The 120,668-nt window shown below is 40.7% G+C and overlaps 5 protein-coding genes across 17 annotated transcripts; 1 reads left to right on the plus strand and 4 right to left on the minus strand.

Moving 5' to 3' along the window:
- Positions 1 to 2,611: 2,611 nt before the first annotated feature.
- ntaq1 (N-terminal glutamine amidase 1) lies at positions 2,612 to 6,785 on the minus strand. The gene is made up of 6 exons (XM_061741730.1): positions 6,704 to 6,785; positions 5,815 to 5,914; positions 5,539 to 5,589; positions 5,303 to 5,451; positions 5,106 to 5,230; positions 2,612 to 4,266 (listed from the first exon to the last, which is right to left on the minus strand). The coding sequence occupies exons 1-6, from the start codon at positions 6,763 to 6,765 to the stop codon at positions 4,085 to 4,087; spliced, it is 669 nt and encodes a 222-aa protein (XP_061597714.1). The 5' UTR covers positions 6,766 to 6,785; the 3' UTR covers positions 2,612 to 4,084.
- Positions 6,786 to 7,776: 991 nt separating this feature from the next.
- Positions 7,777 to 18,132, minus strand: bop1 (BOP1 ribosomal biogenesis factor). The gene is made up of 16 exons (XM_061741731.1): positions 17,994 to 18,132; positions 17,226 to 17,405; positions 17,005 to 17,112; positions 15,597 to 15,751; positions 15,398 to 15,515; positions 14,620 to 14,721; positions 14,320 to 14,529; positions 13,414 to 13,575; positions 13,249 to 13,329; positions 12,074 to 12,143; positions 11,227 to 11,359; positions 10,006 to 10,189; positions 9,630 to 9,921; positions 9,424 to 9,508; positions 8,195 to 8,302; positions 7,777 to 8,105 (listed from the first exon to the last, which is right to left on the minus strand). The coding sequence occupies exons 1-16, from the start codon at positions 18,102 to 18,104 to the stop codon at positions 7,952 to 7,954; spliced, it is 2,253 nt and encodes a 750-aa protein (XP_061597715.1). The 5' UTR covers positions 18,105 to 18,132; the 3' UTR covers positions 7,777 to 7,951.
- Positions 18,133 to 20,398: 2,266 nt separating this feature from the next.
- On the plus strand, positions 20,399 to 35,326 carry hsf1 (heat shock transcription factor 1). Of its 4 annotated transcripts, XM_061742079.1 has the most exons (16): positions 20,399 to 20,797; positions 23,345 to 23,453; positions 23,652 to 23,788; positions 24,033 to 24,157; positions 25,163 to 25,238; positions 25,579 to 25,640; positions 25,909 to 25,987; positions 26,750 to 26,868; positions 26,941 to 27,119; positions 27,220 to 27,367; positions 28,526 to 28,597; positions 29,977 to 30,081; positions 30,854 to 30,959; positions 31,053 to 31,106; positions 32,972 to 33,014; positions 33,097 to 35,326. In XM_061742079.1, the coding sequence occupies exons 1-16, from the start codon at positions 20,669 to 20,671 to the stop codon at positions 33,282 to 33,284; spliced, it is 1,731 nt and encodes a 576-aa protein (XP_061598063.1). In that variant the 5' UTR covers positions 20,399 to 20,668; the 3' UTR covers positions 33,285 to 35,326. The 4 variants fall into 4 exon arrangements, with proteins under 4 accessions (XP_061598063.1, XP_061598065.1, XP_061598064.1 ...); XM_061742081.1 differs by lacking the exon at positions 29,977 to 30,081; XM_061742080.1 differs by lacking the exon at positions 28,526 to 28,597.
- A 141-nt stretch (positions 35,327 to 35,467) lies between these two features.
- si:ch211-80h18.1 (uncharacterized protein LOC555593 homolog) lies at positions 35,468 to 63,303 on the minus strand. 2 transcript variants are annotated; one of them, XM_061741746.1, is made up of 28 exons: positions 63,252 to 63,303; positions 62,403 to 62,464; positions 62,248 to 62,316; positions 59,295 to 59,330; positions 58,341 to 58,394; positions 56,760 to 56,819; positions 56,348 to 56,371; positions 56,062 to 56,130; positions 55,890 to 55,931; positions 55,310 to 55,339; positions 51,805 to 51,852; positions 49,659 to 49,703; positions 49,339 to 49,389; positions 49,165 to 49,200; positions 48,949 to 49,011; positions 48,698 to 48,814; positions 48,552 to 48,596; positions 47,887 to 47,913; positions 47,766 to 47,804; positions 46,362 to 46,421; positions 45,422 to 45,463; positions 44,924 to 44,956; positions 44,768 to 44,830; positions 43,908 to 43,973; positions 43,776 to 43,811; positions 43,614 to 43,649; positions 40,703 to 40,753; positions 35,468 to 35,766 (listed from the first exon to the last, which is right to left on the minus strand). In XM_061741746.1, the coding sequence occupies exons 1-28, from the start codon at positions 63,260 to 63,262 to the stop codon at positions 35,732 to 35,734; spliced, it is 1,350 nt and encodes a 449-aa protein (XP_061597730.1). In that variant the 5' UTR covers positions 63,263 to 63,303; the 3' UTR covers positions 35,468 to 35,731. The 2 variants fall into 2 exon arrangements, with proteins under 2 accessions (XP_061597730.1, XP_061597731.1); XM_061741747.1 differs by lacking the exon at positions 59,295 to 59,330 and having other exon boundaries at positions 63,252 to 63,295.
- Positions 63,304 to 85,682: 22,379 nt separating this feature from the next.
- stm (starmaker) lies at positions 85,683 to 106,038 on the minus strand. Of its 9 annotated transcripts, none has more exons than XM_061742088.1 (31): positions 105,966 to 106,038; positions 104,564 to 104,622; positions 104,028 to 104,045; positions 102,679 to 102,711; positions 102,563 to 102,601; positions 102,365 to 102,406; positions 101,875 to 101,916; positions 101,762 to 101,797; positions 101,579 to 101,635; positions 100,108 to 100,158; positions 99,344 to 99,394; positions 98,946 to 98,981; positions 98,825 to 98,854; positions 98,677 to 98,718; positions 98,278 to 98,337; positions 97,637 to 97,681; positions 96,972 to 97,016; positions 96,728 to 96,757; positions 96,540 to 96,584; positions 94,046 to 94,078; positions 93,918 to 93,965; positions 93,306 to 93,338; positions 92,378 to 92,410; positions 92,142 to 92,186; positions 91,737 to 91,763; positions 91,486 to 91,527; positions 91,366 to 91,398; positions 88,258 to 88,677; positions 87,510 to 87,566; positions 87,250 to 87,299; positions 85,683 to 86,595 (listed from the first exon to the last, which is right to left on the minus strand). In XM_061742088.1, the coding sequence occupies exons 1-30, from the start codon at positions 105,986 to 105,988 to the stop codon at positions 87,289 to 87,291; spliced, it is 1,566 nt and encodes a 521-aa protein (XP_061598072.1). In that variant the 5' UTR covers positions 105,989 to 106,038; the 3' UTR covers positions 85,683 to 86,595; positions 87,250 to 87,288. The 9 variants fall into 9 exon arrangements, with proteins under 9 accessions (XP_061598072.1, XP_061598073.1, XP_061598074.1 ...); XM_061742089.1 differs by having other exon boundaries at positions 99,344 to 99,391; positions 105,966 to 106,026; XM_061742090.1 differs by having other exon boundaries at positions 93,918 to 93,959; positions 105,966 to 106,026.
- Positions 106,039 to 120,668: the final 14,630 nt, after the last annotated feature.

The raw sequence follows: 120,668 nt of genomic DNA on the forward strand, positions 1-120,668 counted from the left end.
GTCGATGCTATTTACCTTACTGTTTTTGTTATTATTTTATTTATGTTCACCTTATTGTTGTGTATGTCTCTTGTTATACCTCCCAAAATATGTTTTTATTCTCTTATATTGTATTGTATTTGCTCCACAAGCAGTTTGTATAAATGTGTTTTTTTGTTTATAAATTGTGTTTAATTAAAAAAAAAAAAGTCAGTTCATGTTAATGTTCTAATATATATGTTTTACCTTTGTACAATATCTTATTACAATATATATTTCATGTTTGAATAATATATAATTACTTTATTACTATATATATATATATATATATATATATATATATATATATATATATATATATATATATATTACGTTATGAAAAAAATTATGTTTACAATATATTTATATTGTAATAAAGTTATCAAGTATTGTACAAATATAGTTGTTCGTTATGAATTGATTAATAGGTATTGTAATAACCTCATAAACATGAAAAACAATATTGTAATTACGTAATAACATATTGTACAGAGTTGAAAAAGATGTTGTTTTACAATACATTTTCATGTTATAGCTGATAACAACTGTATTTTTCAGATCTACGCTTCCGTACATTTGTAATAGTAGCAGTCACACAACAAATCTCCTTTTCACTTATTTTTTCCTCATGTGTAATTTTTCCTTATTGGCTTGTTTCATTCAGAGCTGTGAACCAAAACAGGGAAACAAAATAAAAAAACAGAGTAGTGTTTACAAGTTAGCTTTGTCTCACATTCTTACGAAATGTACGCTCAAAAAACGTATGTACTTCTGTGAACGAAATATTTAAACATGTACAAGCTTGTCTCTGCCCACGCCACAGGCTCTGTTTTCATAACGGCACATATGGCGTCTGCTAATGCAGCGTTTTACTCTCTGGACAGCAGCTGGAGTTTCTCTCAGCTGTTCTATTGTTCCTTAGATTTAAGGCCCAACACCCAGTAAAAACCCCCTTTAAGTGTCCTCCATCTGCTGTCCTCCGTCCCCACCCACACACCACCCCTCCATCCTCTCATCCAGTCATCTATGCAGCAAAGAGAAGCTGGAGTCACACCAGTTACATCTTTAAAGTTTAAACCTGCTTGCTCAGTGATTGGACTCCAGCACTCACATTTACATTTATTTTCAGTTTTGGAGCAGTTGTTCTAAAACAAAGAAAACAATACTCTAGATCAGGGGTCGGCAACCCAAAATGTTGAAAGAGCCATATTGGACCAAAAACACAAAAAACAAATATGTCTGGAGCGGCAAAAAATTAAAAAAGTCTTGTATAAGTCTTTTATAGAATGAAGGCAAAACATGCTGCATGTATCTATGTTAGTTATAACTGGGGGAAGATTTTTTTTTTCCATTATGCATTATGCACATTTCAACAAAAGTCAAAATGTTGAGAAAAAAGTCAAATTGTCGAGAAAAAAGTCGAAATGTTGAGAAAAAAGTCGAAATGTTGAGAAAAAAGTTGAATTGTCGAGAAAAAAGTCAAAATTTCGAGAAAAAAGTCAAAATGTCAAAATTTCGAGAAAAAAGTCAAATTGTCGAGCAAAAAGTCGAAATGTTGAGAAAAAAGTCGAAATGTTGAGAAAAAAGTCAAAATTTCGAGAAAAAAGTCGAAATGTTGAGAAAAAAGTAGAAATGTCGAGAAAAAAGTCAAAATATTGAGAAAAAAGTTGAAATCTCGAGATTAAAAAGGAAAGGAAAAAGGAAGAAAAAAGAAAAAAGGAAAAAAAAGAGAAAAAAAGGAAAAAAGAAAAAAAGATGTAAAAAAAAGAAAAAGAAAAAAAGGAAAAAAAGAAAAAGAAGAAAAAAAGGTCAAACATTTTTGAAAAAGCTCCAGGAGCCACTAGGGCGGCGCTAAAGAGCCGTGGGTTGCCGACCCCTGCTCTAGATTGAACAAAATAACATGAACACTACAATTATAAACCCATAATGGATGGATTGTTAAATAAAGCAGATTCAATGAAACAGACTTATCATTTAAGTGGTAACATTTTCATCATCTTTGCCTAGGATGCTTTTCTTTTTTGCCCTTTAGCAGTTCTCCACATGATCCCACATAATTCATTCTTCCACACTTTTCCACCTTTATTTTTTCTCAATCGGTGTGAAAGACAGCACAGCAACTCAATGAAAATATTCAATACACAAATTGAGACTCATTAACAGGAAAGTAGAGGTTTTCTTCCTGACGTCATTCTACAGCTGCAGAAGAGTCCCATCCCACCCCCACATACACATCACATTTGTGTTAAATACTCTTGAGGTTTCTCATGGTCTTCAGCTCCATCTGTTTCCATTTCTTCTTGATCTAATTCATGTACAGGACTGTCCCAGACAATTAGAATATTGTGATAAAGTTCTTTATTTCCTGTAATGCAATTAAAAAAACAAAAATGTCATACATTCTGGATTCATTACAAATCAACTGAAATATTGCAAGTCTTTTATTTTTTTTAATATTGCTGATTATGGCTTACAGTTTAAGATTAAGATTCCCAGAATATTCTAATTTTTTTAGATAGGATATTTGAGTTTCTTAAGCTGTAATCCATGATCAGCAATATTAAAATAATAAAAGGCTTGCAATATTTCAGTTGATTTGTAATGAATCCAAAATGTATGACATTTTTGTTTTTGTAATTGCATGACAGAAAATCTAAATATTCTAATTTTCTGAGACAGTCCTGTACAATCATTACCAACAGGAGACACAACAAAACAAAGATGAAGCGTGAAGACCAGCTGAAAGTCAGAGCTCAGGAGCGGACTGGTCTACGGCCGTCAGCCCTGTGCAATAACCAAAACCCCCTCAATAACCAAATTAGTTTCATGAAGAGTTTTAATATCCAATTGTCCACAACTATTTCCATTTGCATACACATATATTTAGATTACTTACATGGCTGAATGAGACCTTTAGTGAAACCACTAGCTCTCTCTCTGACCCTTAGACTCCTCTAACACATGTTCTAAAAAGCTGCACATTTGGCATTCAATCTTTTTTTCAATCACGGACAATTTGTACCTCAACACATTGTGAGAATTTGAAAGGGACTTATGACTTTTAACTTCAATAGTGCATAATGTTGAAAAAACAAATAAATAAGATCAAGGACTCTGGAAATCTCAATACATAAAAATTCACATGACCTTTGAAGCCTCGGGCGACAACGAGTGAGATATCTTCATGCCCCCATGATCAGCTTCAGGTAGACCTGAGAAAACCAGTTACTCACCAGAATCCACTGCTGCAACCACACCAATTATGTGGCACATGTAATAACTGACCATATTAGCCTTTACATGAAAATAAGTATTTTTCACATAAAGAGAGGCAGAAGCAGGCTAATGGGTTCACGCTGCAGATGGAGACAGACCAAAAGAAATAACATAAAATGTTCAAGCGACATCTATACCTGCTTCAATCTTATTCAGGGTCCCAGGGGACCAGCAAGACCGTGTAGACCACTATGTAGGTCACACAGAGACAATGTTACATGTTCATGTTTGTGGTTGACTTGAAATATGCTCAAAATTCTATGGAAGGAAAAAATAAAAAGAGTACCTAGGAGAAAAATCCAAAACGTGTTAAAAAAGGGAAAACATGCAAACTCCTTACAGAATGACCTCAGCTTGGACTTGAAACAAGACCTTCTACCTGAGGCAACAGTGCTGGTAACTCAGTTCAGCTTTCAACTGAAGTGCCTCACATACAGCACAGTGAACAGTGACAAATTACTGCAAAAAGTAAATTAAATTGTCAAACAGCTGACCGACTGCTCTTCAAGCTGACTTTGGCTTTGCCAATCTGTCATCGTCAGATTGTTAATGCAGAGGCTCAGCAAGTAAAACACCCATCATCCTCATGTTTCTTCTTTTTTTTTTAGCTTCAGAAACTAAGAAAAAGCAACATCAGCCTTTTGTACCCACTAGACTCCATTAACAACATCTAACAGTCAAACCAAATCAAACCAGCACATTCCCATTGAGCAGCAGGAGGAGCCAGCAGATCTGCTCCAAACATCTGACACGTCTGTCCAGCCAGAGCCACAAAGCCCCAGAGCAGCAGCTACCGAGACTCTGCTGCTGCTGCCTCCGATGAAGATGAAGCTGGAGATGATGGAGGCAATGATGGAGATAATGTTGAGGGATTTCTGATGTATCTGTGCAGAAACGGATCCAGACTGAAGACCGTCCCCCATCCAACAGCAGGGTTCATACTGATGAAGTCGTCCAGGTTCATGTGACTCTCTGAGGATTAAACACATCACAGCACGGTGGGATCTTCCTCTGTTCATATGGGATGAGTGATCACACAGGAATATGACAGACAGGGGTACGGGAGCAGAGGTGTCAAGTAACAAAGTACAAATACTTCGGTACCTTACTTAAGTAGAAATTTTGGTTATCTATACTTCACTGGAGTAATTATTTTTCAGACGAATTTTTACTTTTACTCCTTACATTTTCACACAATTATCTGTACTTTTTACTCCTTACATTATAAAAACAGCCTCGTTACTCTATTTCATTTGGGCCTTTAATAAAAACTATCCAGTTAAATTGCTCCATCCGGATAGAGTGAATTTGGTTGTGGTTGTTTCAGATGTTCTTGTCCAGTTTTGTTCTTACATCCGTTCCCTCAGATTCCTGCAACTAAACTTGGATGTACATTCCAATAAAGGTTAGGATAAATGATAACATGCCTCTGAAGTTTGACTTTTGCACCATTACAATACTTATAGGCAACTAGTCATCATATCTGCTGCTCTCTGAAACACATGTTAATGCTCAATAGTACACATATATGCTTCTTTAATATATTTACATTATACTAAGATACATTCATTTTCAATGGCTTTTGTCCTTAATGTCTTTTTTCCCCCTTACATTACTTTTACTTTTATACTTTAAGTAGTTTTGAAACCAGTACTTTTATACAGTACTTTTATACTTTTACTTGAATGAAAAACTTGAGTTGATACTTCAACTTGTACAGGAGTATTTTTAAACTCTAGTATCTATACTTCTACTTGAGTAATGAATGTGAATACTGAAGACACCTCTGTCCGGGAGTGTGTGTTTGGTACCTGCAGTGTGCATGGCGGGGTACGGGGGAGGGGGCATCTTCCAGGTTCCATCAGAGTTCTTCATGTGAGATCGATCGGATGCAAAATTCAACAGGAAGCTGTCGGCGGGAACCACTCGCAACTTCCTGTTACAAGCACGGAAAAGGTTTTACTCTGATGTCAGTCGTATCTGTTACCTTTACATTTAAGAACGTTACCTGTGATATTCAGGTCTTATGTTGCGGTCTGATCTGAAGGCCTGGGCAGCGTAGAGTTTCAGGCTGCATGGAAATGATAGGACAGTGTCCAGATCATAAATGGAAGACTCTGACTGGAGATCAACGTGGAGCAGAATCACATGGTAGTCCTGAAACACATAATAACATCATCAATGGTGCGATGATCAGGACTGTTGTGATGTCACAGTTAACAAACAGGCCGAGCAGTCACAAACCCAGATCACCGGCTGGTCTCCACGTCCAGACTTTTGTTTCCACAGAGGAACCTGAAAGAGAACAAAAGACAGCACTGAGAGTAATGCAGAGATACAGACTGTTAGGGATATGCTGATGTTTTTAAAAGCCCATATAGCCTTGCAGTTCTTTCGTAGAATGAACAAATGTTTGATGGGTTTAAGATGTTTTCAGTAAACTGTAGATAATGCAGAGCATGTAGCAGGTTTTTCAAACATGATGCTGCAGCAGCTTGGCTTTCTCCTGCATGTCCTCACCATTCTTTTGTCATTAGAGATGAAAAGCACATACAGCTGTTCCAGTGGAGCAGTTCTTTCTTTTCTGATAAACTCACACAACTTCCAAACATTTTCTTCACTGCAAATTAAGAAAAGAGAAAAATGCAGTCAATAGAGACGGTGTTACAACCACACGAAACATGCAAAGAGGTAAATTTATTCAACAACTGAATTTGTCCGCAGGGTTTTATTTTTTAAATAAATCGGAGATGCCAAAATATACAGGACTGTCTCAGAAAATTAGAATATTGTGATTTTCTGTAACGCAATTACAAAAACAAAAATGTCATACATTCTGGATTCATTACAAATCAACTGAAATATTGCAAGCCTTTTATTATTTTTATATTTCTGATTATGGCTTACAGTTTAAGATTAAGATTCCCAGAATATTCAAATTTTTTGAGATAAAATATTTGAGTTTTCTTAAGCTGTAAACCATGATCAGAAATATTAAAATAATAAAAGGCTTGCAATATTTCTGTTGATTTGTAATGAATCCAGAATGTATGACATTTTTGTTTTCGTAATTGCATTACAGAAAATCACAATATTCTAATTTTCTGAGACAGTCCTGTACTTGTATGCAATTTATAAATACGTTCAACTTAATCGTGCTGTCTGGTCTTATAAATAAAGGCAACTACGAGAGGAATACAGCTGCAGGTTTGTTTAAAGTGTTGGAAGACCTGAGAGTTGGTTGTTTTGGACTTATCTGTCCGAAAACTTGAAAATGATGAAACGTTAGACTAAACTCAATCAGAGTGAAATCCGATTACCTGAATTAAAGCAAACACTTAAAATACGTATTCTTATTCCACTGATTTATAACACTGCTTTCCCTGTCAGAGTATGTATCAGTATTTACCAGTAGCAGCTGGTATAAACGCAGTTTGCGCGGCTCGGTGTGAGTTTCTGATGCTCATTCATGACCAGGATACTCCGCCGGAACTACCGTGACGTCACGTCCGCCCTTTCAAACTTAAAGCCCGTTCTCGATTACGATTTAAAATAATTTTTTTCCCCAATATGATTAATCTTATCATAATCAGTACTAGAGTTGAGGGGGGATGAGGGGGATGGCATCCCACCTGAACATAAAAACGGTCCAAATCATCCCCCCTGTAAAACTGCCATCCCTCCTTTCCATCCCTTATGTCATTTCATCAATGAATGTGGTTTTACTGCTATTTCAACATTTAGAGTCATCACCAGAAAAATAACTTATTTGACCATTTTTACCTGTTTCAAGTAAATTTTCACTTGAAATAAGTAGAAAAATCTGTCAGTGGGACAAGATTTATCTTCTTATTACAAGCAAAAAAAATCTTGTTCCACTGGCAGATTTTTCTACTTATTTGTGTGAAAATCTACTTGAAACAGGTGAAAATGTTTTTTTTCCAGTGACGAGTCTTGTTTTAAGTGTAATGAGATTTTTTTACTAAAATGAGACATTTTAACTAGAAATAAGACAAATATTCTTGTTAAGATTTAGAGTTTTTGCAGTGATCCATTTTACTTATCCTGTGAAGGACAGAGTCATATTGATAAGTTCAGAAAAGTGTTTTTTATTGTTGTTTTGATGTATTTGATGTAAGCCCAGTGGATATTTAAAGCTTACAGAAGGCTGCATTTAACTGCTGCTATGTCATTCCTGCAGTATTTCTGCAGGTGTTTTGGTCAGTGCTATTATTTGTAATATATTATATTATTTGTAATCAGCACAAATTATCTGTCTCCATATGATAAAATCCACCGATTTTTTTTTTTACAACTCAAGTACTGATCATAATGGACATTTTCCATATCAATGAGGCTCAATTACAGTCATTACTTGCCATTTAGTAAGGACTTAATCACTATTTTTTTGTCTTTTCTTGCAGCTGTAAACACAACACGACAGACACAAATATAAGAACTTTAAAATTGTTCATTTATTAAAAAAAAAAAAAAAGATATAGGAAATGACATTATCATTTCAGTGGAGCTCTTGACAGGTTTGTGGGAGCACACTGGCCGGCTGACACAGCTCCCTCCACGTACATACAGATGGGTTTAGCTGTTGTACCGGTAGACAACAATAGTAACAACCAATTGATGGATGTCCAGTTGCTTCCTATGTGAATAGTCGGATGGTGGCGTCGGCTCCCGAGGAGAAGATCCAAGGCTGTGTAGGGTGAAAGGTCACGTCCAGAACGCCAAGGTCGTGAGTGATGGCATGACCTCTGAGGACTTTCACTGGAACAATAAGTGGATTCTGAAGCAGGTCACTGCAGGAAAGAAGGGCAGCGTTAGTATTTTAACCTGTAAGTACCTGCATATCAATAGGTGTTAATGTGGGCATTAGTGCATGTTTTACTTATAAACAGTCCCGTGACAGACGATCACTGATCCATCATCAGAAGCTGAGGCAAACAGCGGATAGGTCCTGTGATAGGCCACACTTCTCACCGCCTTCTTATGGTGTCTAAAGTGAGAAGGAGACAGATGCCATTAATATGATCAATACATTAACACCAAAAGAAGAAATCTTTGAACCCTTGCATGAACGACAGATACCAGGGGTGTAACAATACACTAATCTCACAATACGGTACGATACACGATATTGAGGTCATGATAACGATACAATACGATATTATAGCAGTATTTTTTTAACAACTTTGCATGATGAACATATGACTGGAAAAAATGATCTTTTATTTGAAGACACAAAATACAAAACAATACTGTGCGTTTGCCCTATTGTTACAGTTTGTAATGCTTTATAACTGTTTAAGTTTTAAAGAGAAAGCCAGGCCAACCATTTTCCACAAACTGAACTAAAAGTTAATGTCAGGTTTGCATTATGATCTTCAGTTTTATACAAGTAAACATATTTAGCCACAAACTGAATAGTTTCTCTCATGTATGATTTGACTTTTTTCTTCTCCAGAAATTTAACTAAAATTAAATAAATAAATAAAAGTAAATAAATACATACAATTTTACATCATAAAAAAGATTGATTCATGCTCACCTTATAAGTGTAAGAGGAGATTTATTTTTGTTAAGGTTATTTTGGTAATTCAGGGTTCATTATTTTATAAATATATTCTTTATATTGTGATGTAAATCAGGGACTATAATGACACTAGACAGTTTATCTGTAGTGATTAGTCTGTTTTAGATTGGGCGGAGTGATACGCCACAGTACGGCACTAGGTGCTGTGTTGATGTTCTAAAATCCTACACTGTTGAGGGACATTAAAGTACACTGGAACTCAGCAGAAGTTGTCCCCGTGTTTATCCTACTCACCACCCCAAAAAGGTTTCATTTAATAAGGTAAGGCTTAACTCTACACCAGCCTTACATCAGTAAAAGTTCAGAGCTCCAAACCCCCAAGAGACCCGTGATCAGGACCAAAACGGGACTAGTTTCTTCTGAGCGGAGGAAGATTTTGGTCCGCGGGTCGAGGCGCAATAGATTAATATTAATAATCCAATATCGCGATACAGTTTGTCACCTCCACGACACGTATCGTGACCTTTTTTGTATCGCGAAATTTCGTAGCACGATATATTGTTACACCCCTAACAGATACGTACCGCAGCACTTTGTATGGTTTTGTAGAGAGGTCGAGGTCAAACCAGCTCAGTCTGCAGTCATAACTCCCAGAGATCACATGATCACCTGCACACACACGCAGACACACAGGTAATAAACAGGCTGTTTCTCAGCAGTGACTATTTTAAAAGTGTAAACTGTATGGGAGCTGTTGCTGGTTAATCCCATGTTTCTCTGAATGTCAAACCTCCAGGGTGGACAGCGATGCTGGAGATCCACTTAGAGTTGGCCTGGAGTTTCTTGGTCATTTCCTGTTTGACGAGGTTGTAGACTCTGACGGAGCGCTGCGTCGCCACGAAGAAGTAGGGCCTCACGGGGTGGAAGGACACGCACTGGACAAGACCTTTGTTTTTCCTGAACGGGTTCTGGCTCCGCCTTCGGCTCATCTGGTGGATGAACACCTGTAGATGGCTGGAGTGGTCGGACATCACCGACGCCAGGTAGTCGCCCTTAGCGTGCCACGTCACCTGGTTAACAGCCTGGGCAGGTGAACAGAGACCAGTTAGTTCACTCCAGAAACACACCACAATCCTGGAAACATCCAACAAGGAGGATTATCTCACTTTAGGATGTTGTATTTTGAGACGAATCCCTTGATTAAGCTGCTCCCCCTCAGTGTCAGACCAGACGACGGGGCGCGGCCCGTCTGACAGAGCCTCCTCCTGTGGAGTAGCAAGTAGCCGGTCTGTTGCAGACATGACCTGTTTGTCTGCCAGACACGGAGACAGGACCAAGACCACAGACTCCCTGGAAACCAGACAGAGAGAGGATGTCAGAAAATTACCTTTATAACATGCTTCTAGGGCTGAAACGATTCCTCGAATAATTAGAGTAATTCGATTACAAAAAATTATGGAGGAATTTTCTCTGCCTCAAGGAATCGTTTAATTTTGCAGCTCAAAAAAGGTATTTCGCCCAGACTACATTTAATGCGGCACAGCGACTGACGCCACGCATGTAAAGGAAGAAGAAAGAGGAGGATATGTTTGGTTTTTGTAACATGCCATGCTCAGGCATAGATATATATATTATATCTCTATGTGCTCAGGCAGTCTGCAATGGCCCAGATGGGAGACACATGTAGCTCAGTGCTTAACTTTTATTTTCAATCCACTCTATATTCTTCTGGTCCGTTCTCCTATATGTCCCCCCTCTAACCCGGTACATACATAGGTTCCTCTAAACATCTGTTCCCGCTACAGTTTTAACTAAAAGAAAAGGCAGAAAATGTCAGAAAAATAAAAACGTAATAAAGCTAACTGTGTAGTTTTCAATTTTATCTCTGTAGTCATTGATGGATAAAACAAGCAGCACTGGTGTCTAATGTGCTCCAATACAGCAGGAATCAGAAGTTTATTTTGAACACTGCCAACACTCTAAATCTTATACTTTAACTTAAAACTTAACTAGAATAAAAATGTGCTTGACACAAATGAAAGTTCAATTGAAACACGTGGGAAAAACAGCTAACCTTTTAAGTGATGTGTGTTATCAGGTGTAATGGCATTTTTAGGCTAGAAATGAGAACATTTCTTGGTAAGATCCTTAGTTTTTTGAGTGAAGGCAGTGAATTTTGTCGACTGGTGAAAGTTCAGGGTTTTTAAATGCACAGCCATGAACCTACTGGATTATATACTTAGTAATATCAATTAACATCTAACATCTTATGTATATCTATTATTGCTCTTTAACTTTTTATCCGATTAATCGATGGAATTTTCAGTAGAATACTCGATTACTAAAATATTCGATAGCTGCAGCCCATAATAAAATGAGACTCTTACAGAGCAACAGCCAGTAGACACACAGACGGGTTTGGGTTCCACGCGACGCTCTTCACCGCTCCGCCCACCTGTATCGTCTTCATACAGCGAGACGAACTCACCTCCCAGACTCTGACAGAGCCGTCATCACTACCTGCAAACACACACATTACACACAGCCTACAGTTTACAACAGTTTACTACATTTTTGCAGAAGCAGCGGCCAGTAATTGTACATCCAAAAGTGAAGTACAAGTGAAATGAGAACATCTTGACTGAAACTCCTCCTTGCAACTCCCACCTGCTGAATCATTTACAGGGCTAATATTAGAGTTTTCAAGATGTGTACATCTCCTCTGCCAGACCCTGCTGTTTGACGAGGATGAGCAGAAATAGATTCTTGATACCAGGATCTTGATTTGAGCTGATTTCGGCCACCAAACCTAATGGGCTGCTTGTGAGAACAGAAAATATTTATGGAGGCCACATGCTTAGTTTTGCTTGTACGGCTGTTGTAGTCGACAATTTCAGGCAATTATTGTTATTATACAAAAAAAAAAAAAAGAGTCTGTCTTTCTCCTCATTTGGCCTATTTTCGTGAGTTGAGTTTAGTAATGAGCGGCTATTTTGATCAGGTAATCATTTCTCATTATCTTGCCTCATGCCCACCCTGCAGAGAATCCATCTAGTTTTTGTGAACTATTTTAACAGTATTTACTTCATGAAGAGCATTTGTCTGTATGAGGTTGATGCTTGCCAGTGATTTAATTTAAAGGCTCAGGATTTCACCCGCTGCCACCACAACTTGACCAAAGAAACAGAAAAACACCGCCTGACAGCTGCATGGATGGATGAACAAAGTGATTACCTGAAGCGAGCCACTGTCCTGACGGAGACACGCTGATGGAACGAACCAGGCCAGTGTGACCTCGATACACCTGGACACACAGATAATAGATAGAAGAACAGTTAGATCATCTTGATAAATAGTCAGCACGTGTATACCTTGTTTTGGTACGACTGTAGTGGCACTCTTGGCCCTTTTGCACTAGTCTCACTTCACCTCGGTTCTACCCGTTTTGCCCTTTTGCATTAGGGCTGAGACGGGTAGAGCCGCTCCAAGCCGATACATTTTTCTGTAACCATTCTAGCGAGGTTCTATCAGGGCTGAGCCGGGACTATTTCTGACGTCACCACCCTCCTCGCCACCGATTGGTCGGGGGGCGGGGCCGTCAGACGTTTGAATCAGGAAGCGGGAGTCAGCGCGAGGCGACTCGCGGCTCGCGGTGCTTTTATTATACAGCACAAACGTCTGTTTGGTGATCCAACTCTGAAGTGCAGATGTTCATAAACCTGGTGGCTGAGGAGAGAATTAAAAAAGGGATGTAGACGGGCTGTTTTTTTCTCAGCCGCTCGCGGCTCCAGATGATTTCTGATCAGCGCCGACATGAACAAAGGTGTTGCGCAATCGAGTACGTCACAGCAGATTCACCCCACCCACCCCACTTTTCACCTGGCTGTGGAAAAACACACGGGTGGAGCCGCGCCGAGCCGGGCTGAGGCGAGACTAGTGGAAAAGTGCCATCTGTTCACTCCTATTTGTACCACCTTTTGAGTCAGTCCAAAAAACACTATTTTGGACGCGAGCGATGAGACATGAGAACTTTCCTTGGCTTTTAAAGGTTTACTTGAAAAGATTAAAGTAAATTACAAGTCCAACGCACGGTCAAAAGACTGTGTTGCTTCCAGCATTTTCTGACTCAAACTGAAAGTAAAACTTAAATTCTCCTTACATCAAATCACAGTCACATCACAACCTAAAATACAAAATATAGAAAACTATCATGTACACATTGCTAAATTATGAATTTTAGACCAATGTAAACCTCATGAATTATAACGAAATTATAATTACCCATTTTTAACGAAATTATTAATCATTACTTAATCAGGCCCTTACTGGCCGTTACAACGACAAAGAGCTTTATTCCTCCCTAACCACAGACTGATGTGTTTATGTGCAGCATGAGTGTGTGTTTTTACCAGAGACTGTGTTGTTGGAAACGGCTGCAAGTCCTTTGGTTTGGGAAGTTTGGGAATCAGATCCTCTGGATTCACATTCACCTGCGAGGCAGACAAACAGCGATCACACGTACTCTTCACGTACATCTCCACCGATTAGATGGATAGCTAACTATTGGAAATTACCCTCATCTTCCTCTGCCTGGGACACAGGTACAGGTCGAGGCAGCGCTCAAACCTCTCGTGAATGAAGCGTGAAAAGGCCGGGACTTGGCGGAGGCTGGAGAACTTCTGGGGAATAAACGGCATCTTTCTGTCTGACGGATCCTGCTGCTCCCACAGAGCTCGCTGCGGAGATACGGACAGAAGGCCGGACGGGAAGACAGAGGGGACACTTTATTCATCAAGTTTCAGATTTCTATCTAGACTGAAACAAGCAAGTCATCTATTCGACAGTAGGGCTGAAACGATTCCTCGAATTATTTGAGTAATTCGATTACAAAAAATGGTCGAGGAATTTTCTCTGCCTCGAGGAATCGTTTAGGCAGAAAAATAAAAACTTAATAAAGCTAACTGGGTAGTTTTCAATTTTAGCTCTGGAGTCATTGATGGATAAAACATCAAGCAGCGCCAATACAGCAGGAATCAGAAGTTTATTTTGAACACTGCCAAAACTCAAAATCTTATACTTTAACTTAAAACTTAACTAGAACTTAAAATGTGCTTGACACAAATGAAAGTACAATTGAAACACGTGTGAAAAACACCTAACCTTTTAAGTGATGTGTGTTATCAGGTGTAATGGCATTTTTAGGTTAGAAATAAGAACATTTCTTGGTAAGATGCTTAGTTTTTTGAGTGAATCAGTGAATTTGGTCGACTGGTGTAAGTTCAGGGTTTTTAAATGCACATGAACCTACTGTATTATATAATTTAGTCTTAGTAATGTCAATTAACATCTTATGTATATTTATAATTGCTCTTTAACCAAACAAAAATATGTTTTATCCGATTACTCGATTAATCGATGGAATTTTCAGTTGAATACTGGATTACTAAAATATTGGATAGCTGCAGCCCTAGTGGACAGACCTCCTCTTCTGTGAACAGGTACTCGGGCGGGGGGTTGTAGGACTCTTCATGGCCGGGGAGACGGATCTTGGGGGCCGGCAGATGCATCCGGTGTCTGGCCAGGATAGAAGAGTCCTCGCTGGCCCAGAGGTCGTAGTAGCGGTCTTTGTCACTTTCCACCCTCTTGGGTTTTATCCATCCCATCTTAATAGCATGTACCAGTTTGGAGACCTAGAACCCGGCGGTGCAGAGAGGTGGAGTTAGGCAGGTACAGACGGGGGCAGAAATGAAGAAAGAACCTCCAGCATGTCTGTTTTTTACCTTTTCCTTCTCAATCAACGATGGGATGAAGCTCCGTTTGTCTGCGGGTCTATTAGTGACTGGATGAAGCATAACGTCTTTACTGAAGAACTCCACTGCTGGCTGATGAAGAGGGAGAGCACAAGTCAGTAACAGGAAAACGGGGTCATATTTACAAAAGCTGCTAATTTAGAGGGAAGATGCCATTTAAAAAAAAACAACCCCCTTTCCCCTTGAGAGCATTTGTTTGGGTTTCTACAGGACTGTCTCAGAAAATTAGAATATGGTGATAAAGTCCTATATTTTCTGTAATGCAAAAATGTCAGACATTCTGGATTCATTAAAAATCAACTGAAATATTGCAAGCCTTTTATTATTTTAATATTGCTGATCATGGATTACAGCTTAAGTAAACTCAAATATCCTATCTCAAAAAATTAGAATATTTTGGGAATCTTAATCTTAAACTGTAAACCATAATCAGCAATATTAAAATAATAAAAGGCTTGCAATATTTCAGTTGATTTGTAATGAATCCAGAATGTATGACATTTTAATTTTTTAATTGCATTACAGAAAATAAAAGAACTTTATCACAATATTCTAATTTTCTGAGACAGTCCTGTAAAGTGACTTGCAACCTTAAAACTCCACCATAACACTGTCATGTTTTGTCACACAGAAACTTAGAAGCACATCAATGTTTGTAAAGCTGGTGAAATACATTTGTCCAGTGCGAGGGTCGACTTCAAAACACCAACAACCTGAGACTAACAGACTCGGTGGCTCCTGAACTTACCTGATACTCGTTGAAGTTGACGTCTCCAAACTGGCCTTTCTGCAGACGATTTACCAGCTGCACCTGCTCATCTGACAACACGATGTCTCTTCCCGTCTGCTTGTCATGGACCGTTTTCCTGCAGATGCAACAACGTTAGTACCGTCTGCATTCCCTGTTTGAAACTATGAAAGGGATCGCATGATCATAGCCCACTCACCAGTACTCAGGGTTTTCCATTTTGTCCAAGAATTCATCCAGCTCATCCTTGCTCCTGATTGGCTTATAGATCTTTTTCCCTTCCAGGTCATAGCCAATATGTGGGAAGTCTTTGTACCACTCCATTGGAATGTTGCCCACTGTGTTCCTAACGTCCTGCAGAGCAAACGGAACCAATATGTTGGAGGTTAGATAATATGTCAAAAGAGCAGACCGCTTCATTTAAAGGATATTATGAAAACCAGGTTTTTTCTTGCTTTAACATATATAAAGTGGTCTCCCCTCAGCCTGACAACTCAGAGAAGGAGGAAAGCAACCAAATTCTGCAGTGTCTGTACAGCCGCCCGGATGAGCCGTCATGTGTGATGTGGATCTACGAGCCAATAAGATTCTGCTCCCCAAAGTTACGTAACGACAGGAGCGATGCGTGAAACCACGACCACAACTAACTCTGGCCGGAACAACAACAACAACAACAACAACAACAACTCTGCCGGCCGGAGCTTCCGCCATTTTTCCGTAGCGGTGTATCACGTCATTCAGGCAGCCAATCAGCACAGAGCCTTATTATCATAGCCCCGCCCGCTCAGAATCCTGCATAGATAATGAGGTTAGAGAATGGGAAGATAAAGACATGGCTCAGAGGCTGAATTTCTAATTTATTTAGAAAAAACAATCAAAAGCTTGTTTTTAAGACATTCAAGGCCTGTTTAAAGTAGGTATTAGATGCCAAAATAGGTCCCCTTAAGATGTGCTTTAATACAATATTCATTTGAATACCATTTTGATTCAAACGGCAGAATTTACCAAAAGCAGTTTCTAGTTTCTAGTTTCTTCTGAGCGGAGGAAGATTTTGGTCCGTGGGTCGAGGCGCGGTAAATCTTGTAAATCTGGCTATCCCGGTACTTTCTACCGTCTACAGATGCAGAAATGTTCATATCCTTCATTACATTTATGAAGTGATTAGTCTCTTCCTGGTCTTGTGTTTCTCCGTGTTTAGAAGAACTTCCTGGACTCAAAAGACCAGGATTCCTTGTGAACAGAGCATGAGCAGAAAACAGATTCCTGTTCCGTTTGATGGGGATATTCTGTTTGGCGTTTACATGACCCAATATTCAGGTTTTAAAAGGAGTAACCCAGGGCTCATATTGGGGTTTTTAAAAACCAGAATATGAGCAAATTCGGGTTATTCAAAGGGGTTATTGGTGTTTACATGGCCGTGCAAATTCGGGTTATTGCTAATATTCGGGTTTTAAAAGGGTTATTGATGCATGGAAACACAGTCACAGATGGAAGGGGTAGTGGTGGAGCATGGAGAGAGCAGGAGATGACTGAGGAATACATGGAGCCAAGAGGAATTGGAGGTAACACAGAAAAGACTTGAGGCACCAATGATAAACTCATCCCACCTCTTCATCTGAGCTGTCATGTTGGTACTCATCTTCTTTTTTCTCTTCTCTTTTTTCTTCTTTTTCTTCACTCACTCGTCCTTTCTTCTTGTCCTTCTTTACAGATGTCTAAAAGGTAGAACAATGCATATGAGGACATGACAAGAACGCCATTAACAATGGGTTCAACAGGTGAGTCATAAGTAACCGAGAGGCAGACGGAGACACATGTTGAGTTCTACCTGTTGACTAGGAGTCTCATCCTCATTAACATCATCACCGTCGTCTGAGGATCCTTCCTCCTCTTCCTCCTCAGAGTCACTACCAGAGTCCTCTAGCCCGGAGAACACACTCTCCTCGCTGTCGGATAGATCATCGTCGTCCTCATCTTTCTCAGCAGGTTTGCTGTTAAAGTTGAAGAGCTGAGGAAAAGACAGACGGGTCCCATCACATGTAGACTTTATTCAATGAATAAGAGTACATTAGAGAATAAGCCGACGACATGCCACATGGATGGTGGCTGTGCTAAACTCATTATACAGCTGTACTGAAAGTCAATTTGAAGAAAAACTTAAGATCATCAGTTTCTGAGCACTTCTACATTCTACTGAAACAAATGCTGCTAAAAATGTGATAATAACCTCCCTTCATTGCTTTTGACAACCTGTTGGGTTGGCTGGTGATAGTTACAAAGTAATGGGGTCTGTACCTGCAAACTGGGTCTGATTAACACAGAGCTGTTTGGTTATTGAACTGTTGGTGACAGGATTACAATGATCAGCTTAAACTAGCATCTTTATTTGAGGGTGATTTTTTTTCCTTTGGTAGTCTGTCTGTTCATCCTGCTCTTTTTCTTTTAAATAATCTTTTTATTGGCATTTTTTGGGCAGTAACAGAATGCTAAAAAAACAGACATGTTTTTGCCTTTCCTTGGGTAGCATTCTAGCAGCTAACCGCTATCTTTATATCAATTCCTCCTCTTTTTCCTTGGCTGTCAGTGTGTCCCTCACCTCATCCTGCTCCTCTTCCTCTTCATCTTTAGTCCTCTTCTTCTTTGTTTTGTCTTTTACTTTCTTTGGTGTCTTTTCAGTCCCCTGCACGTTTTCTGTGTGTCCCTCCATACTCGCTCCGCGTGGTAGAGCTGCGGGGTCAAGGGTTACGTGACGTCACAGACCCAGGCCAAGAGACGAGTCCGCAGCCATCGCCCCCTGCTGGACAAATACACGCACTGCCTGGAAAACCATCCAATGCAGTTCAAAAACACCCGGAAGTTGGCTAGTATGTATATATGTATGTATATATATATATATATATATATATATATATATATATATATATATATATATATATATATATATATATATATATATATATATATATATATTCAGTGGCCCGCTCATATATATATATATATACATATATATATATATATATATATATATATATATATATATATATATATATATATATATATATATATATATATATATATATAAAATCTGAGAAAAAAATTCAGAATTCTGAGTGAATTCTGCAAAAAAAACAAACTACTGAATTCTGACTTTTTTTCCTCAGTGGCCCTAATACTCTTCCGTAACTAATCAATCCCTGAAAGGAATTCATTTTGGGGGAGTTGTTTTTATGATTTAGGTCTCTTCACATATTCACCATAGATGGTTATTGCTGCAGGCAGAAATACTCTCCTGAATCAGTTTGTGTTGCAGTAAAGAGTCTGCTGACTGAAAACAGTGTTGCTGATTCGATTCAATTCAATTCAATTCAATTCAATTTTATTTATATAGCATCTAATACAACAGATGTTGTCTCTAGACGCTTTCCAGAGACCCAGAACATGAACATAAACATAAACATAAACATAAACATAAACATAAACATAAACATAAACATAAACATAAACATAAACATAAACATAAACCCCCGAGCAATTATTACATTAACAATGGCAGGTAAAAACTCCCATAGTGGGAGAAAAGCCTTAAGCGTCGGGGACGTCAGCAGCACACAACAGGCAGGCGGAAGCAGCAACGGGATGACCGGGGGGGGGCGTCAGCAGCACACAGCAGACATCCACATAGGCAGGTGGAAGCAGAAACGGGATGACCGGGGATGGGGGGGGGGGTACCAGGACCGCAGGCCAGAACGCAGCTCCCGAGGCTGCGGCCTGCAAACATGCACAAAAGACAAAAAAGGGGGGCCAGCACAAGAAACTACAGGAACGATGGACAAAAACGATAGTTATGAGATACTTATAATAAATAAAAATGGAAATGGAGAAGAGAGGAAGGGAAAAGGAGAGGAGAAGAAGGGTGAGAGGCACCGCCCAGTGGATCATGTCGGTGCCCCCCTGCAGCATAAGCCTATAGCAGCATATCTACCACCAAGCTATATTTGAGACTAACTATTATAGTTTTGTTCTATAGCTGCAGCTATGACTACTGACTCTAACACACTAGAGTTTACACTACCTAGAGATTTACCAACACCAGCTAGAGGTTTACTAAACACTAACTATAGTCTATAGGCTTTACTAAACAGAAAGGTTTTAAAGGTGGAGGTGGTGTCAGCCTCCTTAACCCAGATTGGAAGTTGGTTCCATAGTGATGGTGCCTGATAGCAGAACGCCCGCCCTCCAAATCTACATTTAGATACTCTAGGAACTACGAGTAAACCTGCACTCCGAGAACGGAGAGCTCTGCCAGGAACATAAGGCACAATCAGTTCTTGTAAATACTGCGGAGCTAAGCCGTTTTGGGCTTTATACGCAAGTAATACAATTTTAAATTGGATTCTGAATTTTACAGGTAGCCAATGGAGCGACGCTAACACTGGAGAGACGTGGTCTCTCCTGCTGATTCCTGTCAGCACTCGTGCTGCAGCATTCTGGATCAGCTGGAGCCTATTCAGCAAATTACTTGGACATCCTGCTAACAACACATTACAGTAATCCAGTCTAGAAGATACAAACGCATGAACTAGTTTTTCTGCATCACTTTGTTGTGAAGAGGATTCTCAGGGTTATTCATGATATTCTTCCTTTTATGAAATGTCTCCTTTTTGCACAATCACTTCAGAGTTTGTTCAATATGTAATTTTGTATAATCTTTTTAATTAATGACAACAACAACAACAACAACAACAACAACAACAACAACAACAACAACAACAACAATAATAATACTTGGCATGCCCATAATTAATAATAATAATAATAATAATAATAATAATAATAATAATAATAATAATAATAATATTTTGTATGTACATATATATGTATATTTATATATATAATAGCTTTATTGTGTATATCTGTTGAAAACATCAACAGAACGACACGGCACGGCACGGCCCAGATGATACGTCACATCATCCAGCTGTGATGTCATCTTCCTGCGACAGTCAAGTAGCTACGCAGTTGCTCGCTTTAGCGGATTTGTTGGAATTTTCCACGACGGAGTTTAAAAAAAAAAGGCTTTTTAAAAGGCTATCTGTTAACCTATAGAGACTAACAGAGCCCACCACTAGAAGCCAGGCTCCAGAGACCCTGCTCCAGCCGCAGCTGGGCTCGGTGTCGCGGTTTATCCGGTGTTAGTGGATTCAGAGGATGGTGTTTACGGGAGCCTGTTAGCACATTAGCTCTGATTAGCTGCAGGTTCACTCTACTGACATGGAGTTCCACGCAGGAGGAGGCGGAGCAGCTATGGTTCTGAGTGGGGGGAACGTCCCGGCCTTCCTGACCAAGCTGTGGACCCTGGTGGAGGATCCGGACACCGACCAGCTCATCTGCTGGAGCCCGGTACTGACCCAGCTAGCCTAGCTTAGCCTAGCTGAGCCTAGCCTAGCTAACCCAGCCCTAACTCGGCCAGCAGGATCTGGATCCTGCCTTAACGTTTATTATAACACCACAGTATTTATTTATTTTTATTTTTTTATTATTATTAGTTTGCACACAAATAAAAGTAACACTTACAATCGAAAATAGTAAAGCAAATGTGACAGGAGAGGTGAAAAAGCCAACAGGCTTCTGCAGCGAAACCTCCCCTCAATTTAGGAAGTAAAACAGTAATTACAAAAAACACAACAAGACGAAAACTATAAACCAAAAACAAAGAAGGTTAGACTACATAATTACAGATAATCAACACACACAAAACAAAAAAAATAAATAAATAAATAAACGACAGCAGAAAAATCAACAAGAAAGCTTGTGACATTTTTTTAAAATGTGAATTAAATTAGATGATACATTTCTTTTAAAAATCTCTCTTTAGAAACAGAGCTTTTAATAATGTGAGATTAGGAGTTCTATATCTGTACACCAACGATATTTGAGGGAAAACTGGCTGTGTTTAGTATTATAAAAAGGAAGATGAAGATGATTGACCTGTCTGGTATTATATGAATGTATTTGAGAATTATATTTAAAAAAAATACTAAACGATAGTGGTAAAGAAAAAGGCAAAAACATATGTTTGTATAAAAACACACATATCTGACGAATATTTATGTCATATACTGTAAGAATTTTGAGTTTTCTGAACAAAGGAGTAGAGGGTTCCGTAGAGTTAGAAAAAATTGCCAGTCTTACAAATCTTTTTTGCATTAAATAAAGTTGATGAAGACTGGAAGGGTATGTATTTGCCCAAACAATATTACCATAAATCAAATAAGGATAAATCATAGAATAATATAGAGTTAATAAGCAAGACATATTAACGAGATTTCGCAGTTTGCTGATGATGCCCAATGACTTCACAGTTTTATTATGAATGATTTATATGTACAGTACAAATATTTCCCCCCTTCAAATAGCAGAGACACCCCGGTATTACAGCTAATCTGGCCCAGAGTTGCAGGAGTATTAAGAGACGGATCAGAAGCTAATTGGTTTTAAGATAATAAGATCTAGCTCCTTATATTCAAACTTCATTAGCCCGAGGAATTATTTGATTGATGTGTTCTTTTTCCAGAACAAAATACAAGAACAAAACTAAAATAAGAAAAAAAACAAAAAATATTTTTTATCTCTGAGTGTACATTAAGTAGTGGTGTTACTTGTTTTATAGCTTGTAATATGCACTACTTGAAAGCTGATAAAAATTGTAATAAAAGAATATTGTGATAAAGTTCTTTATTTTCTGTAATGCAATTTAAAAAAAAAAAAAAAAAAAAAAAAAAAAAAAAAAATGTCATACATTTTGGATTCATTACAAATCAACTGAAATATTGCAAGCCTTTTATTATTTTAATATTGCTGATTATGGCTTACAGTTTAAGATTAAGATTCCCAAAATATTCTAATTTTTTGAGATAGGATATTTGACTTTTCTTAAGCTGTAAGCCATGATCAGCAATATTAAAATAATAAAAGGCTTGCAATATTTCAGTTGATTTGTAATTAATCCAGAATGTATGACATTTTTGCATTACAGAAAATAAAGAACTTTATCACAATATTCTAATTTTCTGAGACAGTCCTGTACATTTTAACATCCTATAATCTTGCTCCACGATGAGGCTTATCAGGTAGTGACTTGATAGGTACATCACATTATTACATGTTTTTTTTTTATTTCACAGTCAGAGATATTAATTCAGTACCATTTTATTTAAATTGATTGAGTTTATAGCAGACTTCTTGTCAGAATACTTACAATCAACATCCTGCAATAAAGCAAAAATCAGTTGGCTCTCAAACACAACTTTGTTTGGGTAAACTGTAGCTCATCAAGACCGTTACAGCTCCCTGGTCTGTGATGGGGTGGGATTCTTACAGTTGAGCCGAATCATATGAAAATATCCGTAACTTACAGATATGGAAGTGACTGACTGCTAAGGCAATTTGACCCACAACCACAACAGTCTAGTTGACTTCAGCCAGTCTGTGTTGCTTGCTACATGCCACATCATCAGTGTGTAAAATGATCTGCTGCATCTGTGACTCCTCTTTCATTCCAGTATAGTCAGCCTGTTAAACTGGGACACACTAATTGTGGTCGCACATGGACGGCAATCACGTTGTCCAAAGAGTGTAGTCTTAAAAGCAAGGCGGTTTAAGATTTGATTGGCTCTGTCATTCATTTTTATTCTCATTACTGGTTTTCTTCTGATAATTTGATACTTTTTATTAACATTTAACAGACCAAAAATAAATGTATAAGTTCACTTCAAAATGCGACAAAAGAGAAACATCTTGTCTTCAAAACACACATTACTGTGTAAAAAACCTGTAAAACTTATTGATGAAATGACAAAATAGTTGGTTATGAATTTATGCTGATTGGTTGTAATCCTAATCCTCTAGTTGTAAATGACACTAATTTGTCTTTGGTCTTTGTGTTAGAGCGGAACCAGCTTCCATGTGTTTGATCAGGGCCGTTTCTCGAAAGAGGTTTTACCAAAATTCTTCAAGCACAACAACATGGCCAGCTTCATCCGACAGCTTAATATGTGTGAGTATCTGCAGTTACTTCTAATTGCAATAGCAATAAATATTCATTGTATTGAGCTGCTCACTAGTAGTAACACTGTAAAAATAAAAAAAACAACAACTCAGAACTACCAATTGAAAATGACTGAATTGAAATTAAACTGAAATGCAGGAGGTTATTGATGGTGATGGATTTTTTTCTTTACATGTTTATACTTAGACGGTTTCCGTAAGGTGGTGCACATTGAACAGGGTGGTTTGTTGAAACCAGAGAAAGATGACACCGAGTTCCAGCACCCATTCTTCATCAGAGGACAAGATCGCCTATTGGAGAACATCAAACGCAAAGTCACCAATGTACGTACTTCTATAGATACCTGAAAACACCAAATTAGAGGTTTGCAATGTATATCAATAAGACTATTTTGTTCTAGAGTTTCATGTTATTTTGGATTTGGGTCTGCAAATACAAAACATGTGCAGAAATATTTTTATAAATACCAGCATGTAGTCCCAAGAGTTTTTGAACCTGGTAACTCTTCCATCCGTCGGTTTGTTTCCGGTGCCTATGGTGACAGTATTTCTAATGTGACTGCGGCAGGTGTCGTCAGTCCGTCAAGAGGAAGGGAAGATGTCTTCAGACGAAGTGAGCAAGATCCTGAACGATGTTCAGCTGATGAAAGGAAAACAGGAAACCATTGACTCCAGGATAATCGCCATGAAACAGTAAGTACCAGAATCAAGCTTCTAGCAGGTTACAATGTACAGTGATGATTAGGAACTGAAAAGTAAGAACCAAGATCATTTCAACTTTAATTGAGCAGCCATTTGAAAAAAATCTTGTTTTTCTTATCATACATTTATTTAAATGACTTGCATGTTCACCTGTAGTATTATACATTTGGCCATTCGTAAACTGCAGTGTTCATTTATGTCGATAGCTGCAGTAGTGCATAAAGAAGGACCACACATACTCAAGGCTCTAAGAAAAGAAAGTATGCTCTTTTGTGCCTATTGTAAATAAAAAGTGATTTGGTCTTGAATATGCAGGTCTTCTCCTCTAATTACTCTTTTCAATTCTCTTGCGTGTGCACTGAAATGTTGTTGAGGGCACAGTGATCAAAAGACCCATCTCAATGTCTATAGTTTTCTGTCAAAGTAAATCACTTAATATTGCCACTCTGGATTTATATAGGTTGTTGTAAATAATACATTGCTTTTGTGATCATCCTTTAGTATGTCAACAATGGTTTCCGAATGTGGACCGGTATTTATGAACTACACTCCAAAAAGGATTTATAACATCTGTGTTTCACAGGATCCATAAACACCAGAGTTTAATTTTGAAACACAACATTTTGTCAGTGAAGTTTCAAACACTGCATTAAAATTCAATCTTAAAAGGTCATTGCAAATAGAATTTATCTATTGCTTTGGACAATGTTCACAAACCCTGAATTCTGTTTTTTAAAACATTTAAAAGTTGTTCTTTCACTGCTGTTTCTAATTGTCTTCCATGGTAAAACAGATTTTTTCTTATTCCTCTTTTGTGAATCAAGGAGTCTGGAAGCCGCAGTGACTTAAGTTTTCTTTTTGCTCCAGTTTTCTTGGCTCCGAACTGTTGCTTTTTGTACTTGTTCTAAGTTTGGCTCCAGTTCTAATGAGGGACCGGAACCAGTTTGATGGAGAGGGTTTATAATTAATCTTGTGTTTCTTGTGTCTGATTTTCAGTGAGAATGAATCTCTGTGGAGGGAAGTAGCCAGTTTGAGACAGAAACATGCTCAACAACAGAAAGTTGTCAACAAGGTAAAAGAAGAAGTCACACTTGGTGAACTGTCTGATGTCCAGATTGAATAAAAATCTGTAACTGTTGTTGCACATTTGGTTTAACATTACATTTGCTTGGCATCTCCTTGAGGTTTGGCTAACAGTCCATACGTGCACATACAGAAATTATTCATACACGGATAAAGAACTGGGATATAAATACATAAATAACGGCACATTGTGTAATGCCTTATTTTAATGGGGAACGTAAGAGACTTTTCGGATACATGTGACTGTTGATGGCTGAACTGTTGTCTATTTAAAATGTCTTCTCATCATGCCCCTCCCTGAACTAATAATTAACGGTCTGTTTTTACAGTTGATCCAATTTTTGGTGTCTCTAATCCAGACCAACAGGATTATGGGAGTCAAGCGGAAGATGCAAGTTTACCACTCACGCAGAAATGAATACACCCTTTAGTGTGAATACTGTGGAGATTTTGTCAGTCATAAAGTGCGGCAAATCTTTAGAATAGGACATTTATTTCACATCATACATATTGCAATTTCTCATTTCTGTGTCCTCTCCTTTCCGCTTATCCAAACTCCAGTTATAAGTTCAGTTAAACATCCCCTAAATGTTGTGAGTGTGGATACTTTGTTTTCTTGTTTCCTTTATTAATGTGATATTTCTCGCCTCTGCTTATAGTCCTCTGATGCTCAATGACTCTAGCTCTACCCATTCTCTGCCTAAATACAGCCGGCCCTTCTCATTGGACCACGTGCAGGTAACCTGCTTCACTTTTCCTACTCAAGATTGACATTTTATTGCAAATTCAAATCAGGTTACCCTCTGTCACCTATTGTTTGCGCCACATGATATGTAACAGAAGGAAACAACAGGACAGGCTGCATTATTTTTCAGTCGGCGTATACAGGAGTGTCTCAGAAAATTAGAATATTGTGATAAAGTTCTTTATTTTCTGTAATGGAATTAAAAAAACAAAAATGTCATACATTCTGGATTCATTACAAAACAACTGAAATATTGCAAGCCTTTTATTATTTTAATATTGCTGATTTATGCTGCCCCCGCGACCCGGGAACGGATAAAGCGAAAGAGGATGAGTGAGTGAGCTGATTATGTCTTACAGCTTAAGATTAAGATTCCCAGAATATTCTATTTTTTTGAGATAGGATATTTGAGTTTTCTTAAACTGTAAGCCATGATCAGCAATATTAAAATAATAAAAGGCTTGCAATATTTCAGTTGATTTGTAATGAATCTAGAATGTATGACATTTCTGTTTTTGTAATTGCATTATAGAAAATCACAATATTCTAATTTTCTGAGACAGTCCTGTAGATTGTCAGCACTAGTACTTTTGAATTTTTTTTTAAATTTCTTTTCTTCTCTGTAAGTGTTTGTCTTAACTCGACCATAAGCAGTTTAAGTCAACATGTCACAATGTGTTTGTCATTGTGGCCAATGACTGGTTCTAAGTGAAACCCTTTAAAGCTCCGTCTTGTGTCTGTGCTCGTCCCTTCAGGCTGCAGCCAGTCCTTTCTCAGCTGAGTCTCTGTTGAATTCTGGGCCAGTCATCTCTGACATCACTGAGTTGGTCACACACACCCCGGAGGAAGTCGTTGGTGATTGCGCTGATCCAAGGTGATTACGAGTGAGATCAATGTCCTTTGTTGATCAGTCATGAGTTTCTAACCCTGTCTGACAAACCTGCAGGCAGATCCAGCTAGCAGATATTAAACAGGAGCCGTCCAGTCCTGAGGTTGAGGAGTGTCCTGTTCTGGAGGAAGAGTCTGCAAGTGTAGAGACGCCACTTTCCCCCACCACCTTCATCAACTCCATCCTCCAGGACGAAACACCACCAACACCAGTCAGCTCCACTATAAGCCCAACAGGTATTCATGATATGGGCTAATAGTTGGATGTTTGTTTAGAGATGATTGCTATTAAAATAATGCTTTCTCCCAGTTTAAACTCAGTCTCTTTCCTCTGTAGCCAGTTCCATTGTTGTGATGAACCCTGCAGCCACCGGGTCCGTTTCAACAGCACCAGCCAACCAGTTACCAGGCCTTGCTGCTACAAACTCTGCAGTTAACCCCACGATGGCTGAGAAGAAATGTCAGACTGTCGCCTGCATTGGCAGGTACGTGTGCAGTCAGGGTGACACCTGGGTTTGATGCTACAGTTAATGCTGGTCCAGCAACTGCCTAACTGAGAACTGTCTAAACAACACCCCAACACCTGTCAACAGTTGTCCAATAGCTGTTCTGTATCTGCTAAAAACAGCCCCAGGAAACAGTCAGCAACTGCTTTGTACTTGTATAGCTGTGAGCAGCTGCCAAAACAGTCCCCTCGTTGCCCTTGTTGCCCTCAGATGTCTCTGTGCCCTCGTTGCCCTTAACCATGTACGGTGTGCACATCTTACACAGTAATGCACTTACTGTATTTTCCGCACTATAAGGCGCACTTAAAATCCTTAATTGTTCTCAAAAATCGGCAGTGCGCCCTATTATCAGGTGCGTCTTATGTATGAATGTTGTTGTGCTTACTGACCTCGAACCAATTCTATGTGGTACACTGCGCTTAAAAACCAGTGGGACTTTGGTAGGAGACGAAGCTGCTCCGCTAGACTGATGGTCGTACAGCCGACTCCTTAAAGTCGGTCCGTGGTTGGATACGGGTCGCAACGTCAGGCACCGTTAGATAACTATGTGGTGCTGGCAAACAACCATAATCCAACATCTAGTCAGCGTTAACTATTATAATAAAGCCAACATTAGGTTTGTAGCATAAACCACATTTTCAAATCTATATCATAATCCATTTATAATCAAATGTTGAAATACAACGTAGTTCCAACCTCATACTAACTTCAGGTTTCTGCTATCGCCGGCAACAGCAATGTATTTGTAGTAATTGTAATGTAATTGATTTGTGGAAGACGGGTGATTTAAAATGTGAGCGTATTTTTCTGTATTAGTTACAACTGAACAATATCCTGAGTTATTGTGAAGGAGTTGAATAAAGTTCAACTTATCTTTTTTGTTTCTCTTTATATATGTTTTATCATGCACCTTATAACCCGGTGCGCCTTATGTATGAAGATAGACCCATTAATTGATATTGCGCCTTACAATGCGGTGCGCCTAATGGTCCGCAAAATACAGTACATATGGCTGCATTTAGGTGTTTTAATTCTGAGTAGTTGCTGTGTAAATTAACATTCCAGGGTTTCACTGTTTGTTACATTAATGATCAGATTGATGGAAGTGTTTCATTAAAACCCTTTTGCTTCCCTCAGATTCCTCCCTCCCCCCTCTGCAGATGGGCTCCCATCTGATGTTTGGCGCATCGTATCAACACAACCTGAGAAGTGAATCTTGTAATAGTTGTCTTAAACTGTATATAAAAGGCAGTGGTGTAAAGTAACGAAGTACAAGTACTTCGTTATTGTACTTAAGTAAGATTTTTGAGAATTTGTACTTTTATTGATACTTTCATTTTTCTGTACTTTTACTTTTACTTCGTTACATTTTCAAGGAAAAAATCGTACTTTTAATCCGCTATATTTAAAATTGGACACGTCGTTACTCGCTACAAATTAAAGAACAGCACAGCGGGGTCTGATTTATGGTTCCGCGTTACACCGACGCAGAGCTACGGCGTAGGGTACGCGGCGACTAACACCCTACGCCGTAGCCTACGGCGTAAAGTGTGCGTCGATTTAACGCGGAACCATAAGGCGGAGGAAGGAGCCGCAGCTCCCGGGAGAGTTGCGCCGCAGAGGCGGGCCGGAAGGTCGGAGGAACCGCCGTCGCGTCGAGTACCGATGAGGACTGAAGCCTGAATTATGGTTCCGCGTTAAATCGACGCAGAGCCTCGCCGTAGGGTACGTTGGTGTAACGCGGAACCATAAATCAGCCTCGAGCGGCAGCCGACGCGTGTCCATGCGCACCATTCTTTGATTCCACCCCTTCTAAGGTGGTTTTGGCATTTAAAAGTTCAAAAGTCTCATCCTTTATCAGCTGGGGTTGCTTAATGTTGTCACTGCATATACAGGCTGGGGGTGAACCTGTCAGCGGGGCCAATGGGGGACAGCAGCAGTGATGAGCAAAGGGAGAAATTAAAATGGGGTAATGGAGACAAACGCTAAAGGGGTCAGAATAATATCACCATAAGCATTTTGTTGTAAGCAAGAATTTGCTTACAACAGAGTTGTAAGCAAATTCTTGGATTCTTCATTTCTTTGAAATCCTTTTGAAAATAATTTTATACTTTGTACTTTGTACTTTTGTACTTAAGTACATTTTACACCATGTACTTTTGGTACTTTATTATATTTAAGTTGAGGTACTTTTATACTTTTACTTAAGTAATGTTCTTAATGGGTACTTTTTACTTTTACTTAAGTAATTTTCAAGCAGAAAATTTGTACTTTTACTTAAGTACAATATTTTTGTACTTTTTCCACCTCTGATAAAAGGTGGATGAAGTTTCTGGATCTGGAATGTGAAACTTATGCATTAAACCTTCATTATATTTAATAACGGCCGGCAATCACGACTACCCTGGTTTAGAGGGGGACATGTATACATACGAGTTGATTTTGTACATCAGTAAATAGATTTCCTATGGGTTTTTGTGACCTCGGTTGATATTACTGTCAGCTTGACAGTAAAGATGCTTCAGCTTGCGGATCACGATCTTATCACTGACAAATTGCTACTTTACTTGCATGCATGGTGTCCACAGATTGTCACTGAGCGCCACCTCTCACTCGTCACAAAACAAAGCGGCGTCTGCCAGAAATACTCAAGTCAGGGGACTGCAACACGATGAGTCAAGAGTCACGGCACGGTAGCTGCATCCCTCTTTTATATACAGTCCAATCCACTATGATTGTAAACATTAAAAATAGGGCTTTATTTCCCACTTCTGGTGGAATTTGTCATTTATTTGTTTTAATCATTAGTCATTGTATGAACATACCAGACCAACATTGTGTATCCAAGTCAGTTACTGCATGTCCATCAGATTTTGGTGTAATCTGCAGCTGAAATTGGCCCCTTATAACTTCAATTGAAAACTTATCGTCTGCAGAAATGTCAGTGGGAGGTGGTTTACAAAGACATCAATGCATTTCGTGGCAATCTCTTGAGATCTCAACCATGAGTCATTTTCTGCAGCACTTGGAACTTTCCAGCAGTTTGGCAACTTGGTTTTTTTTTTTTTTCTTTCATCTACTTGTTTATTTTTCCTTAGTAAACTATACCGATTCAGGATACTGGAATTTTGGGACTCTTAAATTTAATTAAGTAGTTAAAATTAATCAAATTCAAATGAAACATGCCAAATGTGAAATAATAATTACAAAAAAAAACAAAATGTGATCCTCTTAAGCTCAGATCTATTGCCTGCTTGTAAGTCTACTCCTAGTTTGTGGTAATTAAATGAATCCGTTTCAGTTTAATTACCATAAGGTAGACAGGCAGTGAAAGCTCTGAGACAGAAAGGAAGTTGGACAGCAGCGAGACACATTGTTGGTTTGGATCAGCTTTGACAAAACATTTGACTATCACTAAACGGGTGATACCAACTCTCACCTCTCTTTCTCCCTCGTCTTTCTCAGGTGTGAACTCTCTAATCACGTTGACAGCATCGACAACGGTTTGGAAAACCTGCAGAACATTTTAAACTCACAGACCTTCACCTTTGATGCAGCTCCGCTGATGGAGGTCGGTCCACCCGTGTCTCGCATAGCAATATTAGTCTGTCCTCAGTTGCTTGTGTGTGTTTGTTCATATTAGACCCTTTGTGTGTGTTTTTAGTTCTTCGGTTCGTCCAGTGCCGTTGGAGACTTCGACCTTGATAGTTTGGACAATGTGAGTATTGCAGTTACATTACACGGTTGAGGATTACCAGCATCCACGTCATGTTAACTCTTAAAGATTTGAATGAACGAGCCCCAGATAGCTCAGTGGGTTGAGCAGGAGCAGCATATATGGAGTCTATCGCCCTTGTGCAAGGCAGCACAGGTTTGAATCCTGGTCTGTCACTCTTTACTGCGTCTTCTCTCTCTACCCACGTTTTCTGTCCACCCACTTTCAAAATAAAGGCCAAAAATAAAATATTTGAATGAAGGCAACTGGGCTTCCATTTTCCTTGTTCTTGACGATGTTTCAGGTCCACTTGCATCTCAAGGAAAGGGGACACTCTTTTAAGGACAAAAATGTACCGTATTGGCCTGAATATGAAACGGTGTTTTTTGCATTGAAATAAGACTGAAAAAGTGGGGGTCGTCTTACATTCGGGGTTTAGACGTTATACCCATTCACAACGCCAGATATCTTTAAAGCGAATGCTGAACTTAACTCGCCAGGCCAAAGCGAACCCCTGTCACGAAGAAGAAAAATAAAAAATAGTATAAGAAAGAATAGAGAAGAAAATAAGAGCAGAGATAACAGAAAGTGGAGAAACGTAGCGACAATCTGGAGAAAAGTGGGTGGAAGTTCGGCAGGTAAACCGGCAGCTGAGGAGAAGTTATGATGCAAACTAAGGCCCAATCCCAATTCAACTTCACTCGCCCTTCTTTTCTCCACTCGCCCTTCTTTTCTTCCCTAACCCCTAAAAAAGAAGCGGGAGATTTTAGGGCACTTGAGATCTAGGGCACTTGGCCCAGGTGCCTGTCCCATTCTCCTACTCCCCCTCGTTTTCATCCCTACCCTGATCAGGAAGCTGAGAGCCAAAAGCTGTTTTAATTTCAGCTGTAGCGCTGTTAATATGGCACTTTATTAAGTTTTAATATTTTTTCAGGCGTAAAAGTAACCGTTAAGATCCCCAACCTGGGCTCAGTTTATCCAAATAACGCCTGTTAAGAAATTTGACTCGACGTTTTCGGAGAAGGGAAGAGCCGCCGGCTCCGGGGAGCAGCAGCAGCTCACAGCCCGAGAATAGACGTGATCGCCGGGTCAACCCAGCGCCGTCGTCCCGGGAGAGAAACCTGCAGCTCTGTTGAGAATTACGCTGGCTGAAATAAATCATTTAGGAAGATGTTGGTTTAATGGATGAAATCTAACAGTTGTAGCTACGCCTGTTAAGGAATTTGCTCCGAAATTTCGAGATTTCTGTCTGCCGGCTCTGGAGATGATTTATGGGTCCGCGTTAAATCGACGCAGAGCCTACGGCGTAGGGTACGCCGTACGGCGCGCGTCGCCGCGTACATCGACGCGAAGGTTACGTAACCTACGCCGTAGTTGGTGTAACGCGGAACCATAAATCCCTTTTATTCTGGCGTGATCTTCGGCAACTTTATCTGAAAGTGTGTAAATTACCCAGATAACAGCTGGATTACTTGGTGGTTTCTGAAGACTAGCGATCTTTTCCTGAATGGTTTATCTGACTTTTCCGGTCACAGTGAATCAAAGTGATAAGGACAACTATTGTGCAAAAAAACCAAAACAGAATCACACATACACGAAGAAAAGAGCGCTGAAAGTCAGTGACGGCGTCAGTGACGGCGTGTGATCTGCGTCGACGCGTTGCACACGCCGTAGGCACGGCGTCGTTTTGACGCAGAACCATAACTCAGCCTTTACTTTTTATGCATGCTTCATTCATGTAATTATCATAATTATAATGCTAGAAAATAAAACATTTCATTTTGTTTTTAAAACCTCAACTTTTAGAGATGATTAAATGTGTATATCGTGTTGATGACATACATACGACTGTTTTCTTTCTCTGTCAGCTGCTGTCTGACGAACCCCCAAGAGACAGTGACATTAACACAGGTATCTGTCATTCCACTTGATTCCGATGATGTAAGAGCATCTGTTCCTGTCATGCTGACTCCGTGTCCTCTCTCCCCTGCAGGGAAGCAGCTGGTCCAGTACACGGCCTCACCGTTCCAGGTGTCTGAACCAGCCGGTCTGGGGGAGGTCGGGGCCGACCTGCCGTCCCTGCTGGAGCTGGAGACGGAGCCGTTCTTCGGCTCCGACACGCCCACCGACGACCCGGCCGACGCCCTGCTGAGGCACACCCACCTGGACTCTAACCTCTGACCCCGGGAATGTGCTGACTCGTCTGCAACCACGGCAACAGAACACCGAGTACTGACTCAGCAGCAGCAATAGTTGATGACATTAATCGGTTGTAGATCAATCATTAGAAAACAGGTCATGCTTTTATTACACAGATGTTATTGATTGATATTAATCCATTTCTATACTTGTTTTATTTTACTCTTTGTTTTAGATTGTTTTGTTTCCTGCAAATTGAAATCCTTTTGTTTTGTTGCTTGTTGTAAAAGAGAGATGAAAACAAAAAAAAAGAAGAGAAAGGGGTTCTTAGTGACTCTGGGTCATGTGTTCACATGACCCAGAGTCACTCAGTGCTCTGTAGATTCAAGTCAGATTTTATGGTTGTATTAGTTTTGACAATTTAAATATAAAGAAGAGAGTCTGAATATTTTTGGAAGAGTTTATTATATTACAAAGTGTTTTTCCCTTTTTGCATCACCTTTGGTACCATGGAAACGACAGACAGAGACACGAGCTGCATACGACTAACTGGAGTATAAATGTGCTGCATACCGGTCCAGGAGTTACGTCACCAAAACTCCATTATGAAGAAGCTCGTCACAGGGGTCATGTGACTGGCGTCCAGTGTAGTGCTCCGTTGCATTATGGGATACGGTATGCAATATAACCAAGCCAGCTGCACATTGGACATTTTTCCAGAAATTGTTCATTTGGGTATTTCTTGCATACTGCAGATTGGGCAGGTGCACATAACCTGCAATACAGATACTACATTTTTGGTCAAACGTAGGACATGCCAAAAGAGTAGTATGCCAATTTAAGAATGCCAGATGAGCAGGTTTGCTTTGATGATTTTCCTTGGACTTAAGTTAAATCCACTTGCAACAAATGACTTTGGGATGTTTTCACTACTGCTTTCCCGCTGCTTCAGCCGTTCACCTGATGATCTCTGCTCAACCGACACAGTGCTGGAGACCAGAGGGACATGATTTTAAGCGCTGCGGCAGTTCTGAGAGCTTCCAAAGTGCAGATGACCTAACGCTCAGCGCCGCACAGACACATCCCTGTTAAACAGTTGGAACTGCAGCTCTTTAACATGCTTTGTTGAATTTAGACTTGTTACAGTAGAGACAGTCCACTTATGGCTACGGTCAACTGCACTAAGAAAAATCCTGTCGCGTCAGTAGTGGCTCAGATTGTGTGTCAGACAACTGTGACTGTTATTTCAAGTATTATTCCTCAGCATTTCAAATGTTTATTATTCAAATAAACATATCTAAACAGTTTCATACAGTGTGTTCACAATCAGGATCAGCAAGCTGATCTCAAGTCATTTCTACGTACTGGTTCTAGCGTCAGATCAGAGCCGAAGCACACTGGTGGCAGAGATGGTTTTAGGACATCAGTTCTGGGGAATCGGATCGTTCCAGACTGGATCTGTGACTCAAATGAGAAACTTCAGAGAACCCCTACATTTTAGATTTGAGTTCTTCACAAGTGAGGATACATTAATTTGAAATTAAAAGATAAAATGGAAGCTTGACTGCAGTTCCAAAGAAACAAAGTTATACTTTTAAGAATTTTGGTTTTTAAGTTAAAACATTTCAAGATGATTTCAGAAAATCTTTGAAAAAAGCTGTTTAGTAGACAAAATGTTTACATCACTGTAAACCTGTTCTACATCAAAGAATCTGCATTCAGATGAAATCTTTCATTGATATACAATTACGTTTGTATTACAATTTCCTTTAATTATGCTACAGTAAGGTGACTCCTAATGTCTAAAGTTTGGTTTCATTGGTCGGATTATCTGTGAGTTTGTTGGCATCTTTACAGACAGAAAGCCGCCTGCAGTGTAAAAGCCTTTATTATCAATATATCAACGTTTGTTTAATAACTGCTTTCTATTCAGATATAAGCCATCTATTTAATGTAACATCTGACAGCTTTCCTAATGCCAGTTAGAGGGCGATTGTGATTAACAAAGATGGGGTTTAAAGACACAAATATTGTTAAATGTTTTGAATGCAAAACTTTGGTTTAATAAAATGATTTAAATACAGCATTGTTGGAATGATTTTTTTAAATTAATAATGACAGTGATCAGATTGTTGTCAACACGCACAAAACACAAACAGTTTGATGTTCAAAATAAACATATTTATTGTAAGAGTTTCAAACCACATATTACACTGACAGTATATAATATCACATCCTGTAAGTCATCAAGACAGTCACCAGGTTGATATTCAGCCGGAATTTTATTTATTCCCCCCAAGTGATTCTCTAAAACAGGATAAATGTCTTTAAACAACATTTTTAAATATTAAAAAAAAAAAAGCATAAAGGCTTTGCCATTCAGTGGCTCCTTCAACTAGTGGGAGGAATCCAGATTCGTGGGCCATTCTGATTGGTCGGTACACTGCAAGTGGAAACGCAGAAATCGCACCCGTGCCCTGCTGTGGAAATCAGCAGGTATCCTCCAGGTCCACATTTTCTGCACCTGGGACACAAGGCATGGCTTTCACTGATTTCACACACAAAACCCATTTTACTATCACATTAGCAACGCAGCAGGAAGGAGAAAACACAAGCTTTCATTCTGGCCTTCTCATACCTGTCAATTAACAGCAACATTAAGAATCATTTGTATTAAACAGGACATTTAATATCATCTACCATAAGCCGCAGCTGCATACAAGCCGCATCCGCTCTATTTAAAAAAAAAAAAAAAAAGATATGCAAGCCGCAGATATTTATGTTGTTAGATTAGATATTTACTACATGTACAGAACGATTTTGAACTGTAAATGATGTACCTGTTTGTACCTAAATCAGGGGTCGGCAACCCACGGCTCTAGAGCCGCATGCGGCTCTTTAGCGCCGCCCTAGTGGCTCCTGGAGCTTTTTCAAAAATGTTTGACCTTTTTTTTTGTCTTTTTTTCATCTTTTTTAAATTTTTTCTCTTTTTTTCCTTCTTTTTTTCCTTTTTTTTCTCCTTTTTAATCCCGACATTTCGACTTTTTTCTCAACATTTCAACTTTTTTCTCGAGATTGTACTTCAACATTAATCTCGACATTTCGACTTTTTCCTCAGCATTTCAACTTTTTTCTCGAAATTTTGACTTTTTTCTCGTCATTTCACCTTTCCCCATTTGCCTTCATTCCAAGGCTTATACAAGACTTTTGATTTTTTGCGGCTCCAGACATATTTGTTTTTTGTTTTTGGTCCAATATGGCTCTTTCAACATTTTGGGTTGCCGACCCCTGACCTAAATAGATCTTTCCTAACACGGCAGCAACTTTGCTGATTAAAACGGGACAGAACCAAGAGAAAATAACCGGTATTTATTTATCTATTTATCTGTTTGAAATCTGCTTCTACCTACTTCTATCTGCTAAAGAAGTAGTAGCATATTCTTCTTTGCATTTATTTTGTCTTAGATTTGATTCTAATTCCGGTTAGAGCTGCCCGAGCGGTGGAAGAAAAATCCACAGAATAGCTGCACCTTTGTATAAGCCGCATGGTTCAAAACCTATGAAAAAAGTAGTGGCTTATAGTCCAGAAAATACGGTAATCTCGTCTTCATTTTGAAGCTGACTGGCCCCTGTCCTTTAAACCCAACACCATTAACTTTGTGTCTTGTACTGTAATTAGATGGATAGTACAGGCGCCATGCCATATCTGCAAACATACCAATAATCCTAACTAGCCAATGGCATGGTAAAAATTATTACTATAAAGACAGACCATCTAGTCAATACAATGATAACCTTAAGACTGTCAACATCCAGCCAAAGCAGACAATCTCCTCTGACGTGGAAGTACAACAGATAAAATTAGCTCTCCTTAATATCAGATCACTAAATAACAAAACTTTCTTAGTAAATGATCTGATTAAAGAAAATAACTTAGATTGCATCTGTTTAGTTGAAACATGGCTCAATAACGACACAGCTACAGCAATAATGATAGAGACTTGTCCACCAGACTACAGCTTTCACCAACTACCCAGGAAAAACAGAAGAGGAGGAGGGGTTGCAGCTGTTTTCTCCTCAAAACTTATGTTTAGAATCACAGAACTAGGTGATTTCACGTCAATGGAATATCTTGCTATTGAGCTCAAAACTAAATCAACAGTTTTGGTCATAATATATCGCCCACCTAGACACTCACCAATATTTATACAGGAGTTATCTGAGCTGATCTCATTATGTGTTACCACATATGATAAGGTAATCCTAAATGGAGACCTGAACATCCATTTTAACAAGAAAACAGACTCCAAAACTATAGAACTTATGAATCTATTAGATAGCTTTAATCTAACACAACACGTAACAAATCCAACTCACCGGCATGGTAATACATTAGATTTAGTGATAACAACTAGGCTAAACATCAATAATGTCTCAATTACAGAATTGCCTCTCTCTGACCATCACTGTATATTTTTCAACGCGGAGATAACCTCAACTAAAATGAAAAAAGAAGTCATAGTCCACAAGAGGCTTCTAGATGACAAAGCTGAATCAAAGTTCTCTGATCTTATCAGTCTATATGAGCCACACAGTCATGATAGCTCTCTAAATGCAATGGTAGAAAATCTCAATGATGCACTGTCATCTGCATTAAATTCTGTTGCACCGCTAAAAGCCAAAAAGAAGTTGGCGACCAGAACCTCTCCATGGCTGAACTATAATGGTGTCACCATGGAAAAAAGGAAATGTAGGGCAGCTGAGAGGAAATATAGAAAAACAAAAACCACGATCCACTATGATATCTATAAAGATGCTTTAACTACCTACAACAAAACCATCCGCTTAGCAAGGAAGGATTACTTTTCTAAAATTATCACAGAAAATTCTGGAAATTCCAGAGTTCTCTTCTCTACCATCGATCAACTGCTCAACACTGCCCCCACGCCTCCACAGTCTTCAACAATCAAATGTGAAGAACTTGCACAGTTTTTTAACAGCAAAATAACCTCCATCAGATCCAGCATTACTTATGATGGAAATAAAGTTGATTCCGGCAAACCGTGCAATGCAAACATGGGAAGGTTCACATGTATCACATTAGATGAGCTCTGCAAAACTGTCTCTGAATGTAACTCCTCTACCTCAGACATTGATCCTGTTCCTACAGCATTCCTTAAGCGAGTGTTTAATAGTGTTTCAAGCCCTGTTCTAAACATCATAAACACATCCCTTAAGACTGGTATTTTCCCAGATGCCTTTAAAACAGCAGTTGTAAAACCCTTGTTAAAAAAACCTAACTTGGATAGTGAGGTACTGGCAAACTATAGACCGATTTCCAACCTTCCCTTCATTAGTAAGGTACTTGAAAAGATAGTTTTAACTCAAATAAATTCTTTTCTAGAAGAAAACAACATCCTAGAGGAATTTCAATCAGGGTTCAGAAAATATCACAGCACTGAAACCGCTCTCACTAAAATTATCAGCGACCTCAGACTGAACTCTGATGAGAATAAGGTCTCCATCCTTGTCCTGCTAGATCTCAGTGCAGCATTCGATACAATTGATCATGATATTTTAATCAATCGTCTTGAAAAGCTTGTTGGTCTCTCGGACATTGTGCTGAACTGGTTCAAAACGTACATCAGAGGGAGGAAATTCTATGTTAGACTAGGAGATCATATGTCTGAGAAATATGACAACTACTATGGAGTTGCACAAGGAAGTTGCCTAGGTCCATTACTTTTTTCTCTTTACATGTTACCTCTGGGTGATATTATCAGAGAACACAATGTAGGTTTCCATAGTTATGCGGATGATACACAACTGTACATATCCGCAGAACCAAATGATACAGCAGGTACAAACTCCATTACTAACTGCCTATCAGCAATACATAAATGGATGAGTAATAACTTCCTGAAACTAAATGAGAACAAAACTGAAATTCTAATTATCGGCCCCAAAACAAAAAGAGAAACATTAATTAAAAACCTAGGTGGGTTCACTCCTTGGATTAAATCCGAGGTCACAAGTCTTGGTGTTATTATAGACTCAGAATTGAATTTCAACTCCCATATAAACAAGGTGAGCAAAACTTCCTTCTTTCATCTCAGGAACATAGCAAAGGTAAGACCTTTTATAAATCAAAATGATGCTGAGAAGCTAATTCACGCTTTCATATCTAGCCGGTTAGACTACTGTAATGCACTTTTCACAGGTCTCCATAAGAAAACCACAGGGAGACTTCAGCTCATCCAAAACTCTGCAGCTCGACTATTAACAAAAACTAAAAAGAGAGAGCACATTAGTCCCGTCTTGGCTACCCTGCACTGGCTCCCTGTACCATTTAGAATTGACTTTAAGGTCCTGCTCCTTACATACAAAGCCCTAAATGGACAAGGACCAAGCTACATCTCCAACCTTCTAAAAAAGTACGTTCCAAAAAGAACCCTGCGGTCGTCAGCTGCTGGGTTATTAGAAGCTCCCAGAAACAGTCAGAAGCAGATCGGTGATGCAGCGTTTGTCAACTACGCCCCAAAATTATGGAACACACTCCCCAAAAACATCAGGGAAGCCGAGTCGGTAGATATTTTCAAAAGACAACTTAAAACCTATCTCTTTACTCAAGCATTTAAACAGAAGATAACCGCGCCTTAGCTGCCACGTTCCTTTTATCTACCGTATATATCATTGATTTTTACTGTCTGCATTACTTTTATACTTTTAAATGTTTTTATATGATCATTTTTATCTTGTACTCTTATTTGTTGATATTTTTATCTTTTTATTTTCATATGCCTACGACTCATGCAGCATTTTTACCTTTTTATATTCATATATTAAATTTTTATATTCCTTTTTATATTATCCTATCTTAGTAGTTGTTCTGTGGAGGAATTTGGAACTGAATTTTGTGAGGGTTATGTTTCATATCACTGCACTTAAATATTTGTGTTTTTTGTTTTATTTGCTGTTGTTGTTTATTTGTACTGTTACTGTAAAGCACCTTGAGCTGCGACTTTCGTCTGAAAGGTGCTATATAAATAAAGTTTATTATTATTATTATTGTAAAATGGGTCTAGTTCCTTTTTCATTCGCAGCCATTTCCACCGGTACAGAATGCACCGGACCAATCGCAACAGGGCATTGCTTTACATGGGGACTCATGCAAGAGGTCCAAGTAATGTAATGTAATGTAATGTAATGTAATGTAATGTAATGTAATGTAATGCAATTGAAAACAACGAGGATGGCTGCAGGATTGGAACTGTCATCTGGATATTTCAGATAAACAATGACGTTACCAAACATTTCTGGTGAATCTTTTGAAATTAGTCACTGAGAAAAAAATCAGAATGTAAAAAGGATTTGTAATGAAGTTTCAGTGAAGTGTGGGAAGAGATTTAGTTGAATGACACAGCGGGGCTGGTCAAAGATTAGTGTGAGGTGTTACGAACCTTCAGGACCCGGACCAGGCGGGCTGTACCGGTACTGTTCAGTGACTGAACCTGCGGAGGACAAACAGAACCAGGAAGAGAGAAAGAACAAGCCTTCAAGCACCTGATCTCAGAGAACAAACCACAGCAGACCTTCAAGCAGTAACCTTAGGGCCAGTCCCAATCTCCCCCTAGTCCTACTTTTCATCCCTACCCCTAAATCTTGCACGTTCCCGTGAGGGTAGTGGTGTCCCAATTCCTCTTTGCATCTAGGGGGAGTGCTGAAAACGAGGGCTAGTGTGTATGAATCTAGCCCTTCACAGCGAGGGATTTCAGATACTGACTTCGCGACCGAGGGCCTGAGAAAATTTCCCAGAATGCTTTACGTCATCATTTGCGGACTGAATCAAACAAAAAAACATGGCGGACATTTCTAATTTTTAGTGAATAAAATCAATATTTTGAGTTAGTTTCTGCATAAAAATGCATTTTGATTACATTTCTAGCGAGAAATATATATTTTACTTTCATAATATTCACTCAGTGGATGTACATAATCACTCACTTGCCCGTTGTTGTGAAGATCTCGCCAGAATAAAGGCTGATTTATGGTTCCACGTTACACCAACGCAGAGCCTACGGCGTAGGTTATGCGGCAACGCGCGCCGTACGCCGTACCCTACGCCGTACCCTACGCCGTACCCTACGCTCTGCGTCGATTTAACGTGGAACCATAAATCAGCTCCCGACCCGGCGGCTCTTCTCATCCCGAAAACATCGGAGCAAATTTCTTAACAGGCGTTATTTGGATAAACTGAGCCCAGGTTGGGGATCTTAACGGTTACTTTTACGCCTGAAAAAATATTAAAACTTAATAAAGTGGCATATTGCGCTACAGCTGAAATTAAAACAGCTTTTATCTCTGGGCTTCCTGATATGGTGTGACGTATGTGCAAACATAACTACGCAGTCGCTTACGTACCCCAATGTAAACCACGCAGTGACGTAGCAAGTGGTGTCCCAATCCCTAGGGAACATTACAAGGCCCTACTCATTTTTAGGGCTAGTGGTAGAAAGTAGGGGGTGTATTGGGATTGGCCCTTAAGCAAGCTCATCCTTCCTCCGAAGCCCGGGTCCCTAAACAGATACAGCGCCAGGTCCTGAGCCCCAGACTGATTGAACTTTCTTCCCTTTTCTTTACTTTTTTAAAAGCCCTAATTCGAGTGCTGCTTTGTAAAATTTATATAAGACTGCATTTATGCTCGTAAACTGGTTCGGCCCCCAGCTTCAGACTCCACTCAAACTTTTTAGATTGGTTTCCTATTTATTTGAGTGTTTTGCAGATGGTTTTTATTCAAGCTCGTTTAAAAAAGCCTCTTGACATATGATGGGTTTCTGCAAAGGTTAACACTATCCAAGAGAGCTTTTGATTCATCAAACTTTTGAAGAGAATATGTTCATGAAACAAAGCAACTGATTTTGCTAACTTTTTGTAAATTTTTAATCAAAATGTTAAAAAATAATAGTTCATGTGGGCTAAAAATGTTTACATGACTTATGCAGGGAAGGCACAGCTACGTGGCATCAAGCCATCGTGGTTTCAACAGTTTAGTTACTTGTAAACTAATTTTCAGACCAGTTTGAGGTTTGTGTTGCACTGATTCGTGGTCTGGTTAAATACAAGTGATTCTGGCGGCGGTTTTTCTGCATGGAGTTTGCATGTTCTCCCGCGCTTGCGTGGGTTGTTTCTGGGTACCCTGGTTTTCTCCCATGGTTGAAAAACATCTGTGTTTGGTTAACTGGTGACTGTAAATTGCCTGTAGCAGCAAGTTCAAGTGTGTTTTTGGTTGTCTGGCCCCTGCAGGGTGTAACCCTGCCTTTAACCCGACTGACTGACCCGACTGTGACCCCGAGTAGGAGGAAAGAGATAGACATAATGGATGGATGGCTTAGGTACGGAAGTGTATTGCATTCACTTGAGAAAAAAAAAAAAGCTCTGTTTTTTGAATTAACGAGATAACATTTTAATTAAAATAAATCTGCTCTGTTTTTCTGAATTAACCAGATACCTCACAACATGCAAGAAGCTGTCATTCCCTTGAGAGCTGGGTTTCATGGAAGCAAACATGTTACTGTCCAGTTTAATCCAGTTTTATTCTGCTTTTGGTTTGAAACATTGGGAGATACTCTTGTCTTTAAGTTTTATAGATGGTATTGTTATTAGTTTGTGGACTTTGCGCCTCAGGCACCTCAGGACTTTGCGGTTGTTCAGACGAAGATTTATTTTTTCATTGAAACTTTTCTTGGAATTCTGAGATAATTATCTTGTTAATTCAGAAAAACGGAGCAGATTTTTTTTAATTAAAATTTTATCTCGTTAATTCAGAAAAACAGAGCAGATTTTTTTAAATTAAAATTTTATCTCGTTAATTCAGAAAAACAGCGCAGATTTTTTAAAATTAAAATTCTATCTCGTTAATTCAGAAAAACAGAGCAGATTTTTTTTTAATTAAAATTTTATCTCGTTAATTCAGAAAAACAGAGCAGATTTTTTTTCTCAAGTGAATGCAATACGCTTCCGTACTTAGGCTGGTTTTACACTTCTTTATTTAGAAAGCGATTGTTTAGACTAGTTTTACGGCAGTGGCAAAGATGACATAAGACGGCTATTTGTGATCACAGGTTAGACAGCTTTTAAAAGTTGAACAGCAGGTGATTTCTCTTAAGTCATTAGGAAGACTTTTCCAACCCCAACAGTCTCCTCTGGTGGTTAACTGAGCTCTGCTGCCCCTGCGTTCTCTCTGCTTTACAAAGTCACACGTTTTTATTCACCATTGGAACAGGTTCAAAATCAGCGTTGTCTTACTGTGGAGGAGTTTCAGACTAGTTCTAGATGAGCTCTTCTCATTATGTGAACAAATGTAAAACTTACCAGCCGTGTGTGTGTGGTCTGTCCCAGCTGGGTGACCTGCAAACAAACCTGTGTGTTAAAAGAAACACCGCTGGCAGGACAGGACATCATTTGTACCACAGAAGGAGTGACGCCTGCTCACTAAACCAGAATGGTTCCTCTTTGGTAATAAAACAAACTTACTAGAGTCGAATGGAGTTCCTGTTGGATCTGCTGTGACTAAAGAGAAAAAAACAGCGCAGATTGATAGCTGGACATCTAATCTGATCTGGATCTATAGTTATGGTGCAGATGGAGGTTTGAGGTCGACCTCACCTGTCTCCGTCCCTGTGGAGTCTGCTGGTACGGTAACCAGGTCTGTGTGGGAGGAAACATCCGACACTGAAGAAATGAACAAAAACAACACAGTGAGTCACACGGAGACGTCCAGACGCGTGTGTGTCCAACAGGCGTACACAGTACTCCAGTTGTAAAAATAAATCAGGGGGGATGGTGGATTTGATCATATGGGGACAGATAATTTGTGCTGATTACAAATAATATAATATATTACAAATAATAGCAGTGACCAAAACAGCTGCAGAAATACTGCAGGAATGACATAGCAGCAGTTAAATGCAGCCTTCTGTAAGCTTTAAATATCCACTGGGCTTACATCAAATACATCAAAACACAACAATAAAAAACACTTTTCTGAACTTATCAATATGACTCTGTCCTTCACAGGATAAGTAACATGGATCACTGCAAAAACTCACAATCTTAACAAGAATATTTGTCTTATTTCTAGTTAAAATGTCTCATTTTAGTAAAAAAAAATCTCATTAGACTTAAAACAACAACAACTAAAAACAACAACTTTCACCTGTTTCAAGTAGATTTTCACTTGAAATAAGTAGAAAAGATTTTTTGCTTGTAATGAGAAGATAAATCTTGTCCCACTGGCAGATTTTTCTACTTATTTCAAGTGAAAATTTACTTGAAACAGGTGAAAATTGTCAAATAAGTTATTTTTCTGGTGATGACTCTAAATGTTGAAATAGCAGTAAAACCACATTCATTGATGAAATGACATAAGGGATGGAAAGGAGGGATGATTTGGACCGTTTTAATTTCATCTTCCCCCCTCAACTCCAGTACTGGGCGTACAGGCAGAGGGCGTGTGACAGATTCACCTGGGCTCAGCGTGTGGGTGACACCGGCCACAGAGTCCGTGCCAAGAACGATGGGAGACGACTCTATAACGCATCACCATGGGAGAGAATAACAACAAGTCAGCACTAACTGTGTTGTATTTATTAAATACTTATTGTAAAAGCAGCAAGTCCTACCTGTGACATCATGGCCAAGTTGAACGTCCAAAGCTGATTCCAATCAGAGCACAGAGTTAGTTTCATCAGTGGGATGCATTATTTATTAGACCACATTTATACAGGACTGTCTCAGAAAATTAGAATATTGTGATAAAGTTCTTTATTTTCTGTAATGCAATTAAAAAACTAAAATGTCATACATTCTGGATTCATTACAAATCAACTGAAATATTGCAAGCCTTTTATTATTTTAATATTGCTGATTATGGCTTACAGTTTAAGATTAAGATTCCCAGAATATTCAAATTTTTTTAGATAGGATATTTGAGTTTTCTTAAGCTGTAAGCCATGATCAGCAATATTAAAATAATAAAAGGCTTGTAATATTTCAGTTGATTTGTAATGAATCCAGAATGGATGACATTTTTGCATTACAGAAAATAAAGGACTTTATCACAATATTCAAATTTTCGGAGACAGTCCTGTATATTTAAGTAATCTACTGGTCCAGCTCACCTGTGTGGTCAATGTGAAGACTGGTCACTGACTTTGGGCCACCTGGTGACATCATCATCATCATCATCATCATCATCATCATCATCATCATCATCATCATTGTTACATTTCTTTTTACTAAGTTATTTCTACACTAATTTGATATAAGATCCTGAGTTCATGTTGAGTTTGTTTGGATTGCACATTTCATGTACAAGGCAGCTCAAAGTCCTTTTCATAAACAATACAGCAAAATGCAAAGGTACATTTGATATAGAGTTTAAACAAGAAATATGATTAAAAAGTAAAAACTAATAGTCTATAGGATGGATAAATGCACAAAATCAAATTTCCAAAACAGTGTGGGGATGCAGTTGTTTGCTGAGCAGCAGCTGATTGAAAGCAGCGAGGGTTTCAGCAGAGCTGGGGTTTCTGGGAGGTTGTTGCACATGTGAGCAGCTGCGGCTCCATGTTTAGTTCTGACTCTGGGAATTGAAAATAGACCTTACCCTGATGACCTGATGACTCTGGCTGCTCCGCAATCAACCAGAAGGTCCCAAATGTATTTTGGCTCTCAACCATGCAACGCTTCACAAACTAACAGCAGTATTTTGAAATCAGGGACTCGTCGTGGATTATATGAGATGACCCAGGGCTTGAATAAAGTTCTGCAACCTGCGGCCGCTTCACTGTGGTTCTTCTCAAAAATACATCTGCATCTTTTATAATGTGTTGTTGCCGCTTGCAGGCAGTTTCAGAAATACATGCAACAATCTGAGAGTGGACTGAGAGCCAACTCAACTTTCTTTTGTTTAAAGGGCAGAACTTCTATGGAACGACTGTCTGCTCAGGTCATCTGTGTTTCTTCATTCCTTAATGGTTTTGGCACTTGATGCTTCAGTTTGTGTAAAAAACTCCAAATCAAAAGAAAAAAAGCATGGACTCCACTGTTGTAGGCTACCTGTGATTTCAGTCTGCAGGCTCTGCAGATCATGGAAGGAAGCCAGTCTGTCCGTCACGGCTGCAGAAAAGTGTCAAAAACATGTCATTGTGTTGAATCATATCCGGTGGGCAATACAGTGGTAACTGTAATCCAATACACTGAAAATCTGCTGATGATGAGATGATCAGAGCTCAGCAGGTGCCATGTGCCCATCATGCAGATAAAAGGTTCATGGTTTTCCTCTACATGTCAAGAGCCGCTCCCAGGCACTTGTACGACACGATTGTGCTAATGATAGGCTAATGAAACCGTTGCTTGAAATTTCCTTCAACCTATACAGATCTATACAAAATATGTCTACACATTTGAACAAAATTTGGGGAACGCGCATTTGCAGGAGTCGAGTTTTCCAGGACATTTTGGACAGCACATTTCCAACAAAACTACCCCATGTCTCATTCACCTGTATGCGAGGCCGGTTTTAGGGGGGCAGGGGTGAGCTGTGCCCACCCAAACGTGCGTCCTGCCCACCCAATCAAGGTTATGGGGATCCATTTTTTTATCATTTTATTTTTTTATAAATATAAAAAAATATCACAGAATATCTGTACCGTTTCTGATTGGGTGGGCACTGCGCATCATTTTTAGACACAACAATGAACGCATACCGCAAAAGTTGTGTCTCGGCGGAGGGACCCGACGTCCCAGAAAAATGAGCACAACAGAGAAGTTTAGAACAGCAGACAGAGCACACACTGAAGCTGATTTATGGTTCCGCGTTACACCAACGCAGAATGGTGCGCGCCGCCGCGTACCCTACGCCGTACCCTACGGCGTAGCCGTGCCTCCAGAGCCTGCAGGGCACCGCAGCCACCGCCACCCGCACCGGTGCTCCGCACCGGCGCACCGGCGCTCCGCTACTGGGGGTCTGCCACGGACCCCCAGTATGGGGCAGACCCCCAGTAACCTGCGCCGCAGAATCGCACTTTGGCTTTCTTTTTTTATCCTTTTTAGCAGGGCGAGCCGTTACATCCGACGTGACCGCCCGACCGCGAGCCGGCGGTGAAGCCGGGAGCGGCGGGGGTCCTCCGATGTCAGACCGTGGTTGCCAGTCGGTCTGGAGGAGTGGGGGGGGGGGGGGGGGGGGGGGTTACACTGGGACACTCTGAGCCGAGGAGGAGCCATGGGAAGTGGACACGGGGGCTAGAAGCAGAGAGACTGACGAGTGCGCGCCGTTTCTATAATACATCCATGGTGCGCGCATGGGACAGAGGGGGGTCGTGGGCGGGACTTAAAATGAAGGCATCTGATTGGTTCTTTCCCCCCTGCCAATCCTCTGGTCCTCTGACCAATCCGTGCCATTCGGAGCGCAAAAAACAGAGTAAAAATGAACTAAATGTAGAAAAAGAAGTGAGCTTTTACCTCCATTGAAGCCTGTCAGTAGAGTCTGTCGACCATTTCCTGGATAATTCAAATACAAAGTATGATTCCACGAATATTAAAAAAAAACATCAAAGAATAAAAGAGGAACAATTTTTTTTACCATTTGTATCAGGTGAATCTGCACCATCTGTCAGGGAAAATAATGTTAATATAAAACATGATATTTAGCAGAAAACATACAGGACTGTCTCAGAAAATTAGAATATTGTGATAAAGTTCTTTATTTTCTGTAATGCAATTAAAAAAACAAAAATGTCATACATTCTGGATTCATTACAAATCAACTGAAATATTGCAAGCCTTTTATTATTTTAATATTGCTGATCATGGCTTACAGTTTAAGAAAAATTAGTATTAATTATTAATATTATTATATTCTGAGAATCTTAATCTTAAACTGTAAGCCATAATCAGCAATATTAAAATAATAAAAGGCTTGCAATATTTCAGTTGATTTGTAATGAATCCAGAATGTATGACATTTTAGTTTTTTTTAATTGCATTACAGAAAATAAAGAACTTTATCACAATATTCAAATTTTCTGAGACAGTCATGTAGACAGAGTGTGATGTGAAGATTTGGTAACGTGAAGAGTCTCCTGAGCAGATGTATCCCTGGAGCATTTACCTGCAGGTCTGACTGTAAGGCTTATCTTAATATTGTACTAATTGTTTGTTTCCTGTTTTTAATTGCATGTAAAGCACTTTGTGACTTGTTTTTGAAAAGCGCTTTATAAATAAAGGTATTATTAAAGTTGACCATACCTGTCAGCTCTCTGTGAGCGGCCGGGTCAGGTGAGGATGAAGCTGCTGCATTACATAAAGAAAAAACAATATTCTTGCTCATATTTGATAAATAGTTGCAGATAAAAGTCAATAAAGTTCCTGGTGAAACACCGTCCAACACAAACCTGCAGAGTGGGAGGGACCTGAAATAGAGCCGGACGGTGATTGATCGGGTCCCGAACTCAGTGACGCTCTGTCAGGTCCTGACTGATCAATGCTGATGGCAAAGTGATGGACAGAATCTTCCATACCAGAAGACAGGAAACATTCATGGAGGCAAGAGAAGAGGCATTAAGACAACCCACTAAAATTAGTTGTTAATCCACTTTTCAACCTTTTCTTTATTTGAAGTTGATGGAACATTGCGGGTCCATACCTGCAGGCGGGTCCAGAATGTTCTGTACTGCAGACGGAGCTGCTGTCACATCTGAGCTGATGGCTGAAACCAGAACACCAGACCCATCAGTAGTGTCACCACTCTGTAATATAGCTATCAGTCTGGAAAAGGGTTCAGGTGATTCAGATGAAAAACATCCTATTTCTAACTTACTCTAAAAACTGAGTGAAGATGGTGATGTGGGAGAAGTTATACCTGTGGAGTCCAGGTGAGGGGGAGGGGTCTCCTGACCTATCAGGTACAAAAAAAGACAGAGTACTACCTTTAAAAGTTCTTCAAGGATACGAGTCTCTTATGTTTAAGGTTACTGATCACATCTGATTACACCTGCACTCATCAAAGAGCCGTTTTAAACCTCTGAGATCAAACCTGGGATGTTGACATGACTGTCTGCTCCAAAAGGATCAACCAAACCACCGTCTGAAAACACAGCAATAATTAAACAAATATCATCTTCAGTTCTCACCTTTCACCGAGAGATATGAGTTCTCTACGGAGTAAAATAGTCATTTTTCTGTAATGCAGTTACAGTTGCCAGATTTCTTAAAGCCCAACAAATATTGAAGGTGTTACATCAATTTCTTTTTTATGAGTTATTTTGTTTTGAATTTGGTTGAACTCTTTGTATAGAGCACTTGGTTTAATTTGATAAAAAGGAAAGTAAACTAAAACTCATCACAGAAACGTACTTATTAGGCCGAGAAGATAATCGTGACTGGACGGATCGATGATTTCTGAGGAGCAGAAGAAGATATAAAAGTGAACCAACATCAACTGTTCCCTGTGTCAAAAGTACACAGTGTCAAACGAGTAGCCATCTGCCTGACAGCTAAAACTTGGCTAAAATTAGATAATCCAGGAGGAAAATGGTCCAAAATCCTGAAAATCCACAAATAAATGGCTGAAAAAGAAAAGAATCAAGATGCTGGAATGAGCCACTCAAAATCCAGATAGTAATGTGATGGAGATGCTGTGGTTGCTACCGCATCACCAGACACCCGTCTTACACTTAAAGAGATCCTGAACGCTACTGGTGATCCATTTTGTGTTTTAAATAACAAAAGTGTTAAGGTTCAGTGGAGGGGGGGAGTTTGTCAATGTGTCAAAGATGCCAGGCCACACACGGCCAAAGTTCCGGGGGCCGACCTCGGGACCGAGCAGAGCAGCGAGAGTGTTCCGGGGGCCGTCCTCGAGGCCGGGCAGACCGGCGAGAGAGTTCTGGAGGACGCCGACGGGGCCGGGCCAACCGGAGAGTCATTTTGGGGGGCCAACCCCGGAACCAGACTCGGGACCAGGCACACCGGCCAGAGGGCCGTTCTCGAGGCTGGGCAGATCCATCCAGGGTCGCCTCAGGAAGAGGAACAGAGATGGGCGGGACCGCCTCAGGAACAGAGACTGGCGGCGGGACCGCCTCAGGAACAGAGGCTGGCGGCGGGACCGCCTCAGGAACAGAGGCTGGCGGCGGGACCGCTTCAGGAACAGAGACTGGCGGCGGGACAGCCTCATGAACAGAAGCAGACAGCATGCGGGGAGCCGGAACAGGGGCAGACAGGATGCGGGGAGCCGGAACAGGAGCAGACAGGATGCGGGGAGCCGGAACAGGGGCATACAGGATGCGGGGAGCCGGTGTCGGGGGGCAGAGGATCCTCGGAGCTGCCTGAGTGGGGGCCCGGGTCCATGGCGCTTGCTGCGGGGGTACCCGGGTCCTCGGAGCTGGCTGGGGGGCGACCCGGGTCCTCGGAGCTGGCTGGGGGGCGACCCGGGTCCTCGGAGCTGGCTGGGGGGCGACCTGGGTCCTCGGAGCTGGCTGGGGGGGTACCCGGGTCCGAGGCGCTGGCTGCGGGGGTACCCGGGTCCGAGGCGCTGGCTGGGGGGCGACCCGGGTCCTCGGAGCTGGCTGGGGGGGGGGGGGACATGGGTCCTCGGAGCTGGCTGAGGGGGTCCGGGACCATCACCGGAGCAGGGGCTGATGCGTCCGGGACCACCACCGGAACACTGGAACATGGGAAGGTGCGTCCGGGACCACCACTGGAACATGGGAAGGTGCGTCCGGGACCACCACTGGAACATGGGAAGGTGTGTCCGGGACCACCGCTGGAACAGGGACGGGTGCAGGAGCTGGAGCTGGAACAAGCTGGGGCTGGCGCTTATGCCGTTGTCGTTGCCTCCCCTGAGCCTGCAGGCTCCTGGGCCCACCCAGAGCCAGGCGTGTTCCCCAAAAGGGGTCCCGATACTCCTCCTCCTCGGCCCAGCGCATGTTCTCGGCCGATTCCCAGGGAGCAGGAACAGGCTGGGGCTGAGGCCGACGCCGTCGTCGTTGCCTCCCCTGAGCCTGCAGGCTCCTGGGCCCACCCAGAGCCTGGCATGTCCCCAAAAAGGGGTCCCCATACTCCCCCTCCTCGGCCCAGCGCAAAAACTCCAGCAGCGTGAGGCGCTCTCCCGCTGGGTCCATCTGGTCGGTCCGTTCTGTTACAAGGTGTGGTTGTTGAGGACCCAAACGCAGGAGAGCAGGAGGCAGGAGTTGCAAAAACCAGGATTTATTGAACAAAAACCTAACTAAAAGCGCTGCAGAGCAGGGTTAACAAAAACATGGGAGCAAAAACCAAAAACCTGACAGGAGACATGGAGGAAGGAAAACAGTACGGACCGACAGGGAACAAAGGAATGACAAGACCAAATAAACACAGGGGATAACGAGACACGACGAGACACAGGTGCAGACACAATCAGGGCAAATGGGAAACAGGAGGGACAGAACTGAAACTCAAAAACTGGGGGGAAGTGTCAAACCCTGACAGTTCAACCTGTGTCTTAGAACATGCTCTGATTACTGACCCGTATAATCCAGGTGTGAAACTCCACCCCCGAATGATCCCAAAACATCTGTAGAAGAGACGGGAAAGACAGGTGAGCCAAATCTCACCACCAAATGTGCAATATGTATATTTGTTCACATACAAAGGCATAGCGGTACTTCAATCAATTCAAGGTGTTGTTCAACGGCCAGATATCCATAGTTACTGTTGTTTGTGGGGCAGTGTGAACGTGACATCACATGAATCACTCCCATCAAAAAGGTATCCCATAAACTACTTATTTTTAGTCACATTTAAATCGAACCACATGGCAGAAGCATAACCATGTAATTGCAGCTGTAATTCCAACAATTCATGACAGTAAAGTGGAAAAGTGTAAGGACGGTGGAAAATGTTCAGTAGGGCAGAATGTTCCCCAGTTCCGGTGACCGAGGGGCCAGGCCGCTGCCCTGCATGTCTTAGATGTTCTCCTGCTCTTACACAAACTTTTGCAGACCTTGTCAATAGAGCTAAGTCAACCACATGTATGTTAGACCCCATCCCGACTCGACTATTCAAAAATGTTTTTTCTCTTATTGGTGCGACAATACTGGACTGTTTAAACCAGGGGTGTCAAACTCATTTCACATCGTGGGCCACATCCGGCCTCGGTAGATGTCAAGTGGGCCGGACCATTAAAATTATACCATACATGCTATATTATAGCATGTATGGAAGTCGCACTCAAAATATCATGTCTTTCCTTTGTTTTGGTGTATAAAAGCGCAAAAACATTAGGAAAATGTTGAAATTCAATGAACATTCCTTTTACAAAACATTTCATGGAGCACCTCATATTTCCTTAAACAAATGTGCAATTTACTTTTATCATTCACATATATGCATTGCAACTTATCCCACTGATTGTGCAAAGGCACAAAACTTTAACAATTAATTGGTATTGAAATATATAGTAATGCACTCTAAGATTAAATGAGATTTATAAAGAAGCAGATGGCGCATTGATACCGCTGTTGTCTTCTACTGTGATCAAAACAGTTCTCCCCCTAGCGCATAATACATGAATTGCATCTTATTAAAAATTTGAATTCCATGTCTTTTATGCATTTTTTCACTTTTAAATTATTAGCCTGATCAAACCTCCTTGGGGGCCGGTTCCGGCCCGCGGGCCGTATGTTTGACACCCCTGGTTTAAACCATATGTTAATCAGGTTTGTAAAATAGCATTTTTCCATCTCCGTAATATTGCAAAGATTAGGAAAATCCTCTCGCAGAGTGATGCAGAGAAACTAGTTCATGCGTTTGTATCTTTAGACTAGATTACTGTAATGTGTTATTAGCAGGATGTCCAAGTAATTTGCTGAATAGGCTCCAGCTGATCCAAAATGCAGCAGCCCGAGTGCTGACAGGAATCAGAAGGAGAGACCACGTCTCTCCAGTGTTAGCGTCGCTCCATTGGCTACCTGTAAAATTCAGAATCCAATTTAAAATTGTATTACTTGCATATAAAGCCCAAAACGGCTTAGCTCCGCATTATTTGCAAGACCTGATAGTGCCATATGTTCCTGGCAGAGCTCTCTGTTCTTGGAGTGCAGGTTTACTCGTAGTTCCTAGAGTATCCAAATGTAGATTTGGAGGGCGGGCGTTCTGCTATCAGGCACCATCACTATGGAACCAACTTCCAATCTGGGTTAAGGAGGCTGACACCACCTCCACCTTTAAAACTAAACTTAAATCCTGTTTAGTAAAGCCTATAGTTAGTGTTTAGTAAACCTCTAGCTGGTGTTGGTAAATCTCTAGGTAGTGTAAACTTTAGTGTGTTAGAGTCAGTAGTCATAGTTGCAGCTATAGAACAAGACTATAATAGTTAGTCTCAAATATAGCTTGGTGGTAGATATGCTGCTATAGGCCTATGCTGCAGGGGGGACCGACATGATCCGCTGGGCGGTGCCTCTCACCCTTCTTCTCCTCTCCTCTCATAGCTATCATTTTTGTCCATCGCTCCTGTAGTTTCTTATGCTGGCCCCCCTTTTTTCTCTTTTTTCTCTTTTGTACATGTTGCAGCATCCTCTGCCGGTAGTGAAGAGCATCTCTGAATGCACAACACCGGAACCTGCAGTGTGGAAGTGAGAGGGGCAGGGTAACGGCCCGGTCAGGCGGGGAGAGATTTGTCCGTCCAGACTCCTCTCCCTGGCCCTGCCCCTTCACAACCTTTCCCCAACCCTGCACCCCAACCTGGGGCTTGCTGATTGGACCGGAGCTTTAGGAGCTGCTGCTGGCCTGCAGTCCCCACCCCCGGTCATCCCGTTGCTGCATCCACCTGCCTGCGGTCCCCACCCCCGGTCATCCCGTTGCTGCTTCCACCTGCCTGCGGTCCCCACCCCGGGTCATCCCGTTGCTGCTTCCACCTGCCTGCTGTGCTGTTGACGTCCCCGACCCCCCAGTCTGGCCTTCGGCAGTAAGGTCCCCCCTTATGATCCAGGTCCTGGTCCAGGTTTCTTCCTCCTAAAGGGGAGTTTTTCTTGCCACTGTTTGGCTTAAGGTTTTTCTCCCACTAGGGGAGTTTTTACCTGCCATTGTTTATGTAATAATTGCTCGGGGGTTTATGTTCATGTTCTGGGTCTCTGGAAAGCGTCTGGAGACAGCTTTTGTTGTATTAGACGCTATATAAATAAAATTGAATTGAATTGTAGGTGATCCATTTATGTGAATCAGGCATATTACAGCTAGGAAACATCTAAACATGCGAGGCAGCAACACTGGCCCAAATAATCACTGCATAAGTTTTGAACTTTTATTTTAAAATAAAGGTATTTTGCACTGTGTCTCATTCATTACTGTTAGAGTAAAACCTGATTAGATCGGTAAACACACGGGTAAATGTCAAGACAAGTAAATAGCGGTCAGCAGTCCCGCCCACAACTCCTTACCTGTCTGGCTGTCTGCTTCAGCTCCTCCTCCTCCCCCTCCTCCTCCTCCTCCTCCTCCTCCTCCTCCTCCTCCTCCTCCTCCTCCTCCTCCTCCTCCTCCTCCTCCTCCTCCATTCAACAGCTTCTGTCCATTCCCTGCACAAGCAATAATCAATAATCAGCTGTATAGATTTCTATCCATAACGCGTCACAGTGATCTGATCCATCCCAGCGCACTATAGATGAAAGGCAGGGTCAACACTATTTCTGTTTTAGTTATTATTTCTTTGGATGATATATCAGCATGTTTTTTAATAGTTTTTTTCTAATAGTTTCACTTGAAGATCTTAAAGTGTATGACACAACTATTCCTTTATTGTTTTTTTTGTTTTTTTTAGAAACATCATGAAATCATCTTATTTCCCTTCCAGGATTAAAAAAGTATTATGTATTAATTTAAATCATGAATTAATCCTAAATTAATTTCCCTTGAAGGATTAATAAAGTGTTTAAGAATTGGTCTCAAATTGATTGGAATAACATAAAAAAACATGTTCAGCTTTTTACTGATGTATTGATCAGCATATCTCCACATTCATTTATAAAGGTATTCACCATTGGACTCTGAGTCGACTCCATCAGAACCTGTAGACACAAACAATGACATTAGATCTAAAAACATCTTCCCTGGGAACAAAGTTAGTTGAAATATTCAGCCATTCACAGAGGGAATCTCCCCGATAAACTAAATGATTGATTGATAAGTGTAACACCACACAGGAACTAAAGCTTCTTGAGTTACTGGGTGGATATAATTCTTGACAAAGGTCTTGACAAAGATACCACATGGTGATCTGTTGTATTTTACTAGCCTTCGATTTTAGTTGGTTTTGAATGGCCGGGACTTTTTACAGGTTCTTATCAATATTCAAAAAGGGCCTCCCACCTTTTCGTGTTAACCTTTTCAGAACGTTGGACAATCATGGATCACAAAACTACAATTGTAGGGTCTTGTTAGATTCTACGTCACAGTATTTGCTACCAATTTGAAGGGAACAATCTCTTATGCAACCAGCAAAGTGATATGAAAATGTTGCTCTCTCTTAGATTTTAGATCTATCAAACCAATAAGAGGATGTTTTACTGCATCTTCAGGATCAATGCACCAATCAGCTGCTACATCCATATATTTTACCATTCATTTCTGTATGAGATGCTGCTGGTGGGTGTTCAGCTCCTAACAAAACAAAGAAACATGTTTCATTCAAATCAACATTGTATCCACACGTATCTAAATATTTGTGGCATTTAAGGGGACATTTCATTATACAGACATCTATTTATACTGCACATCAACAGCTGTTTACCTGGATGAGCATGACCTGCAGAGATAGCAGGAAGCTCAACTGATACAGAACCTGCAGATCCTGCAGAACCTGAGGAGAACAGGAAGGGAGTATTGATCGTCTCTCCAGACGGTTGTCTTATGATCTCTCCATGCCAAATGAATTAAATATAATACGTGCTGTTAATTAGAAATTGATTTATCTGAGTAAAGCCCAAAGCATTTAACCAATATACTATAACTCTAACAGAATGGGACCTAATAATAGTGATTTGTGATAAATATGAGTTGCACTGGTTGATGTTTACCTGATGAGCTGCCTGGACTGCCAGCTGGTGAAAAAAGAAGTAAAAAGTAAAAACGAGTTATTCTTTCATTTAGCAAGAGGTTTTATCATTTAGAAACCAAAATCTTGTTCACTTCTGCATGAACTCAGTAACTGACGATGGCTGATAGTTACATTTTAAAGTGAATGATTTCAGTCACTAAAGGTTTATACAGCCTATTTATGGAAGCCGACACACAACCCACTCTTCTGAAAGAACAACAAAAAAGGTTTTTCTTGGTGTGTGCTTTTTCTTAAGGATACCCAATACACAATACACTATATTAATACATCATATGTTAATAATGCAGACTAGATATCAAAACATTGCAAAGAAATATGTATCTTACATTTAACAGAGAAAAAGATCTAAAAATCTTTGAATATTTGTTCACCTGGAGAGCTTCCCGTCATTCCATCTTGTGGTCCCCTCCCTTCTGAATGTCCACTGGAGGCTGATCATTAACACAAATGATTCAAGATTACAGATATGCAGGTGAATTATATCCACCCAGTAACTGTTTTTGTTTTACATCTGAAATGATGGCATTTATGACTTTACTACTCTAGTTATATTAAGTGGAGCAGGATTAATGATAGTCAGCACCCCTTCTTTGACATTCTAGGATTTTATTTTTAAAAAAGCTTTGAGGTGAGTTTGGGCTTGTTCTCCTTATCTAGTATCATCTTGGTAAAGGGGAAGTGAGAACACGTGTCCAACCCAAACCCTCTGATAATTGTGAATGTAGCTCTGTCAGACATATCAAAAGGTCTTTTCTTTTCCTTTTCCTTTTTTTTTAAACCAGGATTTGGATTTAAGACCTTGTCTTCCATTTCAGATCATTTTTCAGCAGGTGGCGCTGTGGCCCTAACCCTGACCCCGTCTACAATGTGAGCCATTTATCTATATGGAATACAGGATGTGGACCAGACCGAAACAAGATAATCCTCGTCAGAAAACCAGCCGCTTAATCTGGATCCTGTCAGGCGTCTGGAACCTGATGGAACCTGATGCCTGACAGGAACAACTGAACCTTTGACGACGGAAACACCTGATCGGCAGTACTGGAGTTAAGGGGGGATGAGGGGGGATGAGGGGGGGTGGCATCCCCCCCTGAAATAAAAACGGTCCAAATCATCCCCCCCTGAAATAAAAACGGTCCAAATCATCCCCCCCTGAAATAAAAACGGTCCAAATCATCCCCCCCTGAAATAAAAACGGTCCAAATCATCCCCCCCTGAAATAAAAATGGTCCAAATCATCCCCCCTGTAAAACTGACATCCCTCCTTTCCATCCCTTATGTCATTTCATCAATGAATGTGGTTTTACTGCTATTTCAACATTTAGAGTCATCACCAGAAAAATAACACCAGAAAAATAACTTATTTGACAATTTTCACTTGTTTCGAAGTCAATTTTCACTTGAAATAAGTAGAAAAATCTGCCAGTGAGACAAGATTTATCTTCTTATTACAAGCAAAAAACTCTTGTTCCACTGGCAGATTTTTCTACTTATTTTAAGTGAAAATCTACTTGAAACAGGTGAAAATTGTTGTTTTTTCCAGTGATTAGTCTTGTTTTAAGTGTAATGAGATTTTTTTACTTAAATGAGACATTTTAACTAGAAATAAGACAAATATTCTTGTTAAGATTGTGAGTTTTTGCAGTGATCCATGTTACTTATCCTGTGAAGGACAGAGTCATATTGATAAGTTCAGAAAAGTGTTTTTTATTGTTGTGTTTTGATGTATTTGATGTAAGCCCAGTGGATATTTAAAGCTTACAGAAGGCTGCATTTAACTGCTGCTATGTCATTCCTGCAGTATTTCTGCAGGTGTTTTGGTCACTGCTATTATTTGTAATATATTATATTATTTGTAATCAGCACAAATTATCTGTCCCCATATGATAAAATCCACCATCCCCACTGATTTTATTTTACAACTCCAGTACTGCTGATCGGGGACGACTCACCTGAACCTCCGGCTGCCGTGGCCGATGTGATGGTGAACTCTGGGCCAGGAGCTCCTGGGGGGAGGAGGAGGAGGAGGAGGAGGAAGAGGAAGAGGAGGAGGAGGAGGAGGAGGAGGAGGAGGAGGAGGAGGAGGAGGAGGAGGAAGAGGAAGAGGAAGAGGAGGAGGAGGAAGAAAGGAGAGGATGGGGAGGAGGAGGAGGAGGAGGAGGAGGAGGAGGAAAGGATGGGGGAGGAGGAGGAGGAGGAGGAGGAGGAGGAGGAGGAGGAGGAAAGGAGAGGATGGGGGAGGAGGAGGAGGAGGAGGAGGAGGAGGAGGAGGAGGAGGAGGAGAAGGAGGAGGAGGAGGAAAGGATGGGGGAGGAGGAGGAGGAGGAGGAGGAGGAGGAGGAGTAAGAGGAGGAGGAAAGGAGAGGATGGGGGAGGAGGAGGAGGAGGAGGAGGAGGAGGAGGAGGAGGAAGAGGAGGAGGAGGAGGAGGAGGAGGAGGAGGAGGAGGAGGAGGAGGAGGAGGAGGAGGAGGAGGAGGAGGAGGAGGAGGAGGAAAGGGGAGGACAGAGGATCAGGTGTTTGGCATAAATAATCAGTTTCCCGATACTGAAGAAAACAAAGTTTATGAAAATCATGAAGTAGAAATATCATTAAAATCTGACAATAAAAAAGAAAATGACTTTTTCTGAAAGACTGAAATTAAAATAATTTATGAAATGATAATCTTGTCTCTAAGCCATTGAGGTGCAGTGGTTTACCATAAATGGTTAGATTTCTCTTATTTGATCAATTACATAATGTTTGTTGTTTTATTACATTTAACAAACAGAAAGGCCCATGAGCTTTTATCACCTCATATTAATTTTTCTAAACTATTTCAGAGGCGTGTTTTCAGTTTGAATTTCTTTCTATTTATGCAGGTTTAGATGGTAAAGTTAAAGGTGACCAAGTGTTTTATCGTCTCACCCTTAATCTTATCCTGACTCTTGGAGTCATCATCATCTGAAAAGGAGAAAGAAAAACAACCATTTATATCTCTAATTAAAAATGTTTTAATGACACTTTTTATGTTTATTTTTAAACACTATTTTATGCTGTCACTGTTGAGTACTTTTTAAGACCGCCTTTAGCAACATCCCCACCCTTTATGTCTCTTTGACCTTTGATAAGGAAAACAAGACTGCATTAAAAATCACTGCATCCTAGTGATTTAAACTTTGATTTCCTGCTTCTTCTTTTGCTACATATATCCATACACATAGATGCATCTGTAAATGCTAAATTCTGTGTCACACTGAGTGAGAGTTACTATCATTCTTTTTTATTTTCAACTTCATTTACTTTTTAAATATTATTATGTTATGAAACTATCCACTGCCTCTTTTTCAGTAAAAAACAATTAATGGAATTATCAGTTTGATTAGACTTGGGTTTATTTTCTACGTGGTTTCCACATGTACATCTGCAGAGCTCCAAACCAACCACTATTGGATTATAATTATTATAATTATAGGTATTATAATTTATGCTGAACACTGACATTGGACGGACTGGACAGTGAACCAAATAAAATAATGTTTTTCTCTCAACTCCATGTTGTTGCACTGCCATAAGAAGCAAAGCATGATTATTTTGGAAATGTTAAACTAAAGACAAAGAATGAAAACAAAGCGGGCATTATGATTGTAGAAAGGAGATTGTATTGTACCAAACCTGACTGCTTGAACGTTTCTTTTTAAATCTGATGTTGAAGGTCAAAGAGAGATGGAGATTTGTAAACATGTAGACGATGAAAAATTGATATTTGGAAAGAGAGGCCTCCATAATAAAATAATTACAGATGTTGTTGATAGATGAGCTTATCATATTATTAACATTCGGTTTACTCTATACAGGACTGTCTCAGAAAATTAGAATATTGTGATAAAGTTATTTATTTTCTGAAATGCAATTAAAAAAACAAAAATGTCATACATTCTGGATTCATTACAAATCAACTGAAATATTGCAAGCCTTTTATTGTTTTAATATTGCTGATTATGGCTTAAAGTTTAAGATTAAGATTCCCAGAATATTCTAATTTTTTGAGATAGGATATTTGAGTTTTCTTAAGCTGTAAGATCAGCAATATTAAAATAATAAAAGGCTTCCAATATTTCAGTTGATTTGTAATGAATCCAGAATGTATGACATTTTTGTTTTTGTAATTGCATTACAGAAAATCACAATATTCTAATTTTCTAATTGTCCTGTATGTATGATATGGCATTCGGAATGATGTATGTTAGGTTTTGATTAACCAAAAACAAAACAAACTCTCCAACTAGGAGAACCTACTTGGTCTGTTTTCCTTTTGTAAAAATGACAGAGCAGACATGTTTGGCATATGGTTGTAAAAGAACAAATCAGATTGTAATTAAAGTTCATGTCTTAAACAAAGATGTTAAACTGTGTCCGAAGAACATTCAGGAGGCCTGACAAATCCACCAAAGATACTACAGGGGAATGGTTCTGAAGTGCATCCTCCAGTCCGTCATGTGCATAACGTCTGCGGTTAAGGAATGTTAAGGAATTAGTATTAATTCAAAATGAACACCAACCCATTTTATGACGTAAACTAAGACTAGTCAACAAGAGGCAGGGATGGGCAGGTCATAGCAGTGACATCCATCCATCCATCCATCCATCCATCCATCCATCCATCCATCCATCCATCCATCCATCCATCCATCCATCCATCCATCCATCCATCCATCCATCCATCCATCCATCCATCCATCCATCCATCCATCCATCCATCCAACCATCCATCCATCCATCCATCCATCCATCCATCCAACCATCCATCCAACCATCCATCCATCCATCCATCCATCCATCCATCCATCCATCCATCCATCCATCCATCCATCCATCCATCCATCCATCCATCCATCCATCCATCCATCCATCCATCCATCCATCCATCCATCCATCCATCCATCTACATCCACTTATTCCTATTTAGTATGACAGGAATCTGCAGAAGTCTGTCCCAGCTCTACTGGGGTGAAGGCAGAATGTCCTCTCAAGATTCTGTCAGCTACTAATTAAGTTGTTGCACAGCAATAAACCTATATGCATATAAATGTTATGTTTTACCCCCTGGTGAAAATTAGCCAAAACTAATTATGGACTGTAATCTCTTGCATCAAGTGCATCTCACTTTATAGTGCTATTTCACACATGATGTAAAAAACGATGAAAGTACCAAAGGGATAATCTATATATAGAATAATCTAGTGCACTTTAGCTCTGGTATGGATCTGCATGATCAATAACACACCCGACATCTGTCACTGTCTTTCTGTACTTCACTGTCTGTGATCTTAGTCTTCTCTGGTGGAATCTGACTCAGGTCCCAATACATTTAGTTAGCTCAGACTTTGGAAAGGGCTGGTTAAAGAACATTCACCCTCACATTCACCCTCACACACTGATACGCACAAGAAACTTACATCTGCTGCAACATCAAATTCTTTTCAAAAAAGGGTCCTTGTTGTCAATCTTGCTAACCCATCATAACTATGCAGACAGTTGTAAAAGTGGAAATCACGACAGTGCCGACTGAGAAGCTCAAAAAAGTAGTGATGTAAGAGAATAAAAGAGACTCAGCAAGAGACCAAACAAGAGTAAATATTGAAAAGTGTCATGGATCTGCTGAGCTGAATATTGCAAAAGCTCCTTTGTGCTGCTTTAAATGATTGATAACTTGTTCTGAACTAGATGAAAAACATTTAAAAATAACTTTAAAGTGAAAGAATTTGTTTTATTTTTCAACTATGACAAAGTGACTTTTAATTTTAAGAGTCAAAAATATTTAAACAAGAAGATGCATCTTGAAAATAAAGACCGGTGTGTGTCACACACGCAGGCCTACCGTCCTCCTCCTCAGACAACTCTTCCTCCACCTCCTCTGTCGCCTCAGATTCCACCTCATGCTCCGTCTCTGGAAAACAACAGGTCCTATTATCTCCACAACTCAAATAAGACAAATCAAAAAAAGTAAATGAACGAAATGAAATTTGTTTTTACCTTCCACAGGAGCCGTAGACACTGTTGTCAGAAAAATGACCAGAGACACTATCAGCAGGCTCCTGTTGTTACAGAATAGATTTACAAAGTGATCATTAGTGATCAATAATGACTGAATCAACAGTATTCAGTCATTTTATATTATAAAATATGATTAAATATCAATTAGAAACTGGAAATGAATCATGATCAACACCTGGCATTAAAAAATTGTCAAATTTCCTAACAAAATGCCAGTAAAATCAAGATTAAATCAATATTCACATAATTTTGAATAAAATAAAATGAAATAAAGTTAAATACAATAAAATAAAAAATAAAATAAAAAGTTTCAGTAGTGTGATATATTACTGCACTTGTCCTGATTGTTACAGTTATGTTTCAGTAATTTAATTCATGGGGTAAAAAACAAAAAAAAAATAAATGTTCTAATTCACAGGTACCAATGAAACAGTAGTGAAGTTAGTCTTTGCAAAATAGTTATTGCAAAGAAAAAAACCCATTCAATAATGTTTTATCAATAATCAAAGCCAGTATTTTGCAGAATAGACAGGAGTTACACTTTTTGTGTTATATTATCTTATAAATAATAATCAATTGTATTAGAAGGAGAATCAGCTTCATAAAGACCAAGACTATAATCAATCAGCAGCATGAATACTAGCAGCATCAATGATTGGCATTATAAAGATCAAATCTATAAATACAAAGACCAATATTAGTAGTAATCATAACTTTAAAGAACAATATCAATATTTATCTTTGTGAAGAACAAAAATAGCATTAACTTGCTTCTGTAAAGACTAGTAGTGTCTGAGTGATGTTAGCAGTATGATAAGTGGTACTCACGGTGGCAGCATGCTGCTGTCTGACAGTTTTTGTGTTGAACTAAAGAGATGCAGCTGAAGAGCTGCAGCTCCTCCTTCAAACACTCAAATTTATACACACAGAAATAGGGGAGGGGCCGCTCATGCTGCCCCTTAAAAACTACAAACTAATCCAAACATAAAGTACAGGTACCGCATGCATTCGTTCTCAAAATACACCCAAAACACAAAACAAGCATCTACTCTTCCTCCCCTTGTATTGTTCCAACAGTCTCTCATCAGTCTGTTCTCTGTATGCAGCATTTCTACAGACACACTGGGGGGCATCCCATCATGCACTTGGGTAGGGGCAGAGTTTACCTGGACAGGTGACCTGTCTAAACACAATGGGAATGGTGGAAAGTTTATTATCATCTGCTTGTACAGGACTCTCAGAAAATTAGAATATTGTGATAAAGTTCTTTATTTTCTGTAATGCATTGAAAAAACAAGTCATACATTCTGGATTCATTACAAATCAACTGAAATATTGCAAGTCTTTTATTATTTTAATATTGCTGATTATGGTTTACAGTTTAAGATTAAGATTCACAGAATATTATAATGTTTTGAGATAGGATATTTGAGTTCTTAAGCTGTAAGCCATGATCAGAAATATTAAAATAATAAAAGACTTGCAATATTTCAGTTGATTTGTAATGAATCCAGAATGTATGACATTTTTGTTTTTGTAATTGCATTACAGAAAATCACAATATTCTAATTTTCTGAGACAGTCTTGTAGATCATCTGCAGCATTTCTTTTTCTTTTTCCCAGCACAGATGTTAATTGACAGTAAATTTGCATATTTTTTAGATTTTGCTGTAACTTTTTTGTTTAACTTTTGTGAGTCTATGTACTACACAAACTGTGCTGTGTTAGCTCCGACATGTTAACAACCCAAACCCACATTTTGGGGTCATTCTTTTTGGCTGATGTTTGTCCTGGTTAACCGCCACGTCACTAACAGGTTTATTCACAGTTATGGACAAAGAAACAGATCTGACAGGGCTTTGTAAAGGGCTGGTGACAGATCATTTCAGAGAAAGCGGTTTGTTGGAGCTGAGCTTGACCTGTGCAGCAGAATCAGTCATGAAGGATTGCTGCATGAAGCAGCCGGCTAGACCGTTGCATCATGGGTATGCACATAGCCATTATACTGTATGGGCACTGTTTGAAGAGAAAGTTCATGGGGGCTTGTTTAAAAATCAATCTTCATTTGATCAAGCTACCAAAAGTCAAGAAAGCCTTAATTGTATCAGATATTTGACTGAAGATACAAACACGCAGTTGTCCTAACAGGTAGTCGTATAGTCGTGACCGGACCTGATTACCCTAGAAGATACAGATTTTGTCACTTGGTGTAAACACAGATCCTGCCATAAACAATTATAAGTGACCTGTCTAGCAGTGAGAATTTCTCAGGAGAGTCTGCAAATTCACAGAGAAGACATGAGAAGTCACACCTTTGTAAGTTAAGATTTGACCTAGAAAAAGTTGAGAAGCCTGATGAAATTAGCTGAAATGTAATGATGTGTAATGAAGATTTTTAAAGAAAGCCAAACTCCCATCATGTCTACATGTAGTAAAATATTGATTTGGAGGTTGAACATTTCTGCTGTTCTCATCCTGACCCCACCAACCTAAAACTAGCCCTGCAGACTCCCTTTTGTGTCCCAGTGTTCCCACTGGTCCTGACTGGGCCTGTCTGTGTGTGTCTCTGTGTGTGTGTGTGTGTGTGTGTGTGTGTGTGTGTGTGTGTTGGCGAGGTTTCCCACTTGTCTGCTACCAACCCATCAACTCACCTGCCTCTCCTCAGCCTCTCTCCCTGCTGCATTCCTGTCCTTGCTCTCCAGCCATTCTTTTCTAGATTGCCGTTGCAACATCGTGGTTGAATCTCTCCCAGTCTGGACTTATCTTCAGCAGCAAATTTCACCTGTTTCAACCGCTGGATTGTTCCTTTCTGCAGCACCAGGATCCCTGCTTTATTACCAGCCTCTATCCCCACCCATCAGTCTGTCCTCCTTGCAGAACCTTCAAATGAACTTGGCCCAGAAGCTCATAGAGTTATGGAAATGAAGCCGCTATCAGCAGCCTCTCACACTCACACTCATCTGTCTTGTCTCACTTGCTGATTTGTAACAGCTTCAGTTATTCAGTCTGGAGCAGAGAAGCACATTTTGACTGACGTTGACGTTATGTTATAGTTGAAGTTATCACATCCAGTACTTGAGTTGTAAAAATAAATCAGGGGGGATGGTGGATTTTATCATATGGAGAAAGATAATTTGTGCTGATTACAAATAATATAATATATTACAAATAATAGCAGTGACCAAAACACCTGCAGAAATACTGCAGGAATGACATAGCAGCAGTTAAATGCAGCCTTCTGTAAGCTTTAAATATCCACTGGGCTTACATCAAATACATCAAAACACAACAATAAAAAACACTTTTCTGAACTTATCAATATGACTCTGTCCTTCACAGGATAAGTAAAATGGATCACTGCAAAAACTCACAATATTAACAAGAATATTTGTCTTATTTCTAGTTAAAATGTCTCATTTTAGTAACACTACACTTACATTAAGTAACATTACACTTAAAACAAGACTCATCACTGGAAAAAACAACAATTTTCACCTGTTTCAAGTAGATTTTCACTTAAAATAAGTAGAAAAATCTGCCAGTGGAACAATATTTTTTTGCTTGTAATGAGAAGATAAATCTTGTCCCACTGGCAGATTTTCCTACTTATTTCAAGTGAAAGTTTACTTGAAACAGGTGAAAATTGTCAAATAAGTTATTTTTCTGGTGTTATTTTTCTGGTGATGACTCTAAATGTTGAAATAGCAGTAAAACCACATTCATTGATGAAATAACATAAGGGATGGAAAGGGGGGATGGCAGTTTTACAGGGGGGATGATTTGGACCGTTTTTATTTCAGGGGGGATGCCATCCCCCCTCATCCCCCCTCATCCCCCCTCATCCTCCCTCAACTCCAGTACTGATCACATCTGCCAAGTAAAAGGCTCTCATTATTTTTTTAAAATCCTTTTTAAACCAGGGATAAACTAAGTAAATCAGTATGCAGGCCCTTTCAGCCGGGGACTGATCTGCTGGTGCTCATGTGATCTGCGTTCCCCTACACTGAGCCTGAACAGTGTTTCCTGTCAGCCAGTGGAGGGCACAGCTAACCTGATTATCAGTGTGCATGGATTAAAACCTGCAGACAACACATTTATTTACTTGCCACCATGTGCGTGAGCAAATGGTTTGAACGCTCAACCATAAAGATTTAACACAATATAACTGTACTTTACAGACCAGCGGATTCACTGATACAGCAAATTGCATGTCCATGTTGCATCTCCTCCTCCTACGCTCCCCTGTACCAGTTTCTCTTCTTAACTTGATCAGGTTTCATTTGTAATTAACTTCTTGGTGAGAACAGACTTGTATTGTTCAGCTGAAAGATGAAACTTTGTCAGTCTGTTGCCAAAAACAGAAAACAGAAACACATGGAACTCAGAGACCTGGGAACACCTGTAATGCTATTTTTTTCTCCCAGTTTTACAGTAAGACATTGTTTAGAGATATTTCACTTTCACCACCCAGAAGAAAACATCTATGAATAGTGACGACATAAATAAACCCTATCTGTTACTATGGTGCATAAGTACTTCAAACAATTGAAGACAACTAAAATTCAGGATAGCTAAGACTTCCTGAAAGCTTGTAGACCCTAAAGCATCCAGAACAATCATCAGTAGGCTACTGCCTCAATTACTCATCAACCATCTTTCTTGCTCAACAAAGATACTTTCCACCACCTATAATGAGGTGGTCCTTGGTGAAAAATAAGGTAAGGCACTGGCTTTGGTTTTCCACCCTAATAATGCTGAAACTCTGGAAGAAATAATTCTTCTCTTTTGAATGTGAGTCTTGATGAAATAATAAGTTGAATATCCCTAAACAAAGACCCCCAAAAATGGTGTGTGTGTGTGTGTGTGTGTGTGTGTGTGTGTGTGTGTGTGTGTGTGTGTGTGTGTGTGTGTGTGTGTGTGTGTGTGTGTGTGTGTGTGTGTGTGTAGATAAGGTGATGAAAGTAGATACATAAATTGACAATATTAATTTGAGAGTAAATAAGTTAAACAAATAGATAATTATCATATAGAGTGGTGTAGCATGATATAATATAGAATAATAATATAGTAATATCCTAATATAACATAATTTTTATAAAATATTATAACATATAACCAAATTATATCACCATACTTTTATATATAACAATATAATAATACTATAGTTTAACATCCCATGAGATTTCATAACTTAATATAATAATAAAATGTACACATACATACATATACACATACAAACCCAGTGATTTTTTTTTTTTTTGGGGGGGGGGGGGGGGGGCATCCACTGCCAATCCAGGAAGCAGGAACACATGGAGGCACACGTCAAGCACTGGAAATCTGCAACAAAAACCACAAACGAAACACAAAACCGTCACGGAGCCGACCAAAACACGAGCAGCAATCGACCCAAATCTCGAGATCCGAACACGGTCTGAGCTAAGCTACCGCTAACTAACCCCAAAAACTACAGAGCGAGCATGCAGGTGAACAAGCCAGTGTATATATCTATGTGTGTGTATGTGTGTGTATATGAATATGACTTAAGTGTTTGTATGTGTGTGTGTACACGTGTATATGTATGTGTGGCTAGGTGTGTGTATGTGTAGCTATGTGTACGTATGTGTACATGTATGAATACATACATATATATATGTGTATGTGTGCTTGAGTGAGTGTGTGTGTATATGTCTATAGGTCTATGTGGCTATGCGTATGTATGTGTGTGGGTATGGGAGTGGGTATGGGAGTGTGTGTGTGTGTGTGTGTGTGTGTGTGTGTGTGTGTGTGTGTGTGTGTGTGTGTGTGTGTGCGTGTGTGCGAAAAAATCCTATCAAAGCTCCACCTGAAGTGTATCTATAGTGGGGGAGGGGGGGGAGCAACCCCGCCACCTGCGAGACCAGGGGCCGATGAGAAAGAACCCGGAACCCCGGCCACCAGCAACCCCACAGAGGGGAGAAGAGGGCGGGAGGAAACCCACCGCCAGCGAGGCCCCCCGCCACCTTGAACTGCCACCTTACTGTGGTGGAGGGGTTTGTGTGCCCGAGCGATCGTAGGAGCTATGTTGTCGAGGGCACTTACGCCCCTGGTAGGGTCTCCCATGGCAAACAGGTCCTAGGTGATGGGCCAGACTAAGAGCGGTTCAATTTCAATTCAATTCAATTCAATTTTATTTATATAGCGTCTAATACAACAGATGTTGTCTCTAGACGCTTTCCAGAGATCCAGAACATGAACATAAACATAAACATAAACATAAACATAAACCCCGAGCAATTATTATATAAACAATGGCAGGTAAAAACTCCCTTAGTGGGAGAAAAGCCTTAAGCCAAACAGTGGCAAGGAAAAACTCCCCTTTAGGAGGGAAGAAACCTTGAGCAGGACCAGGCTCATAAGGGGGGACCCTCCTGCCGAAGGCCAGACTGGGGGAGTCAGGGACGTCGACAGCACACAGCAGGCAGGTGGAAGCAGCAGCGGGATGACCAGAGGTGGGGGGGGGGGCGTCAGCAGCACACAACAGTCATGTGGAAGCAGCAGCGGGATGACCAGAGGGGGGGGGGGGCGTCAGCAGCACACAGCAGTCAATTGGAAGGAGTAGCGGGATGACCAGAGGGGGGGGGGGGGGTGCAGGCAGGCGGAAGCAGCAACAGCAGACATCCACGTAGGCAGGTGGAAGAAGCAATGGGATGACCAGAGGGGGGGGGGGGGCCGGGAACACAGGCCAGAACGCAGCTCCTGAGGCTCCGGCCTGCAAACATACACAAAAGAGAAAAAAGGGGGGCCGGCACAAGAAACTACAGGAACGATGGACAAAAATGATAGCTATGAGATATTTATAATAAATAAAAATGGTAATGGAGAAGAGAGGCAGGGAAAAGGAGAGGAGAAGAAGGGTGAGAGGCACCGCCCAGCGGATCATGTCGGTGCCCCCCTGCAGCATAAGCCTATAGCAGCATATCTACCGCGAAGCTATATTTGAGACTAACTATTATAGTTTTGTTCTATAGCTGCGACTATGACTACTGACTCTAACACACTAAAGTTTACACTACCTAGAGATTTACCAACACCAGCTAGAGGTTTACTAAACACTAACTATAGGATTTACTAAACAGAAAGGTTTTAAGTTTAGTTTTAAAGGTGGAGGTGGTGTCAGCCTCCTTAACCCAGATTGGAAGTTGGTTCCAAAGTAATGGTGCCTGATAGCAGAACGCCCGCCCTCCAAATCTACATTTAGATACTCTAGGAACTACGAGTAAACCTGCACCCTGGGAGCGGAGAGCTCGGCCAGGAACATAAGGCACTATCAAATCTTGTAAATACTGCGGAGCTAAGCCGTTTTGGGCTTTATATGCAAGTAATAAAATTTTAAATTGAATTCTGAATTTTACAGGTAGCCAATGGAGCGACGCTAACACTGGAGAGACGTGGTCTCTCCTGCTAATTCCTGTCAGTACTCGTGCTGCTGCATTCTGGATCAGCTGGAGCCTATTCAGCAAATTACTTGGACATCCTGCTAACAACACATTACAGTAATCCAGTCTAGAAGATACAAACGCATGAACTAGTTTTTCTGCATCCCTCTGCGAGAGGATTTTCCTAATTTTTGCAATATTACGGAGATGGAAAAACGCTATTTTACAAACCTGATTAACATATGGTTTAAACGACAAATCCTGATCGAAAACAACTCCAAGGTTTCTCACAGTTGCACTGGAAGCCATCGCAACACCATCTAATCCCTTCCTAAGATGCTCTGGACCAAGAATGATAACCTCTGTTTTATCTGAATTTAGAAGCAAGAAATTTCTGGACATCCAGTCCTTGATGTCCCTAAGACATGCCTGAAGTTTAACTAACGGTTCTGTTTCATCCGGCTTCATAGACAAGTAGAGCTGCGTATCATCAGCATAACAATGAAAGTGTATGCCGTGATTCTGGATTATGCTTCCCAAGGGCTGCATGTATAAACTAAACAAGATTGGCCCTAGCACTGAACCCTGCGGAACACCATAACAGACCCTCGACTGTTCTGAAGAAACCTCATGTACATGAACAAACTGGAACCTGTCAGATAGATATGATTTAAACCAACGTAGAGCTGTCCCTTTAATCCCAACAACATGCTCTAACCTGTGCAGTAAAATGCCATGATCAACAGTGTCAAAAGCAGCACTGAGGTCCAGTAGAACCAGTATGGACACTAGTCCCTTATCTGAGGCCATAAGAAGGTCATTCGTAACTCGAACCAGTGCTGTCTCTGTGCTATGATGTATTCTGAACCCTGACTGAAAGACTTCAAACAGATCATTTCTATACAAATAGTCACATAACTGGCTTGAAACTGCCTTTTCCAGAATTTTAGATACAAATGGAAGGTTAGAAATTGGCCTATAATTAGCTAAGGTGTCTGGGTCAAGGGAAGGTTTTTTAAGTAAAGGTTTAATTACTGCCACTTTGAAAACCTGTGGTACATATCCTAAGCTTAGGGATAGGTTGATTTGGTCCAGTATTGTCACACCAATAAGAGAAAAAACATTTTTGAATAGTCGAGTCGGGATGGGGTCTAACATACATGTGGTTGACTTAGCTCTATTAACGAGTGAGGTCAGCTCAGGGAGGTCTATAGGAATCAAAACAGTCTAGAGACAAGTCAGAGCCTAGGGAAGTCGCTAAAGCTGAAGAAACGCCCACAACCGGCTGGTTGATTTCTTCTCTAATTCTCGTGATTTTACTGTTAAAGAAGCTCATAAAGTCCTCACTACTGAGAGCTGCAGGAATACACGGCTCCACAGAGCTGTGACTCTTTGTCAGCCTGGCTACAGTGCTGAACAGAAAACGTGGGTTACTTTTGTTATCCTCTATCAACGTTGAATAATAAGCTGTTCTTGCTTTGCGAATGGCTTTTTTATATACTATTAGAATATCTTTCCATTCACGATAAGAGTCTACAGACTTACAAGAGTGCCACTTCCTTTCTATTTTACGCACGCTTTGTTTCAACATGCGAATATCTGAATTGTACCAGGGAGTTAAGCTCCTGTGGCTAGAAACCCTCCTTTTCAAAGGAGCAACTTCATCTAAAGCTGAGTGCAACAGATCAGCAGTGTTACTAACAAGAAAATCAACATCAACATCAGAGGTAGAACCCAGGTCACTGGCCTCTATTGCTTCAGTAGAGGCTTCACTATTTTCCACTGTCGCAAGACGAGCAATGGTCTCCTTAAATTTAGCAATAGCTTCATCAGACAAACATCTGCTAAAATAATACCTCCTGCCCTGCACTTCAACATCAACAACATTCAATTCCAACGTTATTAAATAATGGTCGGATAAAAGGGAGTTAACAGGTGACACCAACAGACCATCAGTTTCAACACCGTAGGTGAGAACGAGATCGAGAGTATGACCAAAACAATGCGTCGGCCCGTCCACTTTTTGTGAGATACCCATTGATTCTAGAAGAGAATTGAAAGCTAATTTAAGATTATCGCTTTCAACATCCATATGAATATTAAAATCACCCACTATGATGAATTTATCTGTACTGATCAATAATCCAGAAAGGAAATCTGAAAATTCAGACAAAAACTCTAGATAAGCGCCAGCAGGGGGCCGATACACTACCACTAACACAACTGGCTTCTCTGATTTCCAGCTCGGAATTTTCAGACTAAGCGTGAGGCTTTCAAACGTATTATGATTGCACTTAGGTTCAATTTTTGTTTGGAGACTGGAGTTATAAATTGCTGCGACTCCTCCGCCCCGGCCCGTGTTTCTAGGAATGTGATGATTAAAGTAGCCGGGCGGAGTTGATTCATTCAAACTAACATACTCTTCATCCTGTAACCATGTTTCTGTTAAGCAGAAAACATCACTCCTGCTCTCTGTAATTATATCGTTTACTAACAGAGACTTGGAGCTTAACGATCGTATATTTAGTAGTCCGCATCTAATTTTTCGGTCTCTTATTGGTACCAAATGTGCATTGGTTTTAATTTTTACAAGATTATTTTGGTTAACGCCTCTATAACGCCGCACCTGGTGAACTAGTGGAGGGCGGGGAACTGCAACTACTTCTATTTTGCTAGGCACCTGGTTAGAGTTACCAGTTACATCATGTAATCTTATAGTTTTGTTGGCAGGCGTTGGTCCTCGAGAAGCAGCAGAGAAGTGTGTTAAACTACAGCTCTGCATCCTGGCCTGGACCCTGCGATGTCAGGGAGAGGGTCTAATGAAACAGGCCAAATTACTAGAGACAAGAGCAGCACCATCCCGGGTGGGATGAATGCCGTCTCTTCTAATCAGACCGGGCTTTCCCCAGAACGTTTCCCAATTGTCAATAAAGGCCACGTCATTTTCTGAACTGTTCACAAGCCTACCGTGAGAAAAGGAAAGCAAGGACCGTTACGTCGCCCGGATGGGCGTCACCGGGGCCCCGCCCTGGAGCCAGGCCTGAGGTTGGGGCTCGCTGGCGAGCGCCTGGTGGCCGGGTCTTTGCCAGTGGGACCCGGCCGGGCTCAGCCCGAAGCGGCGACGTGGGCCCGCCACCCCGTAGGCCCACCACCCACAGGAAGGACCATGGCAGGCCGGTGCCATGTGGACTGGGTAACAGTCGCGGCGGGGTGCCCCGATGACCCAATCCCTGGACCAAAACCCTCACAGTGGGGACATGGAATGTCACCTCGCTGGGGGGGAAGGAGCCGGAGCTTGTGCGTGAGGTTGAGAGATACCGGCTAGAGATAGTCGGGCTCACCTCCACACATAGCTTGGGCTCTGGAACCCAGCTCCTTGAAAGGGGCTGGACCCTCCACTACTCTGGAGTTGCCCAGGGTGAGAGGCGGCGGGCTGGTGTGGGCTTGGTTATAGCCCCCCAGCTCAGCCGCCATGTGTTGGAGTTCACCCCGGTGAACGAGAGGGTCGCTTCCCTGCGCCTTCGGGTCGGGAAAAGGTCTCTCACTGTTCTTTGTGCCTACGGCCGAACAGCAGTGCGGAGTACCCGGCCTTCTTGGGGTCCCTGGGAGGAGTACTTGATGGTGCTCTAACTGGGGACTCAATTGTTCTACTGGGGGACTTCAACGCTCACGTGGGCAATGACAGTGATACCTGGAGAGGCGTGATTGGGAGGAACGGCCTCCCCGATCTGAACCCGAGCGGTGCGTTGTTGTTGGACTTCTGTGCTAGTCACATTTTGTCCATAACGAACACCATGTTCAAGCACAAGGGTGTCCATCAGTGCACGTGGCACCAGGACACCCTAGGCCGGAGGTCAATGATCGACTTTGTTGTCTTTTCATCGGACCTTTGGCCGTATGTCTTGGACACTCGGGTGAAGAGAGGGGCTAAGCTGTCAACTGATCACCACCTGGTGGTGAGTTGGATGCGCTGGCGGAGGAGGAGGTTGGACAGACCGGGCAGACCCAAACGGATTGTGAGGGTCTGTTGGGAACGTCTGGCCGAGCCCTCTGTCAGGGACATCTTCAACTCCCACCTCCGGGAGAACTTCTCTCAGATCCCGGGGGAGGTGGGGGACATTGAGTCCGAGTGGACCATGTTCTCTGCCTCCATTGTCGACGCGGCGGCTCGAAGTTGTGGTCGCAAGGTCTCCGGTGCCTGTCGTGGCGGCAATCCTAGAACCCGGTGGTGGACACCGGAAGTACAGGATGCCGTCAGACAGACCCTACCGGGCTATGTTGGCCTGTGGGACTCCTGACGCAGTAGATGGGTACCGGCAGGCCAAGCGAGCCGCGGCTCGGGCGGTCCTGGAGGCAAAAACCCGGGTCTGGGAGGAGTTCGGGGAGGCCATGGAGGAAGACTTTCGGTCGGCCTCGAGGAAATTCTGGAGGACCGTTCGGCGCCTCAGAAGGGGGAAGCAGGGGGGGGATTTCCGGGTCACGAATGGAGTAGACGTGTGGCGCCTATGCTCCCGCAACATTTCATTTTTAATTAATATTTAAAACAAACTTCTTCTTTTACAACACGGCATTTGTCGTGCCTGTTAATTTATAAGCACTTCTGCTGATACCCGGTGACCAAATGACATCGAAATCGAGGAGGGAGGGGAAAAAGGACGATGAGCCGGCTGCGGTTAGCATGGCGGCTATCACCAAGCTACTTGAGGAGCACAGAATAGCCCTTTCAGCTGAGATGAAGTCGGCTTTTACAGCTTTCGACACCAAGCTAGACTGTGTTCAAACATCCATCGCTGACCACGGACACCGACTGACTTCTCTGGAAGACAACGCGACTGAAGTCAGCGACCGTTTGGAGGCGATGGAGGCCAGATGCAACGCTCTGGAGGATTGCGTCAGCAAGCTAAAGGCCAAGACCGTCGATCTGGAATCCCGCAGCCGACGCAACAACCTACGGATAGCGGGAGTGCCAGAGTCTGCGGAAGGCACACAGCCCACCGCCTTCTTCTCCAATCTCCTGCTGGAAATATTCGGCGATGAGGTTCTGAGCTCGGCCCCGGAGCTGGACCGAGCCCACAGAGCCCTGACCGCTAAACTGCCCGGGGGGAGGCCGAGACTGGTGATCGCACGGGTCCACAACTACAGGGTTAAGGAAAAGATCATCCAGCGCACAGCTTATCGGGAGGTGATGTCCGCGCTCTACCAGCGGGGACTCAAGCCGTCGCTGCTGTACCCTGCAAAGCTCAGAATCACCACCAAAGACGGTGGGAGAAAATTCCTCGCTTCGGTGATGGATGCTAAGGACTTTTTGGCATCACTACCGTAATGTACGGTAATTATGGGATGCGTGTTAAAGTTTTCTTTGATGTTTAGCATTGTTTTAGCTGCGAGCTACGTTAGCTTTTTAGCAGCGCTGCAGGGCCATGTCTTATACGTGAGGCCTGGAGTTGCCGGTATTATTATTACACTACGCCGTGTTTCAAGGCTGTTTTTTTTTTGTATTTCTTAATGGGGATTAAGGCCTGTTTAATTTTTTCGATTTCTGACGTTTTGAAGTGAATTGGTGACTTCGTGACCATGTTCTTGGCCTTTCTATAAGCTCCGTGCAATGTTTACATGGTAAAGGGGGCGGGGATGTGACGCAGTTACAATGTTAAATTTTATTTAGAGCTCCCCCCCTCCTTCTGGCGGTTGTATTACACCCAGTTTGCTTGGGCTACTTTTATTTGACAGTGCACTTTCTACCTCTTGTGTGAATGGGAACAACAAATGCTCCAATGCATACTTGCTATTTGTTTTTGTTTTCCTGGGTTTTATTTATTTAATTTTATTTTTACTTTTATTAATTTTTTTTATTTATTTTTCTTTTTCTTTTTCTTTCTCTAAAGCCATTTTCTAAATTATCCATACCTTTTTTTTTCTTGATATGTTTTTTTTAAGCTATTTTTTAAATTATCCGTACCCTTCTTCTTTATTTATTTTTATTTTATTTTATTATTATTTATTTATTTTTTTATTTTTTTTATTTATTTTTTTTTAATTTTATTTTATTTTATTCATTTATTTATTTATTTATTTTTTCTCTCCTTCCCAGGAACTTTCCATTCAGAGGGAGGAGTTAATACCCAGAAGTATATGTATGGGAAAGTAATCAGGAAGAGTTTGCAGTTGCAGTTTGAATTGGCTGCAAAGGGGGGTGTGTTGAGGTGGTTTTTTGTTGTTTGTTGTTCTTTGAAGGTTTTGGGGGGTTATGGGAGGGAATGGGGAGGTATACATTTTCTAACCGCTGGCGCACATTTGGGATTATCTGTTTCTTTTTTCTTTCTAAATGGCAATGGCTAGTCGGACTAATATACTGAGCTGGAATGTCAAGGGTCTGAATAATATTGTTAAGAGGAAGAAAGTGCTCACTCATCTTAAACAACTAAAGGCCGATATTGTTTTTTTACAGGAAACCCATTTGCGGTCTTCCGAGCATTCTAAATCTCTATCTGGGTGGACGGGGCAGTGTTTTCATTCTACCTTCCAGGCCAGGGCAAGGGGAGTGGCCATCCTTATATCAAGAGACGTACCGTTCGAATCTACCCAAATCATAGCCGATGGCAACGGCAGGTTTGTAATTGTATCCGGGAAACTTTTTGATACAAATGTTGTCATGGTTAACATTTATGCTCCAAACGTAGATGATGTTGCCTTTTTCGAACGGGTATTCTCCAAGCTCCCTGACCTAGAGTCGCGTTTTTTAATTTTGGGGGGAGACTTTAACTGTTTGTTCAACCCAAAACTAGATCGCTCTTCTACCAAACCAGCCGCAAAGAGTAAGTCAGCCTCGTATATACAATCCTTTCTGTCGGAGTGTGGAGTTTCTGACATCTGGCGCCTCCTTCACCCTAAAGATAGGACATACTCTTTTTTCTCCCACGTCCATCATACATACACCAGGATAGACCACTTTTTTGTTGATGACAGGATCATTCCCCAGATTAACTCGTGTGATTATCACAGCATAGTTACTTCTGACCATGCCCCTTTGGTTATGTCAATGGTTTTTCCTGGAATTCCGAAACCCACAAGGCACTGGCGATTTAACTCAACTCTGCTTTCAGATGAGAAATTTGTCAAGTTTATGGAGGAGCAGATTTACTTTTTCCTTGACACGAACAATACTCCGGATGTATCCGCGCTAACAGTGTGGGATGCGCTTAAAGCCTATTTGAGAGGCCAAATTATTTCATTTACGGCAAATATGAAAAGAAATTCCCAAAAGGAACAATTAGCTCTTCTATCTGAAATCCGCGACATTGACAAAGAATATGCTCAACATCAGACCCCTGGATCTCAAAACCATATTTGACCTTTTATCAACTTATCATACACAAAATATTCTGTTAAAAAACAATAGCTTAATATATGAACATGGGGAGAAATCAGGGAAGCTGCTCGCTAATTTGCTAAAAGGCCGCAGAGCCAAACAACATATAGCTGGGATCCGCTCTGATAATGGGGTAATCACTTCCAATCCGATGGAGATCAATAATACTTTTAGGAACTTTTACTCTCGGTTATACTCCTCAGAATTTGATGGGGATGAGTCAAGGATAAGCACCTTTCTCAACTCTCTGCCCATTCCCTCTATTCCGCCAGATCTAATTAAGAAGCTGGAGGCTCCTATAACTCAAGCTGAACTAGCTCAAGCTATCTCTTCGATGCAGTCTGGGAAGACGCCTGGACCAGACGGATTCCCTGCTGAATTTTATAAGCAGTTCTCGAAGCCCCTTTCAACGCAACTTGCCGCCGCCCTACTTGAATCACACCACCATAGTTCCACCATCGCTGACAGAGGCATTCATAACGTTCATTGCGAAGAAAGGGAAGGACCCCACCGACCCTGCCTCTTATCGTCCTATCTCGTTGCTCAACACTGATGCTAAAATTCTGGCGAAGGTCCTAGCCCTCAGACTGGACGAAGCCCTTCCTCATATAATATCCACTGATCAAACAGGTTTTTATCAAAAACCGCCATTCATTCTTCAATGTCCGACGCCTACTGGATGTGCTATATACGCCTTCTCACGACCGAACCCCAGAGTGTATTGTTTCTATTGACGCTGAGAAGGCGTTCGATCGTGTAGAATGAATATATTTGTTTTTAGTTTTGGGTAAGTTTGGCTTTGGCCCTATGTTTATAGGCTGGGTCAAGCTGCTCTATGCTGCCCCCACTGCATCGGTTCAGACTAATGGCATAACTTCCCAACCTTTTAAACTAGGCCGTGGAACACGTCAAGGCTGCCCACTGAGCCCAATTCTTTTCGGAATGGCTATAGAGCCGCTTGCAGTCGCGCTCAGAGATAATGCCAGCATTGCTGGCATCCGTAGGGGCGGCGTAGAACACAAAGTTTCTCTATATGCTGACGACCTCTTGCTGTATGTCTCGGACCCAACAGATTAATTATCTGTGGCGATGTCTCTATTTGGTAAATTTGGGCCTCTTTCAGGTTACAAAATTAACTCACATAAGACTAAGATATTTCCGGTAAACGATGAGGCCCTAGGTGCGGATTATAGTAACATTCCATTTACAGCGGAGAGACGACAGTTCACGTATCTAGGAATAGAGATCACCCGTAAATTTGACAACCTTTTCAAAGAAAACTTCATTCCTTTGCAAACTCAGGTTCGAACTTCTCTACAGCAATGGTCACCCCTTACTCTCACCCTGACTGGCCATATAAACTCTATAAAAATGAATATATTACCAAAGTTTACATACTTATTTCAATGTTTGCCCGTATTGGTTCCTAAATCCTTTTTTGCTTCACTAGACTCGACTGTCTCCACATACATTTGGCAGAATAAGAGACCCAGAATAAACAAAACGGTACTTCAACGATCAAAAAAAGACGGAGGTATGGGACTCCCCAATATGCGCTATTACTACTGGGCGGCAAACATCCGCTCTCTCGCTTTCTGGCACCGATACAACCTTCGGTCCGATGGCCCGGAATGGACAACTGTGGAGCTTAACTCTGTCCAGAACATGTCACTTTCTGCACTACTCGGTGCGCCACTCAATCATCCAATACCCCAACAAATACGAAATCCAGTCATACGTTCCACTCTGAGGGTGTGGACTCAATTTAGGAGAACGTTTGGGTATGCAGATTTTTCGATTCTTAGTCCTATTGCCTCCAACCATTTCTTTACTCCTTCTCAGTATGATACTTCCTTTATAGACTGGCATAGGAAAGGCATCACTTCATTCTCGGCCCTGTTCAAAGATGATAGTTTTTCCTCCTTTAAGGACCTCTCAGAGAAATTTAATTTGCCCAAAACACAATTTTTCCGTTACTTACAGGTCAGGGATTTTATCCGTCACTCTGTGCCAGGTTTCCCCAAAAAACCTGGCCCCAACCCAATTGACACTTTTCTATCATTTAATCCTGTAGCGAAGGGCGCCCTCTCTACATTGTGCCATAATATCACCATGATACCGTATTTGCCACTGGACAGGACCAGGGCTGCGTGGGAGCAGGACTTAGGGCATCCGATAGCTGCCGACCGCTGGGACTCGGTCCTGGGATCAATCCATAAATTGTCACTATGTGCAAGACATTGCCTAATACAATTTAAAGTGGTTCATAGAGCCCATATGTCAAAGTCCAAAATAGCCAGCATATACCCGGACGTCACCTCCACCTGTGATAAGTGCAAGTTGGACGACGCCACTCTTTTTCACATGTACTGGCTGTGCCCTCGATTACAAGTTTTTTGGATTGAAGTTTTCCACACTCTCTCGAAAATTCGGAAGCGTAAACTGGTTCCAAATCCTATGACTGCTTTGTTCGGTCCTTCTAGTGATGACGACCCCCGGATGACTTCTACTGAGCGTCATATGGTCTCTTTCTCCTTGCTCCTGGCCAGGCGGGCCATTCTGCTTAGATGGAAGGGGGCGGCCTCACCCACACACACTCAGTGGCTACGAGACATTATGCACTGTCTTACTCTAGAGAAAATAAGATTTTCAATTAGAGGCTCGGAGGATACATTTTATAAGACCTGGCAACCCTTTTTAACTTACTTTCATGATTCTCATACAATATAGATTTTATGATGAGAGAGTGAACACGGTGGACCCTTGACATTTGATAAGCTCAAAGCTTAGATATTAATATGCCTGCCAATTTTGTTTCCCTCCTTGTGTGCCTTTTTAATTAACATTTTTAGGGATTTGGGTGGGGGGTGGGCTGGTGGGCTCAATGTACTACCTCAGGATTGCAAGATTTCCTTTTATTTTTATTTTTTCTGTATATGTTTTGTAAGACGACTATTTTGATACTACCTGGACCTGCACCAGCAAGACCTTCAGTGGGGTTTTTTTTTTATTTTTTGTTGTTTTTGGTCAGGATATACATTCTCAATGTAACATTGTATTTTTATATTCTTTGTGAAAAATAATAAAAAAGATTTGAAACAGAAGGGGGAAGCAGTACTCTGCCGGCACCGTTTACGGTGTGGGTGGGGAGCTGTTGACCTCGACTGGGGACATTGTCGGACGGTGGAAGGAATATTTCGAGGATCTCCTCAACCCGACTGACATGCCTTCCACTGAGGAAGCAGAGAGTGGGGACTGTCCCTCCTCCCTAGGGAGGTGTTCCAGGCATGTCCCACCGGGAGGAGACCCCGGGGAAGACCTAGGACACGCTGCAGAGACTATGTCTCTCGGCTGGCCTGGGAAAGCTCGGAGGAGCTGGAGGAAGTGTCTGGGGTGAGGGAAGTCTGGGCATCTCTGCTGAGGCTGCTGCCCCCGCGACCCGGGAACGGATAAGCGGCGGACGATGGATGGATGGATGGGGCACACTGGAATTTTGTAGTTGATCCATGTGGATAAATCCTCACAAATCTCCGTCCAGAACTTCCGTACCGGTGTACAAAACCATAAAGCATGCATATAATTATCAGGGGTGTTCTCTGTGCACTGTGAGCAGATATTAGAGGTGACAAAGCCCATCTGGAACATCCTTTGTCCAGTATAATGTATTCTGTGAAGAACTTTGTACTGTATTAGTTGTAAGTTTGGTTTCTTAGCCATGGTAAAAATATTTAAACATATTTGTGACCAAGAAATCGGGTCGGTATTAAGAGAGAGATCCGCCTCCCACTTTGAGATCGGGAGAGAGACTGAATTATCTAATTTAGACACTAACCTATAAAGTTTTGATAACAACTTTAAAGTGCTTAGGTTCAATAAATCTATTATCCTGGCGGGAAGTCATAAGTCTAATTGGTTAATTTTATACGTTTTATTTATTATGGCCTTAAGTTGTTGGTATTCTAAAACTGTATTACTGCTAATTCCATATTGAACAATAAGTGTATTGAAAGGTACAAACTGTCCTCCTATAATTACATGCTGTAAATACCGTATTCCTTGATCTCTCCATTGAACAAAGTTTACCATCTTTTTATCATTCTTCAGGATGTCTGGGTTGTTCCATATGGGTGTACGGTCACATGGAAAAAGTGAAATTTTAGCTACTTTGAGAAATTCCCACCAGGGTGTCAGAGTTGTGCTAATAGTAATACTTTTGAAACATTTATGATGTTTAATGCTTTGACTAATAAATGGTAACTCCGAAATTTCTAGCTCATTGCAAAATACTTGCTCTGAGTCCAGCCATTGACTATCTAGAGGATGATTTTTCAACCATTTTACAATATACTGTAATTTATTGGCTATGAAGTAATACTGGAAGTTAGGTAACTCTAAACCTCCACATTGTTTGGATTTTTGCAATGTCTTTAAACTAATACGTGGTGTTTTATTCTTCCACAGAAATTTTGATACATATGAGTCCAATGATTTAAACCATGAAAGTTGTGATTTAAACTTTTGGTGAAACCATCATCTTAATGGTGGCAATTCTACCCATGAGTGAGATGGGAAGAGAGTTCCATCTGGAAAGATCATCTTCTATTTTCTTTAAAAGCTGAACATAATTTAATATTATTAAGTCTGACAGCCTAGGGGAAATATTTATAGCGTGTATATGTATGTGTGGCTATGTGTGTGTGTGTGTGTGTGTGTGTGTGTGTGTGTGTGTGTGTGTGTGTGTGTATATATCTGTGTGGCTAATTGTATGTATATGTGTGGCTATGTGTGTGTGTGTGTATGTATGCATGTATGAATGTATGTATATGGGTGTGTGTGTACGTGAGTGTGTGTTTGTATATATCTATGTGGTTATGTGTATGTATGTGTGTGGATGTGTATGTATGTAGGTGTGTGTGTGTGTGTGTGTGTGTGTGTGTGTGTGTGTGTGTGTGTGTGTGTGTGTGTGTGTGTGTGTGTGTGTGTGTGTGTGTGTGTGTGTGTGTGTGTGTGTCCAATCAATGCTCCACCTGAACTGTGGAGGGGGGGGAGCAACCCCGCCACCAGAGGCCGACAAGGAAGAACCCGGAATCCAGGCCAACGGCAACCCACCGCCAGCGAGGCCCTACTGTTGCTGTCAAACATTATGTAGTTTAGGACATTTTGCTTTAAATTTTTAAATTATCTTGTGGCTGATTTATCGAGATGGAGTTCCTATTGGAAATGTCTGGGCCTGCTAGCTGACCTGTGATATCTGAGAAAGTGCAGGCGTTTCAATTGCAGAAAGACCACTCTGCAATCTGGAGTCAACCTTGCCAAGTATGAACCACCAAATTCACAAGCCCAAACTTGGCCCATTACAGAGAAAAGGCTTGTAACGGTCCAATGCACAGCCAGTTTGGTTCAGGCGAGGGTTAGAGAGGATGAACAGACCCTACCACAATCATATCAAACATGTTCGGCAAACTAAACCACAATAGCAGTCAACAGGCTCGTTATTTAAGGACCAGATTCTCTCCATGAGAACACACCTCTAGTAGGACCAAAACGCTTTTTTTGCGTAAAGATGATGGACCAGATGAGAATCGGATGGATTTTGTTCTCAAATGAATATGAAGCCGGTTCAGTTTCACTGAGAAAAAGGGGAGTTTGTTTAAAGCTTTTGACTTCAGTTTCACCTCAGTGAACCTTCAGAGCTGTCGCTCTTTGTTACTCTTTGTGCTCAGGCTTAGAGGACGTATAGAAAGAAAGCTTTATTAAAGTGGTAGAGAGCAGTAGAGAAAATGCTGCCAACATTCCTTGGAACTACATCCATAGACTCCTGCCCCCCCTCCTCGCCCTCGGCTTTCTGCTCTCTTCTTCCCTGACTTTTTACCATTCATCCGGCTGTGATCAGGGTGACCCCACAAAACACATATATACTGTAGACTAGCTTAGTCCACTATATACAATCTACACCATAATAATGTTAACTGATCTTTTGTTCAGCTGTTAACTAATGTCTTGCTGACGTTGTCTTGCAAATGTATGTGCAGGACTGTCTCAGAAAATTTGAATATTGTGATAAAGTCCTTTATTTTCTGTAATGCAATTAAAAAAACAAAAATGTCATACATTCTGGATTCATTACAAATCAACTGAAATATTGCAAGCCTTTTATTATTTTAATATTGCTGATCATGGCTTACAGCTGAAGAAAAATCAAATATCCTATCTCAAAACAATAAAGTAATAAAAGGCTTGCAATATTTCGGTTGATTTGTAATGAATCCAGAATGTATGACATTTTTGTTTTTTTAATTGCATTACAGAAAATAAAGGACTTTATCACAATATTCTAATTTTCTGAGACGGTCCTGTATGTATTATTTAATGAATGTTAGAAAACATCCATTTGTAAGCATTTTGACACAACATGACTTTCACAGCTTTAGGTCCATTTGGTTGTGCATATTGTACAATGGTAAACGCAATATATAAAATAAAATAAAATAATAAATTAACAATGTCTGATAGAAGCCTAGTGGTTTTCTGAGCTTTTATTTTGAACGGGGTCTTCTGTCCCGTCTGTGGGAAATGGGGACTGAATAAGAGTTTGCATGGATGTGCTGCGGGACGTCCTGAAACCAGAACCAAGCTGGAGCTGAGCTGGACTCTGGGATCAGGTCCAAAAGAGGAATTAGGGGCGCTTAATGGTGTAGTAGACCGGTCCAGCTTCGTTCTGAATGACTGGACTTCACCCGGACCTTTGATCTTGATGTCTGAAATAAAAGGCTGTGGGATAGTTGACAGCAAAGAGCTGGGTGTGACTTCAGTAACAGATATCAAATAAATATTCTTGTTGAACCGTTTACAAAAAAAGCATAATAAACTAATTAACTTCCTAACTAAAGTCACAATATATTGTTAGTTCAATATTCTAGCAAGAATATGAGCCATCTATTTAACCTATAAGTAATGTGTAGTCATCACAGTTATGACTGATGGGACAGAGATCTTCATTTCAAACCTTTCATTCATTCAAGTCTGCTGTTTTTGATCGGTTGAAGACATTTGCGGACTGCTCTGCTAACCTCTGTGAGTTTCAGGTAAAGGTAGATTTCTTCTCACAGATATCGACCTATCTGCTTCTTCTGCATGAAAGTTTTATTTTACATCGCACCCTCAAACACAAAGACATACACACAGTTATAGGTCAGGCTCCGCTGAGTGGCCCCCTGCTGCCGGCCTCAGTCAGGACCCCGTTAACCAATCTGGGAGCTTTTTGAAACAAACACCCTTTATCAGGCAGGAAGTCCCCTCATCCCCCTTCCTCCATGGTTTATGTGTCCGTGACCCAGTTAACCTCTGTCCACCCGCTGGCCACTTTTCATTCATCGACTTAGAGAAACCTCATCCTTTTCATCTTAGGGAGTCAGTCTTCCACACCACCAACCTATGGCACAGGTAACTTGACTCCTCCCACTTTGACCCACCTGTAATCAGCTTCAGCTCATCTGCCCCGGCTTGCTCTAAGCACCAACAGGTCTTAAAATCATTTAAAGGAATGTCAAAAATGAAATAGATGCAAACTTACTAATATAGAAATGTTGGTTTATCAGTGAAATTGATGGTCTCAGGTGCAAAAGAAGATAGAGGTAGATATTAAGTTAAAGAACAAGTGTAAGAACATAAGGACATCTAAAATACAACTCCGGAAATATGCAACTTGGCCACATACTTATTGAGCTTAGTGATGAACCTGGTAACCACGAGAAGATATATATGTGTGTGTGTGTATATATATATATATATATATATATATATATATATATATATGTTTGTGTGTGTGTGTGTGTGTGTGTGTGTGTGTGTGTGTGTATATTGTGTACGTATAGCAAGAGCAAGTAAAACCAGTGGCAAACAAAAGGTGTCCAGATTGACGGAGATATTTACGGTGAACATAGTTCCGGGTGTGAACTGGTTTGTCAGGTCCTTTACAGTAAAAGGAATAAAAGTGATTGCTCAACAATGATTCATTGGAGTTTTTCCAGAGCAGGCTGACGTCACCTCTGCGTTTTTCAACAGATGACATTTGTAAAGATAACTAGCAAGACACTTTAATTATAAATGATGTCATGAATCCTACCCGAACTTGAACTTACATGAACATATAATAGTTTGTTTTGTAATAAGCCATGATTTAATAATTCATCACCTTTTAACCTTTGTGATTGTCATTATTTTTATAGCTAAATTAAATACATTTTACTTATAGGTTAGATTTGGATTATTTTTTAAATAAAATCATATTTATAAGAAATGATACATTTTTTAAATATTTCTTTTACCATTTCAGCTCTATTATAACTTTTAGTTTTGTTTCATTTGCTCATAATGGTGATAAAACATAAAAATCAGTGAACGATTGCCATTAAAAGGACTATTATCGCAGCTAAAAACTTAAATCCGAGATCAACATGTTGAACAATCTTCAGCAATTGTTGGATTCTTTTTTATTCTGTTCACAGAAGGATAAACACACATAATGGCAAAAATACAATTTGAGGTTGTGAAAAGACTGAACACCGTCAGAAGGAGTGGACACATCAGGAACTTGTTCAGAAATATGAACATAAAGAAAATAACTCAAACATGACATGAAGTAAATAATCATATTTAAACAATAATAACAACTTTGATTTGTATTAATTCATGCATGGAAAGATTAGTGTATGATAAATGAACAAGCTCTAATTGCATCAAAGCCACAACTGTGACGGTGCGACAGAATCTGACTTCTTGATTCAAATTTAAACTAAAACATCTGTTCAGAATCTCCTGTCCTGGAAAAAAAATGTATTCATCATTACTATGAATTAATGGCTGAACTAAACTTATTACCACAGACCTGATGATTCTTGAAATCTATATCTGCAGATCATCAAACAAGGAGAAAAGACTGCAACTGCAGCATGTTACACATTGAAACAAACACTGTGACACTTTTTTTATTAGCCATTTCTTGTGCACAGTTATTAACTCTGGTCATCCCTCGCTTCCCTTTTAAAAATAATGATCCATGTTAGTCAAGTAAAAGATGGGTGGTATGTACACATTACGGTGTGAAATCAGACACATAGAGCAGATCAGACATCAGCAGCTGGTTTAATTCTTCTGTAAACAGACAGCAGGAGATGGAGTAACAGTTAAAAGGACACGTCTGAGAGACGCAGCTAGGAGATCGGAGGAGGACACATGTCTTTCTGAGGCTCTTTGACGACAACTAAATCAGCATGAAAACCACACAAGAACAACGAGGAGCAGGGTAGGGAGGGAGAACAAGCAGAATCAGTTTAGTTTGTTGTTGTCATGGCAACTGTATTCATCTGTGGAGGCCCTGGGCTCGGTTCTGTCAGAAAAACAGACAAACACAAACCAATCAATGTGGCTGGTACTTAGGTGGCTTGTTCATGTATCACACTATTCTAAGGATGTTTTTTGTTGTCATGATAGCAGCTCTAGCAAACCTTGGAGTGTATCAAAGCCAACTTATGTGATGGCACAAAAGTCCTCCATGACTTATATTTTTACTGTTCTTTTTAGGTTTTAAAACTAAAGTTGACACTACAATGCACATACAGGACTGTCTCAGAAAATTAGAATATTGTGATAAAGTCCTTTATTTTCTGTAATGCAAAAATGTCATACATTCTGGATTCATTACAAATCAACTGAAATATTGCAAGCCTTTTATTATTTTAATATTGCTGATCATGGCTTACAGCTTAAGAAAACTCAAATATCCTATCTCAAAAAATTAGAATATTCTGGGAATCTTAATCTTAAACTGTAAGCCATAATCAGCAATATTAAAATAATAAAAGGCTTGCAATATTTCAGTTGATTTGTAATGAATCCAGAATGTATGACATTTTTGTTTTTTTTAATTGCATTACAGAAAATAAAGAACTTTATCACAATATTCTAATTTTCTGAGACTGTCCTGTAACTGTTGTTATAAAAAAACATCAACAATGAAAAACTGTCATATGGGTGTAGATACCTGGCGTCTGAGAGCGTCCACAGTTCAGGGGCTGGACGTCTAACTCTTGGCTGTAAGAAGAAAGCAGATGTTCGACAATAATTAGGCTGTTTAAACATGTTACCTCTACAGTCTCTTAGCATCTGTTCCGTCTAACAGTGTCATTCACATGATCATCTCTGAATCAAGTCCTGAACGATGAGTACAAACTGGGACATTGAAAAGCTGCTCACAGAAACTGTCTCAAAGTGATAACTGAGGCCAAATGTGTTGAACTTTACCGTCTGGAGCTGCAGCGGTGCCCTGGTCCGGCTGGTCCACCTGGTCAGCAGGTGTCACTGTAACAGGAAACAACTCATCACTATTTACCCCTGCAGGAAATCACTTTTTCTCCTTTGGAACACAAAAATCTCAAGTCTGAAATAGATTATAATTAAATAAATTCACTATTTGTTCCACAGTTGTCTTTTTTTTTATATCAGAACAAGTGTGCAGCCTATAAACAGTTCCCTTTCTGCTAATAAGGTTGAAGGTTGTTGCAGCAGCACACAGCTGCAGACATGGCAGAATCAAAAGACAACAAAGATGATGAAGAAAAACATTTTAATGATGAAATGTGGAAAAATACTGGATTAGAGCTGGATGATTACATTAGTGGTAAAGTACTCCAGGATGTCTGGTTTGAGATGTGAAAAAAACCAACCTCCAACATTTTAATGTGATCGACCAATTTGATCTAATTATTGTTTTGTCAAATTTTGTGATGCTCATATTCAGAATCTTTTATTCAAACATTAATTTCCTTGACTTTTGATGTAGGTTGACCTTTAACCTTCATGTTTTAATTTCCCATACTGATATTTACCTTCTCAATCACAACTTCTTTATTCTTCCTATTTTAATTCTTCTAGATACATTTGGTGAATAGTCCGTCTACAAGTTTTCCATGTCTATGTTTTCTACACTGACACCTAAAATCTTCATGAGGAAGTTAATAAGCATCTGTTCCTTCCAGTCATCACTCTTTACCTTCAGGAGATTCCCGACTCTGCTCTTCGGGTTCCACAGTTTCTGTCTCAAGCTGGCGGATCTCCTCCTCCTCCTCCTCCTTTTCATCGTCAAAGTCATCGCTCCCAGCTTCGCCTTCATTGTCCACCTTCTTAGTGGCCTCAGTGTCCTCTTCACTCAAACTGTCACCGGCCTCTGTGTCTTCAGTGATGACTTCCTCCTCCTCTGATTCTGAATCCACTGTTGCCTGTTTTGAGCTTATTTCATCTCCCTCCTCTTTCCAAAAATCCTCCTCATTTGGCTCCTCGCTCAGTGACTCATCCCCATCCATCAGGTCTGTATCACTGAGTTCTTCTTCCTTGACTTCTCTGGTTTCATCAGACTCACTATCAGAGTCTCGGACGGCGTCATCAGTCTTCACAACTTCAGTGCTCAAAGAATCTGAGAGTAAAAGACAAATCCATGGTGAGTCTAATCCGTATACAATACCAGTCAAAACCTGAACATAAGCCGCACCTGCATATAAGTCGCATCCGCTCTAATTAAAAAAAAATAATAAAAAAAGATATAGGCTACAAGCCGCACCTGCATACAAGCCGCATCCGCTCTATTTAAAAAAAAAGGATAAGCAAGCCGCAGATATTTATGTTGTTACATTAGATATTTACTACATGTACAGAAGGATTTTGAACTGTAAATGATGTACATGTTTGTACCTAAATAGATCCTTTCCTAACAGTGTCTTTTAACACGGCAGCAACTTTGCTGATTAAAACGGGACAGAACCAAGAGAAAATAACCGGTATTTATTTATCTATTTATCTGTTTGAAATCTGCTTCTACTTCTATCTGCTAAAGAAGAAGTAGCATATTCTTCTTTGCATTTATTTTTTCTTAGTGTTGATTCTAATTCTGGTTAGAGCGCCCCGAGCGGTGGAAGAAAAATCCACAGAATAGCTGCACCTTTATATAAGCTGCACGGTTGAAAACATATGAAAAAAGTAGTGGCTCATAGTCCAGAAAATACGGTACTCATTAATTCCTTATGCACAGTAGTCTTTGAACACAATTGTAAAAAGAAATGTTTCCTCCAGCAGCTTTATAATTCTGCCACCTGAACAGTTTCCAATCTGCCGAGCACTTGTGCGCAGCTTCTCTCTTCTGTCTGCATTTCGTTTGAATTCAAACCGTTTCTGTTGCGTCTGGGAGGTCAGTGACCATGGCAACGTCAGCGGTGGCCACTTCCATCACACTGCTTCACGGTCAACCAGCCCTAACAGAATCCCGAGGTTGGTTTGAACTCCCTGCCATGAACTCCGAACAATGGCTGCACTGAGCTCGTACACGGTGGGACGTAGCGCACAACACAACCTGGAAGAATAGGTGCAGATTTCTGCCAGTCTGCACTCCAACCCCTGTTCTGTATTTGTCTCTTAGGCCACGTTTCCACATAGCCGGGTATTTACAAAAACGGATATTTCCCCCTCTACGTTTTGAAAAATATCCTCGTTTACACGAACCCGCATAAATATGCTGTTAAGGGGTGCTATGAGCATCCAAACCTGCAGGGGGCAGTGTAACGAGAAGCGTAAAGTCATGCTAGCCAATCAGAATCCTGGAAAAAAACTTCAACAAATGACACGTGTGAAGCCTGAATAATATGGTTCCGCGTTAAACCGACGGCGTAGCCTACTTACGGTGCACGTCGCCGCGTAACCTACGCCGTAGGCTCTGCGTTGGTGTAACGCGGAACCATAAATCAGCCTTGACTGCCAGTTACTTCCAAGATGAACGAGAGTCTTTTGTTTGGAGTGACAGAGAACGTCACATTATGAGACAGAAACGTCACCAGGATCATTTGTGCAACCTGTGTTTACAATTTGTTTGGCCACCGTCAATATTTTCTTGTATTTTATCTGTTTTATATTCTAAAGTCACACTTAAAAGTAACTCCACTTCTCTGTCACTCCAAACCAAAGACTCTTGTTCCGTCTTGGAAGTAACTGGAAGTTACTCGTGTCATTTGTTGATGTTTTTTTCCAGGATTCTGATTGGCTAGCACAGGGGTCGGCAACCCATATCGGCAGAGCCATATTGGACCAAAAACACAAAAAACAAATATGTCTGGAGCCGCAAAAAATGAAAAGTCTTGTATGAGCCTTAGAATGAAGACAACACATGCTACATGTATCTATATTAGTTAGAACTGGGGGAAGATTTTTTTTTTCATTATGCACTTCGAGAAAAAAGTTGAAATGTCGAGAAAAAAGTCGAAATTTCGAGAAAAAAGTCGAAATATGGAGATTTAAAAGGAAAAGAAAATGAAAGAAAAAAAGTGAAAAAGTGAAAAAAAGGAAAAAAGAAAAAAGAGAAAAAAAGGAAAGAAAAGAAAAAAAGAGAAAAAAAGGAAAAAAAAAAAGAAAAAAAAAGTCAAACATTTTTGAAAAAGCTCCAGGAGCCACTAGGGCGGCGCTAAAGAGCCGCATCCGGCTCTAGAGCCGCGGGTTGCCGACCCCTGGGCTAGCATGACTTTATCTTCTCGTTACACTGCCCCCTGTAGGTTTGGCTGCTCATAGCACCTTAACAGCGTATTTATGCGGTTTCGTGTAAACGAGGGTATTTTTAAAACGTATAGGGGGAAATATCCGTTTTTTGTAAATACCCGGCTATGTGTAAACGTGGCCTGAGACCTGAGTCCTCTGGATCTCAGTGTCTGCGGGCTTCGCTTCTGAGGAGACGTTTGTGAAAGTTTCTGAATTAACCAACGATCTTACTATCATTTCTGAACTTCACAGCAGCTCTTTGCTGTGAGAAAAGACCGTCTTTAGGCTGTTCATCTCATGGTTATTTGGGAAGGCATCACCTGTTCACTGGTTTACGGTTATATTTGTCAGCAGAGTGAAAAGTGCTCATTGGAGTCATCACTGAATGCTTTGAAGACTCTAAAATGATTTTACTTAGTAACAAAGAAATGGTTTTTGAATACCGGTAGTTGTATTTTATATTGAGGGTCCCCTCCTCTCACATAATAACACAAGATAAAGAAATTGTGATGTTTTCCCTACGAGCGCGTTGTGCTACTGTTATTTGTTTTTGCCCCCGTGGTCTGAAAACATTGAGTGTATTTACCAAAGCCAGCCTCATCACTCTCAGAATCTGCACCTACAGAGACAAAACATCAGAGCTAAATAACAGTGGAATAACATTAAATATTGGGAAGACCTTCTTCCTTTTTTCTTTTTTTTTTACCATTCCCCAAGATCTCTTCATCAGACTCCTCATTCTGCCCACCTAAAGAGATGAATACAAAACCAACAAAACAGTTTAATGAAAGCATGCATTCAAATGAACCCTGATGTTAACCACATTATATTCATATCTTAAAAGAAAAAAAAGAACTTCTTTTAAGAAGCTTCAACATCTTTTTACACTCATTGCATCTGTTCCTATTTTCTGATCTGACAGATTTACTGCAAAATCAAATAAAACTACATACTAACCTTGTGGGGTCTCTGTTGACTCAGATTCTGAAACAGAACATAAAAAATGAGTTTCCTTTAAATAAACTCCTTATTTCCTTTATTCTTAATATGAGTTTCAGAGGAAATAAGCACAAAGATGATTAATGTGAAAATGGTTAAAGCAACATTAGAGGAGAAGGAAGAAGGAAACTAGAGGCTGAAGGAAGAAAACCAGTTTACTGTAAGAGAAAATGCCACCGTCAGTGGAGGCAAACATGTCAGACAGGTATGTGATGTAAGATATAATGTGGTAGTAATTGTTTCGACTACTAATCATCTATGTATTTACAGGCATATGTGGAGCTATAAATCCTCAGTTAATGAAGGCAGAGCCCGTGTAAAGATGACTCATTTACTAATACATTGGTGAAAGCAAATACTGACCATCTTCATCGGCTTTAACTTCCATGGACGTCTCCAGGCTCACATCTACACAGAAATAACAATCAGCACAAACAGCCGATCAGTGGGATCCCGACTGTAGTTTTAAGGGGGGGTGGGGGTTACTTGAGGTGGATTTCATTAGTTCATCTTAATAACCTTTCTTTTTCTTCAAAAAAAAACTTCATGAATCATGTGAACAAACAGGTAGAATACACAGAAAGAGACAGACATGTCACCTTCAGTTGCTTCAAGAGCGCTTTCATCGTCATCTATGGAACAAAAAAAAAGAAAAAAGAGAGATGTCAATGTTATTTTGATGGGAGTATAGGTGTAAATGCTCCAGCAGTGTTATTGTGGTATACTTAAAAAAATACTACTTAAAACTTGAAGTTGTAGATCGGCTGTGCTATGAATGACCTATCTGTAGTGTGCTTGAAGAGCATATATTGTTACCAAAAGTAACTACGAATTTTAAAATCTGACATGACACAACCCTGTTGCTTAGTCTTGAGTAGTCTGAGTCTGAAAACATGTCATTCGGTGAGCGGTTCAGATTTGGAGGGTACTGTGACATCACAGCCTCCAATTCTCCTCCTCTAGACAGCATCATATCATGCAGCATTTATTGTTCCTCTGAAGGGGCTACCCTAAAAGATGTAATACCAATTTCAAAAGATGCACATGCTGCAAAAGAGGGTGCTGGAAACAAGGGAAATAACTGAATCGAACCCATAAAAAAATCTTGGCTGAAAAAGCATCGTTGTACAACATCTCACTGGTATTTGGTATTGGTAGTGTCACGGACATTTCATTAAGACTTCAGGAAATTGTGTCAACTTTTAAAATATCTTTAAGGCATTAAAAATGTATTATTTTGTTTAGAATAAAAGATATTCAAAACTATATGACTGAACTCTACTATTATTGGCTATTTCATGTCTATTGGACATGAAATAGTGGATGTCAAACCTGTCGACATTTTGAGTCTGCATGTGACATTTTTCCTCATTGTCTTTTCCTGTTTTGTGTCTCTTAGTAGTTTTTTTTAAAATATATTTTGGCAGTTGCTTCATGTCTGGAGCCAGAGGCCTTTAGTTAGACATCCATAACTGGACATACTGTAAAATATTATCAGAGAAAGAATTCATGAAACCTTAATCTCACCATTAGGGCCGTCTGCCTTCAAGCCTCTTGGATCTGTGTCATAAAGTGAATAGATTAGATCAAAAACAATATTTTGGATCAAACTATGCAACTGTGTAGTATAACATGTCAGGGTTGGACATTTCCTGTTTTATTTTGAAGCCCATGTCTTTGTGTTTAAGTTCTGGTTTGACCTTCCTGTTCAATTCAATTCAATTCAATTCAATTCAATTCAATTCAATTCGATTCAATTCAATTCAATTCAATTCAATTCAATTCAATTCAATTCAATTCAATTTTATTTGTATAGCGTCTAATACAACAAAAGTTGTCTCTAGACGCTTTCCAGAGACCCAGAACATAAACCCCCGAGCAATTATTACATAAACAATGGCAGGTAAAAACTCCCCTAGTGGGAGAAAAGCCTTAAGCCAAACAGTGGCAAGAAAAACTCCCCTTTAGGAGGGAAGAAACCTGGACCAGGACCTGGATCATAAGGGGGGAGAGAACCCCTGCCTCCTGCTCTCCTGCATCTGGGTCCTACTACAACCCCCCTGGCATAACAATGTTTTGGAGATACATACAATGACAGTTTAGGGTTAACTGAAATGTCAAATGCATTCGGACACTGACCTGGTGTGGTGTCCTTTTCATTCTCATCTGATTCGGAGGACACTGAAACTAACATACAGGTCAAATTAAGAACAAATAAACAGGTAAGTCTGTGAAAACGAAGACAGGTGAACGGAGAAACAAGTTACCCTCAATTGTCTCCGCTGAATCTTTGACATCATCTGCGAATCAAACAAACACCTTATTGTTAATATCAAGGTCAGATGTGGGCATGTTTTAACGATAGCATTATCAGTTGTTGTGCGAAGGTTGCAATGACAGCTAAAATATCAGTATTCCATGTAGAAGAATATCTCATTTTTAAAGTTAAGCTAAAAAGTTAACAAGTTAAAAAAGACCCATTTCTTTATCAGAAAACCTCTTTATAATTATTGATTTGTGATATCTTTAGTCACTCTTTTTTCCTGAAGGCTAAATGGGCGCTTGTGCATGAGGTTGAGAGACACCGGCTAGAGATAGTCGGGCTCACCTCCACACATAGCTTGGGCTCTGGAACCCAGCTCCTTGAAAGGGGCTGGACCCTCCACTACTCTGGAGTTGCCCAGGGTGAGAGGCGACGGGCTGGTGTGGGCCTGGTTATAGCCCCCCAGCTCAGTCGCCATGTGTTGGAGTTTACCCCGGTGAACGAGAGGGTCGCTTCCCTGCGACTTCGGGTCAGGAAAAGGTCTCTCACTGTTGTTTGTGCCTACGGGCCGAACAGCAGTGCAGAGTACCCGGCCTTCTTGGAGTCCCTGGGAGGAGTACTAGATAGTGCTCCAACTGGAAACTCCATTGGTTGTACTGGGGGACTTCAACGCTCATGTGGGCAATGACAGTGATACCTGGAGAGGCGTGATTGGGAGGAACGGCCTCCCCGATCTGAACCCGAACTGTGTTTTGTTTGTCCATAACGAACACCATGTTTGAGCATAAGGGTGTCCATCAGTGCACGTGGCACCAGGACACTCTAGGCCGGAAGTCAACAATAGACTTTGTTGTCGTTTCATCTGACCATCGGCCGCATGTCTTGGACACTCGGGTGAAGAGAGGGGCTGAGCTGTCAACTGATCACCACCAGGTGGTGAGTTGGATGCGTTGGCGGAGGAGGAGGTTGGACAGACCGGGCAGACCCAAACGGATTGTGAGGGTCTGTTGGGAACGTCTGGCCGAGCCCTCTGTCAGGGACATCTTCAACTCCCACCTCCGGGAGAGCTTCTCTCGGATCCCGGGGGAGGCGGGGGACATTGAGTCCGAGTCGACCATTTTCTCTGCCTCCATTGTCGACCCGGCGGCTCGAAGTTGTGGACGCAAGGTCTCCGGTGCCTGTCGTGGCGGCAATCCTAGAACCCGGTGGTGGACACCAGAAGTAAAGGATGCCGTCAGACTGAAGAAGGAGTCCTACCGGGCTATGTTGGCCTGTGGGACTCCTGACGCAGTAGATGGGTACCGGCAGGCCAAGCGAGCCGCGGCTCGGGCGGTCGTGGAGGCAAAAGGTCTGGGAGGAGTTTGGTGAGGCGTACCGTTTGGCGCCTCAGAAGGGGGAAGCAGTACTCTGCCGGCACCGTTTATGGTGTGGGTGGGGAGCTGTTGACCTCGACTGGGGACATCGTCGGACGGTGGAAGGAATACTTCGAGGATCTCCTCAACCCGACTGACATGCCTTCCACTGAGGAAGCAGAGAGTGGGGACTCTGGGGCGTGCTCATCCATCACCCAAGCCGAGGTCACCGAGGTGGTTCGTAAGCTCCTCGGTGGCAGGGCACCGGGGGTGGATGAGATTCGCCCTGAGTACCTATAGTCTCTGGATGTCGTAGGGCTGTCTTGGTTGACACGCCTCTGCGACATGGCATGGAGGAAGGGGACAGTGCTGCTGGAGTGGCAAACCGGGGTGGTGGTCCCTCTGTTTAAAAAGGGGGACCGGAGAGTGTGCTCTGAGTCCTGCCTCAGGTGGAGGAGTTCAAGTATCTCGGGGTCTTGTTCATGAGTGAGGGAAAGATGGAGCGTGAGATTGACAGACGGATCGATGCAGCGTCCGCAGTTATGCGGTCGGTGTACCGGACCGTCGTGGTGAAGAGGGAGCTGAGTCGAAAGGCGAAGCTTTTGATTTACCGGTCAATCTACGCACCTACCCTCACCTATGGTCATGAACTTTGGGTAGTGACCGAAAGGACAAGATCGCGGATACAAGCGGCTGAGATGAGTTTCCTCCGCAGGGTGGCTGGACACTCCCTTAGAGATAGGGTGAGGAGTTCGGTCACCCGGGAGGAGCTCGGAGTCGAGCTGCTGCTCCTTCACATTGAGAGGAGTCAGCCGAGGTGGCTTGGGCATCTGTACCGAATACCTCCTCGACACCTCCCTAGGGAGGTGTTCCAGGCATGTCCCACCGGGAGGAGGCCCCGGGGAAGACCCAGGACACGCTGGAGAGACTATGTCTCTCGGCTGGCCTGGGAACGCCTCGGACTCCCCCCGGAAGAGCTGGAGGAAGTGCTGGAGGAAGAGCTGGAGGAAGTGTCTGGGGTGAAGGAAGTCTGGGCATCTCTGCTGAGACTGCTGCCCCCGCGACCAGGGAATGGATAAGCAGCGGACATGGATGGATGGATGGATGGGCTAAATGGGCGTGTTTCACACCAAACCTTTATCTCACCTCCTCTCAACAATGCTTCCAACTCATCATTGTCATCTGGACCATCTAACACACCAAAAAAAAGAGGAAAAGTGTTTACTGTACAACTATACAATAAAAAAGCATCAAATACACAGTGAGGCATTAATATGAATTTACATATCGATCTGAAATCGCGCATTGTGTAAAGGTCTTGGTCAAATACTGACCTTTAAATAGCTCATCTGATTCTGTGAGAACTGAAACACACACACACACACACACACACACACACACACACACACACACACACACACACACACACACACACACACACACACACACACACACACACACACACACACACACACACACAGGTACAAATGTTGACAGGAGAGCAGGCAGGAAGGGAAACGGACACAAACAGTTAAGTGCATAAAGAGGCAAATGCATGCATGAAATAAGTTACTGCACCTTCGGTCGTGTCAGCTTCACTTGTGTCAGCAGAATCTTTCACATCTGAGAATCAAATAAACAAGATATTGTGAATATGACAGATCAGATCAGACGTGGGAATGTTTTTTGTTTTTATAAGAATATCTTTATCCCAATTTTTTTTTTTTTTTTTCCCATTTTATCACCCAGTGCTCCTACCTAAGTCAGTCCTGGGCATTGCCATCCTCTACCAACCCCGGGAGGGCCCTGCACTGAGCTGAAGTCTCCTCCTTAACCTGAGGAGTGAGCAGGCAGCTTCTTTTCACCAGACAGGGTGGGGCTTCTCTGGCCGGACGTAGCGCGTGGAAGGATCACGTTATTCCGGCCAGATCCTCCCACCCCATCTGGCGCCCCGGCTGGCCAGAGTGGGCATGTATAGCCCAGGACTGTTGTATGTTTTTGTGAGGGTAGCTCACAGTAGCTTCCCAAGGGAAACTCCATACAGAAAGGCCCTTTTGCCAACCCAACCGAGGTTCTGGGTTCATAAGTCATGGGGGAACCTAAACACGTGCCCAGCACCCACAGCGTCCCCGGCAAGAATTGATCCCAGGACCTTCTAGCTGTGAGGCGGCCGCACCACCGTGCTCCTCGAAACAGTTAAGTGCATAAAGAGGCAAATGCATGCATGAAATAAGTTACTGCACCTTCAGTCGTGTCAGCTTCACTTGTGTCAGCAGAATCTTTCACATCTGAGAATCAAATAAACAAGATATTGTTAATATGACGGATCAGATCAGATTTGGGAATGTTTTTTTTCTTCTTTTTTTAATGTTTTTATCCTGATTTTTTTCCCCCATTTTATCACCCAGTGTTCCTACGTGACTCAGGCCTGGGCATTGCTCCCTCTACCAACCGCGCGAGGCCCTGCACTGAGCTCAGGTCTCCTCCTTAACCTGAGGAGTGAGCAGGCCGCTTCTTTTGGGTGGGGCTTCTCCAGCCGGACGTAGCACGTGTTAGGATCACGTTATTCCGGCCAGATCCTCCCACCCCATCTGGAGCCCCGGCTGGCCAGAGGGGGCAGTATAGCCCAGGACTGTTGCATGTTTTTGTGAGGGTAGCTCACAGTAGCTACCCAACGGAAACTCTACACAGAAAGGCCCTTTAGCCAACCCAACCCAGGGTGTGGGTGCTGAAGTCATGGGGAAATTTAACATGTGCCCGGCACCCACAGCGTCCCAAGACCTTCTAGCTGTGAGGCGGCCGAACTACCAGCTGTGCCACTGTGCCCCTCAAAACAGTTAATTGCATAAAGAGGCAAATGCACGCATGAAACAAGTTACTGCACCTTCAGACGTGTCAGCTTCACTTGTGTCAGCTTCACTTGTGTCAGCAGAATCTTTCACATCTGAGAGTCAAATAAACAAGATATTGTTAATATGACGGATCAAATCAGGCGTGGGAATGTTTGTAATAACATTATGAGTTGTTGTGTTTGCAGAAATGGCGGCTTAAACAGAAGATCACATCCTGATTTTATGAAAACATTTGGTTTTCTTGTTTTCTTTAAGAATTGCATCTTCCATCTTTGTGATCGCTGATGTCTTTCCTTTAGAGGTTATTACAGCGGATCAGCTGTGATGTCTAATTATGGATATTTTGTAATTATTGTAATTCTTTTTTTGGTCTAAATGTCTAACTGAGCTGCTCAACACAAAGGACATACGTTATGAAACATTGTTCTAACCTTCAGAGCCATCCTTGGAAGTGCCATCCATTTCTTCTGAACCTAATAAACGTTTAAAAAGAACAAATGTACAACAGAAATACATTTAGACAAGCTTATTAATCCAAATTTACACCAAGAAAAAATGGTTATTGGGACTGATACTGACTGTCAAAGCTCTCGTCTGATTCTGGGAGGCCTGAAACACACAAACATGTTGGCAGGTGAGCAGGAACACAGGTAAACAAACATGCCAGCTAAACTGTGAAATGGGTGAGCAGAGATTTTACCGTCGGTTTCTTTAGGATCATCCACAGTGCTGTCACCTATGGAATCGAATAACACGCCGTTATTGGCATTGTTTTATCATTTGTCGCATCATAAGAGATGAGCAGTAGCAGTGGTGGTAAAATCGGTTGTTTGATGACAGTAGTAGCTTCTCCAAAGCATGAATAGGAGCTTTAAACGGCAATAATGGCAAATATACAGTGTGTAGTGTGTTATAAAAGTGAATGTTGATTTTAAAGGTTTGAAATAGTTTTCTTCAAACCTATTGAAGGTTCAGGACCCCCTGCCTGCATGACTGATATGTTTTTCTGCTCACTTGATTGAACCATCAGCTCATTCTCAAGAATGTCTGTGACCTGGGCGGAAGAACACACTCAAATATCTGAGGCCTTTATCTCACCTTCAGAGCTGTCCACCGTGGTAGTTGTCTCATCGCCTTCATCTGAACCTGCTTAGAGACAAAAAATACAATATTTGGAATTAAATGATGCAAATGTACAGGACTGTCTCAGAAAATTTGAATATTGTGATAAAGTTCTTTATTTTCTGTAATGCAATTAAAAAAACAAAAATGTCATACATTCTGGATTCAATACAAATCAACTGAAATATTGCAAGCCTTTTATTATTTTAATATTGCTGATTATGGTTTACAGTTTAAGATTAAGATTCACAGAATATTCTAATTTTTTGAGATAGGATATTTGAGTTTTCTTAAGCTGTAAACCATGATCAGCATCAATATTAAAATAATAAAAGGCTTGCAATATTTCAGTTGATTTGTAATTAATCCAGAATGTATGACATTTTTGTTTTAGTAATTGCATTACAGAAAATCACAATATTCAAATTTTCTGAGACAATCCTGTACAATATGAAAACACATGGGCGTTAATAGATCCCTGTTAGTCTGAGAATCAACTTCATTAATCTTTTAAAATGGAAATTATGTAGCGGTACAGTGGACTCAAATGGCAAGTTGTTGTCACGTGTAAAAGTGACAGTACAAATATTTATTTTAATGGCAGTTTTGGCTTGACTATAGTAGAAATAGGAGAATTATTATGTGACATAACTGCATACTGTAAAAAATGATTGGTTAAGCTTAAGGGTTTAGATCTGTAAAAACTAATAATTTGAAATATATGAGACCCTTTATCTCACCTTCAAAGCTGTCCACCACCGTAGTTGGCCCATCACTTTCATCTAAAACAGCTTAGAGACAAAAAAGAAAAAAGATTTAAATAATAACAGACAAACATTTCGACTTTGTCTTAATTTGAAAAATACATTCATGATTCTTGATGGTAAAGAAGGATTTCACATACATACTGTAAGACACTCTTTAACATGTTTAGAAGGGTGAGCATACAGTAGGCTGATTTAATAATTACATTGTTCATTTTTGATCATTGATCAGTGTTTGTTTAGGATTTTAGGCCCAAGTTTTCCTGTTCAGAAATGTAAAGCCCATTTCCACTGAGGGGTTTGGTCCGGTTCAGGACAGTTCAGTACGGTTTAGGATGGTCCAGTCAATTTAGGTGAGCATTTCCACTGCCAGTCGGACCGCAAATGCCTAGCGTGGTGCGACAGCAACAATGGAGCTCATCCAGCAGCTGGTTTTTGTTACGCTTGGCTTTTGGTACATCGTATGTGCAATCCATGCCATGTTGTTTGAGAAAACTACGTTTACATGCAGTCAAAATTGGGGTTATTGCTAATATTCCGGTTACTGAAACATTCAGAATATTCCAGTTTACATGGTAATTAATCATTCAGGATATCTGGATCAAACCAGCGGAGAACGTGATGACGCAATTCCCGTCATTTCTGCTTCTTCTTCCTGTATCCAAATTCAAAACAAATGCTGCTTTGCGCAACTTTTCTCTCTCCTTCTTGTAAATCTTCTATCCCGGTACTTTCTAGCGTCTACAAATGCAGAAATGTTCATATCCTTCATTACATTTATGAAGTGATTAGTCTCCTCCTGGTCTTGGTTTCTCCGTGTTTATAAGAACTTCCTGGACTCAAAAGACCAGGATTCCTTGTGAACAGAGCATGTGCAGAAAACACATTCCTGTTCCGTTTGATGGGGATATTCCGTTTGGTGTTTACATGACCCAATATTCAGGTTTTAAAAGGAGTAACCCAGGGCTCATATTGGGGTTTTTAAAAACCCAAATATGAGCAAATTGGGGTTATTCAAAGGGGTTATTGGTGTTTACATGGCCGTGCAAATTCGGGTTATTGCCAATATTCGGGTTTTAAAAGGGTTATTGATGCATGGAAATGCAGTCGATGTTTATAAGAGAGTGTTTCTAAATGCTCGCTCTGGTTTCGGTGTTGTGCTGGTTTCGCGTTTGCTTTTGTTGTGGGCAGTGACGTTTTCTGTCCACCAATCAAAAGATTGTGTCGTGTGACGCCACTACGGCTTTACTGTACCGTGCCAGTTTTCTATAGGCCTGCAACAACGGGGCCTAAAAAACAGTACAGTATGTTTCGGTTTAACAGGACTATGGGCAACAAACGAAATTCCATACCGGACCGTAGCGACCGTACTGGACCGCTCAGTGGAAATGGGGCTTAATTGTGTCAGGAAATATGAAAATAAAATGACATGAGATTATTATCTCACCTTCATCTTCAGCGTCATCCATCACCGAGGACTTTCCATGGATTTCCTCAGAGCCAGCTTAGAGGCAAAAAGAAAAGTTTGATCATTTGTAATTAAACAATGCACATGTACAATATAAAAACACTGAGACTTCAATTCAACTTGATTTAAAGTTTAAATTGAACAGTAGTGACTCAGACTGACCTGGTGATTCAGTTGTCTCATCTAAGTCTGTTGGAGCTGAAACACATGAACAGGTGAGCAGGCAGGTAAACGCAGAGTTAGACACCAGGACAAGAAAATGAAGTAAATGTTACCTTCAGTTTGTTCCTGAGAGTCGTTGCTGTCGTCTGTGGGACCTGAGAAACACGGTAATGTTCATTTTGTTTTATGGAGATACACATTATGGCAAATCAGCAGGATACTATTTTAGTACCACAATAAAGATATCTAGGACTTAATAATCTGGTTTATTTGAAATAACTACAAAGAAAACATTTTCCATGAAAAAAGGAGAAAAAAACATTCATATGTATTTGATTATGTGCAAAGATATAGAATATGTTGATACCTGTAATTGTACATATATTACATGGTGAGTAGAATAAAATTATGTTATTTAGAATTTTACTTAAATGGTATTTTCCTGTGAGTGATGTTATCTGTAGTTTTATTATTTTTATTAATAATTAGTCGTTATGAAGTGCATTGTGGAAGTCATTTTGCACTTGGCCTAGGGAGACCCACTATTTCTTAATTCATGTGTGGACACAAATTAATTTATAAAACACAAAACATAATTCCCACCTTCAGTGCTGTCAGTCAGGGCCTTATTAACATCGCTGTCCTCTGATTCAATTCATAGAACGGAGGAAAAAAAATGATAGGGGTAAGTTAAGCATGTGTTTGGTTAGGAAATGCAGCACGTGTAGGCTACTGTATGGGCCTGCAGCGCTTATGTCGTGTACACGTAGTATGCAAAACATATGTAAATGAGGCTGCTACCTGGCTGTGAGGTCACAGGCTGTTCCCCTGCATTCTTTTCTAAAACCAGACAACAGAATTAGCAACGGCAGCCAGGCAGCTGAGTTTTAGTGGGGGAGAGTTTGTGTGTATGTTACCGTTCAGGTGGGCCAGCAGTACAGCACTTCTGTCTGCAACACAAGAAAAAAGACACTTTGACACTTAGACACTTTGCTATGGCGCCTGTAATAATCGTTGCAGCCTGTAGAACAGGGGTATTCAACTAGATTCGGCCGGGGGCCACATCTGCAAAAGGACTGTATGGAAAGGGCCGCACAATTTGAAAATTTGGGGGTTTTCAAAATGTAATTTGCACTCAAAGACGAAGACTTATTCATATATAATACATTTGTATTATACATTTGAATATATCTAGTTTACATATGAATTATGTATTAATTGTCTCCAGATTTAGTCATTGTGAATGTTAAATATAATATTCAGATAAAGAAATATTATTTTAAATGCAAGTTCATTTTGAAACCATGCATTGTGCAAACTTAATGAAGTTGATATTGACCTACTTTTAATAAAACACGCCATAATGACAAAGCACCACTTTCCACCAAGATTTCCTTATTTGAATATTATATTAAGCATTGAGCACAAGCATTTCAGTCCATAGTAGCCAGTTTGATGTTATAAATAAGGAACCAAAATATTAACCATAAGCTCCTTAATTAATGAAACATCTGTGCATAATATCAGCAAAACAAAACAATCACATGAAATTATAGGAGGCTTAGAAGTTCCATCTGAAATGCAAAGTCCTCACTTATTCAAATGAAAAAAATATCAGGCCAATCCTAGAAGCCTACGTCAACAAGTCCTCTGTACAACGGAGGTTAATAATAATGTGACAAACATTAACACTGTGCAACACTGGCAAAAAATCTGAAGTAAAAAACATCTCCAACAGAGATTAACATGTACAAACACTATGCATCGTTAACCAACTAAAAAAAGGCTACCAAGCATCTTAAACTTAAATGCTATATGCATTCTCTGCACACATTACAAATAAAAATCGCACCTTGTGTGAACGCATTCCTGGCATATCTGTCTGCCCGTCTGTCTGCATGTGTCTCAAGGCTGCTCGTCAGCCAGCGGTGTGCAGCAGGCCAACAAAATTACGCACAGCTCAGCGCAGCGCAGCGCAGGTGCATCACTATTATTTAAAAAAAAAAAATTTTTTTTTTTTTTTTTTTTTTTTTTTTTTTCAACAAACAACCCCTTTTTTGAAATATGACCAGGGGCCACATAAAAGCTCCTGGCGGGCCGCATGTGGCCCGCGGGCCGCCAATTGAATAGCCCTGCTGTAGAAGGTGCTAAATCCACATTTCAGTTCGCTTAATGTTACGTCAGTGCAGTGCTGCATTCTGATTGGCTGCTTTCCTTCTTTAAATTATAAATTAACAAAATTTGAATTGTAAATTCTGATATTTACCGTCCTCGCCTGCCTCCCCTGTAAAATTAGAGAAAGAAAACAAGAAGCATCAGAAATTAGCCAGACGTTCATTAACTAAAGTTAATTTTAAATGTGATATTTTGTTTTGTATGTGTCATTTACTTTACACACACACATATATATTGATTTTTGGTCAGTTTCATATATATATATATATATATATATATATATATATATATATATATATATATATATATATATATATATATATATATATATATATATATATATATATGTATATGTATATGTATACATGAAACTGACCAAAAATCAATAATTATAAAATAAAATATAGATATTAATAAATGTCAGCTGAAATAAAAAAATCTTAATAAAAAAAAGAGCTTATGGAATTATTGGTTTTGAAGTGATGATCCCCCCCCCTTTTATTGGGAGAAAATGATAATAAAGTTGATAATAATAATAATAATAAATCAAAAGCAATTGTAATGACATTCAAAAGTGCTTATTATCAGTAAGGGAACAACAGCGTTAAAGATGAAGTCTTTTCTTACTTTCGACTGGAGCTGTGAGGGAAATGGCAACAAGGGCAGAAAGCACCAACACAACACACCTAGAAACACGGAAACAATACACACACACACACACACACACACACACACACACACACACACACACACACACACACACACACACACACACACACACACACACACACACACACACACACACACACACACACACACACATGTTAAAAAAGTTTTCAATTCAAATTGACCAGGATGATTTGAATGCAGCTCGTGTGAGTGCTGAGTAGGTTTCTGATTTCAGCGTGTTCAGCCTACCAGAGGCCAATGACACGTAAAACTAAGGTGTTAAATGAGAAGTATACGGTATATTACAAAAAAGAAATCAAAATTCTTGAAAAATGTTGATGAAACCTGTTACTCTCCAAAGACGGATAGACATCAGTAGGGATTTTTTTACTTTTAAAAGTTATTTTAAGTATTTAATAATTAAAGTAAATAATATGTATAAAAAAAATGAGAAAAATGCCAATTGATAGATCTCAGGTATGTTAGGTGGTGGCTGGTTGAGCTGGTCTTCAATCTGAAGGGTTGAATGACTGAATGTCTTTGTGTTTCCTCCACAGGAGGAAAAGGAGAAAAAACAAGCATCCATTCTTTTCCAATGTATAGAGAGAAACAAACTGCAAGAGAAAACCAGCTCAGATCCTCCAACAAATGGAAATACTTTAAGGTCCATTGTAGGTGTGGAGATGATGAGCGTCGGATTAGAAGATGTTTCTGTAAACTGGATACACTGACGTCCGTCTGCACAGACACTGCTGCGTCAGGTAATAAATAAACCTGAATATTGACATCAACACAACAGTAACATAAATGTAAAAGTCTTCAACTTAAATTAAATAGAACTGCAGAGAAAAAGAGAAAAAGGGCTAGTATCAGAAGTTCTTTTCTAATCACCTTTACAATGTGGTATTGCTTAAGCTGTAGCCTTGTGATGTGTTAGTATCATGTGCTGTGTTAAAAAACAGAATCTAAAAGATTTAATGATTAACAAGCTGTAAAAAAAATAAAAAGGCTCAATTGGAAATGTCAGAATGAAAAAAAACAAAACAACAAAAGAAAAAACTAAAGAGAAACCCAACAAGTGAAACTCATCAGGTGCACATAAAAGGGCGAGGTAATAACTGGATTATTGCATGCAGAGTTAAGAAGTCACAGTAAGCACAGGAGGTTTCCACGTACCTAAAAAGATTTGTTATCAGAGATTTAGCAGCAGTCATGGATATGCAGCTGTGACGTACAATGAATTTAGTTCCTTTGGTTACTGTAAAGATTTAAATCTTATGTCTGACCTCTCAGTGGGAATAGTCTGGTAAAGCGAACTCATTTATGCCAAACAGATGAATCCTGTGAGGAATTCACTCACCTTTGAAGCATGTTGCTTTTCATTAGGTCGACAGGAAGTAAACTAATGACAAGAAACTTCTGTGTTTCTGATGTCAGCTGAGGCAGAGTGGCAGCCTTTTATACTCAGCCTCTCTTCCTCCTCCCTTCCTTCCTTCACCCTCCCTCCGCCTCCTTCCCCGCCCCCCCCTGGATCACCTGAATGTCTTCACTGTAATCCGGCTTAAACACACTGCTGATTGAATTTGATTGTTTTAGATGAAAAGCCCAGACTTCAGTAACCCATCTCAGCTCTGATGTGTTTGTCACATTAGTCAGACAAAATTAGCTTAAAGTTAAATTTAGATTTAGAACAGAATTCATCATATTTATACCAAATGTTATACTGGATTTAGACCCACATAGATTTACTAAATGTTACTCTGGCAACAGAAAACTCACTCGCGCAACTCAAATTCAAGCAAGGACTTTATGTGTTTTATTTGGACAAAAGTAGCAAACAGATCTAAAAGGTAAGGCTGAGGCATAATCCAAGTACCAGGCAAGGTCTTAAACTAAAGTCAAACCCAAATGTAAGGCTGGAACCACAAGGCAAAACCCCCCACGGGCGATCTGGTAAAATACAAAGCGAAACATGTGCTTAAATACACAGGCTGGACAACTAGGCACAGGTGGAATGCAGCAGGGACGTGCTACCATACTTTGTTATAAACTTCATGTAGAAGTGTTCAAGTGTTTACAGATAGTAGGGGTAGGCCATCCTTTCAATGCTTTAGACTTTTCTTGGTCCATCCTAACCCCTCTTTCACACCTCTTTGTGACACAACAAAGTACATGAATGAGACACAAAAAACAAGAACCTCAGTTTGAATAAAGAGCTTGTTCTCATACAGTTGGACATGTTGGATATGGGAATCCAAATCAGGCGAGACTATAAGGATATCATCTAAATAGAAAAAAATTAAACGTTCAGTCATGTCATATAGGACCACATTAACTAGAACCTGAAATAATGTAGGGGCATTGGTAAAGGAAACGGCCTAACCAGATTCTCCTTGTCCTGATGATATGTTGAAGTCTGTATTCCGCTTGTCGCTATCTCTGATACAGACTGGATGGTAAGCCTTTGTGTAGATCCAGTCTAGTAAAAACCTTAGAGTAGCTCGAAGACGACAGACAAGGAGAATGAGGGTAATGATTCTTAAAAGTAATGTCATTAAGGCCTCTATAGTCCATGCAAGAAATCTTTCCCTGTTGGACATGACATGGCTGTATGATACCAGCAGCAAGAGCAGTCTCTATGTAGTTCTTCATAGCCCCCCGTTTAGGCTGACAGGGCGTACAGCCCACCCTTGGGGGGTATGTGCAGGTAGGAGGTTTGTTTGCAGTCATAGGATTGGTTAGGGGTAACAAGTTGGCTTTAGCTTTGTCAAAAACCCTTTTCAAGTCCAGATAGCACTGGGGTGCAGTGGACAAGTCAGGACCTGGAACATGAATTCTTACAACTCTCCCCGGAGTGCTCATCACAAAGGGTTAAAGGGAAGTTGCAATGGGTTACTCTCTATAGAAGTTGGCCATCTATGGGGGGCAATGGGGGCTACTTTGGTTCTTTAGGAAAGGTGAAAAGGTATTTCAGCTCAGTTGTTGCTCATTGTCTCCTGTAACTCAAAATGCAGACTGCATTGTCTTAAGAAGGCCTGGGAGTTATTGGCGTCCCCCGAGAACGTCCAGGTCCGGCTAGACAAGGAGTAACGCCTGAAGGGGCTGTGGTAGAAGCCGGCTGTGAAACAGTCAGCTGGTAAACTGAGCCATTCACTCAAGAGATGAAAACAGTCTCCTCTGATGATCATAAATGTCCTTAACTCCCCACAATGGGAAGGATAATTGTTCCTCTTGGCTGTACAAACGTTCTCCTGAGTCCACAAGACAGCTTTTACTTGATCTGAGTTGGCTGAGTCCACAGATGTCCAGATCGTGCTGATACCCTGCCACCTGGAAATGGACTCACACCAACGACAAAAAGTCAAGAGAAGACCTGGGTTTATTTGGTAAAAAAGTACCAAACAGATCAAACGCACAACCCATAAAACAGGCAAGGTCTTACGTTAAAGTCAAACCAAAATACAAGGCTGGAACCACAAGTGTTTCCAAGCGTCTACATGCAGAAATGTAAATAAAAGTAATAAATAAGATGAACATGCCTAGCTGCTCCTCATATTGTAAAACACTATGGTTTTCCTTTGATGCCAACAAAGCATTAGCATTAGCTCTACCCTTTCTTTCAAGTGAGTCATGTACAGTCAACAGTCAACATTTGAAGTGGATCCAAATATTTAATCAAATTTGTCCTTAAACAAGAACAGATATTGTTCAAAATTCTTGCACAACATGTAAGTCCACTCTATATGTACTTCACATGTTGATTACTAATTTATGAAAATGTTTTCTTCTGCAATTTACTGTAGTGGGCATCTTTCATATTATGATGTCTGATGGTGAAGCTCATGTTTCAGACGGTCTGAAGAAGCTCTCGTACTATGGTAAAAGATATTTTGATGTGCTTTCCTTCAGTCCGGTCATTTTGACATCAAAAGCACTCATCTAAATCCAAAACCAAACATGCTTATCAAAATTACTTGATGTACACCCAGCAAATTTACAAGGACAGACTCATTTGTTTGTATGATTGCACAAATGGCTGACAAACCCTAGAAAAAGCACAAACATGGTACTCTGAGCTCTGCTGATATTCATCAGCCATGTACACTTTCTTTCATATCCTTTGAGAGCGGTGGCTTATTACTCTGTGTTTTTTTTTAAATATCAAACAAGACTGCAGACGAATCACAGAGCTAATTTGGCTCTGTGATTCGTCTCTATTCTATCTGCAAACCAACCTCATCTTAATACAGAACTTACAAGGCTATTGGCCCAAACTACAAAATGTAACAAGTTAACATTAAATGCTGACAAATAATAAAATGTCTTAGGTTTTCCAGTTACAAAACATACAGTACATCTTGCTTTTAAATTCATACCACACTTAGATTTTGTTGTATGACACTGTCATGCATGTGCAAACTTTTTTAAATGACATGCCACACCTACATGTTCTTCTGTAACTTGTAGCATGTCTATGTATTACATAACATGCAGCTGACAGAAATATGCGTTTGAAAGGTTATAAGATTATAGGTTCCATTAACATCTGACCATATCCATCATTCAAGACTCCTCACTTGTCTTTTTGACTTACTTCTTTATTTGGACTTCCTTCTCTCTATGCTCAGTATTATTCTTTGTTTTGCATTTAAAATATGAGGTTAAAGTTAGAAAAGGTTGTTGGTTATGGATTCAAATACACAATTAAGATACACGTCTTGAATCCAGATACTCCAGCCTTTTCCACATTGGTATAAGGATGTATTCCACAGTCACTGCTAGTTCCAGCTCAGTAACCGTGCATGATGGACGCTTTGTTGGTCCCCATGCTCAAAAGCAGATGCTGTGAGTTTCAAATCAAATAATGGAGAAACATTTGGACTGGTCTCCTTATGCATTTTACATCAAGTCCTCACAAGGTCAGGAGCAGACATACAGAAACGTATACAAAGTTTAGAATTAGGTCCAGTTTCCTGATCTCAAAAGTCTGCCACAAATCACACAAGTTGATCTTCAGAGGTGTGACTGTAAACTTACTACAGTCAGGTTTCTGAGCAGGAAATGCAGACAAATATATACACGTGTGGTTGCGTGCACGTGTTAACTATGTCTGGTATGAAGCTATTGTTCCAGAACAACTGGTTTGACAATAAAGAGTATTTTAGGAGGAGGTTTGTCAGTGTCTCATAACGTTAGTCACATGAATTATCTTTATAATACTTTATACATTATAAATGACATTAAAACACTTACAATTTAACTCCTGACATTTGGGACAGAGCCTCAAAGTGGGCATAAAAGAAAATTCTGTGTTTCTTGGGTCTCATAGTTTTGTTAAACGATCTCATAAATACTTAAAAATTCTCACTGCAAGAAAGACTCACAAATGTACATGATTTGTGCAGCATTTCAGGCTTTTATGAATCTTCTGTTTCATTGTGCAGTATACAACAGTATAACATTGCATAATGAGTCACATCCATTTAGATGCATTTTATCAACATTTTATTTTTTACTTTTACTTTTTTTTTTTAAATAATAAGAAAATAATAGTTAACTCACTTAGTTCACTTCACTTCTATATTTAAAGAAAATAATACATATCATTAAATACAGTTTACTCAGTATTTCCTTGGACTTACCTTGCACAAATAAATCATCACATACAAGTTATAAACATTCAATTCAATTCAATTCAATTTTATTTATATAGCGTCTAATACAATAGAGTTGTCTCTAGACGCTTTACAGAGACCCATACCCAGAACATGACCCCCGAGCAGTTATTACATAAACAATGGCAGGTAAAAACTCCCCTAGTGGGAGAAAAACCTTAAGCCAAACAGTGGCAAGGAAAAACTCCCCTTTAGGAGGGAAGAAACCTTGAGCAGGACCAGGCTCATCAGGGGGGACCCTCCTGCCGAGGGCCAGACTGGTGGGTCAGGGACGGCAACAGCACAGCAGGCAGGTGGAAGCAGCAACGGGATGACCGGGGGTGGGGACCGCAGGCCAGCACACAGCTCCCGAAGCTCCGGCCCAATCAGCAAGTCCCAGGTTGGGGTGCAGGGTCAGGAAAAGACTTGTGCTCCGTAATGCAAGCTACAAGCCACCCACGGCCACCTGCAGGACAAAAGAGAGAAAAGGGAGGAGAAGGGGGGGCCAGCAACGGGATGACCAGGGGTGGGGACCGCAGGCCAGCACGCAGCTCCCGAAGCTCCGGCCCAATCATCAAGTCCCAGGTTGGGGTGCAGGGTCGGGGAAAGGTTGAGAAGGGGCAGGGCCAGGGAGAGGAGTCTTGAGGGACGAACATTCTCCCCCGCCCAAAAGGGGCCGTTACCCTGCCCCCCTCACTCCCACACTGCAGGTTCCGGTGTCCGGCAAAGGATGCTGCAACATGGACAAAAGAGAGAAAAGGGAGGAGAAGGGGGGGCCAGCACAAGAAACCACAGGAGCGACTCTGACACACTAAAGTTTACACTACCTAGAGATTTACCAACACCAGCTAGAGGTTTACTAAACACTAACTATAGGCTTTACTAAACAGAAATGTTTTAAGTTTAGTTTTAAAGGTGGAGGTGGTGTCAGCCCCCTTAACCCAGATTGGAAGTTGGTTCCATAGTAGTGGCGCCTGATAGCAGAACGCCCGCCCTCCAAATCTACATTTAGATACTCTAGGAACTACGAGTAAACCTGCACTCTGAGAACGGAGAGCTCTGACAGGAACATAAGGCACTATCAGGTCTTGCAAATAATGCGGAGCTAAGCCGTTTTGGGCTTTATACGCAAGTAATAAAATTTTAAATTGGATTCTGAATTTTACGGGTAACCAATGGAGCGACGCTAACACTGGAGAGACGTGGTCTCTCCTGCTAATTCCTGTCAGTACTCGTGCTGCTGCATTTTGGATCAGCTGGAGCCTATTCAGCAAATTACTTGGACATCCTGCTAACAACACATTACAGTAATCTAGTCTAGAAGATACAAACGCATGAACTAGTTTTTCTGCATCACTCTGTGAGAGGATTTTCCTAATCTTTGCAATATTACGGAGATGGAAAAAGGCTATTTTACAAACCTGATTGACATATGGTTTAAACGACAAATCCTGATCGAAAATAACACCAAGATTTCTCACAGTTGCACTGGAAGCCATCGCAACACCATCTAATCCCTTCCTAAGATGCTCTGGACCAAGAATGATAACCTCTGTTTTATCTGAATTTAGAAGCAGGAAATTTCTGGACATCCAGTCCTTGATGTCCCTAAGACATGCCTGAAGTTTAACTAACGGTTCTGTTTCATCCGGCTTCATAGACAAATAGAGCTGCGTATCATCAGCATAACAATGAAATTGTATGCCGTGATTCTGGATTATACTTCCCAACATAAATGTATAATTTTGAAGAAGAGCCATGAAAGTGTTTTGTGATGAAGACTGTAGATTTTTCTATATTTACTTGTGCAGGATCACAAAATTGTCTCCCCATCCCTAGCTATTAGACTCAAGTGCCAGTTGGTCTCCGCTTTGATTTCTTGTTCCACATTTTAGCAGGACAGATATCAGAATCAGCTTCAGCTTGTTTTGTTTTTATTGGTGGAACAAGCAGCCAGCCTGAGAATACTGTAGTATCCTTGTGTGGGACATGATGTTACCATTCAGGAAGAAATGAAGTACATAAACTGATCAACTGCAGGTATAAGGATCTGGCATTTGACTGGCGCTGCGTTAACATCCAGTTTCTTATTTGATTTTTGAATGTGGTTTGTATTATTGTTATGATTTCATGTTGTCATGGTCACAGATGTAAAGACATCCTATAAATCATCTTAGATTTATCATCAGCAGTGGTAGTAAAAGTGACAGTAGTAATAATGTGTTCCTGACACACTGAAGGAAACGTGATCTGTGTCTCAGAGTGACTGTATTCTCAGGTGTGCTGTAAGCTGGCACGTGATCATGATTTGAATGTTTCCAAAGAGGTGACGGCCAGTAAAAGAGGAAAATCCAGCAGAGAAATGTCAATAGTCACGTCAGGAATCATTTAAACTACTGGCTTTGACAAATGAGGTTGCAAACAGTTTGAATAGGTGCACATTTATAAAAGGAGTTTGATGTTTTTCATCCATCCAGTTTCTCTCCCTGCTTCATCATCTTCAGGATCACGGGGGGCTGGAGAAAATTGTTCCTGGAAGTGCCAAGGACAGGTTGCCAGTTACAAGGACATGAGCAAGCTCACACTTACCCCTCCAGTAAATATGAATCGCCACTCGAACTAACATTTAAGCTTTCCTACTACAGGTGGAAAGAGGAGTAAGTGGGGAAAACACAAACACATCCACACGGAAAGGCCCCAGTCAGGAGTTTGAACTGGGAACCTACTCCAGTACTATAACAGTACAGTACTACAGTACTATAACCAGCACAGCACGTTCTAAATTAGAAAATAAACAAGAGTATTATTAATCATGATAAGCGCTCACATTTTTCTTTTAATTTCTCACTTCTCCAGAAGACTCAGTAGCACTTTGAAGGTGGGAAATTTATGCTGCTATTCTTCCCTGTTTTGTGTGTGAACAACCTTGAGAAGGAACAGCTGGGCGTTCTCATTGCACCTCTGCTCGGCTCGGCTGCTAATAACAGAGGTGAAAAAGAGGAGTGACCAGCTCTTTGTTTAAGAGAAAGCCAGCAAACTCTGAGGTGTAGAGTCCGGGCTGAGTGCCGGCTTGAGAACCTGTCTCTCTGTGATCACAGTGGGGACGAGGCTGTCCCTGAATGGACCACTGTGAAAAACCCCATGCAAGTGAAGGAAGACCTGGGTTGGAGCTGGTGGATGGTGGCACAACTGTTCCATTTCAATGGTTGGTTGCCAGTCACATGTTGTAAGTGGGGGAACTTTAGACTTACAGTTTGTAATGTGCCCGAGCCCTTTCAGACGAAGCAGAGTCAATAGCCCCTTTCACAAGGATATTGTGCTGTTTTGCTGTAAAGTAGATCCTCCCCACCCCCGTTAAGCCACCCTTCCTTGTTCACTCAGAGCCAAACAAAGCAGACACGGCTCCCCAACTGTGAGCCTTCAGATAGCATGCTGAAAAACAGAAGTGCTAGGTTTGATAGGACAACTTCCTAAAGAGTTTTCACTTTCATAAATGTTAATTTGACCGGAAGAGTTCTACACAGTTTGTGCATCTCCTAATCTTAATCCCTCGCATAAACGCCCTGTTCAGGCCGGCACGCACCAGCTATGTATTCCGGGTGATTCGATCACAAATGGACAACTTTAATAATACTGAAATCAGTACGTTTGCATGCACTAACAGAAAGTTGAAGTGTTGCCTTAATCTGACCGATATTGAATTTTTAAAAGCCATGTATACAGTTTAGTTGAACTGAATTTAAGCTCTTGAGATCGAGCTATTAGTGCCAGATAACACGGTGCGAATTCGAGTTATTCTGGCATGTATACGCAACCCACGCTTAGCAGAGCTAGTGACTGCACCAGACTCCTAACCCTAACCCTAACCCTAACCCTAACCCTAACCCTAACCCTTCTGGAAGTGATGACACTGTGAAAGCCAGAATATCAACACAGTAGGAGAAAAAGAAGACAAACAACAAAGAAGGAACCGGAAGAACGCCAACGGAAAAGTGCGTGTGGCGCCACTTAAGGCTGATTTAAGGTTCTGCGTTACACCAATGCAGAGCATGCACCGTTGCCGTGACGCCGTTGTGAACCCTTCGGACTTCTCCGTCACTCCATTTCTCCGCGGTGCAACACTCCCCCAGAGCACTCGTTGATACTTTGTTTAGCTTCAGGTTTTTTCCCGGTCAGAGTGAATCAAAGAGATAAAGACAAGTATTGTGCAAAAAACCAAAACAACCCCCCCTCCAAAAAAATATCACACACACACGAAGAAAAGAGTGCTGAAAGTTCATGACTGCTTCACGAACCGGAACCGGAAATGCGTTGCTACCAAGCAAACCAATCACAGGCTTTAGCATCGCAGAGTCGAATACACCTCACTCAATAATCGATTGTCTCCTTGTGCATGTATACTTGGATTTCTCGGAAACTCCAGTTTAATCCTTTACTAGATTGTTGCCAATAGCTGGATTTAAATGTGCATGTAACCGCACTGATTGAAAATGCATTCAGATCTGATCTTTCACTTCAGGAAGGTTTGGATGGCTTTGGCCACATCCTTGGAAGAATTGTGTCCTAGGCCACACTGAAAGGCCACCTTATACCCACCGTAATTGCAGCAGCATTTTTTCCTCAAGGATGCTTTCTTGCTCCGTTGTTTAAAGAAATTTTTTTAAACTTCAGCATTCAAATCCACAAAATGTATCATTCGTAGAAAAGCGTCATGTGTGCGACCTGTGTTTACAATTAGTTTGGCCACCATCAATATTTTCTTGTATTTTACCTGTTTTATATTCTAAAGTCACACTTAAAAGTAACTCCATTTGTCTGTCACTGCAAACGAAAGACTCTCGTTCATCTTGGAAGTAACTGGAAGTTACTCGTGTCATTTGTTGATGTTTTTTTCCAGGATTCTGATTGGTTAGCATGACTTTATCTTCTCGTTACACTGCCCCCTGTAGGTTTGGCATACTCATAGCACCATAACAGTGTATTTATTCGTGTAAATGATGGTATTTTTCAAAACGTAGAGGGGAAAATATCCGTTTTTGTGAATACCCGGCTTTGTTTAAACGTGGCCTAAAGCGGTTAGAAGATTTTCAAATCTGTACTGTTCATCATGGAAGTCAGACTTTAAAGGAGCATGAGGCAGGATAGAGGCAGGATTTATGAAAAAAATTTGTATATGTTTCAAGTTTTCTAGTAATAATGTCAGATGAAGCGTTCCAAACCAAAAAGAATGAGCCCTCTAGCGTATCTCTCCGTTGCCTTGAACAGGCTGTGTGCTGCAAAATGTGCTGCAATTCAGACTCCGAATTTCCCGCGCTGTCCTGCGGATGTGACGTCACATGACGCTGCATGCGCGTTCTCCCCGTTCTCCCGTGCCGGCTTCGCTGTTGGCTGCAGTACCCCCAACGGCCGTCGTGGCGAAGGGTGGCGCTAGAGAGTCTCATTTCTTAAAAGGAGCCTCATGCTCCTTTAAAAGCCTTTTCCACATTGTAAAGAGCAGAGGTGCAGACATATCCTATATTTTTGCTCTTCAAAACTGATGTTGTAATGTGATCTAACAATACTAGTAGCAGTGTTGTTCAGTCCAGGTCTGTGCAGGTTTCAGATGTCCATTTATTTGAATCAAGTGTTTTGGAGTAGAAGAACATTTAAAACATGCAGGAAAGCTGGTCCTGAGATTGAACTAAATGTCAGTTACTGTATGTGCCATCTGCTAGGAAATACTTTCAACTTTTATTTCTTTTCTTTGTTTTTAAAAAAGTTTTTCAGAGCTTTTTAAAAAGATATTTTAAACATTTTTAAAATATGCAACTTCAGAATATGCATCATTGTTAAAAGCAGGTATGGCCATTTCCCACAAAGTCCGCTCCCTTTATGTCCTCACAACAGGTATGAGGATCTTAAATTTCTGCTTTTATTCAGGTATAAAGCAACAATGTTTAGGGCTATATAATTCACTACTTAAATTATTGGCTCAGGTTATGTTTTTACGCTTAAAACCTTTTAAGGGATAAGACCACAGCTGCTGTCCCACAGATCTGAACAGTGTCTATTCATTATCATTTAAACCCATTCATTAGTGTCTGCCCTCCTCCAAAAGTCCAAGACAACCCCACCTAAATGGTGAATTTGAAAAGTACAACTAGTAGACAAATGTACAAGTGACATTACAACAAGTGTGTCCCTTATTAACACACACTGTCACTAAGATGATAAGACATTATCAGTGTCCCAGTGCAGCGTGGATAACTCAGTAGGCTACCAGACATTTTTATCATGAAGTATTGCCATGGTAACAGCGGTCCAGAATGTTGTCGTCTTTTTTTTAATGATTTTATTTGAGAGGGACCATGTGCAATTAAAAACATAAATGCAAACATTTGATGCATTGCACCAGAGTTAGCTTAGGCTAACTTGCATCTGCAATGTGGTCTTTTCAATTTGGTACTGTAAATAAACATATAAATAAAATAAAATAAAAGTGTGATCCCACAGCTCTGTCACTATGTCAGTCTTTATCTCATCATGTTTTGGCATGCGTCCTGGCTTGAATCTGCCGATGTGTTTATCTTCTAGTTCTTTCAAACCCTTGCATTTGGGTCCATGTTATGGACAGGCTAGGTCCACAGAACCTCAATCTTACAATTGACTTTTCTCCATCATATTTCATGACTTGAAGTGAAAGATTTACATCATGTCACAGCAGTTGCAAAAGTTTGGACCATGTAGCTGTCTGGGATTCAATTTGTTTGTGTTCTTTCTTTTAACTTGAGTTTGGATCAGAAGACTCTCTTAATGTCCCAGGCTTCACTTCTCCTTTTTAAACTCCATGTGTTGTTGTATTTACGTGTGTTTCTGCACTTCTCAGTTTTGCTGTGTTCCTTTTCTAATTTCTGTTTATGTTGCATGTTGAGCAGGTATTTTCAATATAGTATTTAGAGGCATTTCACAACATTTTCACAATATACTTATCACTCATACTTTCATATGCACTCATGCACAGACTATCAATGTGTGAAGGAACATGTACAAATGAACGAGCATCACAACATAGATCTTCTTTTGCAATAACCAACTACTATATGTTTAATCATGTGTGTGTTTGCCTGCTGTTGTGGGTTCTGGACAGTTCTTGACAGCTGTGTTAAGATGATGAGATGAGACTTTAATCGCTGAGCTAGTGCTGAAATAAAGGACTCTCTGTAGGCTGCGTAGAGTTAACGCAACAACAAACGTTTATAACCACAATTCCATTTAGAGATTATGTTTGGTCCAAATGAGACTTTACAAATGACTCATATACTGTTGTTTTCTTCTAATCTATTGTTTTACCACAAGGATAAGCGTTGCTATTTTTGCATTTTCATCACAGTACTTCCTTGTACTTGATGTGCCAACTGCTGGGAAATACTTTCAACCCAAGCAAAAAGCTTTCCTTTTTACTGACTTGTTCCTTCTTTCAGACACACCAGCCGATCTGTTTCCTGCTGGGATTTTATCTACCGGTCGCTGTCGCTGTTATTATCAAATAGAAATAGAAATAGTGACAAGTACTGTGACAAATGTTGAGGGGCTCTTCATCTTTTGAAGGGTCTGTTTGTGTGGAAGTAAAAACCCGAAGAAAGCAAAAAAAAAAACAGCGAAAGGTCTCAGAGCTGCTTTAACAGGTCAACGGAGGACTAAAACCACAGAGAGAAAGACCGAAATAAATCTGTCAGTGTGTTAAAGTGTGTGTGTTTGTGTGTAAATGCATGTGTGCATTAGCATGCTAACAACCTCTAATTATGTTTGTGTCTCAGCTCAGATTGAGTTGTCCTTTTGTACGACAGCTACTTAAGAAGCACAGTCTGAGTTTAAAACTAAATTCCTGCTATAAACAGAGTTAGAAGAAAATTTGCTTTCATAACATAAAAATGACTGGTGAGAACAAAAATAGCATTTTTATAGGACATTTGTGTCATGCAGTGTTTGCCGATTTGCTTCAAGGAACTTGTAAGAACATTTTGATATACAGGACTGTCTCAGAAAATTTGAATATTGTGATTTTCTGTAATGCAATTACAGAAACAAAAATGTCATACATTCTGGATTCATTACAAATCAACTGAAATATTGCAAGCCTTTTATTATTTTAATATTGCTGATCATGGCTTACAGTTTAAGAAAATTCAAATATCCTATCTCAAAAAATTAGAATATTCTGGGAATCTTAATCTTAAACTGTAAGCCATAATCAGCAATATTAAAATAATAAAAGGCTTGCAATATTTCAGTTGATTTGTAATGAATCCAGAATGTATGACATTTTTGTTTTTTTAAATTGCATTATAGAAAATGAAGAACTTTATCACAATATTCTAATTTTCTGAGACAGTCCTGTACAATAATAAAATGAAAAACAAAAACTTCAACGGATCCCACTCAATGAGGCCTCACAAACACATCAAATGAATAAAGATTGATCAAGCCAACAATATGTGAAGGCATCACGACATCTTGGAAACCCTGCTCCACCTTCTTTTCCTTCTTTTCCTATTGTCTCACCGTGCCTGTTGGTTCAGTCAGTCGCGTGAGTGCAAGCGTGAGTGAGCAAACGCTTCTCGTCAGGGGGTGTGGCGTTGGGCCAGCGCTGACACACCTGAGTCTTGTCACAGGCCGCATTTAACCATCATTGCCAATTTGTCACTCTGTGGTTCTAACTTTAGCAGGATTGCTGTAAATAGCTGTTTTTCTGTGACTTTAGTGGCTTATTTTCCCCGTTGAGGTGTCCAGTTCTTTGCTACTTCAATGAATCTTGGTTTTTGCATTTTTGGAATATATGATTTCCCCTTTTTTTGACTTCTGGGTTATTTTGAATTGATATGACATCCAAGTCGTGTTAAAAATATATACCCCTTGTTTGCACTGTGCACCATTGCTTTTCACCACCGTGTTTTGGTCTGTTGGTGCCGTCCTGATCACTGCCTTACAAGATGAGAAGTCTTAGAAGCCTCAATGTCCTTTTTAGCAAAAAGCTGCCAAATTCATCGCTCAATGTGTCTTTCCTAAGATCCTTTGGTCTTTGACATTATAGGTAGTGTTGTCCCGATCGATCGGCCACCCGATTGATCGGGCCCGATCACGTCATTTTCAAAAGATTGGGATCGGCCAAAAAAGTATCGGGACATACTGTTATGGCTCGGCCGGCTGGTCTCCGACTCCGCGACCCGGTAGCGCGGAGTCGGCGCAGCGGCCACAAGAGCCGGGCGGCTCCAGCAGCAACAAGCTCTTATTGCTTGTTGCTCTGTGCCTATGTTTTAACATATATCAATTATTAAATCGTTTTATAATTGTATTTAACAATACAGACAGTTGATGTGTTTATTATAAGATTTTGGGCGGCGCCGGTGGCTGAAGAGACGTTTGTGCTGGAAGGAAAGAAGCGTGGCTAACAGAAATCTAACAACAGCTTACTACGCTCAGATAAACGGTCTGAAAGTTTTAAAAACAAAGAAAAGCTGTCGGAGAAAAGTGACTGTAGTGTTATGTAAATGATTATCCGTCACTCGTAAATCATCTTTTGGTCCACTTTATTGACTCGGTAACAACACGGGGATGACGGGCTGCTATTTTGCGGGACCGGTGTTACGGTCTAAACCGTCCGTCTCTGAACAACCACACTTGGTTCCTACGCTCTGCGTGACATCATTACAACACAGTGACAGAAAACTATAACAGCTGCGATGAATATCTGCTGCTATTCATTTCATGCTGGTGAGAATTCTGTACTAAGGTTAAGCCAAAATGTATTTTAATTTTCTCATTGATTGTGAGTTTGACTGGATGTCATTCAACTTTTGAACCTAGTAGGTAAACTACCTCCTTTTGAAGTGAAATTGATTTATTTTTGTTATTGCACTATTCTGCACTTTTTGTTTTAGTTTACAGTTTCATGTTTCTACATTTTGTGGCACCAGTTCTGATAAGCTTTGTTTTGATCCAATGATGCAGTCAGTTAAAAAAAAAAAAAAAAATGTTCATGTTGGAGAGAATGGACAATACATTTGTTTACTTAATTTACTTTACTTTTTTTACTTTACTTTTTTTTTACTTTACTTTTTTACTTAAAGGAGCTTGAGGCTCCTTTTAAGAAATGAGACTCTCTAGCGCCACCCTTCACCACGACGGCCGTCGGGGGTACTGCAGCCAACAGTGAAGCCGGCACGGGAGAACGGGGAGAACGTGCATGCAGCGTCATGTGACGTCACATCCGCAGCCCAGCGCGGGAAATTCGGGACCGAATTGCAGCACATTTTGCAGCACACAGCCTGTTCAAGGCAAAGGAGAGATACACTAGAGGGCTCATTCTTTTGGGTTTGGAACGCTTCATCTGACATTATTACTGGAAAACTTAAAACGTATACGGATTTTTT

Source organism: Cololabis saira, chromosome 15 (genome assembly GCF_033807715.1).
Source record: "Cololabis saira isolate AMF1-May2022 chromosome 15, fColSai1.1, whole genome shotgun sequence".
Classification (NCBI taxonomy): domain Eukaryota; kingdom Metazoa; phylum Chordata; class Actinopteri; order Beloniformes; family Belonidae; genus Cololabis; species Cololabis saira.

What these genes read in the sequence shown, in the direction of transcription:
- ntaq1 (XM_061741730.1), bottom strand. Translation starts at nt 6,765, where the DNA reads ATGAATGAGCATCAGAAACTCACACCGAGCCGCGCAAACTGCGTTTAT. An exon ending in TCTCTAATGACAAAAGAATG is followed by an intron (nt 5,590 to 5,814) that starts GTGAGGACATGC and finishes GTTCTCTTTCAG; the next exon opens with GTTCCTCTGTGGAAACAAAA. An exon ending in ATAAGACCTGAATATCACAG is followed by an intron (nt 5,231 to 5,302) that starts GTAACGTTCTTA and finishes TGCTTGTAACAG; the next exon opens with GAAGTTGCGAGTGGTTCCCG.
- si:ch211-80h18.1 (XM_061741746.1), bottom strand. An exon ending in GTTGTCTGAGGAGGAGGACG is followed by an intron (nt 59,331 to 62,247) that starts GTAGGCCTGCGT and finishes TCTCCTTTTCAG; the next exon opens with ATGATGATGACTCCAAGAGT. An exon ending in TTCACACCTGGATTATACGG is followed by an intron (nt 49,704 to 51,804) that starts GTCAGTAATCAG and finishes TCTGCTCCTCAG; the next exon opens with AAATCATCGATCCGTCCAGT.
- hsf1 (XM_061742079.1), top strand. Translation starts at nt 20,669, where the DNA reads ATGGAGTTCCACGCAGGAGGAGGCGGAGCAGCTATGGTTCTGAGTGGG. An exon ending in CTCCACTATAAGCCCAACAG is followed by an intron (nt 27,120 to 27,219) that starts GTATTCATGATA and finishes TTTCCTCTGTAG; the next exon opens with CCAGTTCCATTGTTGTGATG. An exon ending in ATGCAGCTCCGCTGATGGAG is followed by an intron (nt 30,960 to 31,052) that starts GTCGGTCCACCC and finishes GTGTGTTTTTAG; the next exon opens with TTCTTCGGTTCGTCCAGTGC.
- stm (XM_061742088.1), bottom strand. Translation starts at nt 105,988, where the DNA reads ATGAAAAGCAACATGCTTCAAAG. An exon ending in CTCTCAGGAACAAACTGAAG is followed by an intron (nt 101,798 to 101,874) that starts GTAACATTTACT and finishes CATGTGTTTCAG; the next exon opens with CTCCAACAGACTTAGATGAG. An exon ending in TGATCCTAAAGAAACCGACG is followed by an intron (nt 98,855 to 98,945) that starts GTAAAATCTCTG and finishes TGTGTGTTTCAG; the next exon opens with GCCTCCCAGAATCAGACGAG.
- bop1 (XM_061741731.1), bottom strand. Translation starts at nt 18,104, where the DNA reads ATGGAGGGACACACAGAAAACGTGCAGGGGACTGAAAAGACACCAAAG. An exon ending in TCAAAATACAACATCCTAAA is followed by an intron (nt 9,922 to 10,005) that starts GTGAGATAATCC and finishes TCACCTGCCCAG; the next exon opens with GCTGTTAACCAGGTGACGTG. An exon ending in TGTCACGGGACTGTTTATAA is followed by an intron (nt 8,106 to 8,194) that starts GTAAAACATGCA and finishes TCTTTCCTGCAG; the next exon opens with TGACCTGCTTCAGAATCCAC.